This window comes from Heterodontus francisci, chromosome 5 (assembly GCF_036365525.1).
Source record: "Heterodontus francisci isolate sHetFra1 chromosome 5, sHetFra1.hap1, whole genome shotgun sequence".
NCBI classification, from domain to species: Eukaryota; Metazoa; Chordata; class Chondrichthyes; order Heterodontiformes; family Heterodontidae; genus Heterodontus; species Heterodontus francisci.
In genome coordinates, this window is record NC_090375.1 from 19,817,556 (window position 1) to 19,961,734 (window position 144,179).

Sequence of the window (144,179 nt, forward strand, 5' to 3'; positions counted from 1 at the left end):
TTCAGAATATTTTTTAAAATCAGTATAAAATATATTAATACCATTCATCCTGGGATAATATAAATAGAGCGCTTGCCCATTTCAGTCTAACTAATTGCTGCACTTAAGACATATAAATCAGTGTAACTCAAAATCTCTTTGGAATTCATTATTGTGTCTTCTATAGATTCTGGAAAGGTTCCTGCAGACTGGAAAGTAACAAATGTAACCCCACTATTTAAGAAAGGAGGGAGAGAGAAAATGGACCTGTTTGACATCGGTAGCAGGAAAATTGTTAGAATCTATTATAAAGGATGTGATAACTAGACACTTAGAAAATAATGATATGATTGGGCAGAGTCAACATGGATTTGTGAAAGGGAAATCATGTTTGACAAACCTGTTGGAATTTTTTGAAGATGTTACTTGTAGCATAAAGGAGAATCAGTGGATGTGGTGTATTTGGATTGTCAGAAGGCTTTTGATAAGGTCCCACACAGGAGGTTAGTAAACAAAATTCAAGCACATGTGATATACTGATATGGATTGAGAATTGGTTAACAGACAGATAACAGAGATCAAGAATAAACAGGTTATTCTCAGGATGGCAAGCTGTTACTAGTGGGATATCACAAGGATCGGTGCTGGGCCACAGCTGTTCACAATCTATATCAATGATTTGGATGTGGAGACCAAATGTAGTATTTCCAAATTTGCTGATGACACAAAACTAGGTAGGAATGTAAGTTGTGAGGAGGATGCAAGGAGGCTTCAAGGGGACTTGGACAGGCTAAGTGAATGGGCAAGAGTATGGCAGATGGAATATAATGTATGTGTGAAGTTATTCACTTTGGTAGAAAAAACGGGAAGGCAGAGTATTTCTTAAATGGTGAGAGATTGGGAAGTGTTGATGTCCAAAGGGACCTGGGTGTCCTTGCTCATAAGTCACTGAAAGCTAACATGCAGGTACAGCAAGCAATTGGGAAGGCAAATGGTATGTTAGCCTTCATTGCAAGGGGTTTTGAGTATAGGAGTAAAGAAGTCTTGCTGCAATTATATAGAGCCTTGGTGAGACCGCATCTGGAATATTGTGTACAGGTTTGGTCTCCTCATCTAAGGAAGGATATACTTACCATAGAGGGAGTATAACAGAGGCTCACCAGACTAAGCCCTGGGAAGGCAGGATTGTTTTATGAGGAGACCTTGAGGAAACTGGGCCTATATTCTCTAGAGTTTCGAAGAATGGGAGGTAATCTCATTGAAACTTACAAAATTCTTACAGGACGTGACAGGGTGGAATATAGATAGGATGTTTCCCCTGACTGGTGAGTCTAGAACCGTGGGCCAGAGTCCCAGAATAAAGGGCAGGTCATTTGTCACTGAGATAAGGAGGAATTTCTTCATTCAGACAGTGATGAATGTTTGGAATTCTTTACCCTAGAGGGCTCGGAAGCTCAATCATTGCGCATGTTCAAGACAGAGATCAATACTAATGACATCAAGCGATATGGGGATAGAGCAGAAAGTGGCATTGAGGGAGATGATTAGCCATGATCACATTGAATGGTGGAGCAGGCTCGATGGCTGAATGGCCTACTCCTGCTTCTATGTTCCTATCTTCCAATGTTCCTTCTGCATAAAATTGACCTAGCTCCTATTCTTCAGAACTGCCAAAGACAGGAGTTTTCCAGTCTCTAAAGTTCAGATGATTTTGCAAAACAACAATTTTTTCACCAATGTATTGAGTGTCATTTTTAGAGTCAGAGTCACAGAGTTATACAGCACAGAAACAGGCCCTTCGGCCCATCGTGTCTTGGCCCATAGCCTTGTATGCTATGGCGTTTCAAGTGCTAATCTAAATACTTCTTAAATGTTGTGAGGGTTCCTGCCTCTACCACCTCTTCAGACAGTGTGTTCTAGATTGCAACCACCCTCTGGGTGAAAAATTTTTTCCTCAAATCCCCTCTAAACCTCCTGCCCCTTACCTTAAATCTATGCCCCCTGGTTATTGACCCCTCCACTAAGGGAAAAAAGTTTCTTCCTATCTAACCTATCAATGCCCCTTTTGCATACCTCAATCAGGTCCCCCCTCAGCCTTCTCTGCTCTAAAGAAAACAATCCTAGCCTTTTCAGTCTCTCTTCATAGCTGAAATGCTCCAGCTCAGGCAACATCCTGGTGAATCTCCTCTGCACCCTCTCCAGTGAAATCACATCCTTCCTATAGTGTGGTGACCAGAACTGTACACAATACACCAGCTGTGGCCTAACCAGTGCTTGAGACAGCTCCATCATAACCTCCCTGCTCTTATATTCTGTGCCTCGGCTAATAAAGGCAAGTATCCCATATGCTTTCCTAACCACCTTATCAAGCTGTGCTGCTGCCTTCATGATCTATGGACAAGTACACCAAGGTCCCTCTGACTTTCTGTACTTCCTAGGGTCCTACCATCCATTGTATATTCCCTTGCCTTGTTAGTCCTCCCAAAATGCATCACCTCACACTTCTCAGGATTAAATTCCATTTGCCGCAGATCAGCCCATCTTACCAGCCCATCTATATCATCCTGTAATCTAAGGCTTTGCTCCTCACTATTTACAACACCACCAATTTTCGTATCATCTGTGAATTTACTGTTCATACCTCCTATATCTAAATCATTAATGTACACTACAAATAGCAAGGGTCCCAGCACTGATCCCTGCGGTACACCACTGGTCACAAGCTTCCACTCACAAAAACAACCCTCAACCATCACCCTCTGCCTCCTGCCACTAAGCCAATTTTGGATCCAATTTGCCAAATTGCCCTGGATCCCATGGGCTCTTACCTTCTTAACCAATCTCCCATGCGGGACCTTATCAAAGCCATACTGAAGTCCATGTAGACTACATCAACTGCTTTACCCTCATCTACACATTTAGTCACTTCCTCGAAAAATTCAATCAAGTTAGTTAGACACAATCTCCCCCTAACAAAGCCATGCTGACTATCCCTGATTAATCCCTGCTCTCCAAGTGGAGATTAATCCTGTCCTTCCTGCATCTATCCTGTCGAGCCCTGTAAGAATTTTGTATGTGTGAATGAGATCACCTCTCATTCTTCTAAACTCTAGAGAGTATAGGCCCAGTCTCCTCAATCTCTAAATTTCATTTGCCTGCCTTGGTTCCATAACCCTTGATACTCGTACCGAACAAAAATCTATCACTCTCAGTTTTGACATTTTCAATAGGTCGCCAACTTCAGCAGCTTTTTGGGGGACAGAGCCTTTGTGTGAAGAAGTGCTTCTTGCCATCATTCCTAAATGGCCTATGAAACTCTAGCACATTTTATATAGTGAACTAACAAACTGCTGTCAAAATTATACTCAGAAACACATTGTTTTGGCCCAGATCAACTCATTCAACGTGAACTTGCTCCTGTGCACAATGAGGGAGTTCCAATCATATTGCAGCTGATCCATTGAACATTTAATACCCTACAGAGCAGCTAAGGACTTAAGTACTGGTAATAGTGCATAGGTCGCTATGCTGGCTGGTCAGTGTGCAAAACCCAGATTTTAAAGCACTGTGCTAAAATATAGGGCAGTTTATTTTTCACAGGGGCCTGTGTGTTTGCCGAAGGGCTGTGTGTGTAGCACCGCTGGGAAAGTCACATAGAGTTTTCCGTATGACAGAGCCAAATAATTACTGAGGCAGATATATACAGAGGGGAATGTGGATCTAGAGAGAGAGAGACAGTAGGGCAAATGAATCCTCAAGGAATGGAAAGAGTGACGCCTGGTTCATATGATTCAAAGTTCGATGGGTATCGAAGTAATACTTGTGGACTGGTGGATAGGAAGTAAGGCTCCAGTATTCAAAAATGAACCAGACACAAACTGTGTTTATTATAAATCTGTTTGCTGAATATTAAGTGGTAAAAATTCTTGAGATATTCCATAGAACATAGTAAATTAATATGAAAAGATCATAAGAAACAACATGCTTTTAAATATACTAGGCCATGCCTATCTTAAAAATCCTTCCAGCAGTTAACTAAGCTAGTAAACAAGGATGAATCAGTAGATGTAATCAACTTGGATTCTTCAAAATGCGTTCAGCATTGTTTCTGATGTGAGATGAATAGACAACTAGTTCAGCAACAGAACACAGATTGTTATAATAACTGGAAAAGGCTCTTTGTTGTAAAAGGGAACTAGGAATATTCCACAGGGATTTGTTCTAGGACCCTTTTTGTTTAAGATATTAGTGAATGATACTGGCAGGTGATGAGTCTAAAGAGGTTATTTTCTGAGAGACCTTTACTGAGAGGCAAATAGTATGTTGGCCTTCATAGCGAGAGGATTCGAGTACAGGAGCAGGGATGTCTTGTTGCAATTATACAGGGCCTTGGTGAGGCCACACCTGGAATATTGTGTGCAGTTTTGGCCTCCTTATCTGAGGAAGGATGTTCTTGCTATAGAGGGAGTGCAGCGAAGGTTTACCAGACTGATTCCTGGGATGGCAGGACTGACATATGAGGAGAGATTGAGTTGGTTAGGATTATATTCGCTGGAGTTCAGAAGTGTGAGGTGGAATCTCATAGAAACCTATAAAATTCTAACAGGACTTGACAGGGTAGATGCAGGAAGGATGTTCCCGATGGTGGGGGAGTCCAGAATCAGGGGTCATAGTCTAAGGATACGGGGTAAATCTTTCCGGATTGAGATGAGGAGAAATTTCTTCACCCAGAGAGTGGTGAGCCTGTGGAATTCGCTACCACAGAAAGCAGTTGAGGCCAAAACATTGTATGTTTTCAAGAAGGAGTTAGATATAGCTCTTGGGTCTAAAGGGATCAAAGGGTATGGAGCGAAAGCGGGAACAGGCTACTGAGTTGGATGATCAGCCATGATCATAATGAAGGGCTGAATGGCCTACTCCTGCTCCTATTTTCTTTGTACACTAATTATGCAGCTACGGCAGGTGGATTGAATATGGTTAAGCGTAGGGCAGTGCATAAAGGAAGCGTGAAACACACAAAGGATATGAAAGGATCCTATTTTACATCTTTTCTCTACACCAACGCTAGGCCTAAATTTTCAATGAGAAAGACAGGTAAAAGAAAAAATGCTTACAGTTACACATTGTCTTTCACAACCTCAGGTCATTGCAAAGTGCTTTACAGCCACTGAAGTACTTTTGAAATGTTGTCACTGTTGTAATGTAGGAAGAGCAGCAGCCAATTTGCACACAATAAGCTCCCACAAACAGCAATGTGACAATGACCAAGTCATCTGTTTTAGTGATATTGGATGAAGGATAAATAGTGGACACCTGGGAGACCTATCTTGCTCTGCTTCGAAATACTCACTTCTGCATCAAGACTCATCAGACCAAGACTGCTTAGGCTAAAGATTTAAGGAATGCCCATATTGCATTTGCATGCATGCATCCAGAGAACACATTGAGGATCAGGAGCCTCCTAATAAACCCTACATGTTGGTAATCTTTGTTCTTGTCATATCCTACCGATGTCTGCAGATGATCAACATTGATGAAAACTGAAATGTTTTGTTAAAATAAGCCACAAAAAGTGAACAAGAACAAGGAGAAGAATTTGAGAATGATTGTTGATCATACTGCATTTGATTGAACGCAACACATGATTATTCAGTGAAGTTTGCTACACTTCAAAATTATTGTTCCTGTACTCAGCCATCACAGTTAAGTATTTATGAAGTGAGGTAGAATTGAGGTGGTTTTCATGATTAGGATTCAGAACTGCGTGTGTTTGTACAGTCTACCACTGACCTTTACAGTTGAATGGAAACTTATTAGGATGGACTCATCGTGGCAATTGTTCACACAAGCCTTGGGGTGATCTTCCTTCACAAAGCCAAGCCAAATTCATTAGAAAGAAATAAGAAAGACTTGCATTTATATAGCACCTTTCATAGCCTAGAGACGTCCCAAAGCACTTTACAGCCAATGAAATATTTCTGAAGTGTAGTCACTGTTCTAATGTAGGACATGTGGCAGATAATTTGTGCACAGCAAGATTCCACAAATAGCAATGTGATAATGACCAAATAATGTTGCCTGAGGGATAAACATTGGCCAGGACACCAAGTCCCTCTCACTCATCAACGCTGTGCTTTTTGAATTACATTGATTCCTCGCCTTCAAATATCTCAAATTTAAAATTATCATCATGTTTAAATTGCTTCATGGCCTTAGCCCTTCTTTAGCTCTGTAATCTTTTCCATCACTGCATTTCTCCAATTCATACTTCTTGTACATTCCCTCCTTCCTTTGCTCCACTATGGATGGCTGAGACTTAGGCCAACTAGGCCCTAAGCTCTGGAATTCCTCCCTAAACTTTCTGCCTCTCTATCTCCCTTTCCTACTTTCCTTAGCATCCACCTCTTTAACCAAGCCTTTGTTCACCCTTCAGAAATACCCTTTCCTTTAGCTCAGAATCCATTTTTGTCTGATTACTCCTCTGCGAAATGCCTTGGAACATTTTTCTTCATTGAAGATGTTGGATAAATCTAAGTTGATGTTGCTGCTGCTCTAAAGCTGCTCGAATGATGCTTTATTTACACTTTCAATAGGATTCTGTTGATGGTTTAATTCACATTTTTAATGAATTTGGCAGGCACTTTAGGGGTTGATTGTTATGTGAGACAGTTCTAAATGGTTCACGACTAATCCAATTCTCACCAGAATAGTAATGAGCTGGCAGAAATCAAGACTATGGGGTAATTTGCATAATTACTTGGAGCTCCAGATGCAGATTTTGCAAGTGGAAGGAGTGAGAAATTATACGGAGGTGAAATCTAAATGAATGCACGCTGTCATGGCTTGGGATTCTAGGGCCACTTTAACACATAAAGAATTTGGAAAAAGGAATTACTTTAAACGTCAAGTTGTAAAGTAAGTAAAAGAAAGGGAGGACTGAGACAATAGATAGTTAAGATACTAATGCACTAATTTTGATGTTCTTTCCTCATGGACTGAAAATAATAAGCAATTTGTTAGCTTGTCTTCATATTTAATCAGGGTGAGCTGTGGAGCCATAGTAACACCTCTCACCTCTGATTCAGAAAGTCATAACTTTAAGTTGCACCACAGGAAAAAAATCCAGGCTGACCCTCCGGGACAGTACTGAGAGGGTGCAGCACTGTTGCAGGTGCCATCTCTTCGAGGAGACCTTAAACTGAGGCCTCATCTGCCCTCTCAGGTGGGCGTATAGAATCTTATGGCACCATTCAAAAAAGAGAAGGGGAGTTCTCCCTTTTCAAATCATGAGGGGTCTGGACAGAGTAGATAAGGAGAAACTGTTCCCATTAGCGGAAGGGTCAAGAACCAGAGGATGCCAGAGGACTGGCAAAACAACCAGAGGCAACAAGAGAAAAATCTTTTTTTACGCAGCAAGTGGTTAGGATGTGGAATGCACTGCCTGAGAGTGGGTGGAGGCAGGTTCAACTGTGACTTTCAAGAGTGTTGGATAATTACCTGAAGAGAAAAAAAAAATGCAGGCATCCAGGGAAAGGTGGGGGAGTGGAACTAGCTGAGTTGCTCATGCAGAGAGCTAATATGGACCTGATGGGCTGAATGGCCTCCTTTAATGCTATAACCATTCTATGATTCTAGTGTTGTGGCCAAAATTTATCCCTTGGTTAACATCACGAAAACAGATTATCTGGTAATTGTCTCATTACTATTTGTGAGTCCTTGCTTTGCACAAATTTGTTGGCATGATTCCTAAATGACAATAGTGACCATATTTACCTGGCAGGGGAGAGATCATGATCAACAGAGCTTGATCCTGCAGGTGGTGTTTTGGTGTTTTTCTTTTTAGAGGGTTTTAATTCTGTTTTTAAGGCATTTCTTTGAGATTGGAGATCGAGCGTGGTTCTTGTTTTCTTGTTGGTTGGGGACTTAGTGCCTGTCCTGGAAAGGCTTCAAGCAAAAATGGCTGCAACCAACACCAGAGTGGCAGGCCAGTGGGTGCATAACACCATTAGGGTGGCGGTGAAAGATAGTGAAGGAAGTGCACCCTTGGACCGGACCTTCTTCATTAAGAGAGTCCTGTTTGACTGCTGTAGATTTGAAGCTGCGAACATCTTCTGCCTGCAAGACTTCGCCAGCAGTGGCTACTTTGACGTGACATTCAACAATGTGGGGGGATGCATGATGTTCCTGAAGGTTTTCAAGGAGAGAGGAAATCAGGCACCGCTGTCGATCTTCAAGGCGAAGCCGCTCTTTACGATGCTATCACAACGGAACCGGGTCGTGACCATCCACCTCTACAACCTCCATGTTCCTGTTGTGGATGTGCTTACTTTCCTCGCCAGGTATGTCAAGGTGGCCGGGAGCAGCACCAAGGTCAAGGACACATTTGGGATTTGGACCAGCAAGCGGCAGGTCAAGGTGACCTTGAGGGTCGATGCCAATGGAGCCGTCATCTATCCTCCCTCCAGCATCGCTACCGGGGGAAGTCGAGGCTTCTTGCTCTATGCGGGGCAGCCCAGAGTCTGTTGTACCCTGCAGTAAATCTAGTCATGTGGTGGCCAACTGCATCATGGTCGTCTGTGGGAACTGCAAGCAGGAAGGTCATCAGGCAAAGGACTGAAAGCAAAGTGGGGCAACATGTGTGGTGGGGCAGGCCACCTCTACAAGACCCACCCAAAACACTGCCTCTGTTATGCACAGGCGGCAAGGTCCAAGGAAAGGCAGGAGGAAGGAACGATGAACGCAACTGGTGCTGTGAAGGAGACCAGCAACCCTCCCTCCACCGAGACCCCAGCGAGGAAACTCTGTCTTAGGAAGACAAGGAGAAGAAAGGACAGGAAGCTGCAGCAAGCTGCCGAACACCAACCCTGTGCCCGGAGCCTCCTCCTCAGCAGAAATAATCAATGGCAGAGGAGCCAGCAAAGGGACAACCAGGAGAGTGGCAAGCGGTTAGGAGGAAAACCACAAAGAAAAAGACTCAAAAGAAAAGGAACAGACCATCCCCCAAACCAGAAAAAGGAAGCATTTGTAAGGGCTGGAAGGCTAGCAACAGACGAAGCCCTTGAGGAATATAAAGACAGTAGGAAGGAACTTAAGCAAGGAGTTAGGAGGGCTAAAAGGGGTCATGAAAAGTCATTGGCAAACAGGATGAAGGAAAATCCCAAGGCTTTTTATATGTATATAAAGAGCAAGAGGGTAACCAGGGAAAGGGTTGGCCCACTCAAGGACAGAGATGGGAATCTATGTGTGGAGCCAGAGGAAATGGGTGAGGTGCTAAATGAATACTTTGCATCAGTATTTATCAAAAGGGAAGGACTTGGTGGATGATGAGCCGAGGGAAGGGAGTGCAGATAGTCTCAGACATCTCATTATCAAAAAGGAGGAGGTGTTGGGTGTCTTGCAAAGCATTAAGGTAGATAAGTCCCCAGGGCCTGATGGTATCTACCCTAGAATACTGAGGGAGGCAAGGGAGGAAATTGCTGGGGCCTTGACAGAAATCTTTGCATCCTCATTGGCTACAGGTGAATCCCAGAGGACTGGAGAATAGCCAATGTTGTTCCTTTGTTTAAGAAGGGTGGCAAGGATAATCCAGGAAATTATAGGCCGGTGAGCCTTACGTCAGTGGTAGGGAAACTATTAGAGAGGATTCTTCGGGACAGGATTTACTCCTATTTGGAAACAAATGAACTTATTAGCGAGAGACAGCATGGTTTTGTGAAGGGGAGGTCGTGTCTTACTAATTTGATTGAGTTTTTTGAGGAAGTGACGAAGATGATTGATGAAGGAAGGGCAGTGGATGTTATCTATATGGACTTCAGTAAAGCCTTTGACAATGTCCCTCATGGCAGACTGGTACAAAAGGTGAAGTCACATGGGATCAGAGGTGAGCTGGCAAGATGGATACAGAACTGGCTCGGTCATAGAAGACAGAGGGTATCAGTGGATGGGTGTTTTTCTGAATGGAGGGATGTGACTAGTGGTGTTCCGCAGGGATCAGTGCTGGGACCTTTGCTGTTTGTAGTATATATAAATGATTTGGAGGAAAATGTAGCTGGTCTGATTAGTAGGTTTGCGGACGACACAAAGTTTGGTGGAGTTGTGGATAATGATGAGGATTGTCAGAGGATACAGCAGGATATAGATCGGTTGGAGACTTGGGCGGACAAATGGCAGATGGAGTTTAATCCGGACAAATGTGAGGTAATGCATTTTGGAAGGTCTATTGCAGGTGGGAGGCATACAGTAAATGGCAGAACCCTGAGGAGTATTGACAGGCAGAGAGATCTGGGCGTACAGGTCCACAGGTCACTGAAAATGGCAACGCAGGTGGATAAGGTAGTCAAGAAGGCATACGGCATACTTGCCTTCATCGGTCGGGGCATAGAGTATAAAAATTGGCAAGTCATGTTGCAGCTATACAGAACCTTAGTTAGGCCACACTTAGAATATTGCGTACAATTCTGGTCGCCACACTACCAGAAGGACGTGGAGGCTTTGGAGAGGGTACAGAGGAGGTTTACCAGGATGTTGCCTTGTCTGGAGGGCATTAGCTATGAGGAGTGGTTGGAAAAACTCTGATTGTTTTCACTGGAACGACGGAGGTGAAGGGGCGACATGATAGAGGTTTACAAAGTTATGAGCCGCAGGGACAGAGTGGATAGTCAGAAGCTTTTTCCCAGGGTGGAAGACTCAGTTACTAGGGAACATAGGTTTAAGGTGCGAGGGGCAAAGTTTAGAGGGGATATGCGAGGTAAGTTTTTTACACAGAGGGTGGTGAGTGCCTGGAACTTGCTGCCAGGGGAGGTGGTGGAAGCAGATACGATAGCGACGTTTAAGAGACATCTTTACAAATACATGAATAGGAAGGGAACAGAGGGATATGGGCCCCGGAAATGCAGAAGGTGTTAGTTTAGGCAGGCATCAAGATCGGCGTAGGCTTGGAGGGCCGAATGGTCAGTTCCTGTGCTGTACTGTTCTTTGTTCTTTGTTCAGTGGCAAGAGGAGGCTAATGTCTGAGATGGACTACGGCAGCTGCTCCTCATCGGATGTGGAAGGGTTGGAAAGGCAGCACCAGTAAAAGAAGTGGCAGAGCACAAAGGAGCTGGAGGAGAAAGACCCCAGCTCCGAAACACTGGACTCAGCAAAGGCCCAGTGCATCCCAACCCCTAAGTGCCAAACGTAGAGGGACTCCCAGTGCACCCCAGCTCTGGGAAGCTGGAAGTAGCAACATCCTCAAAGAGGAACAGAGGGGAAAGACACCACCAGCAGAGGAAGTCCAAATCTCGCTGCCTACAAGACCCCCCAATGTCATCCCAGCAGAACAAACCCCCCGTGAGTGACCAGGGCAGGTTTCTGAGCCCAACAATTGTGCAACAGTCGGCAAATGCTATGTTTAGGAAGGAACATACCCAAGGACTGGGTCTAGTAATGACACCTGGAGTGGTAAGCAACGTACAGTTCTGATGGGTTTAAAGATTGCTTCCATTAGCGTGTGTAATGTTAAATCCACAATGCGATGTTTTTGGGCCTTGGGGTACCTTGTCAAGGTCAAAGTCGACCTGCTGTTTCCGCAGGAGTGTAGAATACTGCACCCAGCATTACAGGCAATGGTCGCGATGGGCCATCGATCTGGTCAGGGGGAAATAATTCCTATTCCTCTGGCCTGTGTATTCTGCTGTGAGGAGGCAACTTCACCATGTCCGAAGTTAAGGAGGTGGTAGGCGGTCACCTCCTTGTAGCAGACGTAACGTACAAAAATGTTCCGGTCTAGCTAATCAACGTGTACGTCCCGGCTCAATACAGCGAATGGCTGATTGTCCTCCAGCAGTTCCCCTGCTGCTGGAAACATCCAGGCTGCTCATTTTAAGTGGTGCTTTCAACTGCATCATCAACGCAGCTGGACAATCCGGCAGGGCCAACAGGCAAATGGATGCTGCGTCCAGATTTCTGATGGAAACAGTAAAAGATGCCAAGCTGCATGACTTCTTCAGCAACCCTGTAGATGGAGCGCAGAGTAGATACACCTGGTCAAGACTGGATGGGTTTGCCCATTCCAGGATTGACTCCCTGTTTGTGCCCAATACTTTCATGGTCAGATCCACTGACGTCAAGCCGGTGTTCTTCTCTGACCACTGCCTTCTACTGGCTGACTGTCACTTACAGGATGACCAGCGGATTGGCAGGGGGACATGGAAGCTGAATGTAAAACTCATGACCCCAGAGAACATTGGGAAACAGAAAAGGGATTACAAAGACACAAAAACAAGAAATGCTGGAATCACTCAGCAGGTCTGGCAGCATCTGTGGAAAGAGAAACAGAGTTAACGTTTCGGGTCAGTGACCCTTCTTCGGAACTGACAAATATTAGACCTTTTGGTCAGCTATGTGGCCTGGTCCAATCTAGACCTCCTTTGTTATCTCTTGCCCCACCCTCACCTCACTTGCTTATAACCTGTGACTTTTCTAATATTTGTCAGTTCCGATGAAGGGTCACTGACCCGAAACGTTAACTCTGCTTCTCTTTCCACAGATGCTGCCAGACCTGCTGAGTGATTCCAGCATTTCTTGTTTTTGTTTCAGATTTCCAGCATCCGCAGTATTTTGCTTTTATTTTAGGGATTACAAAGGTTGGAGAACCATAAAACCCTTCTTTGAGTCTCTGGTGCACTGGTGGGAAGTGATCAAGGAGAACATCAAGAGGTTCTTCGTCCTCAAAGGGGTTCAGAGGGTGAAAGAGAGAGATGGAGGGAAATGTCCCAACTCTCGAAAAGTATGCAGAATCTACTCTGGCTGCAGTCGATGGGGGTCAATATCAAGAAGGATCTCCAATAGGTGAAGAGCCAGCAGGCCTCGCTCTTTGCCATGGAGGCCCCCAAGATCATCTTCCGGTCCAGGGTCCGCTCCATTGAGCAGGATGAGACGTGCTCGCGTTACTTCTTCCAAAAGGTACACAGAGAGAGCTCTGTGATCAGAAGCCTGAGGTAAGAGGACGGCTCGGTAACGTCTTCACAGTCTGACATACTAAGGATCCGCAAATCCTTTCATGCTGGGCTGTATGACTCGAAACCCATGGACTGCATGGCCTCCAAGTCCTTCCTGTCATCTATCACAGAGGTCTTAGATGACAATATGTGGGAAGGTCTGGACAAGCTGCCAGGTCCTTCGAAACGAGTAAACCTCACGAGAGCGACGGCTTACTGGTTGAATTGTATTCGACTCTGTGGGACTGGATCGGCCCAGACCTGCTGGAAGTGAGTATGCTTCTGGCCGGCAGCATGTCAGAATCCATGAGGAAAGGCATCATCACCCTCATCTACAAGCGGAAGGGGGAGAGGGCGTAAATCAGAAATTGGTGGCCCATCTCACTGCTTAATGTAGACTACAAGATTCTGACCCAGGTCATCGCCAATTGGGTCAAGTCTGCTCTGGAGTTGGTGATTCACCCCGATCAGACCTGTACTGTACCCAGCAAGAAGATCTCTGATAGCCTCGCGCTACTCAGGGATACGAATATCTATGTACGGGACAGGGGGGCAGACACCTGCTTCATCAGCTTGGACCAAGAGAAGGGTTCTGACAGGATATCGCACACATACATGATGGACGTGCTCTCCAAAACGGGTTTTGGGGATGGAATCCGCAATTGGATTCCAACTGCTCTACACAAATATCATTGGCGCAGTTTCAATCTTTGGGTGGGAATCAGAAAGTTTTCCGATCAAATCTGGAGTCAGACAGGGCTGTCCTCTCTCCCCTGTCTTGTTTGATTGCTGCATCGAACCTTTTGCTGAGTCCATCAGGAAGGATGTGGACATAAGTGGAGTGACAATCCCAGGCAGCGGAGGTGCGCAGGTGAAAGCCTCCATGACCATGGACAATGTCGCCATCTTCTGCTCTGATCCGCTGTCTGTTCGCTGCCAGATACATACAAACATATGAATTAGTACTTCGGCCACAGCTGTTCACAATATATACAAATGATTTAGATGTGGGGACAAAATGTACTATTTCCACATTCACAGATGACACAAAACTAGGTGGAAATGTGTGTTGCGAGGAAGATGCAAAGTGGCTTCAAGGGGATTTGGACAGACTTAGAGAGTGGGCAAGAATATAGCAGATGGAATATAATGTGAAAAAATGTGAGGTTATCCATTTTGGTAGGAGGAATAAATATGCAGAGTATTTCTTAAATGATAAGAGATTAGAAGGTCTAGATGTACAAAGGGACCTGGATGTCCTCGTCAATAAGTCACTGAAAGCGAACATGCAAGTCCAGCAAGCAATTAAGAAGGCTACTGGTATGTTAGCCTTTATCGCAAGAGGATTTGAGTACAGGAGTAGTGAAGTTTTGCTTCAATTGTATAGAAGCTTGGTTAGACCGCACCTGGAGTACTGTGTGCAGTTTTGCTCCCCTTACCTTAGGAAGGATATTATTGCCATAGAGGGAGTACAACATAGGTTCACCAGACTTGCTTCTGGGATGGCGGGACTGTCCGAAGAGAGATTGGGGAAAGTGGGTCTGTATTCTCTAAAGTTTCAAAGAATGAGAGGTGATCTCATAGAAACTACAAAATACTTTAAGGGATAGACAGGGTAGATGCAGGTAAGATGTTCCCCCTGGTTGGGGAGTCTAGAACCAGGGGACACAATTTCAAAATAAGGGGGAAGCCACTTTGGACTGAGCTGAGGAGAAATTTCTTTACGCAGAGGTTTGTGAATCTTTGGAATTCTCTACCCAAGAGGGCTGTGGAAGCTTAGTCATTGAGTATGTTTAAAGCAGAGATTGATGATATCTAAATACCAATGACATAAAGGGATATGGGGATAGTGTGGGAAAAAGACATTTTTTTTTAGAGATACAGCACTGAAACAGGCCCTTTGGCCCACTGAGTCTGTGCCAACCAACAACCACCCATTTATACTAATCCTATATTAATCCCATATTCCCTACTACACCCCCACCACCTACCTACACTAGGGGCAATTTACAATGGCCAATTTACCTATCAACCTGCAAGTCTTTGGCTGTGGGAGGAAACCGGAGCACCTGGCAGAAACCTATGCAGTCACAGGGAGAACTTGCAAACTCTGCACAGGCAGTACCCAGAACTGGACCCAGGTTGCTGGAGCTGTGAGGCTACAGTGTTAATCACTGCGCCACTGTGCTGCCCCTCCATTAGATTAGATTAGAGATACAGCACTGAAACAGGCCCTTCGGCCCACCGAGTCTGTGCCGAACATCAACCACCCATTTATACTAATCCTACACTAATCCCATATTCCTACCAAACATCCCCACCTGTCCCTATATTTCCCTACCACCTACCAGAATTGGCCTTTATAGCCACTCCAGGCGCTGCTTCACAAACCACTGACCACCTCCAGGCGCGTATCCATTGTCTCTCGAGATAAGGAGGCCCAAAAGAAAACCTATACTAGTGACAATTTATAATGGCCAATTTACCTATCAACCTGCAAGTCTTTTGGCTTGTGGGAGGAAACCGGAGCACCCGGAGAAAACCCACGCAGACACAGGGAGAACTTGCAAACTCCACACAGGCAGTACCCGGAATCGAACCCGGGTCCCTGGAGCTGTGAGGCTGCGGTGCTAACCACTGCGCCACTGTGCCGCTCCATTGAAGTGGATGATCAGCCATGATCGTATTGAATGGCGGAGCAGTCTTGGTTGAATGGTCTGCTCCTGCTCCTATGTTCCTATGTTCCTAGGAGCAGGTGTAGGCCACTCGGCCCCTCGACCCTGCTCCGCCATTAAACAAGGTCATGGCTGATCTGATTGTAACCTCAATTCTATATTTCCGCTTCCCCTTCTTCTCCTTCCTCCTCCCCTTCACTTCCCTCTGACCCCACCCCTTCTGATCTGACCCCTTGCCGTGTATTCACTATACCCTCTGACCTCCCCATCTCTGACCCTGAACATTATGTACTCAGCAAAGGTCTCAGTTTTATCCCCTTACGCCCCCACCTCAATGAATTTCGCGCTCGGCACGACGGTGAGCTCTTCTTCCATCACCTCCGCCTCTGGGCTCACTTCTTTGACCAGGATCAGTAGACCCATTCATCCGCCTCCAGCATTCTCCCTCTACCTGGACCACTCCCCCTGGCCTCTTACCCGCTCTTGATCTTTTCATTGAAAACTGTCGGCAAGCATTGGTCATCTCAATTTCTTTGCCCCCCCTCACTCGCTCCAACCTGTCCCCCTCTGAACTTGAGGCACTCCGTTCTCTCAGGTCTAACCCCGACATTGTCTTCAAATCTGCAGACAAGGGTGGTGCTGTTGTTGTATGGCGTATCGACCTCTACCTTGCAGAGGCTCAGCGCCAACTCTCAGACACTTCTTCCAACCTCCCTCTGGACCATGACCCCACCACCGAACATCAAGCTACTGTCCACAGGACTGTCACTGACCTCATCTCCTCAGGAGATCTTCCCTCTACAGCTTCCAACCTCATAGTCCCGCAACCTCGCTTCTACCTCCTTCCCAAAATCCACAAACAGGACTGTCCTGGCAGACCCATTGTGTCAGCCTGCTCCTGCCCCACTGAACCTACCTTGACTCTATCTTTTCTCCGCATGTCCAGTCTCTTCCCACCTGCATCCATGACTCTTCTGACGCCCTACATCATTTTGACAATTTCCAGTTTCCTGGTCCCAACCGCCTCCTCTTCACTATGGACGTCCAATCTGTCTACACCTCCATCCCCCACTAGGACGGTTTGAGGGCTCTCCGCTTCTTCCTTGAACAGAGGCCCAACCAGTCCCCATCCACCACCACCCTCCTCCGCCTGGCTGAACTTGTTCTCACATTGAATAACTTCTCCTTCAACTCCACTCACTTCCTTCAAGTAAAAGGTGTCGCTATGGGTACCCGCATGGGTCCTAGTTATGCCTGTCTTTTTGTGGGATATGTTGAACATTCTTTGTACCAGTCCTACTTAGGCCCCCTCCCCCAACTCTTTTTCTGGTACATTGATGACTGTATCGGTGATGTTTCCTGCTCCCGACCCGAACTGGAAAACTTTATCAACTTTGCTTCTAATTTCCACCCTTCTCTCACCTTTACATGGTCCATCTCTGACACTTCCCTTCCCTTCCTCGACTTCTCTGTCACCATCTCTGGGGATAGGCTGTCTACTAATATCCATTATAAGCCCACCGACTCCCACAGCTACCTCGACTACATTTCTTCACACCCTACCTCCTGTAAGGACTCCATTCCATTCTCCCAGTTTCTCCATCTCTGACACATCTGCTCTGATGATGCTACCTTCCATGACAGCACTTCTGATATGTCTTCCTTTTCCCTCAACCAAGGATTCCCCTCCACTGTGGTTGACCGGCCCATTTCCCGCACCTCTACCCTCACCCCTTCCCCTCCCTCCCAGAACCATGACAGGGTTCTCTTGTCCTCACTTTCCACCCCATCAGCCTCCATATCCAAAGGATCATCCTCCACCATTTCTGCCACCTCCAGTGTGATGCCACTACCAAACGCATTTTCCCCTCTTTTCCCCTGTCAGCATTCCGAAGAGATCATTCGTGACACCCTGGTCCACTCCTCCATTACCCCCACCACCTCATCCCCTTCCCACGGCACCTTCCCCTGCAATTGCAGGAGGTGTAATACCTGCCCATATACCTCCTCTCTCCTCACTATCCAAGGCCCCAAACACTCCTTTCAGGTGAAGCAGCGATTTACTTGTACTTCTTTCAATGTAGTATACTGTATTCGCTGCTCACAATGTGGTCTCCTCTACATTGGGGAGACCAAGCGCAGACTGGGTGACCGCTTTGCGGAACACCTCTGCTCAGTCCGCAGGCAGGACCCCGAACTTCCAGTTGCTTGCCATTTCAACACTCCCCCTGCTCTCCTGCTGACATCTCTGTCCTGGGATTGCTGCAGTGTTCCAGTGAACATCAATGCAAGCTCGAGGAACAGCATCTCATTTATCGATTAGGCACACTACAGCCTGCTGGACTGAACATTGAGTTCAATAATTTTAGAGCATGACGGGCCCCCCATTATACTTTTATTTTTAGTTAATTTTTCTTTATCCTTTTAAAAAAAAAATGTTTAAGTTTATTTTATTTTATTTCATCTTAGTTTGTTCAGTTTGCTTACCCACTGTTTTTTTCATGTCTGTACTTTCGGATGTTCAATATTCAGTCCGTTAACACCCTTTCTGTACTAATGCTTTGTCTTTCAACACACCATTAATATATCTTTGCTCCATGACCTTCTGGTCAGCTATTCTGTGACCTTGTCCTATCTGCACCTTCTCCTTTGTTATCTCTTGCCCCACCCCCACTTTAATTGCTTATAACCTTTTACATTTCTAATATTTGCCAGTTCTGAAGAAGGGTCACTGACCTGAAACATTAACTCTGCTTCTCTCTCCACAGATGCTGCCAGACCTGCTGAGTATTTCCAGAATTTCTTGCTTTTATTCTATATTTCCGCTTATCCCCGGTAAGCTTTCACCACCTCCCCCCACCCCCCCACCCTTGCTTATCAAGAATCTATCTACCGCTGCCTTAAAAATATTCAAAGATTCTGCTTCCCCCACCTTTTGAAGAAGAGAATTCCAAAGACTCACGACCCTCTGAGAGAAAAGATTTCTCGTCATCTCTGTCTTAAATGGGCGACCCCTTATTTTTAAACAGTGACCCCTCGTTCTAGGTTCTCCCACAAGGGGAAACATCCTTTCCACTTCCACCCTGTCAAGACCCCTCAGTATCTTATGTTTCAATCAAGTCGCCTCTTACTCTTCTAAACTCCAGTGGTCTAAGCCAAGCTTGTCCAACCTTTCCTCATAAGATAACCTGCCCATTAGTCTGAACTGCTTCTAACACATTTGCATCTTTCCTGAAATAACGAGACACAAGAACATAAGATATAGGGGCAAGATTAGACCATATAGCCCATCAAGCCTACTCTGCCATTCGATACGATCATGGCTGATCTTGGGCTTCGATTCTACTTTCCTGCCCGCTCCCCTATATCCCTTGATTCCCTGTGAGACCAAAATTCTAAGTATCCCAATCTTAAATGTATTCAATGATGGAGCAATCACAACCCTCTGGGGTAGAGATTTCCAAAGATTCACAACCCCTTGAGTGCAGTAATTTCTCCTCATCTCAGTCCTGAATGATCGGCCCCTTATCCTGAGACTGTGCCCCTGTGTTCTAGATTCCCGGCCAGTTGAAACAATCTCTCAGCTTCCACCCCATCAAGCCCTTTCAGAATCTTGTATGTCTCAATTAGATCACCTCTCATTCTTCTAAACTCCAAAGACTATAGGCCCAATTTATTCAGCCTCTCATCATAGGACAACCCCCTCATCCCAGGGACCAATTTAGTAAATCTTCACTGCACTGCCTCCAGTGCAAGTATATCCTTTCTTAATGTGGAGACCAAAACTGCACACGGTATTCCAGGTACAGTCTCATCAAAGCCCTATACAATTTTAGTAAAACTTCTTTATTCTCGAATATGCTTGCAATAAAGCTCAACATGCCATTTGCCTTCCTAATTAGCCTGCTGCACCTGCATGTTAACTCTATGCGTTCCTTGTACCAGTACCTCCAAGCCTCTCTGAACATCAACACTTACCAACTTCAACCTATAGAAAAATATTCTGCTTTTCTATTTTTACAACCAAAATGAACAACTTCACACTTCCCTACATTATACTCAATTTGCCATCTTGTTGCCCACTCACTTAACCTGTCTATATCTCTTTGCAGCCTCTCTAAGACCTCCCCGCAGCTTATCTTTCCATCGAGCTTTGTATCATCAGCAAACTTAGAGACATTACTCTCTGTCTCTTCAGGCAAGCCATTAATATAGATTGTAAATAGCTGAGGCCCCGGCACTGATCCTTGTGGCATCCCACCATTCACTGCCTGACAACTTGAAAATGCCCCATTTATGCCCACTCTCTGCTTCCTGTCTGTTAACTAATCTCTATCTACGCTAATATATTACCCCCAACACCCCTTATCTTGGCTATTCATCTTTTATGTGGCATCTTATTGAATGCCTTTTGGAAATCCAGGTATACTAAATCTACTTGTTCCCCTTTATCTACCCTACTAGTTACATCCTCAAATAACTCTAATAAATTTGTCAAACAGGATCTCCCTTTAGTAAAACCATGCTGACTTGTTCTAATCATACTATGCTTTTCCAAGTGCAATGTTAAGACTTCTTTAATAATAGTTTCCAGCATTTTCCCAATGACTGATGTTAGACTAACTGGCCTGTAGTTTCCTGTTTTCTCTCTGTCTCCTTTCTTGAAAAGCATCATAACATTTGCCAACTTCCAATCTAACGGGACCATTCCTGAATCTAAGGAATTCTGGAAAATCATAGCCAGCGCATCCACTATCTCTGCAACTATCTCTTTTAGAACCCTGGGATGCAGGCCATCTGGTCCCGGGGACTTGTCAGATTTTAGTTCCTCAAGTTTCTCCAATACTTTTTCTTGGCTGACATCAATTTCCTTCATTTCCTCGCTCTTTTTAGCCCCTAGGTTACTGCCTATTTCTGGTGTGGAACTTGTGTCTTCTACTGTGAAGACAGACACAAAATTATTTGTTCAATGCCTCTGCCATTTCCTCATTCCCCATGATAATTTCTCCTGTTTCTGCCTCTAAGGGACGAACGTCTACTTTAGCCACTGTCTTCCATTTTATGTATTTATAAAATCTCTTACAATCTGTTTTTATATTGCTGGCTAGTTTACTCTCATATTCTATTTTTTTCCTTTTTATCAACTTTTTGGTGGCCCTTTTCCAGTTTCTAAAACCATAACAAAGGACTCTGAGCTGTATGGACTGTTCCCAGGGATGCACACCACCGGAATTCCACCCCCCACCAAACAACCGACCCCTCCTTGCCTCGCTGGGGCCTGGCTGATTGTCCCCGGCAAGGTTCCATAAACCTACCTTCATGCCAGGGCTGGCATCCCTCTTGCTCTCTGGCTGGGTGCAGTCCCAGCAGTGGCCACTGCTCCCCAGTGGCGCTGCTGGGACTGAGAGCTGCCTGCCCGTTGATTGGTTGGCAGCTCTTGGAGGCGGGACTTCCTGCCTCAGAGGGATGAATGTCCCACCTGAGGCCATTTAGGGCCTAGGGCACGTAAAATCATAACGTGGCTTCCAGGATTGGCGGAGGTGGGCTTGTCCCCGAATTATTGTCTGGTTGTCGGGACCTCCAGCCCAACGTAAAATTCCAGCCATTGTGTTGGAAGGTGTTTAATGATCATTTTGCTGATGTGACAACCTGAACTTCTAGGCCTGGGAAATCAGATTGATGGCTGCATGCCAATGGTGGCGAAAGGGGCCCAGACGTGTAAACACAGGCCTAAAAATCCTCACTTTCATCAAAAGTAGATGTAAATTGACCATCACGATTTCTGACATATCATGTGACATGATTAAAACATTGAAAGGAACTCAGATGACCCACTGACCTCCTCTTAACTGGACACTATAATAAGGCGAGATTTTAACTCATTTAAAGCCCATCTACATACACAGTGTTACAATCGGGCCCAGTATTGGCTTAAGATTGAAAAGCTTGCTTGTTTCAGTCGGAATTAAGATAGAAAAAGCCATCCACTGTAGAATCATAGACAGATACAGTGCAGCGGTAGTCCCATTCTTTCCCATGTCCTGGTAAATTTTTCCCCTTCAACTCTTTATCCAATTCCCTTTAGAAAGTTACTCTTGAATCTGCTTCCACCGCCACTTTCAGGAAATGCATTCTGGATCATAACAGCACATTGTGTAAAAATATTTCCTCATGACGCATCTGGTTTCCTTGCCAATTCCCTTAAATTTGTGACCTTTGGATACCAACCCTTACAAAGTATCACTCAGTATTTACAGCACAGAAACAGGCCATTCAGCCCAACAGGTCTATGCTGATGTTTATGCTCCAGAAGAGGCACCTCCCTTCCCTTTTCATCTAATCTCATTTCCCATCCTTCTATTCCTTTCTCACTCATATGCTAATTTATCTTCTCCTTGAATGTATCTATGCTATTCACCTCAACTACTCCTCGTGGTAGCTCCACATTCTGCCCACTCTCTGGGTAAAGAAGTTCCTCCTGAATTCTCTATTGGATTTCTACCAATGGAAACAGTTTCTCTGTAATAACAATATCAAAACACCAGTATTAAATCTCATCTTAACCTCTTCTGCTCTAAGGAGAGCAATCCCAAATTCTCCGTTCTCTCCAGATAACTAAGTCCCTCATTCGTGGCACCATTCGAGTAAATCTCTTCTGCACCCTTTCTAATGCATTGATACCCTTCCTAAAGTGGGGTGTCCAGATCTGAGCAAAATACTCAAGCTGGAGTCTGTTCAGTGTTTTATAAATGTTTGCCCCCTGCTCCCATCGTCTGCTGGTCAGCAACCAGTCGACAGAAAGAAAGGAACGATCATAACAGAGCAAAGCAGTTTCTGAATTCTTCCTTATTTTGAGTTTGAAAAGTTGTAATTGTGAGGTTAAAGGGTGGTTAGGGGTTAAAGGTCAGTTGCAGTTTCCCTCATCTTCACCATAACTTTGTGGTGGAAAATCTATGACAACCCTGGAGAAATGGCATAAACATTGATGGGCACTCAACCCCCTCAGTGTTTAACCATTTTGACATAAAGCTAAAATAAAAGCAAAATACTGTGGATGCTGGAAATCTGAAATAAAAACAAGAAATGCTGGAACCACTCAGCAGGTCTGGCAGCATCTGTGGAAAGAGAAGCAGAGTTAACGTTTCGGGTCAGTGACCCTTCTTCGGAACTGACAAATATTAGACCTTTTGGTCAGCTATGTGGCCTGGTCCAATCTAGACCTCCTTTGTTATCTCTTGCCCCACCCTCACCTCACTTGCTTATAACCTGTGACTTTTCTAATATCTTATATAGGATGCGTGCCAGATATATTTTTAACTCAGTGGCGTCTGCAAAGTCCCAGTCTTTCGATGGTCAGGGACACTGAAATAACACTGATCTTCCTTGCTTCCTCCTTTGCAGCTGTTAGCTGCACCATCTCTAGCAGGTTACCTCCAGTCCCTCCCCTCTCCCCTTTGTTCGATTCTCTCTTCTCCTGCAGTGGGGGAAAGAGCAGACCTTTAAGTGACAGTGAGGCCAACGTTTACCTGATGGAGGCAGTTGTTACGATCAGGTGAGGAGGGGTCGAAGGGCTCCCCTCTTTTTCCTCGTTTGACCACAACAGGTTTATTTCTTTTTCAAGTGGATATACTTGCCAATTCAGTGGATGTTTAACTATTTATGTGCTATGATCATAAAAAGAACCAATTGGACAGGTTTTCTCGAGTTTAACTAAGAGGTTAGCTTTATTGCACTCAAACCTATCGAAGTAAAAATCATAAAATACGCTCCAACTTTTACACAAACACACACAAACAGATTACAGAGTGAGGGGAGGATAGATTGGTCAAATTGGAGCCCAGAGAAATAAAAGGGGTATACAGTATGTGGAGGTTGGCAACTCGGTTGGCTTCAGGCTGAATTCAGTGGTCCTAACGCTTCCGGTTTGAGGATGTGGATGCTGATTTGGTGGTTCTGCTGGAGGCAGCAATGTAGCTGGATTCCTTCGAGAGAGTCTCTGTCTGTTTTTTCTGGAAAGTTCTTTACTCTCAGCAGCTTCCCTGTCAAGCTTAATTCATTAAGCATAATGAGCATTGATCGGTGAATAGATTGACACAATGAAACACAGATCACTAAAGTCTGCGGCAGGAGATATGCCTTGGTGCTCATGGTCAGCAGACAGAGTTTGAAGCTTGCAAAGTTTGAGTTGTTCGTATCCACCAGCTTAATATCTAGGTTTCCAGCCAGTGGATTAAAAAAAAATCTTGATCTGGCCTCGCATCTTTTTGTGACACAGTGTATTTGGTGAGGGTGGCTATCAGGCAGCTGCATCACATTTCACAATGAATGGGGTGAGTGGCAGTGATGGATAGATGAATGGGGAGGTGAGGAAGTGCAGAGAAAGTGAACGGTTGGTGCTCTTGAAACTTAATGGGTGTACGGATGTGATGGAGTGGGCTTGACAAGGCAGAGAGAGGGGGAAGCATGATGTATAGTACAGGATGTAAGTGAATCAGCAACTGTAAACACCTTTCCTGACCAAGTTAGATCATTGAAGCGTTTCATGCACTGGATCCAGGAACAGGCCACAATGCTCCTGCTGACAACCTCTTCAGTCACCTCCATCCATGCCTTCTTGGTGACATGTGCAAGTTTCCTCCTCCTGTTGTTGGGAAAGATGATTTCTTTCTGACTCCTCGCTGTACCCAGCAACACATCTAGCGATGCACCCTTAAAGCGAGGCACAGCCCTTGACTATCCTGGATTCACCATAGGACTTCACCCTCTCTTTGTGCAATCTCCTGATGCCTTCAAAAGCCATCTTCAGATTGGCCCATTAAATAGTCGTGTTGAGATTGCATCATACGTGTATGCACACTGCCCGCTGTCATGCATTGGGGATGGGAAACACAGAAGTAAAACAATAATTATGTCGCCATGCTGAAAAAGACCATTATTATGTGCTTCACATCCTCACTCAGAATCCATCTCTGGGTTATTATCGGGCACTATATATATATATATATATATATATATATGAACAACATTCTCTACCAAAAAGCAGGACAAATTCAGCCCAGCCAATTACCGCCTCTTGATCAACAGAAAGTGACGGAAGGGGTCGTGAACAGTGCTATCAAATGGCACTTCCTGAGCAATAACCCGCTCAGTGACGCTCAGTTTGGGTTCCGTCAGGGCCACTCAGCTCCAGACCTCAATACAGCCTTGGTCTAAACATGGACAAAAGAGCTGAACTCAAGAGTGAGGTGAGAGTGATTGCCCTTGACATCAAGGCAGCATTTGACTGAATATGGCATCAAGAAGCCCTAGCAAAACTGGAGTCAATGGGAATCAGGGGGAAAACTCTCTGATGGTTGGAGTCATACCTAGCACAAAGGAAGAAGGTTGTGGTTGTTGGAGGTCAATCATCTGAGCTCCAGGACATCACTGCAGGAGTGCATCAGGGTAGTGTCCTAGGTCCAACATCTTCAACTGCTTCATCAATGACCTTCCTTCAGTCATAAGGTTAGAAGTGGGGATGTTCGCTGATGATTGCACAATGTTCACCATTCGTGACTCCTCAGATACTGAAGCAGTCTGTGTAGAAATACAGCAGGACCTGGACAATATCCAGGCTTGGGCTGATAAGTGGCAAGTAACATTCGTGCCACACAAGTGCCAGGCAATGACCATCTCCAACAAGAAAGAATCTAACAATCTCCCCTTGACATTCAACAGCATTAACATTGCTGAATCCCCCACTATCAACATCCTGGCGATGTTGGCCCAAGACCTCACTGCAGGAGCTCCACAGGGTAGTTCGTGTTCTAGGCCCAACCATCTTCAGCTGCTTCAGCAATGACCTTCCCTCCATCGTAAGGTCAGAAGTGGGAATGTTCACTGATAATTGCAAAATGTTCAGCACCATTCACGACTCCTCAGATACTGAAGCAGTCCATTTCCAGATGCAGCAAGACCTGGACAATATCCATGCTTGGGCTGATAAGTAGCAAGCAACATTCACTCAACACAAGTGCCAAGCAATGACCATCTCCAATAATAAAAGCAAAATACTGCGGATGCTGGAAATCTGAAATAAAAACAAGAAATGCTGGAACCACTCAGCAGGTCTGGCAGCATCTGTGGAAAGAGAAGCAGAGTTAACGTTTCGGGTCAGTGACCCTTCATCGGAACTGACAAATATTAGAAAAGTCACAGGTTATAAGAAAGTGAGGTGGGGGTGGGGCAAGAGATAACAAAGGAGGTCTAGATTGGACAAGGCCACATAGCTGACCAAAAGGTCACTGAGCAAAGGCAAACAATATGTTAATAGTGTGTTGGAAGACAAAGCATTAGTACAGACTAGGTGTTAACGGACTGAATATTGAACAGCAGCAAGTGCAAACCTGAAAAAAAACAGTGGGTAAGCAAACTGAACAAACTAAGATGAAATGAAATAAATGCAAAAAAAAGGATTGTAAAAAATGTAAAAAAGAATGTAAAAAAAAGGGAAGAAAAAAATAACTAAAAATGAAAGTAAAATTGGGGGCTGTCATGCTCTGAAATGATTGAACTCAATGTTCAGTCCGGCAGGCTGTAGTGTGCCTAATCGGTAAATGAGATGCTGTTCCTCGAGCTTGCGTTGATGTTCACTGGAACACTGCAGCAATCCCAGGACAGAGATGTGAGCATGAGAGCAGGGGGAGTGTTGAAATGGCAAACAACTGGAAGCTCAGTGTCCTGCTTGCGGACTGAGCGGAGATGTTCCGCAAAGCGGTCACCCAGTCTGCGCTTGGTCTCCCCAATGTAGAGGAGACCACACTGTGAGCAGCGAATACAGTATACTACATTGAAAGAAGTACAAGTAAATCACTGCTTCACCTGAAAGGAGTGTTTGGGGCCTGGGATAGTGAGGAGAGAGGAGGTAAATGGGCAGGTATTACACCTCCTGTGATTGCAGGGGAAGGTGCCCTGGGATGGGGACGAGGTAGTGGGGGTAATGGAGCAGTGGACCAGGGTGTCACAGAGGGAACGGTCCCTTCGGAATGCTGACAGGGGAAGGGAGGGGAAGATGCGACTGGTAGTGGCATCACGCTGGAGGTGGCGAAAATGGCGGAGGATGATCCTTTGGATATGGAGGCTGGTGGGGTGAAAAGTGAGGACAAGGGGAACCCTGTCACGGTTCTGGGAGGGAGGGGAAGGGGTGAGGGTAGAGGTGCGGGGAATGGGTTGGACACGGTTGAGGGCCCTGTCAACCACAGTGGGGGGGAATCCTCGGTTGAGGAAAAAGGAGGTCATATCAGAAGCACCGTCATGGAAGGTAGCATCATCAGAGCAGATGCGTCGGAGACGGAGAAACTGGGAGAATGGAATGGAGTCCTTACAGGAGGTAGGGTGTGAAGAAGTGTAGTCGAGGTAGCTGTGGGAGTCGGTGGGCTTATAATGGATATTAGTAGACAACCTATCCCCAGAGATGGAGACAGAGAAGTCGAGGAAGGGAAGGGAAGTGTCAGAGATGGACCATGTAAAGGTGAGAGAAGGGTGTCGCTATGGGTCCCCGCATGGGTCCTAGTTATGCCTGTCTTTTTGTGGGATATGTCGAGCATTCTTTGTTCCAGTCCTACTCAGGCCCCCTCCCCCAACTCTTTTTCCAGTACATTGATGACTGTATCGGTGCCGTTTCCTGCTCCCGCCCCGAACTGGAAAACTTTATCAACTTTGCTTCCAATTTCCACCCTTCTCTCACCTTTACATGGTCCATCTCTGACACTTCCCTTCCCTTCCTCGACTTCTCTGTCTCCATCTCTGGGGATAGGTTGTCTACCAATATCCATTATAAGCCCACCGACTCCCACAGCTACCTCGACTACACTTCTTCACACCCTACCTCCTGTAAGGACTCCATTCCATTCTCCCAGTTTCTACGTCTCCGACGCATCTGCTCTGATGATGCTACCTTCCATGACGGTGCTTCTGATATGACCTCCTTTTTCCTCAACCGAGGATTTCCCCCCACTGTGGTTGACAGGGCCCTCAACCGTGTCCGACCCATTCCCCACACCTCAACCCTCACCCCTTCTTCTCCATCCCAGAACCGTGACAGGGTTCCCTTGTCCTCACTTTTCACCCCACCAGCCTCCATATCCAAAGGATCATCCTCCGCCATTTTCGCCACCTCCAGCGTGATGCCACTACCAGTCGCATCTTCCCCTCCCTTCCCCTGTCAGCATTCCGAAGGGACCGTTCCCTCCGTGACACCCTGGTCCACTCCTCCATTACCCCCACTACCTCGTCCCCATCCCAGGGCACCTTCCCCTGCAATCGCAGGAGGTGTAATACCTGCCCATTTACCTCCTCTCTCCTCACTATCCCAGGCCCCAAACACTCCTTTCAGGTGAAGCAGCGATTTGCTTGTACTTCTTTCAATGTAGTATACTGTATTCGCTACTCACAGTGTGGTCTCTTCTACATTGGGGAGACCAAGCGCAGACTGGGTGACCGCTTTAGGGAACATCTCCGCTCAGTCCGCAAGCAGGACCCTGAGCTTCCGGTTGTTTGACATTTCAACACTCCCCCCTGCTCTCATGCTCACATCTCTGTCCTGGGATTGCTGCAGTGTTCCAGGGAACATCAACGCAAGCTCGAGGAACAGCATCTCATTTACCGATTAGGCACACTACAGCCTGCCGGACTGAACATTGAGTTCAATCATTTCAGAGCATGACAGCCCCCATTTTACTTTCATTTTTAGTTATTTTTTCTTCCCTTTTTTTTACATTCTTTTTTACATTTTTTACAATCCTTTTTTTTGCATTTATTTCATTTCATCTTAGTTTGTTCAGTTTGCTTACCCACTGGTTTTTTTCAGGTTTGCGCTTGCTGCTGTTCAATATTCAGTCCGTTAACACCTAATCTGTACTAATGCTTTGTCTTCCAACACACCATTAACATATTGTTTGCCTTTGCTCCGTGACCTTTTGGTCAGCTATGTGGCCTTGTCCAATCTAGACCTCCTTTGTTATCTCTTGCCCCACCCCCACCTCACTTGCTTATAACCTGTGACTTTTCTAATATTTGTCAGTTCCGATGAAGGATCACTGACCCGAAACGTTAACTCTGCTGTCTTTCCACAGATGCTGCCAGACCTGCTGAGTGGTTCCAGCATTTCTTGTTTTTATACCATCTCCAACAAGTTGTTCCTCGATGTTCATTGGCATTACCATTGCTGAATCCCCCACTATCAACATCCTAGGGGTTAACATTAACCAGAAACTGAACTGGACCTGCCACATAAATGCTGTGGCTACAAGAGCAGGTCAGAGGCTGGGAATCCTGTAGCACGTAACTCATTTCCTGACTCCCCAAAGCCTGTCCACCATCTACAAGGCACAAGTCAGGAGTGTGATGGAATACTCTCCAATTTCCTGGATGGGTGCAGCTCCAACAACACTCAAGAAGCTCAACACCATCCAGGACAAAGCAGCTTGCTTGATTGGCACCACATCCACCACCTTCAACATTCACTCCCTCCACCACCATCGCACAGTGGCAGCAGTGTGTACCATCTACAAGATGCACTGCAGCAACTCACCGAGGCTCCTTCGACAGCACCTTCCAAACCCACGACCTGTACCAGCTAGAAGGACAAGGGCAGCTGATGCATGGGAACCCCAGCACCTGCAAGATCCCCTCCAAGTCACACATCATCCTGACTTGGAACTATGTCGCTGTTCCTTCACTGTCGCTGGGTCAAAATCCTTTAACTCCCTTCCTAACAGCACTGTTGGTGTACTTCCACCTCAGGGACTGCAGTGGTTCAAGAAGGCAGTTCACCACCACTTTCTCAAGGGCAATTAGGGATGGGCAATAAATGCTGGCATAGCCAGTGACACCCACATCCCCAAGCGAATAAAAAAAATGAAATATGTATGTAACATTTCTGTTCCAATAAAAAGAATGTATCATTAATCCATAATCTTGCCTATATTTAAAAAGAGATTTTACAGTCACCAATAAGAGTAATAATAATCACTCATGCCAGAGAACAATGAAATTTCCATTACTGACAGGCTTTCCCTGAATTCTTTTAAGCAGTTTAAGGAGTGCCCTGGACACATTTTTTTGAAACCTGACAAATAACTCCTCAACTTTCCAAGTAGGTCATCTATTACCTCAGGAACATTTATAGCCCTTCACCGATCGTAATGTTAGAAGCTCTTTTTCCATCGTAAATTACCTTTCTAACATCCTATAATTATGTAACTGCAGTGTTATTACCCCAATTTGTTGTTATGTATCTGAAGAAGGAATTTTCCTCCACACAAGATCAGGGGGCAGGTTGTTCAACCTTGCCCGTCTAAGAGCGAAGTCCAAAGTACGGAAAGTCCTCATCAGAGAACTCCTCTTTGCTGACGATGCTGCTTTAACATCTCACACTGAAGAATGCCTGCAGAGTCTCATCGACAGGTTTGCGTCTGCCTGCAATGAATTTGGCCTAACCATCAGCCTCAAGAAAACGAACATCATGGGGCAGGATGTCAGAAATGCTCCATCCATCAATATTGGCGACCACGCTCTGGAAGTGGTTCAAGAGTTCACCTACCTAGGCTCAACTATCACCAGTAACCTGTCTCTAGATGCAGAAATCAACAAGCGCATGGGTAAGGCTTCCACTGCTATGTTCAGACTGGCCAAGAGAGTGTGGGAAAATGGCGCACTGACACGGAACACAAAAGTCCGAGTGTATCAGGCCTGTGTCCTCAGTACCTTGCTCTACGGCAGCGAGGCCTGGACAACGTATGCCAGCCAAGAGCGACGTCTCAATTCATTCCATCTTCGCTGCCTTCGGAGAATACTTGGCATCAGGTGGCAGGACTATATCTCCAACACAGAAGTCCTTGAAGCGGCCAACATCCCCAGCTTATACACACTACTGAGTCAGCGGCGCTTGAGATGGCTTGGCCATGTGAGCCGCATGGAAGATGGCAGGATCCCCAAAGACACATTGTACAGCGAGCTCGCCACTGGTATCAGACCCACCGGCCGTCCATGTCTCCGTTATAAAGACGTCTGCAAACGCGACATGAAATCGTGTGACATTGATCACAAGTCGTGGGAGTCAGTTGCCAGCATTCGCCAGAGCTGGCGGGCAGCCATAAAGACAGGGCTAAATTGTGGCGAGTCGAAGAGACTTAGTAGTTGGCAGGAAAAAAGACAGAGGCGCAAGGGGAGAGCCAACTGTGCAACAGCCCCAACAAACAAATTTCTCTGCAGCACCTGTGGAAGAGCCTGTTACTCCAGAATTGGCCTTTATAGCCACTCCAGGCGCTGCTTCACAAACCACTGACCACCTCCAGGCGCGTATCCATTGTCTCTCGAGATAAGGAGGCCCAAAAGAATATTTGTAACCAAAGGGGGTACCTTAATCAGTTGTTAGGTTGTTGAAATTTCGCACTCTCACTGGCTGATCAGAGCTGGCTTAAAAGCATGGTAAAAGGTTGCATGAACACATGAATTCAAGAGCTGAAAAGTGGCGTTGATGGAGCCATAAAAGGAATACACACTATTCAAAGTGTTCGGAGAACTATCACTCAGATCACTCAAGTATCCCTAAGCCTTTGTCACTCAGCGGGTTGCAGTGTGTTGCAATCAAGTGTGATCTCTCTATCAATTCAATCAGTTGCCAGAGATTTTGACATGTCAATTCTGACTTGGGGAAAGAAAACTGATTTATTTTCCAAATGAAATCATTGTTTAAAAACACGCCATATACCTACTTCAAACTGTTTTAAAATAAAACAGTTCATGGAATAAGGTGATTACAACCCTCTGAGATATCTGTGCTCCTGCAATTCTGGCCTCTTACACATACCTGTGTAAGGTTTATCACTTCACCATTGGCAGCTGTGCCCTCAGCTATTTAAACGCTATGCTGTGGAACTACCCTCCTAAACCTCTATGCCTCTCTACCTCTCTCTCATCCTATACGATGTTCCTTAAAATGCACCTCTTTGACCAAACTTTTGGTGACCTGTCCTAATGATCCCCTTCTGTGGCTTGATTCCAAATTTTGTTTGATTACGCTCCTGTGAAGCTCCTTGGAGCATTTTACTATGTTAAAGGTGCTATATAAATGCAAGTTGTTGTTGTCATTGCTAAAGCAAAATCCTGAAACAAAAACAGAAAATGCAGGAAGCACTCAAGTCAGACGAGAGAAACAAAGTTAATGTTCCAGGTTGATGACCTTTTATCGGGTTTTGTTGTTGTTTTGACAGCTTGGCCTCAATATTAACCACCCCCCTCCTCACAATGGGAAGAAGGTTGGTGGAGGGGGATGTCGGGGGTTAAAGGGTTAAAAACGTAGACTGTGTCCACCTGCCCATCACGCGCTTTGCGGTTTTTACAATAGCGGATCGTGGGGGACGGGGGGTGGGGGTGCGGGTGGTGGCGCGTCAGAGTGTCCCTTGGCTGAGAGCTGGACTTCATTCCTGCTGCCGGATGAGTTTTCCAGGGGTCGGTGGAAGGGAAACATTTACTGCTGTTTCCTCAAGCAAAGTACCTTTCCCAGTGCTCCTTACGGGCTAGTGGGGTCTGGTAGCACAGCAATTACATTATTGGACTAGTCAACCAGAGGCCTGGAGTAATAATTCAGAGATATGAGCTCAACTGCCACCACAGAGCCTAGCTTCAGCAATAGTAATCATGCAACTACCATCACCAATGTCCTTTAGGGAAGGAAAACTGCCCTCCTTATTCACCTGGTCTGGCCTGTATGTGACTCCAGCACCACAGCAATGTGGTTGACTTTTAACTGCTCACTGAAATGGCCAAACAAGCCACTCAGCTGTATGTGGCTGTACTAGCACCACATGGACTGCAGTGGTCCAAGACGGCAGCCAACATCATCTTTGCAAGGGCAATAAATGCTGGCTATCTCAGAACAACAGTAACAAGAATAGAAGAGTCAATAATGGCAAGACAAATCTGGTTCCAAGCTGTTTCATCTTTTACAACTTTTCTCACGTATACTGCATTTGGACTTTCAAATTGCATTTGATAAGGTACCAGACTAGAGCTTATTAACACAAAATTAGGGCTCATGGGAATGGTTTAATATATTAGCATGGACTGAGAATTTGTCAATGGACAGAAAACAAAGAGTAAGAATAAATGGGACATTTGTGGGTTAGCATGCTGTAACTAGCAGGATACCCCAAGGATCGGTGCTGAGGCCTCAGTTATTTACAATCTATGGGCTAAATTCTACACCACATCAAAGAGTGGGATGGTGGCGGGGTGGGGGGAGGGGGTGGCGTAAAATGGAGCAGGAGGCTCCGGGAGTCCTTCCCGACCCGCTCGCGCCTCCTCCGCCACTTTACGCAGGGCGGCAGCAGTGAAAAATGGCCCGCCCGCCTCAGGCCAATCAAAACCTTTAAGTGGCCACTTAATAACCACTTAAGGGCCTTCGCCCGCCTCCATGCGAATTTTATGCATGGTAAATGGGCGCCCGAGACTCGAGAGAAGGCGCTTGACAAATGTAGGCGACTCTCGAACATCCCGGGGGGCCCTCATGATTGGGCACCCTGTGCTTGCTGGAGGACCTCCCCCGCTACCCCAATCACACCCACCACCCAACACGCCCCCCTTCTCCTCAATCGACCGATTACTCCTGGCGAGGCAACCAAAACTTACTTGCCTTCCAAGCTCCCCGGCAACTTTCCTTCGAGCTGGGCTATAGACAAGCAGTGGCCACCACTCCTGGTGACGCTGCTGGGACTAAGAGCTGCCGGTATGTTGATTATCCGGCAGTTCTATTAGGCGGGAATTCCTACCACAAACGGGTGGAAGTCCCACCTCACACCAATTGAAGGTTGGCAACCTGCAAAATACGGGTTGGTTCCACAGGTGAGTCGGAAGTGGGTTCGCCACTGACTTTTCAGTTGGTAGCCGGCTCCCGTCTGCCTAGTGTAAAATCCCAGCCTATATTTCAGATGAGACAGCTGAGTGTAACATATCCAAGTTTACTAATGATACAAAGTTAAGTGGGCAAATAAGCGGTGAGGAGGATGCAAAGAGGCTGCAGAAGGATATAGACAGGTTGGGTGAGAGGGCAAGAACATGGCGAAATGTGGCGAAAGGTGAAATTATCCTCTTTGGTAGGAAAACTAAGAAGAGCAGAATATTTTTTGAATGGTGAAAGATTGGGAAATGTTTGCATTCAGAGGGACCTGGGTATCTTTTTTTTAGTTCTTTCATGGGTTGTGGGCGTCGCTGACTAGACCAGCGTTAATTGCCCATCCCTAATTGCTCTTGAGAAGGTGATGATGAGCTGCCTTCCTGAACCGCTGTAGTCCATGCGGGGTGGGTACACCAACACTGCTGTTCAGAAGGGAGTTCCAGGATTTTGACCCAGCGACAGTGAAGAAATGGCGATATAGTTCCAAGTAAGGATGGTGTGTGGCTTGGAGGGGAAACTTGCAGCTGGTGGTGTTCCCATGCATCTGCTGCCCTTCTTCTTCGAGGTGGTAGAGGTTGCGAATTTGGAAGGTGCTGACGAAGGAGCCCTGGTGCATTGCTTCTTGTAGATGGTACACACTGCTGCCACTGTGCGTTGGTGATGGAGGGAGTGAATGTTAAAGGTGGTGGATGGGGTGCCGATCAAGTGGGCTGCTTTGTCCTGGATGGTGTTGAGCTTCTTGAGTGTTGTTGCAGCTGCACTCGTCCAGGCAATTGGAGAGTATTCCATCACACTCCTGACTTGTCCTTGTGGATGGTGGACAGGCATTGCGGAGTCAGGAGGTGAGTCACTCACCACAGGAGTCCCAGCCTCTGACCTGCTCTTGTAGCCATGGTATTTATGGGGCTGGTCCAGTTAAGTTTCTGGTCAATAGTAACCCCCAGGATCCTAATGGTGGGGATTCAGCAATGGTAATGCCATTGAACGTCAAGGGGAGATGGTTAACTTCTCTCTCGTTGGAGATGGTCATTGCCTGGCACTTGTGTGGCATGAATGTTACTTGCCACTTATTAGCCCAAGCCTGAATGTTGTCCAGGTCTTGCTGCAAGTGGGCACAGACTGTTTCAGTATCTGAGGAGTTGTGAGTGGTACTGAACACTGTTCAGTCATCAGTGAACATTCCCACTTCTGACCTTATGATGGAGGAAAGGTCCTTGTGCATGAATCACAGCAAGTTAATATGCAGGTACAGCAAGTAATTAGGAAGGCAAATGGTACGCTAGCTTTCATTACAAAGAGATTAGAGTACAAGAGTAAACAAGTATTACTACAATTATACATGGCATTGGTAAGGCCAGACCTGGAGTATTGTGTGCAGTTTTGGTCTCCTTACCTAAAGAAGGACTTACTTGCCCTAGAGGGAGTGCAACAAAGGCTGACTAGACCAGTTCCTGAGATGAGGGGATTATCCTATGAGGAGAGATTGAATAGACTCGGTTTATATTCCCTAGAGTTTAGGAGAATGAGAGATGATCTAAGTGAAATATATAAAATTCTTAAGGGGCTTGACAGGATAGATGCAGAGAAACTGTTTCCCCTGGCTGGGGAATCTAGAACATAGGATAATAAAAGCAAAATACTGCAGTTGCTGGAAATCTGAAATAAAAACAAGAAATGCTGGAAATACTCAGCAGGCTTAGCAGCATCTGTGGAGAGAGAAGCAGAGTTAACATTTCAGGTCAGTGACCCTTCATCAGAACAGGATGAACACAGGATCATTAGAACACAGGATCACAGTCTCAGAATAAGGGGTTGGCATTTCGGACTGAAATGAGGAGAAATTTCTTCACTAAAAGGGTTGTGAACCTTTGGAATTCCCTACCCCAGAGAACTGTGGATGCTCAGTCATTGAGTATATTCAGACCGAGAGCGATAGGTTTTTGGGGACTAAGGGAATTAAGGGACATGGGGATAGTGTGGGAAGGTAGAGTTGAGGTGGAAGATCAGCTGTGATCTTGTTGAATGACGGAGCAGGCTCAAAGGGCCAAATGGCCTATTCCAACTCCTATTTCTTGTGGTCTTATGTTCTCTCCTGGAAGCAGTGCTGGGATTGTGAGTGGCAGCAGCCACTCTATATGAGATGGATTTTATAGCATGAAAAGAGGTCATTGTGCTCAGCCAGTTCCTGCCAGTGTTTCTGCTCCATACGAGTCTCCTCCCACTTTAATTCACCTTGCTTCTGACAGGTATGGTAGAATAATGGTTATATTAGTGGATGTGTACTCCAGAGGCCCGAAGTATTGATTCAAGCATGAGTTCCAAACCCACCACAACAGTTGGGGAATTTACTTTCAGTGACTTAAATTAACCTGGAATAAAAAGTTAGTATTAGTAATAGTGACCATGAAACAACCAGATTGCCATAAAAACCCATCAGTTTCACTAATGTCCTTTAAGGAGGGAAACCTGCTATCCTTACTCAGTCTGGCCTATATGTGACTCCAGATCCATGCCAATGTGGTTGACTTTTAACTGCCCTCTGAAATGGCCTAGCAAGCTACTCAGTTGTATTCAAGAAGGCAGCTCGTCACCACTTTCTCAAGGGCAATAAATGCTGATGCCCACATTCTGTGAATGAATAAAGAACAGGAGCAGATGTGCTCCCAGAACCCTTAAGGAATCCTTCAGCCTCCCTCTGCAACTTCCCTGTAAATATCAGGCCTTTGTATCTTTTAGATATACAAAGGCAAATCGCAAAAAACAAGAAAGGCCATCACATTTCCACCTGATGCTGGGATATTATAACAACTGCAGGGCAGCAATTTCCACATGACTAATAGAGCATTTTAAAATGTCTGAAACCTATTCAGGAAGAAAATTCCTCAACAGATAATGTTGGAGCATTTTGAGAAATTTTGTCGAGCCACTGATGGATACAATGAATGATGCCACATCTCAAAAGTTGAAGTGGGGAAGATGAATGAAAGCACAAATGTGCAGGTCTCAATGCTACAAAGCAGCATTAAAATTGTAAAAGTGACTGCAACCATACCAGTGCATGCTTGTGCAAAGGTCTGAAATTACTTGGCTAATCGCCAGTCATTTTTGTTAAGCAAAGATAATTTCAAAATTGATTTGAGGATGCCAATTATAGATAATTATCATGTGCCAACTCCACGTACACAAACAACCAGGATCTCAGAAACATGGATGGGATTCGGCAGCAGAATCAGGAATCGCAGAGGGGAAAGAGGCATAAAGAATGTGGAATGGGGCACATGAGGAACATTTTCTCAAGTCTTGGCTCTTCCTATGCTCTCCTGGCCAGCCTCCAGCCGATATCTGTAAACTTCAGCTGATCCTAACATGCATCAAGTCCTGTTTACCCAGCACATCTTGTGTTTGCTCACCTGCATTGACTCCAAGTCCAGCAACACCTCAATTCTAGAATTATCATCCTTGTGTTCAAATCCCTCCATGGCCTCACCCCTCCCTATCTCTGTAACCTCCTCCAGCCCTACAGAACTTCAAGATTTCTGCACTTTTCTAATTCTGACCTCTTGTGCATCCCCGATTTCCTTCGCTCCAACATTGGTGGCTGTGCCTTCAACTCCCTCGGCCCTAAGCTTTGGAATCCCCTCCCTAAACCTCCTCTAACTTGCTCCTTAAAATGTGCCTCTGACAAATCTATTGGTCATTTGCCCTAATGTCTCCTTATATGGCTCATATTAAATTTTATCTGATGACTTTCTTGTGCAGCACCTTGGGACATTTTACTACGTTAAAGATACTATAGAAATGCAAGTTGTTGTTGTTGAAGGGATGGGGACAGCCAGAGATGCGGATTGGAGGAACTTACAGGCATGATGGTGAAGCAGAATCAGAATTGTAAAGAATTATCTCAGAGACAAACAAGAGCTATCAGAGACATCGGGGATGAATTCAGCCTCAGTGGTTGTATAAAATGAGACAGTGTCGTAATACTATCTTGATTACAGGTCGATGTTCCAGCTAAGGGCAGGTGCCGTGCTCTTTTCCTCCATGCAGGAGAGATGAGCATGACTGGGATGAGGGTACACGAGGTGGTTTCTCATTGCCTTCTTCAGCATGGAATGGGAATATGAACCACTAGTCCATTGAGCTATTCAGTCTCCCACTAGTTCAGAACTTCAAATGCTTCTACAACAGAAAGGACTCGTACAAGAGTGACAGGTTGCATTTAATCAAATGTAATCAGGGTGTCAGCCTTGGCTCAATGGGTCGTACTCTCATTTCTATTTTGGGAGGCTGCGAGTTCAAATCCCACTCTAGAGACTTAAGCACAAAATGCAGGCTTGTGTTACAGTGCCAGCACTGAGGGAGTGCAGCACTATTGGAGGTGCTGTCAATTGATCTTTCAACCAAAATTCACCAAGACACATTATCCAATCTTTTGTCATGTTTCTGTGTGTAGGAGATTGCTGTGTGCAAATTGGCAGCTTCATTTACAATGCTACACTCCAAAAGTACTTGAATAATTGTAAAGTGAGATGTCCCAAGTTTGTAAAAGGTGCTTTATAAATGTAAGTTATTTCTTTCAAATAGGAACAAAAAGACTTGAAAGGGACATGGAGGCAGCAATAGAAATTCATTTAAACTGGACAGCTGTGGAAGCTGGGCAAGCTCAAGTGATTCTGATATTCATAAAGGTGTATGAAACAGACATTAGGAACTCCAAACCCATTTGATCTTACTTCCATTCCATGTAAAATAATGGAATTGACCATCTGGAGTAAACTAGAAAGAAACACTTGTATTTTTATAGTGCTTTACAAGTGTTGTCACTATTGCAATGTAAGAATTGAGCAAACAAAGCACTGAGGTTCGTTTCTGGGGAATAGAATCAAAAAGCAGAGAAGTTCCGTTAAGCTTGTGTAGAATCTTGGTCAGACCACACGTGGAGTACTGTAAACAGTTCCGGTCTCAGTATTATGAGAAGGGTATAGAGGCACTGGAGAAGGTGGAACAAATATTTACTGGAATGATGCCAGAACTGAGAGGTTATACCTATCAGGAAAGGCTGAACAGCCTGGAGCTCTTTTCTCTAGAAGAGAGAAGACTGAGAGGTGACACGTTAGAGGCCGTTAAGCTTATGAAAGGGGTTGATAGGGTAGATGTGGAGAAGATGTTTCCACTTGTTTCCACAACTGGGGTCCATAAATATAGGACAGTCACTAATAAATCCAATAGGGGATTCAGGAGAAACTCTTTTACCCAGAGAGTGGTGAGAATGTGGAACATGCTACCACAGGGAGTCCTTGAGGGAAATAGCATAAATGCATTTAAGCGGAAGCTAGATACAGACATGAGCAAGAAAGGAATAGAAGGCTATGTTGTTGGGGTTAGATGGAGATGGGTGGGAGGTGGCTCGTGTGGAACATAAACACCAACATGGACCTGTTGGGCTGAATGGCCTGTTTCTGTGGTGTAAATACAACGCAATATTTCGTAATTTGTACACCAGTAACCTAGTTAACAGTAGTCAGCATGGATGGCTCACCTTCTTTAAGCAAATGATGACCCAATTGTGTTGTAGCATGTCCTACAACGTGGTGTAGCTCAACGATGAAAAAAGTCTTTTGACAATGCTCCATCCAAAAGCCTATGAGTGGAACTCAAAGCTGCAGGAACTCAGGGGAGAGGTCCTGGCAATGGAGAAGAAACTGTGCGAAGGGTGGGAAACAACAAGCTGAAGACAATGTCAAAGAAGGGCAGGCGAACGGGAAACATTAAACAGTAGAATTGTATCGTAAGGACAGATTCTAAACACCAAACTGTCAGACAGGAAAAGGAGCAAGATAAAAACATTAACTTAAAGTGGTGATGTTAAGCTGGTTCATTCCAAATCATGTGCTAATGGGTATAATGAATGATCCAGCAGATTCTGTGCTGGACAGGAGGAACTGGGACTAATGCAAACAGTCATTTGAGTTCTCCCTTATGACTTTCACCAGCAAAACTGCTGAATGATTCATTGCAGACTTATTTAGCATGTCGTCCTTCTCAACCAAAGAAAACATACTATTCCCATCTACAGATGAACACACTGGATGAATAATTAAATATGCTTCCCCCCTGAGGGTCGCTTATACTCATGCCAACACTTACCAATTTTCTCAGAGTAAACCTACACAAAAAAGTACATGGATGGCATGCAAAATTGCTGGGCTCTTCTGATAAACAAAACCTATAATTTTGCCCATGTTTAAGGCTAAGCCCGCTATGGGTACAATCAAAAGGATCGGGCAAGTCTCCCTTATTTTTCATGAGGTTGTTTTGCAGAGAAAAGAATAATGCAAATTATTTACCTTACTGGTGAAGATAAAAATACACGACCATGCTTTTTTTTATTTCAGACACCTTACGGTTTGCCTTCATTTTAAAATTTGATTGTAAAGTTCTCACCCCTGTTTTCAAATCCCTCCATGGCTTCACCCCCTCCCTATCTGTGTAATCTGCTCCAGCCCCACAACTTTCCGAGACACCAACGCTTAGCCGATTCTGGCCTCTTGCACATCCCAGGTTTTTATTGCCTCACCATGCTATCAGCTGCCTTTTGATATTTGTTCATGGGATGTGGACGTCACTGGCTGGGCCAGCATTTATTGCCCATCCCTAATTGCCTTTGAGAAGGTGGTGGTGAGCTGCCTTCTTGAACCGCTGCAGTCCATGTGGGGTAGGTACACCCACAGTGCTGTTAGGAAGGGAGTTCCAGGATTTTGACTCAGCCTAGGTTCTCAGCTCTGGAATTCCCTCCCTCAACCTCACTGCTTCTCTCTCCTCCGTTAAGAAGCTCCTTAAAACTTACCTCTTTGACCAAACTTTTGGTCACCTGTCCTAATATCTCCTTATGTGGCTCCCTGTCAATGTTTTTTTTCTGATAATGTTCCTGTGAAGTACCCTCGGACGTTTCACCAGGTTAAAGGCGCTATAAAAATGCAACTGGTTATTTTGCAGAGGGGAGAACGAAAGCCTCCCATGGTCTGAACTTCATAGAATGGGGAAAACGCAGTGACAGTGGGAATGATCAGCACGGTTGTGATTACAGCAGAACAGTTTCATTTTCTGAAAGGACTACAGGGATGAAATAGAGACAATTTCATTCAAGCAGAGGGACTGTGTGAACTGAAGTGTGAAAGGGGCAGTGTGTATTTGATCATTGTATTGAGGCACTGCGCCCTCTTCCGCCTTATCCTGACTGCTCTGCACAAGTTCAAACCTCGGTAACTAAGTCTGAATCATTTGGATTTCCTGAAATCACGCGTTTTCAGATTTAAAAAAAACTAAATCAGATTACAGCAAAAGCAAATTGGCAACTTTAAAAACGAATGTGGGCTTTAAGCAGTTTGCAGAAAGTAGCTGACGTCGGAGTTTGTGCGTAACAAGTGTGTGTGAGGATTCTGGTCTTCATACAACAGTTAAACAAGCAGAGAGAGAGAGAGGAAATCAGACACACACAGTTCAGAGCTGGGGTGGTTCTGAGGATTCTCATACTGTCCGGAGAGGATCTCCACACTGCTCGAGATTTCCTTTCATTTTATAAAATATATTTTAAAAGTTTGGCGACTTCACGGGCGCAAGTTGGAAAAGATGGAAACACAGCTTTCACCCATTGGTTTTCAGCGATTTGTGTGGGGGGTAAAGCGAAGAATGGAGGCGACACTCAGATGGAGATAAAACCCCGATATCACTGGACCTGCACATCAGAGAGAGGGAGAAAGACTCGTCTGGGCAAAGTGAGAGAGAGAGGGAGACTAGTCCCAGCAGAGAGAGAGAGGGAAACTAGTTCCAGCAGAGAGAGAGAAAGATACTAGTCCCAGCAGAAAGAGAGATACTTGTCCCAGCAGAGAGAGAGAGAGAGATAAAAACAAGAAATGCTGGATTCACTCAGCAGGTCTGGCAGCATCTGTGGAAAGAGAAGCAGAGTTAACGTTTCGGGTCAGTGACCCTTCTTCGGAACACCGAGAGAGAGAGATACTAGTCCCAGCAGAGAGATATACTAGTCCCAGCACATCAGAGAGAGGGAGAGAGATACTCGTCCCAGCAGAGAGAGAAACACTAGTCACAGCAGCGGGAGAAAGATACGCGTCCCAGCAGAGAAAGATACTAGTTCCAGCAGAGAGAGAGGGAGAGAGATACTCGTCCCAGCAGAGAGAGAGATACTAGTCACAGCAGAGGGAGAAAGATACTCATCCCAGCAGAGTGAGAGAGAAAGATACTAGTCCCAGCAGAGAGAGAGAGAGACTAGTCCCGGCACATCAGAGAGAGAGAGAGAGAGATACTAGTCCCAGCAGAGAGATACTAGTCCCAACGGAGACATAAAGATCCTAGTCCCAGCTGAGAGTGATACTTGTCCCAGCACATCAGTGACAGAGGGAGAGAGATACCAGTCCTAGCAGTGAGAGAGAGACACTAGTCTTAGCACATCAGAGAGAGGGAGAAAGACTCGTCTGGGCAAAGTGAGAGAGAGAGAGGGAGACTAGTCCCAGCAGAGAGAGAGAGGGAAACTAGTTCCAGCAGAGAGAGAGAGAGATACTAGTCCCAGCAGAGAGAGATACTAGTCCCAGCACATCAGAGAGAGGGAGAGAGAGACTTGTCCCAGAAGAGAGAGATACGCCAGTGCCAGCAGAGAAAGAGAGAGTGACACTTGTCCCAGCACATCAAAGAGAGAGGGACTAGTCCCAGCAGAGAAAGAACAACATTAGCCCCAGCAGAGAGACAAAGACTAGTCCCAACACATCAGACAGAGAGATAGACTACTCCCAGCAGAGCAAGAGAGACTAATCCCAGCTGAGAAAGTGAGACACTGGACCAGCAGAGAGAGAGAGACTAGTCCCAGCACTTCGAATAGAGAGAGAGAGAGAGAGACTCGGCTCAGCCCATCAGAGAGAGAGAGACACTAATCCCAGCAGAGAGAGAGATGCTAGTCCCAGCAGAAAAATAAAGATACTAGTCGCAGCAGAGAGAGTGATATTGGTTCCAGCACATCAGAAAGAGAGAGGGGCACTAGTACCAACAGCATGAGAGTGACACTTGTCTCAGCACATGACAGGGATACTAGTCCCAGCAGAGAGAGAGAGAGTGACACTTGTCCCAGCACATCAGAGAGAGAGAGAGAGATACTAGTCCCAGCAGAGAGAGAGAGAGACACGAGTCTCAGCACATCAGAGAGAGAGAGAGACTAGTCCCAGCAGAGTGAGGGAATGAGATGAGTCCCAGCAGAGAGAGAGAGCCACTAGTCCCAGCACATCAGAGAGACAGATAGTCCTAGCAGACAGATAGAGAGAAACACTAGTCTCAGCACATCACAGAGAGAGAGAGACTAGTCCCAGCAGTGAGGGAACGAGATGAGTCCCAGCAGAGAGAGCCACTAGTCCCAGCACATCAGAGAGACAGAGACTTGTCCCAGCACATTAGATAGTGACAGAGACACTAGTCCCAGCAGAGAAAGAGAAAGCCCAGGAGAGAGAAAGAGACTAGTCCCAGCACATCAGAGATGATAGTCCCAGCAGCGAGATAGAGAAACACTAGTCTCAGCACATCAGAGAGAGAGACTAGTCCCAGCAAAGAGAGAGACATTAGTCCCAGCAGAGAGAGAGACTAGCCACAGCAGAGAGAGAGATGCTAATCCCAGCAGCGGAAGAGTGGCACTAGCCCAGCCGAGAGGGAGAGAGAGAGAGACTGTTCCAGCAGAGAAAGAGAGACACTAGTCCCAGCAGAGAGAGAGATACTGGTCCCAGCACATCAGAAAGAGGGGCACTAGTACCAGCAGCATGAGAGTGACACTTGTCCCAGCACATGAGAGAGAGAGATACTAGTCCCAGCAGAGAGTGAGTGACACTTGTCCCAGCACATCAGAGAGAGAGAGAGATACTAGTCCCAGCAGAGAGAGAGAGAGAGAGAGACATCTCAGCACACCAGAGAGGGAGATAGTCCAAGCAGAGAGATAGAGAGAAACACTAGTCTCAGCACATCAGAGAGAGAGGCTAGTCCCAGCAGAGTGAGAGGGAGACACTCGTCCCAGCACATCAGAGAGAGAGCTAGTCCCAGCAGAGAGAGGGAATGAGATGAGTCCCAGCAGAGAGAGAGAGAGACACTAGTCCCAGCAGATCAAGAAGAGAGATATTTCCAGCAGAATGAGAGATATGAGTCCCAGCAGAGAGAGAGAGAGAGAGACTAATCCCAGCAGAGAGAGAGAAAGACACTAGTCCCAGCAGCGAAAGAGCGGCACGAGCCCCGCTGAGAGGGAGAGAGAGAGAAACTAGACCCAGCACATCAGACAGAAAGAGAGAGAGACTAGTCCCAAGAGAATGAGAGACACTAGCCCAGTAGAGAGAGAGACAAGTTCCAGCTGAGAAAGAGAGACACTAGCCCAGCAGAGAGAGAGAGAGAGAGAAACTAGTCACAGCAGAGAGAGAGAGAGCAAGACGCTAATCCCAGCAGCGAAAGAGTGACACTAGCCCAGCCGAGAGGGAGAGAGAGACTGTTCCAGCAGAGAAAGAGAGACACTAGCCTAGCAGACAGAGTAAAGTCCCAGCTGAGAGAGACACTAGCCCAGCAGAGAGAGAGAAAAAGAGAGACTAATCCCAGCACACAAAGAGAGACCAGTCCCAGCACATCAGAAAGAGAGAGAGAGACTAGTCCCAGCACACAAAGAGAGACTAGTCCCAGCACATCAGACAGTGACAGAAACACTAGCCCAGCACAGAGAGAGAGAGAGAGAGAGAGAGACTAGTCCCAGTACATCAGACAGAGAGACTAGTCCCAGCAGAGAAAGAGAGAGAGCCGAGTCCCAGCACATCAGAAAGAGAGAGAGAGACTAGTCCCAGCACACAAAGAGAGACTAGTCCCAGCACATCAGACAGTGACAGAAACACTAGCCCAGCAGAGCGAGAGAGACAGAGATAGTCTCAGCAGAGAGAGAGACACTAGCCCCAGCACATTAGCGAGAGAGACACTAGTCCCAGCACTTCAGAGAGAGAGACTAGTCCCAGCAGAGACAGAGACACAAACCCAGCAGAGAGAGAGAGAGATGCTAGTCTCAGCGCATCCGACAGAGAGAGAGACTTGTCCCAGCTGAGAAAGAGAGAGAGAGAGAGACTGCAACCCGGACAGAGAGAGAAAAAGAGCGATTACTCCGAGCACAGAGCGAGAGGGACTGACACAGAGAGATTTGGGTGGGGAGGGGGGGGGTGGCGGGAGGTGAGAGAGGGAGAGGGCGGAGTAACAACCTACCCGACTGATTTGATGAGTAGGGACGAGAGCTGATCACATAGAGAGAGAGACAGAAAGAGAAAAGGGAGGAGTGAGAGAGACAGAAGGGGAGGAGAGGAGAGAGAGAGAGAAAGGGACAGGAGGAGACAGGGAGGAGGAGAGAGACAGAGTATGTGTGAGAGAGGGACAGAGGGGGAGAAGGAAAGATAAAGAGAGAAGGGGGAGAGACTGAGAAAGGAGGAGGGGATAGACTGGGAGGAGAGAAGGAGTGTGAGAGGAGGGCATAGAGTGTGTGAGAGATAGTGTGAGAGAGTGAGAGAGATAAAGTGTGGGAGAGGAGGAGAGAGACAGTGAGAGGAGGAGTGGAGAGAGAGAGAGAGAGAGACAGGGAGAGGAGGAGAGTGGAGAGGCCGGCAATGGGGAGGATCTCTGTGGAAAGTTTGGCTGCGGGCTCCCGGCTCTTGCACTTTGGCAGCTGGAGCCGCCTCTGGATCGTGCTGTAAGCTGCTGGAAGTGTAGTGTTTAAACTGAGAGCAGGATCACAGTGTGGAATGTGCCCTCCTCTATCTACCAGATCTCCAATGCAGTCCATTGGAAAGGAGAGCCCGGCTGCTCTTACTTAACATGTAACATGGCGTTAATTCTGACACCGTGGCTGCTTCTCGTTTGTTTGTGCCACGGGCTGGGAGACAGGAACATTTATTGGGATCGCAGCGGCTTCTCGGAGGAGCGGCGGAGCGATGAGCAGCACCAACCTCACCCTCTGCTCTACTTCGACTCCCGGGACGTGAAGAGCCTGCGGCAGAAGTCCCACACCAGTCACACACCCATCACCCGGGCCATCAGGAACGCTGTCAGGACCATGCTGAGTAAAGCTACCCTCTACCTGCCCCCCACTGACTACCTGAGCTTCTCAGCCAAGTGGAATGAGGTCTATGGGAACAACCTAGGGGTGCTGGCTCTCTACTGCCTCCTCTTCCCAGAGGATCGGGCAGCTTTGGACTTCACCTTGGACTACCTGGATAGGATGACCGCTTACCCTCATTGGCAGGTCCGGGTGGCACCCAACGACGAGGTGCCAGTGGCTCACTCCTTGACCGGCTTTGTGACTGCCTTCGACTTCCTCTACCCATTCCTCAATGCACCCAGAAGGAAGGCCTACCTGGAGAAGATCCAGAGCGTCACGAAGGAGCTGTACGAGTTTTCCAAGTACCGGGCTTGGGGCAAACATTTCCTGCACAATCACCAAGCCACCAACATCTTGGCTCTGCTGATGGGTGCCCTGGTGCTGACTCCTCACGAGCCGCAGAGCGCCCTGCTCTGTAAGCAAATAGCCATCGACGTGATGGAAAAGACCATCTTCCTGCTTGACCACATTGTCGATGGCTCTTTGGATGAAGGGGTGGCTTACGGCAGCTACACTTCCAAATCCATCACCCAGTACGTCTTCCTGGCACTGCGGCATTTCCACCTGAACCACACAGGTAGCCCTTGGTTGAAGCAGCACTTCTGGTTTTACTACGCTACCCTGTTGCCCGGGTTCCAGAGGAGCGTGGGCATCGCCGACTCTAACTACAACTGGTTCTATGGACCAGAGAGCCAGCTAGTTTTCCTGGACAGGTTGGTGATAACTCTTCGCGTCCTACCTCAATTGTTTCTTGTTGTAAAATTACGCTGTTTCAAAGTATTGGGACGTAAAAGCTATTGAGCTGGTGGGGGTGAGGGAGAGAGGTTCCAATTAAAAATGTAAAAACTGAGATTGATAATTTTTTTTGTTAGGCAAAGGTATTAAGGGTTATGGAACCAAGATGGGTAGGTGGAGAGAAGGTAGTGATCAGCCATGATCAAACTGAATAATGGAACAGGGTTGAGATCAATGGTCTACTCCAGTTCCAGTTTCTATCTGTTTTGACCTTCACCCTTGTTTATTTCAGATCTATTTATTAATATCACAAGCGCTGTGTTTCCATTTGGCCTGGGTGAACCAATATTACTATTTCTGAAACCCAAAGTTTGCAAAATAAAAACTGAAGAGGTCGCAGTTATTGTATCAATTTGTGAAGAGAGGTATGGGATCTCATGATTAATTGACAACTTTTTATCATGCTTATTAGGCACATGTGATTGTAAAAATATAACAATAATTGGGTGAGTGATTGTGTCCAGATCATCAAACTTGACAGAATTTAAAACAAAACAGATTATGTTTGCAGAGCATTAGGAGGATGCATTGAGGTTGTAAAATGTGTTGAGGTTGTAAAATGTTTTGAGGTTGTAGGATGTGTTGAGGTTGTAAAATGTGTTGAGGTTGTAAAATGTGTCAAGGTTGTAGGATGTGTTGAGGTTGTGGGATGTGTTGAGGTTGTAAAATGTGTCGAGGTTGTAGGATGTGTTGAGGTTGTGGGATGTGTTGAGGTTGTAGGATGTGTTGAGGTTTTAGGATGTGTTGAGGTTGTAGGATGTGTTGAGATTTTAGGATGTGTTGAGGTTGTAGGATGTGTTGAGTGCATGGTAGCAGGACTGGAGTGAGGGAGTGTGCACTCAAGTTCTAAAGTTTAATCCAGCTAGTATCGGCAGGATTATTAGGGCTCAATATATCAGCAAATTCAAGAGATTGGCTAGGTAACTGAATAAAAGATTGATAGAGAGGTATTGTGTGATGTGATATGTGGGCTGAGCACTGACCGGAAGGATTTTAGTGGTCTTTCTGAATTCTGTTTAATCCTGTGCCTTTCTATCTCCTTCTCCATCTCTTTCGAACTCCCACTTAAGCCCCACATTTAACCTAATGTATCCAGTCAGAATGGGGTGTTTTGGGGTCGGACAGCCAATTGGTGCCCCACTCGATTTTTTGGTTCCATTCAAGTCAATAGGGCGATAAATCAGAAACAAAAACAAGAAATGCTGGATTCACTCAGCAGGTCTGGCAGCATCTGTGGAAAGAGAAGCAGAGTTAACGTTTCGGGTCAGTGACCCTTCTTCGGAATAAATCAGGGATAAATCAGGAGGGGTTTAAAATGGGCAAATGAGTCCTATTCTCATTGGTTGCATTGTTAAAATCAGAGCTTCTCTGCTTTTCTTTACCGATCTCACTTTCTCTGCTATGTACTGACTGCTGACACAAAGAGCAAGTTTGTATTGCAGTTTTAGTATTGCTGTGAACTGGTTTTCAAAGTATAATATGAGTAAGACTCAAATCGGTTTCTGAAAGAGAATGCCAGGCATCTGGAGGTGGCAGTTTGATACCACATAAAAAACAACTCCAGTGCAGTGTCAAACTGGATTTATGAAATGCTTAAGGGGGAATATAAGAACTCTTTCCAAACCTACTGAAATGCTAAGTTAAACATTTTTTGCATGTCTTTCAAAACCTTTAAAATGTCACTAGCTCAAGTAGTACCATGCTCATGTATGTTACCTTCGCACTCTTCTGGATTTGATTGTCCACCGAATAAAATGAAAGCTTTGCATTTACATAGCACTGTTCATGATCTCACAGTGTCCCAAAGTGTTTTACAGCCAATGAAATACTTTTGAATCTACTTTTCTTCACAAGAGTGCCATGGGATCTTTTACACCCACCTAAGAGAGCAGACGGAGTCTCAGTTTTAAAGTCTTATCCAAAAGCCAGCACTTCTGACAGTGCAGCACTCCTTCATCATGGTCACTGGACTGCCCACCTAGATTACATGCTCAAAGTCTCTGAAGTGGGATTTGAACTCATGAACTCCTAACTCAGGAGTAAATGTGTTATACACTGAACAACACTGCTGCCTGAAACTAGGCATTATAGTCACCAATCTGTGTTTTGTATTGCCAGCAAAACTGCACCCCCAAATAGCTGTTATAGGGTTTAATAAGCAGTAAACTTATTGAAGGAAAAAAAAGCTTTGAAAGGAGTGGAGAAAACTGCAAGCTGGTTTACAAAGATTGTCTCTGTCCAGCAGTGGAAAATCATCAGAAAGATTTTCTTTTGAACAAAAAAAAGCAGTTCCAAAATAGAACGGAAGGAAGCGGGTGGAAGAAATTGGCAGAAAAATGGGAAGATAGCTAATGCCCAAAGATGCCAAAAGTCCAGATGAAAACCAGGATGCCAGGGCAATTCAGAACAGAGCATGCGGCTGGAGACAAAGGAGAGAGTGGGAGTGGAATGTGGAGGGGAGGTTTTGAAGTGGTGAGGCACAGGCAAGTCAGGATCAGATGTTTGTGAATTTGCTGTGTGAATCCCATGTCCCGTTTTCATTTTTATCTCTAATTCAGACGTTAGATGCCCCTTTTAAAGGGGGTAGGATGGAGGTGGAAAATAGCACATAAAAGACAGTGTCATGCAAGGCTGTGGACTCAAACATAAAACAGTGCACGATTTTGGGATTAGAAGGATTTGGAATATTATAATAAAAGCAAAATACTGCGGATGCTGGAAATCTGAAATAAAAACAAGAAATGCTGGAACCACTCAGCATCTGTGAAAAGAGAAGCAGAGTTAACTTTTCGGATCAGTGACCCTCCTTCGGAACTGACAAATATTAGAAAAGTCACAGGTTATAAGCAAGTGAGGTGGGGGTGGGGCAAGAGATAGCAAAGGAGAAGGTGTAGATTGGACAAGGCCACATAGCTGACCAAAAGGTCATGGAACAAAGGCAAACAATATGTTAATGGTGTGTTGAAAGACAAAGCAGATTAGGTGTTAACGGACTGAATATTGAACAGCAGCAAGTGCAAACCTGAAAAAAAACAGTGGGTACGCAAACTGAACAAACTAAGATGAAATGAAATAAATGCAAAAAAAAGATTGTAAAAAATGTAAAAAAGAAAAAATAACTAAATTTGGTTTATTTGTAGAATAGAATTTGTAGAATTTGTAGAATATTTGTAGTCAGTCTATGCTGTGACCCACAAATATTCTGATAATTATCAGGAAATGATAGTGCATGACACACCTGAGGTCCATATTGCTGCAATTATACAGGGCCTTGGTGAGGCCACACCAGGAATATTGTGTGCAGTTTTGGTCTCCTTATCTGAGGAAGGATGTTCTTGCTATAGAGGGAGTGCAGCAAAGGTTTACCAGACTGATTCCTGGGATGGCAGGACTGACGTATGAGGAGAGATTGAGTCAGTTAGGATTATATTCGCTGGAGTTCAGAAGAGTGAGGGGGGATCTCATAGAAACCTTTAAAATTCTAACAGGACTTGACAGGGTAGATGCAGGAAGGATGTTCCCGATGGTGGGGGAGTCCAGAACCAGGGGTCATAGTCTAAGGATATGGGGTAAACCATTCAGGAATGAGATGAGGAGAAATTTCTTCACCCAGAGAGTGGTGAGCCTGTGGAATTCTCTACCACAGAAAGCAGTTGAGGCCAAAACGCTGTATGTTTTCAAGAAGGAGTTAGATATAGCTCTTGGGTCTAAAGGGATCAAAGGATATGGGTGAAAGCGGGAACAGGTTACTGAGTTCGATGATCAGGCATGGTCACAGTGAATGGCGGAGCAGGCTCGAAGGGCCGAATGGCCTACTCCGTCTCCTATTTTCTATGTTTCTATTTGTTGATCAGAAATAAAAGCAAAATTTGCCCTCAAATTAAATACTAGGATACAGCACAAAATGAGGCCACTCTGCCCATCATGCCTATGCTGGCTCTTTTAAATACCTATCCAAATCTCACTCCCCTGCACTTTCCCAGAGCCCTGCAAAAATAACATTATATGATTCCTAACTCTACTCAAAGATCATAAATACTCAACAACCCCAATTTGTGGTAACGAAGATGGTGAAATGGTCAGAGTTCTCCTCTGAAACTTTGAGGAACATGCACAGTTAAATATGGGAATCCAAAAGTTTCTGTCAGTGATTCTGTTTCCCCAGAGGTCCCACAACTCCAATCAATTAGAAATTACTGAACGGATGAAAATTTCCACTCTTATGCTATTAGTCTCATGGTAAAAACCCTTGAAAAAGTTACGCTTGTTGAATGAGGTGTAACTGGGTTTTTCATAGCATATTAAGTTTATAATTGCTGCGAAACAGCCTCAATAGCCCTGAAAGAGTAATTCTATATTTGCTGAAGATTAAATGTCTCAATTTTGAGGAAAAAAATCCATAATTTTTTTAAAAATTTGTTTCTAAATGATATTTTAGCCACTATCTTAATGCCATGCATATGCCCCTATCATTTATTTCGCCTCTCTGTAAAATGTTAATTTTAAAAGTGATGGGATTCAGTGGTTTTTACTTCCTTGTTTGCTGTCTATGAGAATACTTCACTGTGATTGGCTGCTTACCTTGTTTAATGACATGACTGTTGCTGAAAGCCTGGAGGTCGCCTTGATTTGTGGGGTTGGGGGGAGGGGGCCCTCCTTTTCGGGCACTCTTTGGCCCATGGAAGGGCTCCTCTGGTGGTATTGGCTGCCCGCGCAGTATCAGTGCTGTTTACCCTTAGTAATCCACTTTCCCCCCCAACCTCCCCCCCACCCCTGTGCTGTATGATTCTAATTTAAATAATAATAAATAGTAATTTTTGCTATTTTCCTGTGATGATATTGTGATAAAGTCAACCACATACCATCATCACTGTCTCCAGTAAGACAACATTCATCATCCTAAACATTTTATTTTATTGATCGACAATGCTTTTATTTTAAAGAATCATAAACATTAATTATTTTGGACAGCTCTAAACTCTGGAATTCTCTCTCTAAATCTCTCTGCCTCTCCAGCCCAGTCAGGCAGGCCCTGGCCCTCCCAATCACTTATGTAGTTGTGGGGATGCCTGGCTGTCCATGTGTGCTCTTCCTCCCGGTGCAGTCCCAGCAGTAACCACCACCTCCAGTGGCGCTGCTGAGGCTGCTGAGCTGCCAACCTTCTGATTGGGAGCAGGCCACTGTCCTTAATAGGGTGGCAGGCCCAGCGGCAGCCACTGAATTGCTGCTGCCCATAAAATGCGGCCTCAGGTCCCACTGCCTGCCGAAGCGGGGTTGCTTCGCAGCTCCTCCTACCACCCCCTCTTCCCCCCCCCCCCCCCCCCCACAACTTCCAGCCCTGTTGGCAGGACCTGCCGCTCATTCCAAACAGAATGGAAAGGCCTTGGAGAGGGTGCAGAGGAGATTTACCAGAGCGATAACACAAAAGCAAAATACTGCAGATGCTGGAAATCTGAAATAAAAACAGAAAATGCTGGACTTACTCAACAATTCAGGCAGCATCTGTGGAGAGAGAAACAGAAGTAACATTTCAGGTCAATGATCTTTAATCAGAATTGGGAAAAGTTGTAAATGTATTAAGTTTTAAGCAAGTGAAAAGTGGGAGGGTGTGAAAAGGAATAAAAGGGAAGGTCTGTGATAGGGTGGAAGGCAGGAGAGATTAAATGACAAAAGAGTTGGTGGTGCAGAGTCAAAGGGAGTGGTAACGGGACAAGTAAAGAAACAAAAGCTGTGTCTAGAGGAGGTGTGAATGGCAGAATGATGAATAGCTGCTGTCCGAAAGCAAAAAAAAAAGAGAAAAACAAAAGTAAAAGCAAATTCTGCAAAGAAAAATGAAATGAAAATGGAAGTAGAGGTTACGGTCTGAAATTGTTGAGCTCAGTGTTGAGTCCGGAAGGCTGTAAAGTGTCTATTTTTATTTACCAGGATGATACCAGGGGTGAGTTTCACGGAGAGATTAGAGAAGCTGGGGTTGTTTTCCTTAGACCAGAGAAGGGCAAAGCGTGATTTGATAGCGATAACTTTCAAAAAGGAATTGGATATGTACTTGAAAAGAACAAATTTGCAGGGTTATGGGGAAAGAGCAGGGGAGTCTGATTAACAGGATAGCTCTTTCAAAGAGCCCGCATGGACACGATGGGCTGAATCACCACCTTCTGTGCTGTATGATTCTAATTTAAATTTTGGGGTTGTGGTAATTTTTACTATTTTCCTGTGATGATCTTGTGATCATAAAGTCAACCACATATCGTAAACACTGTCGCTAGTAGGACAACATTCATCATCCTAAACATTTTATTTTATTGATCGACAATGCTTTTATTTTAAAGAATCATAAACATTAATTATTTCTGGCAGCTCTAAGCTCTGGAATTCTCTCTCTAAACCTTTCTGCCTCTCCACCTCTGTCTCCTCCTTTAAGATGCTCCTTAAATCCGACCTCTTTACCAAAGCTTTTGGTTGCCTGACCTAATGTCGCCTTGCGCCTTGTGGCTCAGTGTCAAATTTTGTCTGACAACACTCTTGTGACATACCTTGAGATGCTTTACTAAACTAAACCTGCTATGTAACTGCATTGGGTGAGATGGTGGCGTAGTGATGATGTCACTGATGTAGTAATCTTGAGGCCCAGGCTAATGCCTTGATGGCATAGTTCCCTGAAAGTGGCAACACAGGTATACAGGGTGGTGAAGAAGGCGTATGGCAAGCTTGCCTTCATTGGCCGAGGCATTGAGTACAAGAGTTGGGACGTCATGTTACAGTTGTACATAACGTTGGTTAGGCTGCATTTGGAGTACTGTGTGCAGTTCTGGTCGCCGCACTACAGGAAAGATGTGATTAAGTTAGTGAGGGTGCAGAAAAGATTCACAAGGATGTTGCCTGGTTTGGAGGGCTTGAGTTATGAAGAGAGATTGGATAGGCTGGGTCTGTTTTCCCTGAAGCAAAAGAGGCTGAGAGGGGACATGATAGAGGTATATAAAATTATGAGAGGCATAGATAGGGTAGATAGCCAGAGTCTGTTTCCCATGGTAGGGGTGACGAAAACTAGAGGGCATAGATTTAAGGTGAGAGGGAGGAGGTTTAAAGGGGATCAAAGGGGTAAATTTTTCACACACAGAATAGTGGGTATCTGGAATGAGCTGCCTGAGGAGGTGGTGGAGGCAGGAACAGTGGCGACATTTAAGAGGCATCTGGACAGGTACTTGAATGAGAAAGGCATAGAGGGATATGGAATTAATGCAGGCAGGTGGGATTAGTATAGATAGGCATTATGGTCGGCATGGACGCGGTGGGCCGAAGGGCCTGTTTCTGTGCTGTACGACTCTATGACTCTATGACATGGGTTCAAATCCCACCATGGCAGCTGGTGGAATTTAAATGTAATTAATAAAAATCTGGAATTGAAAGCTAGTCTCAGTAATAGTGCCACAAAACTATGATCGCTTGTTGTAAAAACCTATCTGGTCTGGCTCTTATGTGATTGACTCTTAACTGCTCTCTGAAATGGCATATCATGTTGTCAAGGGCAATTAAGGACGGGCAACAAATGCTGGCCTAGCCAGTGATGCCCACATCCCATGAATTAATGTTAAAAAAAAGAGCTTAAGCCTTAAAGATACAAATGTAAGCAATAAAATATCAGTTCACGAGAGTGCCAATGCCTGAATTATTCGCATTTCAGTCGAAGGTATGTACCTGGTGCAGATTATCAGTTGACTCACAGTGAAGATGATGGAGATACTTTCCCTGACTTTATTTCATCATCTTAAAAGTCCTACCGCCTGGATGTTAATTAGATATAAACCTATGTGATTGTGCTCAAACTGGTATAGAAAGCCTAATGCAAATGATCTGTCATTTTTCACTGCAGGGAACATTCATTTGACATGCAGGTAATTGTTGAATTGGGACAGAGGAGGACATTATTGCTAGGAATAAGTCGCATTCTGTTCAAAATATTCCGGCCTTGTTATGTCAGTGACGAGAGACTACGTAGGACAGGTTATTCAGAAAGGAATTCCCCGGTGAAGTTGGTTTGATTTCAACGCATGATTTCAGACGAAAGGATTCTCTCCAGTGCTGCTCGGCAGGATGAGATTAGGGCGTCTGAACACAGTTTCTACCGAGTGTACATCTGCAACACTAAACCATCTGTAGTTCAGGCAGAAACTAGTCGGCATGTCCAAAATCAAATATTGTAAGCATATCCAAAGTTGAGTATATTATCTAAATGAAAGAACGCCTGCATTTATATGTGCCTTTTATGACCTCAGGACATCCCAAGGTGCTTCACACCAATGAAGGACTTCTTGAAGCGTGGACACTGTTGTAATGTGGGAAATAAGGCAGCCAATTTGGGCACAGCAAGCTCCCACAAACAACAATAAGATAATGACTAGATCATCTGTTTTAATGATGTTAGTTGAAGGATAAATATTGGCCAGGGCTACCCTGATCTTCTTTGAGTTGTGCCATGGGATCCTTTGCGTTCAACTGAAAGAGTAAACAGGGCCTCAGGTTATTATCTCATTCAAATGACAATGCAGCACTCTGGCAGTGCAGCACTCCCTTAGTAATGCACTGGAGTGTCAGCCCAGATTTTTATGCTCAAGTCTCTTGAAATTGGGGTCAAACCCACAGCCCTCTGACTCAACAGATGAGAATGTTACCAACCGAACCAGGGCTGACACAATTTTTGTTTTGTTTTTCCTATTTTATAGGTCAAACCAGCAATCAATTGAGCCAAAAGACAGCAAAACTGCTGTTGCAATACAGTTTGAGATAGCTAAGCAGTGCAAAATGTCTGAAGATCATTTTCAATGGTAAATTCAGTTCTCTAGGCCCCAAGTACTGGAATTCTCTGTCTGCCAGAATTGTTCCAGGGATGGAGGTTTTAGTTACAAGGTTAGGTTGGAAAAGCTGGGTTTGTTCTCCTAAGAACAAAGGAGATTGAGGGGAGATTTAATAGAAATGTACAAGATTATTACAGACTTTGATAAGTTTTACCAAGGGAAAACTGTTCCCATTAACAAATGGTACAAGGAACAGCATTTAAAAAGAAACAAATTAAAGGAGAGGAATAAAACACACACTAATATCCCTTCTGGCCTGATTCATGGCTTGATTCAATCATGGCTTGGCCATGTGAGCCGCATGGAAGATGGCAGGATCCCCAAAGACACATTGTACAGCGAGCTCGCCACTGGTATCAGACCCACCGGCCGTCCATGTCTCCGCTATAAAGACGTCTGCAAACGCGACATGAAATCGTGTGACATTGATCACAAGTCGTGGGAGTCAGTTGCCAGCATTCGCCAGAGCTGGCGGGCAGCCATAAAGACAGGGCTAAATTGTGGAGAGTCGAAGAGACTTAGTAGTTGGCAGGAAAAAAGACAGAGGCGCAAGGGGAGAGCCAACTGTGCAACAGCCCCGACAAACAAATTTCTCTGCAGCACCTGTGGAAGAGCCTGTCACTCCAGAATTGGCCTTTATAGCCACTCTAGGCGCTGCTTCACAAACCACTGACCACCTCCAGGCGCGTATCCATTGTCTCTCGAGATAAGGAGGCCCAAAAGAAAGAAAGAACAAGGAACAGCATTTAAAAAGAAACAAATTAAAGGAGAGGAATAAAACACACACTAATATCCCTTCTGCTGCTTAATCGTCTCATGTTCCACCCTTAAGCACGTTACTGCTCATTCTAATTCTTTGTCTTTGTATATTTTTTCCCTCCCCCTTCCAGTGCACCTTATTCTGCTGCCCGTGTCCTAACTCACGTTAAGTCTCGTTCACCCATCAACCTGTACTCTCTGACCTACTTGCGTATCCCCAATTTTAATCGTTGAAACTATTGGTGGCTGTATCATCAGCTGCCTTGGCCTTAAGCTCTGGAATTCCCTCCCTAAACCTCTCCGCCTCTCCTCTTTTAAGGCGCTCATAAAAATCTACCTCTTTGACCAAGCTTTTGGTCACCTGTCCTAATGTCTCCTTACGGGGCTCGTCTCACATTTTGTTTGATAATGCTCCTGTGAAGCACCTTGGGATGCTTTATTATGGTAAAGACACTAAATAAGTGCAAGTTGTTTTTAAGTGCTGTTGATCAGTAACATATTCCTGTCCTGATGAAAGGCCCACACCTGAAATGTTAAATTGCCCATTCCCTCCTGCCTGACTTGCTAAGTGTTTCTAGCATTTAGATCAGGGGACCTTTTTAATTATTCATGGGATGTGGGTGTCACTGGCAAGGCCAACATTTATTGACCATCCCTCATTGCCCTTGAGAAGGTGGTGGTGAATCATCTTCTTGAATACAACTGAGTGGTTTGCTCAGCCGTTTCAGAGAGGGCAGTTAAAAGTTGGCTATATTGCTGTGGATCCACGATCACATACAGACCAGACTAAGTATGGACAGCAGTAGGGTTCCTTCCCTAAAACACATTAGTGACCCAGATGGGTGTTTATAGCAACTAGTACTTTCCTGATCACCATTACTAATACTAGATTTATTTAATGAACTTAATCTAACTTTTGCCAGCTACAATAGTGGGGTTTGAGCTCATGTTTGCTGGATCATTAATCCAGGCCTCAGGATTATTAGTCCAGTAACATAACCACTAAGGTACAATACCTTTTGAATCAAGGCAGGTTGAATTGAGCAAAGTTGTTAAGAGGATTGGTACACACTTTTACAGAAATGTAAAACAGGAGCATATTTGACAGATTCCTATGAAAACATGAGAAAAGGATAGATTTTGGTTTGTGTTTTTCATTAATTCATCAAACACATCCAAGAGTTTTGCTTTCAGTGCTGATCAAGGCTTAGTATGTGTCTCAAAGGCGGTTGGTTATAAAGCTGAAAAAGATTTATTTATGGAGTTTAGAACTTATTGGTAAAGTTGCATTTGAAATATTGGGCTGGATTTTGTGCTGGAGGTGGGGCTCCTGGCACCAGGCCGAAAAGGCGAGGGTAACTCCGCCTTTGCCTTTTCATGCCCCTCCGGAGCAATCCTCCAGTCTTTTTGAGTCAAAATTTTAGGAGGCTGCATTCCTGTCCCCTTAAAGATTTTAAAGGGACTGGGATCCTGTCTCAGTCTCAGGGGTTGTTGTTCAGTCCAGGGGGAAGGGGGACCCGGGGGATAACGTTGTTCCCATTGGGGGTTCTCCATGGGCCGCAGATTGCCCAGGAAGGAGGGACTCCCCCTCCCAAGCCCGCAGGCAGGGCACCTCGTTTTACAAGGTGTCCTCCCTGTGTGGTGGAGGCCCTTCCAGCTGCTGGTAATATCCCAGTGGCAGTGCAAAGAGGCCCTTAATAGGCCAATTAAGGGCCTCAAGTGATCTCTGGACAGGTAGGCGGTCATTGGCCTATTTCGCCACCAGCAATGTCGCTGGGCGATGGGGAGGTGACAGGTCCTCTGCCCCACTGTCCCCCCACCACCCATCGTGATTCTCCATGCCCCCCGCCTCCAACCCCACCTCAGGGGGAGGCCCTTAAAATCCTTGCCATTGAATGCAATTTTGCTTGATGAGCATTTAAGCAAACATTGGATTCCCTGCAGTTTGAGGAGAGCTGCCTATCTGGATAGTTTTTGAAAAGGAGTAATATTCTACAGATTGGCTATTGACAGGTATGCATTGAGGGTGGAATTCTCATTTCATGCATTAACCTTTGTCAGACTAATTAAAATCAGTATTCTGTTGTGTCGTGACATCCACCAACAACTTGTATTTATATAGCACCTTTAACATAATAAAACACCCGAAGGCACTTCACAGGAGCATCATATAGCAAATATTTGACGCTGAGCCACATGAGGAGATAGTAGGGCAGAATACCAAAAGGGAGTTCCTTAAAGGAGGAAAGACAGATAGAGAGGTTAGGGCAGGGGATTCTGGAGCTTAAGGCCCAGGCAGCTAAAGGCACAGCAGCCAATGTTGGAGCGATTAAAATCAGGGATGTTCTAGAGGCCAGAATTAGAGGAGCACAGAGATCTCGGAGGGCTGTAGAGATGGAGAGATTACAGAGGTCAGGAGGCGTGAGGACTTGGAGGAACTTGAAAACAAGGTTGAGAATTTTAAAATTGTGAAATCCTATACAAATCATGTGTGACTTATTTTTCGGGTGACCAGTTACAATTTTGTCCCAAATAGAACAGTACATTTGAGTTTCTGTTATAGACATGTAAAATATTGTTGTTTAGTTTAGACTTTACTAATCCTATTAAACAATGCCGCTTTCAAATTCTCAGTCTATGCTGAGATAGTTGTTCTCAGCCGGGATAATAGTTGGACCACTACAAATGCTTTTTTTTTTGTGTCTCTGGTCTTGCTAATGACCAGAATCTTGATCTTGTACTCTGGGCCACTATCTAGACAGCCTTGTCTGAAAATGTGGATGTCTGTTGATAGAGGAGGAGGAAGAGGAGACAAAAATGGGATGGGGGGGGAGGGGCTGGTTGGCAGAGTTATGAAAATTGGAAGTACTTTGTTTCCGGCTGTCCGTGTTTTTCCTCCTCTCCCTCTCCCTGCCCACCTTGTGCTGCCTGATCACAGTTAGCATTCAAAAGAAAAATGAAGACTTTCATTTACATAGCACCTCTCACAACTTCAGGATGTTGCAAAATGCTTTACAGCCAATGAAGTACTTTTGAAGCCCAGCCACTGTGTAAACACGTCAGCCACTTTGTATACAGTAGGTTCCTACAAACAGCAGTGAGATAATGACTGGATAATCTGATTTATTCTGCAATATGAAATAGTAAATTGTCATGGGCCACTTCACCCGTGGCCTTCTTATTTTCAAGAACGATGGACTAGTACAAGTTTAAGACCTGCATCGCTATTATCTGGGATGCAGCACTATTGGTCACTCGAAGCCGCTTGTGTTTGAGAGTGATGGAGTAACCCAGGCTTGGAACAATCTGAACTGAATATTGCATCTTTCACACGTGCCCTTCTCTGTTCCTCACTGATGGCACTTGTGCCTCTGAGATTGTACATTGTGTGCCCAAATCCCACTTCAGAGTTTTGAGCATATAATCTATAAACTGATACTCCACTGCAATACTGAGAAAGAAGCTGCCTTTAGTTTGTACCGTTCACAATGTCAAGACTTTGCAAAGTGCTTCACAGCTAAGTAATTACTTTCTGGAGATTAAAATATTTGGTTGTTGGTTGAGAGATAAATGTTGGCGAGAATACTAGGGAGAATGCTCCTACACTTCTTCAAATGGAATGTTTAAGGTCTAGGTGATAAGGCCGAGAAGACCTAATTTCTTTCATCTGTTCTCTCAGGTGGGCATAAAAGATCCTATGATGCTATATTGAAGAAGAGCAGGGGAGTTCTCCCCAGTGTCCTGCCCAGTATTTATCCTTCAACCAACACAGGGCGGCACAGTGGCGCAGTGGTTAGCACTGCAGCCTCACAGCTCCAGGGACCCGGGTTCGATTCTGGGTACTGCCTGTGTGGAGTTTGCAAGTTCTCCCTGTGTCTGTGTGGGTTTTCTCCGGGTGCTCCGGTTTCCTCCCACAAGCCAAAAGACTTGCAGGTTGGTAGGTAAATTGGCCGTTATAAATTGTCACTAGTATAGGTAGGTGGTAGGGAAATATAGGGACAGGTGGGAATATGGGATTGGTGTAGGATTGGTATAAATGGGTGGTTGATGGTCGGCACAGACTCGGTGGGTCGAAGGGCCTGTTTCAGTGCTGTATCTCTAATCTAAAACATCAATAAAACAGATTATCTGGTCACTATCACATTGCTGTTTGTGGGAGCTTTCTGTGTGTCAATTAGCTGCTGTGTTTCCTGCATTAGAACCGTGACTACAATTTGAAAATATTATTGGCTGTAAAGCACTTTGCAACATCCTGAGGTCAGGAAAGGAGCAATATAAAAGCAAGTCTTCCTTCTACATCAGAAATATGCCTCCTTTTCATGCTGTTCCTACTTAGTAGTGGGGTTTATTGAAGGAGCTGGCAATCTGGATAAACTCTCAGTGACCTTGATGCATCTGAGGGCAGCAAACAGAAGTTTTGAAGTAGAGAATTAAGGCCATCTTGGCAGCTATGCAGATTGCCTGGAGGCCATCTTTGGTTACTGCTAAACCATAGAACAAAGAACAGTACAGCACAGGAACAGGCCATTCGGCCCTCCAAACCTGCGCCGATCTTGACGCCTGTCTAAACTAAAACCTTCTGCACTTCCGGGGACTGTATCCCTCTATTCCCATCCTATTCATGTATTTGTCAAGATGCCTCTTAAACGTTGCTATCGTACCTGCTTCCACCACCTTCCCCGGCAGCAAGTTCCAGGCACTCACCATCCTCTGTGTAAAGAACTTGCCTCACGCATCCGTATGCCGTATGCCTTCTTGACTACCTTATCCACCTGTGTTGCCACTTTCAGTGACCTGTGGACCTGTACGCCCAGATCTCTCTGCCTGTCAGTACTCCTAAGGGTTCTGCCATTTACTGTATACTTCCCACCTGTATTAGATCTTCCAAATTGCATTACCTCACATTTGTCCGGATTAAACTCCATCTGCCATTTCTCCGCCTAAGCCTCCAACCGATCTATGTCCTGCTGTATCCTCTGACAATCCTAATCACTATCCGAAACTCCACCAACCTTTGTGTCGTCCACAAACTTACTGATCAGACCAGCTACATTTTCCTCCAAATCATTTATATATACTACAAACAGCAAAGGTCCCAGCACTGATCCCTGCGGAACACCACTAGTCACATCCCTCCATTCAGAAAAGCACCCTGCCACTGCTACCCTCTGTCTTCTATGACCAAGCCAGTTCTGTATCCATCTTGCCAGCTCACCTCTTATCCCGTGTGACTTTACCTTTTGTATCAGTCTGCCATGCAGGACCTTGTCAGAGGCTTCACTGAAGTCCATATAGATAACATCCACTGCCCTTCCTTCATCAATCATCTTTGTCACTTCCTCAAAAAACTCAATCAAGTTAATGAGACACGACCTCCCCTTCACAAAACCATGCTGCCTCTCGCTAATAAGTTCCCAAATGGGAGTAAATCCTGTCATTAAGAATCCTCTCTCATAATTTCCCTGCCACTGACGTAAGGCTCACCGGCCTATAATTTCCTGGATTATCCTTGTTACCCTTCTTAAACAAAGGAATAACATTGGCTATTCTCCAGTCCTCTGGGACCTCACTTGTAGCCAATGAGGATGCAAAGATTTCTGTCAAGGCCCCAGCAATTTCTTCCCTTGCCTCCCTCAGTATTCTGGCGTAGATCCCATCAGGCCCTGGGGACTTATCTACCTTAATGCTTTGCAAGATGCCCAACACCTCCTCCTTTTTGATAACGACATGACCCAGACTATCTACACTCCCTTCCCTAGACTCATCATCCACCAAGTCCTTCTCTTTGGTGAATACTGATGCAAAGTACTCATTTAGTACCTAGCCCATTTCCTCTGGCTCCACACATAGATTCCCTCCTCTGTCCTTTAGTGGGCCAATCCTTTCCCTGGTTACCCTCTTGCTCTTTATATACGTATAAAAAGCCTTGGGATTCTCCTTAATCCTGTTTGCCAGTGACTTTTCATGACCCCTTTTACCCCTCCTGACTCCTTGCTTAAGTTCCTTCCTACTGTCTTTATATTCCTCAAGGGCTTCGTCTGTTCCCAGCCTTCCAGCCCTTACGAATGCTTCCTTTTTCTTTTTGACGAGGCTCACAATATCCCTCGTTATCCAAGGCTCCCAAAAATTGCCAAACTTATCCTTCTTCCTCACAAAAACATGCTGGTCCTGGATTCTAATCGACTGACGTTTGAAAGACTCCCACATGTCAGATGTTGATCTACCCTCAAACAGCCGCCCCCAATCTCAATTCTTCAGTTCCTGCCTAATATTGTTATAATTAGCCTCCCCCCAATTTAGCACCTTCACCCGAGGACTACTCCTATCCTTAACCACAAGTACCTTAAAACTTACGGAATTATGGAAATGCTCCCCTACTGAGACTTTGACCACTTGGCTGGGCTCATTCCCCAATACCAGGTCCAGTACGGCCTCTTCCCTAGTTGGACTATTTACATATTGTTTCAAGAAGCTCTCCTGGATGCTCCTTACAAATTCTGCCCCATCCAAGCCCCTAGCACTAAGTGAGTCCCAGTCAATATAGGGGAAGTTAAAATCACCCACCACTGCAACCCTGTTACCTTTACATCTTTCCAAAATCTGTCTACAGATCTGCTCCTCTACCTCCCGCTGGCTGTTGGGAGGCCTGTAGTAAACCCCCAACATCGTGACTGCACCCTTCCTATTCCTGAGCTCCACCCATATTGCCTCGCTGCATGACCCCTCTGAGGTGTCCTCCCGCAGTACAGCTGTGATATTCTCCTTCACCATTAATGCATAATTTCCTAATGCTTGACAGAACAGATACTGAGAGGCTGTTTCCCTGGCTGGGCTGTCTAGAACTAGGTGGCATAGTCTCTGGAGAAGGGGATGGGGGTGGCGGGGGGCGGTGAGGGTCAGCCATTTAGGACTGGGAGGAGAAGAAATTTCTTCACCCAGAGGGTTGTGAATCTGTGGAATTCTCTACCATAGAGAGCAGTGGATGCCTAATATTGGCAAAACTGAGATGGATAGGGTTTTAGGCACTAAGGCAGTAAAGGGATGAGAGGATAGAGCAGGAAAGTGGAGTTGAGGTAGAAGATCAGCCATGAATCCCTGGTTCTGTTAGAGAAGTCAGTAACCAGGGGGCATCGATTTAATTGGTAGAAGGTTCAGAGGGGAGTCGAGGAGGAATTTATTTTCACCGAGAAGGTCGGGGTGGTATGTGTCTGGAACTCACTACCTGAAAGGATGATAGAGGCAGAAACATTTTAAAAATACCTGGATATGCATTTGAAGTTCTGTAACCTAGAGGGCTACGGACTAAGAATTAGAAAGTGAGATTCGGCTGGATTGCTCCTTTTTCAGCCAGCACAGATATGATGGGACGAATGGCCTCCTTTTGTGCCCTAAATTTTCTATTGTTACGACTGGGTGAGGAAGGGGTCTCAGGTTCCCCTCTGGCCCCTTTCCTGGTTTGGCCATAGCAGGGTTTATCTTCTAAAACACAATGAGTTTTAGCTTACCACTTCAGTGAGACTTTGCTCACTGCTCTCTAATTGTAATTGCAAATGAACCAATCAGACAGGTTTTCTGAGGTTTAAACAAGAAAGATGTAAGTTTATTAGCCTTATCACTCTAACTCAGTTAAAATTACTAAAATATGCGACACAACCACGTTCGCATGCACACGAGATAAACACACACACAAATAGATACAGAGGGGGAGAAAGAATTGGGATTGGGTGGGAGGTTGAAGTAGAGTTGGCAATAAATAGAATTCAGTTACTGTCTTTTGTATTTGATGTAAAGTCCTTGGTTGAAGTTGAGGTCTTGGAGTTCTTGCTGGCACAATTTACGACTTTCTTCTCCGGTACCAGAAGGCTGAAGAGGTGCTCTGTCTTGAGGCTTAAGCTGCCACCATGGGTCCCTGGAACTTTGCTGGAGAGAGAGACAGTGAGAGACACCTTCCTTCTGCCAGTCCAGTGGCGGTCTTCATCCTTTCTCTTCAAATTGCAGTCTAAATCCTTTCTGTGTGGCACAATTCAAAAAAGCCCCCAGTCTGGCCAGCAGGTAAGTCATATGACCATCTCTTTGTTTGAAAGAACAGCTTCCTTGGGGGGGAGGGGGCGAGAGGTGGTTACTGGACCTCAAAGCTTGCTAGACACACTAGGTGGGGGGGGGGGGGGGGGGTGGGTGGGGGGTGATGGGAGTTCTGGCTCTTACACGGACCAAATATGGATCATCACTATTGCCCAGACCAATCTTGTTGATTGAATCAGTGAGCACTCCCATTGTCTCTCTAGTGAACTGTCCCTCAGAATGCAAATGTGCAACCATGTTTTCAGCTGTTCAGCTCTGTGGTCTTTTTAAACAAGTTATGTGTAATGTCCAGTAAAAAAAAGGTTCAAGTAGTGTCCCATATGACAAAATTAATATGTTTCCATTTGCCAGGCGTGATTTCCATCACACTATGTTTCTATGTTGCTATCATCATATTGAATGTCGAAGCAGGCTCGCGGGGCTATATTGCCTACTCCTGTTCCTATTTCTTACATTCTTCCTCAGTTAATCCCAAGTGTCTGAATGGTACATATGATAGATCGTGCAGCAGTGTGTCCTGTGCCACCTTCGATCTCTGTCAGTCATTTCCTCCTCCCTGTGATTGCAGCCAAGTCAAGTTCTTACAGGATCGATTACTGTAATTGTGACAAAACAAGATTGTTTGGAAACTCCAAAAAGTTGCAGGTTTACTGCACAAGCCCCAACACCAAAGGCCAAGATGCCTGCAGTGCACATATTAGAGTGGTGGCAGGAACACATCAGACCTGAGGGACAGAAGCTATGTTGCTTGGCTTGTGCCCCTGGTGAGCCTCAGCACCAATAGCTTCATTGCACTCGTGCTCAGAAGCCTCCTTTATGGCCCACTGTGTGAAATGGAGTGTAGGCTGATCAGAAATCGTGCACCACACACCATTCCTGATCACGCACACCCATTGACCTGAATTTACAGCTGCCTTGGGGCTCTATGCTGTCACCAGCTTCTGGATTATGGTCCTTGTAAGTATAATTGAATGGTCGTAATGCACTTCATGCAACCGTGTCCATGTCAATTAAGATTAAAGGATTGATAGAACAGACCTTCAAACTTGTCCTTTTCTGTTATTGATTAATACTTAATTTAACTAAACTGCATTCCCGTTCATTAAGGACAATTAGCATTGAACCCAAGAAAGCACTCAACAAATGAGCATCCATGTTGTGTGTGAAACCTCCTGAATTTAATTGATAATGGTTAAAACTGTGCTATGTCCTTTGATCTTAGTCCAATGTAACTAACAACCGGTCATTGAAATGCCACTTCTACCACGGAGAAAACTATGGTGACTACTACAGTGGCGATAATTCATTCCCATCCTTCTTTAAAGTTTCTTTGCATGTTAGATGTTCAGCGAAAATATATCAATTGAATGTGCCTCTTCTTTTTGTGAGCAGTTATCCAACAGGCTTTCAATCAGTCTATTTTATACTGCATTTATGTTCGAAGCCGACTGGAATCCATACTTGTGTTGACTGATTTGATTATCATTGTACTGAAGTAAAATGCAATAAACCCTTTCTCCAAAATATGGAATTAATTGTGGCAAGTGGTCTAAAATCATATTTATGGTAGCGGTTAGAGTGCATTGCCATACTCATGTAACCAATCAAACTATTGAGGCTTTGCACAAGAGAAGTTGAAGAATATGGGGCTGGATTTTGAGCCCCCACCAGGGCTGGGAATAGAGGTGCGGGTGCTAAAAATGGGATTCCGGACCTGCATGTCAGTTTCCCAGCTCCAACCTGCCCCGGACCATTTTCCTGGAGGAGGGGAGGGGAGATGGGTGGGTGGTATGTGGCAGTGCTACCCACCTACACACGGTGGGTAGCCGATTAAACTAATGGCCACTTAAGGCTGAATGAAGGAGGTTGACTGGTATTTTCCAGTTGGCCTCCAGGTTCCCGGAGGCGGAGGGAACTAGTTTAGCTGCCTGGAGGAGGCCTCCCGGTGGCAGACCGGGGTGGGTCAATGCTCCAGGCAGGCTTGGAGGCCCTCCCTGCCTGCCTGGGTGCAGCAGCAGCCACAGATCTCCCTGTAGAGGGGCTCCCCTCCCACCCCCGCAGTGGGGGCCCGGCTGCGAAGGCCATTTTTTTATTTTAAATTTAAGAATGCTGGAGAGAGGGGGCCTCCATTTTGAAGCACCCTCTCTCTCACTCACCTTCCATTGCAGCCTGCTGCTACTCTTGAGCTGGAAGGCCTCTGATTGGCCATCCAGCTTTGTGAGCTCACCCGTCGCTGTTCTTAATTGGACGGCAAGCTCGCCCTCTGGCCATGAACTGGCCGCCCCAGGGAAAATCACAATGAATGACTGTTTTCCATATTGTGTGGGCTTCTGACCCACATTTGACCGTGGGGTTCAGGAACCCGGGGGCGGGGGGTGGGGGTTGGGGGGTGGGTGAAAATCCTGCCCATGGCCTTTCTGTTATAAAAGCAGAAAATGTTGGAATTACTCATCTGTGGCGAGAGAAACAGAGTTAATTGCTTGAATGTTATGTTGGGTGGAAGGCCCTGCCCACCAGCCGAAAGAGCGGTGGAGAGCCCGCTTCCCCCAGGCCTGGGGAGCCAGGCCTGGAATTTTTGCTCCCCAGGCCTTTAATTGGTCTTGGGAGGGATTTCCACATCCTTGTGGCAGGAAGTCCCGCCTAATGGAGCAGTGGCCAATCAGCAGGCCGGCAGCTCTTAGTAGCGCCACCGCGAGTGCTAGTTATAGTTGGAACTACACCGGGCCAGAGGAGGCAACAGGAAGGACAGCTCCAGAACTTAGGTAGGTTTTTAGGGACTCGCCGGAGACAATAGGCTGGGTCCCAGCGAGGCAAGGGGGGTCAGTTGGGGGTGGGAAGTGTTATGCGTTGGGGGCAGTTGGGGCAGCTAATTGGCCACTTAAGGGCCTTGATTGTCTTGGGGCGGGAAGGCTGTTTCTCGCTACCACCTCCCTGCATAAAATTGCTGCGGGGGGCGAGAGAAGGTTGGGAATGTCCCCCCCACCTCCCACTCAATTTTACCCCCCTGCTACCGACACCAGCCTACTTGTTGGGAGCCGTCAAATTCCAGCCAACGTTTCAGGTTGGTGACCTTTCATCAGGGAAAAGTTAGAAATGTAGTAGGTTTTAAGCAAGTGAGGGAGTGTGGGAGAAAAGAACAAAAGGGAAGGTCTGTGATACTGTGGAAGGAAGGAAGGATTAAATGACAAAATGGTTAGTAGTGCAAGGCTAAAGGGAGTGGTAATGGGACAACTGAAGAGACAAAAGATGTGACTTGAGGAGGTGTGAATGGCAAAATGATGAACAGCTGCCGTCCGAAAGCAAAAAAAAGGTAAACAAGAGAGGAAAACTAAAACCAGCAAAGAAAAAGGAAACAAAATGGGGGCGGAGGTTATGATCTGAAATTCTGAAATTGTTGAACTCAATGTTGAGTCCTGAAAGCTGCAAAGTGCCCAATTGAGAGATGAGGTGCTGTTCCTCAAGCTTACGTTGAGCTTCATTGGCATACTGCTGGAGGCCGAAGACGGAGAGGTCAGCGTGAGAGCAAGGTGGAGAATTAAAATGACAGGCGATGGGAAGCTCGGGGTCACGCTTGCAGACTGGACAGAGATGTTCCACAAAGCAGTCAGTCAATCTGCGCTTGGTCGCGCCATTATAGAGCAGACTGCATTGTGCGTAGCGAATACAGTATACTAAATTAGGGGAAGTACACGTAAATCGCTGTTTCACCTGGAAGGAGTGTCTGGGGCCATGAATGTGAAGAGTGAGGAGGTAAAAAGGCAGGTGTTGCATCTCCTTTGCTTGCATGGAACGATGTCGTGGGAAGGGGAGGGGGTGTTGGGGGTGAATGAGGAATGGACCAGGGAGTCGTGGAGTGAACTGTACCTTCAGTATGCCGAAAGGGGAGGAGAGACGAAGATGTGGTGGCCTCACCCTGGAGGTGACGGAAATGGCAGAGGGTGATCTGTTGAATACAGGGGTGGAAAGTGAAAACAAGAGGGACCCTATCATGGGACTAGGAGGGAGGTGAAGTGATGAGAGCAGAAGTGCGGGAAATGGGACGGATATGGTTGAGGGCCCTGTCAACCACAGTGAGGGCAATCTTGGGTTGAGGAAAAAGGAACACATATCAGAAGTGCAGTTATGGAAGGTTGCATCATCTGAACAGATGCGACGGAGACAGAGAAACTGGAAGAATGGAATGGTGTCCTTACGGGAAGTAGGGTGGGAGGAAGTTCAGCTGTGGTTACAGTGAATATTCCTTGATAGCCAGAAATGGAGACAGGGAAGTTGAGGAAGGAAAGGGAAGATGGATCTCATGAAGGTGAGAGAAGGGTGCAAATTGGAAGCAAAGTTGATAAAATTTTCCAGTTCAGGGCGAGAGCAGGAAACAGCACTGATACAGTCATCAATGTACTGGAAAAAGAGGTGAGGGAGGGGGCCCAAGCAGGACTGGAACAAGGAATGTTCCACATTTCCCACAAAAAGGCAGGCATAGCTAGGACCCATGCAGGTACTCAGAGCAACACCTTTTATTTGGAGGAAGGGAGTGGAGTTGAAGGAGACGTTGTTCAATGTGAGAACACGTTCAGCCAGGCAGAGGAGGGTGGTGGTGGATGGGGACTGGTTGGGCCTCTGTTCAAGGAAGAAGCAGAGAGCCCTAAGACTGTCCTGGTGGGGATGGAGGTATAGAGAGATTGGACATCCACTGTGAAGAGGAGATGGTTAGGGTCAGATAATTGGAAACTGTTAAAGTGACGGAGGGCATCAGAAGAGTCATAGATGTAGGTGGGAATAGACTAGAAACAATAGAGTCGAGATAGGAAGAAATCAGTTCAGTGGGGCAGGAACAGGTTGAAACGATGGGTGGAATTTTCTGCCCATGGTGGGGTTCCCATTGCCGGGCTGAAAAGGCGGAGGAATCCAGTCTCGGCCAGCTGGAGCCCCTCCCCAGAGTGATTCTACAGCGCTCGGCCAATTAACAGACCAGTGCAGGGATCCCCAACCTTTTAAAGCCTGACATCCCGCCTCTAAGAGCTTCCGGCCAATCACAGGGCCAGCAGCTCAGTAGTATCGGCAGCGCCACCAGGAGTGGTGGCCAATGCTGGTACTGCAGAGGCCTTGGAGCAAGGCCCAGCGCTGGAGACTCAGACCTCAGATAAGCGAGTGGGAGTTGCCAGGGCATCCCGGAAGGCCCTGGCGATGGGACGGGGGGAGGGAGGGTGGACATTGAGTACAAGGGAAAGAGGGTACAGGGAGGTGTTTTGTTTGCTGGCAGGGGCCCTCCATGGGCCACCGATTGACCACGAGGAGTCCCCTCTGTCTAAGCCCACAGAGAGGTTACCTCATTTTATTAGGCAGCTTCCCCACGTGGTGGAGGCCTCCCTTGGCCTAATATCAGCAGCGGGGTGAAGAGGCCTTCAGGTAGCTGTTAATAGGCCTCTTAAGGGCTTCAATTGGCCTCTGGGCGGGAAGGCCGTCGTCGGACCCTGGCAAAATTGAGTTGGGATGGGAAGGCGACAGGCCTTCTGCTCCCCACCTCCTGTTGCAATTCTATGGGCCCCCCTGCCTCTGAACCCGTTGCGGGGGCTGGGGGGGATGTGGGGTGGTCTCATAAAATTCAGCCCGGTGCGTCTTATCAGAGCAGTCCTGTTTGTAGATTTTGGGAAGGAGGTTGAAGTGGGCTGTACAGGGTTGAGGAACTATGGGGCTGGAAGCTGTGGAAGGAAGATCTCCAGAGGAGATTGTAATATTCTGATGTGAATTATTATTATCACAGAATATCTGAGAGATTGATGATTACTGGAACAGGAGTTTATTTACATACGACTGACATTAATAGCCTCCACTTTCCCTCTATCTGAGGTTCTGTCCAAGATTTGTTACATCACTTCCTGTGATGACACTTAGAGTATTTACTTAGTCTGCCCAGTAACAACTCTATATTAAATTATACTACATCTCCCCCCAGGTCTTCTCAGAATGTTAACTGCTGTAGCGCTTTTACAACACATTCTACTGTCTCTAGAAGATGCCTGCGATTTTGAGTCTTTCAGTTCTTCTTTCTCATTCTTTGTACTTCGGTAAGACTATTTAATGACTTAAATTCTTCACTCGGGTTGTCGTCTGAGTTGGTGTCTGATTGCAGCTCTGTGAGTTCATCAACCTCTTGAGATGATTGTCCCTCTTGGATCTGCTGCATCTTGGTATTGCCACCAATGACCTTCTGTTTCTTTTTATTTTCCGTCGGTCAGTTTGAACAATGTACGTTCATGGATCTGGTGATTGTTCTGTCACTTCTCCATACCTTCTCTGAGCTCGAACCCAAACTGATTCTCCAGGTTGCATGTCTGTCAAATATTTGGTTCTGTGATGTCTGTCATAATTCTCGGATTGAATAGCTCTTCCTCTATTCTCTCACTCACTTTTTCCAAGTCTTCTGCACTCACTTGTAATTTATGCATTGTTGGAAGTATATGAATTTGTGTTCTCAACCTACATCCCATCAGTATGGGGAAGCGGCGGTGTAGTGGTAATGTCACTGGACTAGTAATCCAGAGCCCAGGCTAATGCTTTGGGGACAGGGGTTTGAATCCCACCATGGCAGATAATGGCATTTGGAATCAATTAATATATCTAGAATTAAAAAGATAGTCTAATAGTGGCCATGAAACCATTGTCGATTGTTGTAAAAACTCATCTCGTTCACTAATGTCCTTGAGGGAAGGAAATCTGCTGTCCTTACCTGGTCTGGCCGACATGTGACTCCAGACCCACACCAATGTGGTTGACTCCTGAAATGGCCTAGCAAGCCATTCAGTTCAAGGGCAATTAGGGATGGGCAATAAATGCTGGCCCAGCCAGCAACGCCCGCATCGCACAAATGAATAAAATGAAATTACATGGGGCGAAACCATTCTGAAGTGGTGTTGCTCTATCGTTTAAAAATGCTAATTGAAAATCTTCATTCTTCTTTAATAAAGATTTCACAGTCCTGACACCTGTATCTGATTCGTAGTTTGCCTGAGGAAAGCCTTACGCCTCTGTGAACTCTTTGAAGCATTCATTTGCGAATTGTGGCCCATTGTCAGATATCACCAAGTCTGGGATCCCGTGCATAGTAAAGATTTCTCTCAATGATGTGATTACAGCTTCTGAGCTTGGACCTTGTAGCTGCTTCACCTCAATCCACCTCAAATAGTAATCAACAATGATTGAGAACATCTTATTCTTATCCTCGAAAAGATCCATACCTAGACATTCCCATGGTCTAGTCGGAAAAGGTGATGTCATTAGTGGCTCCTTCATCGCATGACGATTGACAGCACACGTGATGCACCTTGATATCATCTCTTCGATCTCTTTCGATATACCAGGTCACCAAACTGGCTGTCATGTCCTGGCTCTGCACTGCGTTATTCCTAAAGTAATCTTTCCAAGATCCATAATCTTGGTATCCTGGGGATGACACTCATAGACTATTTCCATATTCTGCCCAGTTACAACCCTATATTACATTATACCAGAGGTGAGTTTTTTTTCTTTCAACCATGTGAGTACTTTATCAGTATGATCACTAGGATTGCAGTGAAATGCTGCAGTGAGGGTCTGGGAAGATTTTTACCTAAAGTGAAAGAGCGCCTGTCTCTAAAACTGTACATTTTCTTCATCCAAACTTGTCTAATCAAGGAGACAAACTTGCTGTTGTATGAACGTTTTGCAAATTCGCAGTTTCCTTCATCAAACATGACCCACTTGTCAGTTTTATGAACTTGGAGGCAGTGAAATGTGAGCTCTCTTCATTGCACATGATTTTGAACAGCTTTGGCAGCAAGCAGATTAGTGAAATTAATATTAGATGGCTCCTGAAACAATAATGATGAAGAATGCAATCCAGTAGTTCCAGGCAGGCTGCTTTACCTATGTTGCTTAGAATGGTTTGTGACGTGGTTGACTTAAAAGTTTTGTTGAATTTTGCACTTTCCCATGATTGAGTGAGCTACTATAATGTACAGAATGTCTCTGTCAGTGGAGCATAGTCAGTGAATGTACAAATTATCAGTAATCCCTTGGCCATATGTTGGGCGGGGCTGTCCTGTGCTATACAAGGAGACACTCTGTAGAGCACAAGCAATAGTGTGTTAGGATGAACAAATATATTGTACAGGTCAGTTTAGAGCTCTGTTTAGCCAGCAGCTCACTTACTGGTACGTAATAGCTGCTTTTGTGATTAAGCCAGTTTGATAGCAGCTCGATAAAGCAAGTAAAGCAGGGGCATCAAATATTTACAAATAGGCTGTGGGGATCAAGCCAGGAAGCATAGCTCTATGGAGAGCCAACATGGACTCGATGGGCTGAATGGCCTCCTGTGCTGTAAATGACTCTATGACTCTATGAGTTAGAATTCTGCTGTATGATAATGATTTCAAAGAGTAGTTATAATAGATTTGTAATTAGTTCCTACATTACAACAGGAACTACATTTTGAAAGTACTTCATTGATTGTAAAGCACTTTGGAACATCCGGAGGTGGTGAAAGGTATTATATAAATACAAGCCTTTCTTAATTTAGTTAATGGGTCTGTAAGACTCTTAAAAAGGGGGTCTCACTTCCCTCTAAGGTCCTGACCCCGTACTGAATATCAATCGCATGAAACAGACTTTGGATACAATTTCCACTTTATGTGGACACCTTTATTAACTCACCAAGCAATAGTATAGACTTACAACACCAGTTACTTAGTAGACCCGCATACAGGAGCTCATTCCTAGGTGGTCAGATCCGCTGAATGACTTTTCCCACATGACTTCCTGTGACTGACCAAGTCACACTTCCTGGCTGTGGCAACAAGGCTGTGGTCCTTGTGAGCTGTGGCTTTATGCCCCTTTCTGACCCTGGCCTCTTGGCATATCAGGTAATGTTTTGAATTGGGTCATCCGATTGGGTTTCAGTGCCTTATAAATTCCACCCTGGTTATGCAAGACCACCTGCACGTGGTCATATCCTGCTCTCAGCAGGAGGGTCTTTGGTGCATACCACCCATGGATACCTCGCGCAAAGGAAGATGGCTGTGGTTGTTGGAGGTCAATCATCTGAGCTCCAGAACATCACTGCAGGAGTTCCTCAGAGTAATGTCCTAGGCGCAACCATCTTCAGCTGCTTCATCTTCACCTTCCTTCAATCATAAGGCCAGAAGTGGGGATGTTCGCTGATGATTGCACAATGTTCAGCTCCATTCATGACTCCTCAAATACTGAAGCAGTCTGTGTAGAAATGCAGCAAGACCTGGACAATATCCAGGCTTGGGCTGATAAGTGGCAAGTAACATTTGCACAACACAAGTGCCAGGCAATGACCATCTTCAACAAGAGAGAATCTAACCATCTCCCCTTGACATTCAATGGCATTACCATCGCTGAAACCCCCACTATCAACATTTTAGGGGCTACCATTGACCAGAAACTGAACTGGAGTAGCCATATAAATACCGAGGCTACAAGAGCAGGTCAGAGGCTAGGAATCTTGCGGCGAGTAACTCACCTCCTGACTCCCCAAAGCCTGTCCACCATCTACAAGGCACAAGTCAGGAGTGTGATGAAATACTCTCCACTTGCCTGGATGGGTGCAGCTCCAACAACACTCAAGAAGCTTGACACCATCCAGGATAAAGCAGCCCGCTTGATTGGCACCCCATCCACAAACATTCACTCTCTCCACCACCGACGCACAGTGGCAGCAGTGTGTACCACCTACAAGATGCACTGCAGCAACGCACTAAGGCTCCTTAGACAGCACCTTCCAAACCTGCGACCTCTATCACTTCGAAGGACAAGAGCAGAATATGCATGGGAACATCACCACCTGCAAGTTCCTGTCCAAGTCACACACCATCCTGACTTGGAACCATATTGCTGTTCCTTCATTGTCGCTGGGTCAAAATCCTGGAACTCCTAACAGCACTGTGGGTGTACCTACCTCACATGGACTGCAGTGGTTCAAGAAGGCAGTTCACTACCACCTTCTCAAGGGCAATTAGGGATGGGCAATAAATGCTGGCATAGCCACATCCCATGAATGAATAATAAAAAAAAAAAATTTGCATCTTGATCAGGCAAGAAGGAAACTATTCACACATATTTCAAAAGGTCATTGTCCATGAGAGTGGTTGTGGACAAGCTGTTTGATGTTCTAAAGAGTCCAGACTACCACATCAGTGGCATATCCTGACGTGTGTGTGTGTGTGTGTCTGTGTGTGTCTGTCTGTGTGTGTGTGTGTGTCTGTGTGTGTGTCTGTGTCTGTGTGTGTGTGTGTGTGTGTGTATGTGTCCTTGTTCAGTTACACTGTCTTTTATTGTTAAAAAGTCTAATATGAATCCCAGCGATGATGTCTTAGGTCAGAATTCTTCTCCCTTCATCCCAACGTCCTCCCCCTCCATATTCCTACCACCCGGCAAGTCCCACCCGCTGGTCCACACCACAACTGGTTACATTTTATCTATGAACAGAAATGCAAGAGACATTAACAAATGCCTCACAGCATAACAAAAATACAAAAGAAATCCAAATGCCTTACACTCTACAATAATTTGGCGTTCACCTTTTGAGCACATGATGGCCATGGTTTAAGATGGTTTCTTCAATATTCCAGATATTTTAATATATGAAAATGTTCACCAATGAATAAGGAATTGATGGAACTAATGTGAGTCTGTACACTCGACAATATTATTTATTCCCTCATGCCCTTCTGGAGAGTCATCTCATTCTCCTGCTTCCAGTGCCTTCTTCCTACTAATATAGACTCTAGTAAAATAATCTAACACTCTGTCATTACCCATTCTGATTTGAAATCTCTGTGCTCCGAATATCAGTGCGATGTTAAGACAGTGCTAGGCGCACTGTAAGCACAGTCTTGCCCTGTCTTTGATTGACCCATGTGGTACCATGCAGCAGGAGGTATCAGTGTGGCTGAGTGGGTTGCACTGTTGACTCTGAATAAGAAGGTCATGGGTTCAAATCACACTCCTGGATGTAAGTGCTAAGGCTGATAGTCCAGTTCAGGACTGAGGAGTGCTGTATTGTCTGAGGTGCTATCTTTCAGATGAGAAGTTGAAGTGGGCCCTTTCAGGTGAATGTAAAAGGTCCCATGGGGTTATTTTGAAGAAGAGCAGTGGTTTTATCCCCAGTGTCCCGATCGATATTTACCCCTCAACCAACATTCCAAAAAAAGATGAGCTAGTCATTATCACATTGCTATTTGTGGGAGCACTGTGTTTCCCACATTACAATAGTGAGTGCACTTCAAATGTACTTCATTGCCTGTAGAGCAATTTGGGGCATCCTGTGCTCAGGAAAGGCGGTATATAAATGTAACTTTTTTTATTGTAGAGTTTCCAAGATTCTTTGCTGGTATCTTGTTGGATTTCAGAGCTCTATTGGGAGCAGTAATGTATATTCTACAGACATTGGAAATAGACTAGAATTAACTGACCTCACCTGATCTAATAAGAGTTTATATGCAATCCAATGATGGGAATTGGAAAAGGAGATATTGGGACGGATGATTAAAAGCTTCTGGACTGAAAAAGGTAGGCTTTACATTGAATCTTAAAGGGGGAGGTGCTTAGGCAGGACTTCCAGGGCTTAGACCCTAAGAGGCTGGAGGTGTTCTGACCAATGATGGGGAAGAGGGAAAGGGGGTGCAGAAAACTCTATAGTTGGAGGAACAATGAGATTTGGTGACTTGGTTCTAAAAGAAAGCGAAAGAAAGAGTTGCCTTTCAGGTCCGCCTTACAGCCAATGACGTATTTTTTTGAAGTGTAGTCACTGTTGTAATGTAGGAAATGTGGCAGCCAATTTATGTGCAGCAAGCTCCTGCAAACAGCAATGTGATAGTGAGCAGATAATCTGTTTTAATAGTGATTGAAGGATAAATATTGGCCAGGATATCAGGGAGAACTCCCAAGCTCTTCTTCAAAATAGTGCTGTTGGATCTTTTACGTCCACTTGAGGGGGCAGACGAGGTTTAAAGTCTCATCTGAAAGATGGTACTTCAGGCAGTGCAACTGGAGTGTCAGTCTAGAACTTTTGTGCCTGACCCCTAAGGCTGGAGAGGATTCTAAATAGAGAGAGGGATGAGGTTCCGAAGAGTTTTAAATCCAAAGGTGAAGAATTAAGTTAGGAGGCGATGGGAGACAATGTGGGTCAGCGAACATAGAGGGCTAGTGAAGTGGGATTTGGTGCAGGATCGGATACAGGCAGCTGACCTTTGGATAAGCTGAAGCTTACGAAGGATAGAGGATGAGCCAGAGGCCAGTCTGCTTTCAGAGAGATTGAGGAAACACAAGAAACCAGTCCTGATCTCAAGAGGCCCCGATTTTTAAAGTTCTCATTCTTATTTTCAATTCCTTCCTTCACCTCAGTCCTCCCCTATCTCTGTAAATTCCTCCAGCCCCACAACCCTCTGAGATAGCACCTCTTTGACTTTCATCACCCCACCATTGGTGGCCGTACCTTCATCTGCCGAGGCCCTAAGCTTTGGAATTCCCTTCCTAACCCTCTCCAACTCTTAACCTCTCTCTCCACCTTCAACATGCCCCTTAAAACCTACCCTTTTGACCAAGCTTTATGTTACTTGTTCTAATATCTCCTTACATGACGCGGTGCTAAATTTTGGTTGATGTGACGCGCCTTGGGATGTTTTACTATGTTGAAGCTATATCAATGCAAGTTGTTGTTGATTGTGGCTTGCTGGCAGAAGCCTTTGCAGAGGCCCAGGAAGGTATTCCTTGTGTATCCTTTCACCAGTTAGTACTCGGGAACAGCTGGAAAATGGATGGAAAAATCAGGAATGTGGGATGTGGTGGAGGCTGTGTGTAATGATTTCAAACACAAGTGCAAGTTTATAAAATTTTTTCGAACCGAAAGTTTTTGTTAGTTGTTCAAGATCAAATTTATACGTCATTCAGTACTGAGTACAGTAAGTACTGAACATTATATTGGATAGATATAAAATTATGCATTCAGTTAGAATGGGAAAATTGATCAACAATGAAAAATGATAGAAATTTAAAAATTTGGCTGCTGAAAAGATGTTTTTTCAGTGTGTCCTTTTTATCATGATTACGTGATATAAATTTTGAAAATATTTTGGAGTTATGGCAGTCTCAAAGTTATAGTAAAACTTTATGTGCTCTGAGTTCAATTGATGCATACTGAATATAGCATGCAGTAAATGGCAGAACCCTGAGGAGTATTGACAGGCAGAGAGATCTGTGCGTACAGGTCCACAGGTCACTGGAAGTGGCAACGCAGGTGGATAAGGTAGTCAAGAAGGCATACAGCATGCTTGCCTTCATCGGTCGGGGCATAGAGTACAAAAATTGGCAAGTCATGTTGCAGCTGTACAGAACCTTAGTTAGGCCACACTTAGAATATTGCGTGCAATTCTGGTCGCCATACTACCAGAAGGACGTGGAGGCTTTGGAGAGGGTACAGAGGAGGTTTACCAGGATGTTGCCTGGTCTGGAGGGCATTAGCTATGAGGAGAGGTTGGATAAACTCTGATTGTTTTCACTGGAACGACGGAGGTGGAGGGGCGACATGATAGAGGTTTACAAAGTTATGAGCGGCATGGACGGAGTGGATAGTCAGAAGCTTTTTCCCAGGGTGGAAGAGTCAGTTACTAGGGGACATAGGTTTAAGGTGAGAGGGGCAAAGTTTAGAGGGGATATGCGAGGCAAGTCCTTTACACAGAGGGTGGTGAGTGCCTGGAACTTGTTGCCGGCGGAGGTGGTGGAAGCAGGTACGATAGCGACGTTTAAGAGGCATCTTGACTAATACACGAATAGGATGGGAATAGAGGGATACGGTCCCCGGAAGTGCAGAAGGCTTTAGTTTAGGCAGGCATCAAGATCGGCGCAGGCTTGGAGGGCCAAATGGCCTGTTCCTGTGCTGTACTGTTCTTTGTTCTTTGTTCTTTATACTTTTAACAAGCATTTTCAGTGGGATAGAAGTGAAAAACAGTTATGCTCAACTTGCATAGAAACCTGGTTCAATCACACTTGGGCCGGGTTTTATCTGGACGATGGGGGTATCAGCCACCGGCTAAAGGGTGAGAGCCCTGCGTCAGCTCCTCTGGGGAAGGCCCACCAAATCAAGTGCCTATTAAGCACTTAAGTGGACAGTGACAGACCTTCCCCGGGATCAAGGACCCTGGCAACAGAAATCCTGCCCAAGCTGTCAATCAGTCAGAGGCCGGCAGCTCTTTAACTGAGCAATGCCAATGCAGAGGCAGTGGCTGCTGCTGCTAATGGACTCATCCTAGGCCTGAGGCAGTGGTTGCTACTACTAATGGATTCATCCTAGGCCAGAGGCAGTGTCTGCTACTACTAATGGATTCATCCTAGGCCAGAGGCAGTGGCTGCTACTACTAATGGAGTCATCCCAGGCCAGAGGCAGTGGCTGCTGCTGCTAATGGATTCATCCTAGGCCAGAGGCAGTGGCTGCTACTACTAATGGAGTCATCCCAGGCCAGAGGCAGTGGCTGCTGCTGCTAATGGATTCATCCTAGGCCAGAGGCAGTGGCTGGTACTACTAATGGATTCATCCTAGGCCAGAGGCAGTGGCTGCTACTACTAATGGATTCATCCTAGGCCAGAGGCAGTGGCTGCTGCTGCTAATGGATTCATCCTAGGCCAGAGGCAGTGTCTGCTACTACTAATGGATTCATCCTAGGTCAGATGCAGTGGCTGCTACTACTAATGGATTCATCCTAGGCCAGAGGCAGTGTCTGCTACTACTAATGGATTCATCCTAGGTCAGAGGCAGTGGCTGCTACTACTAATGGATTCATCCTAGGCCAGAGGCAGTGGCTGCTACTACTAATGGAGTCATCCTAGGCCAGAGGCAGTGGCTGGTACTACTAATGGAGTCATCCAAGGCCAGAGGCAGTGGCTGCTACTACTAATGGAGTCATCCTAGTCCAGAGGCAGTGGCTGGTACTACTAATGGATTCATCCTAGGCCAGAGGCAGTGGCTGGTACTACTAATGGATTCATCCTAGGCCAGAGGCAGTGGCTGGTACTACTAATGGAGTCATCCTAGGCCAGAGGCAGTGGCTGCTGCTGCTAATGGATTCATCCTAGGCCAGAGGCAGTGTCTGCTACTACTAATGGATTCATCCTAGGTCAGATGCAGTGGCTGCTACCACTAATGGATTCATCCTAGGCCAGAGACAGTGTCTGCTACTACTAATGGATTCATCCTAGGTCAGATGCAGTGGCTGCTACTACTAATGGAGTCATCCTAGGCCAGAGGCAGTGGCTGGTACTACTAATGGATTCATCCTAGGCCAGAGGCAGTGTCTGCTACTACTAATGGATTCATCCTAGGCCAGAGGCAGTGGCTGCTACAACTAATGGATTCATCCTAGGCCAGAGGCAGTGGCTGCTACTACTAATGGAGTCATCCTAGGCCAGAGGCAGTGGCTGGTACTACTAATGGAGTCATCCTAAGCCAGAGGCAGTGGCTGCTACTACTAATGGAGTCATCCTAGGCCAGATGCAGTGGCTACTACTACTAATGGATTCATCCTAGGCCAGAGGCAGTGGCTGCTACTACTAATGGATTCATCCTAGGCCAGAGGCAGTGGCTGCTGCTACTAATGGAGTCATCCTAGGCCAGAGGCAGTGGCTGGTACTACTAATGGAGTCATCCTAGGCCAGAGGCAGTGTCTGCTACTACTAATGGATTCATCCTAGGCCAGAGGCAGTGGCTGGTACTACTAATGGATTCATCCTAGGCCAGAGGCAGTGGCTGGTACTACTAATGGAGTCATCCTAGGCCAGAGGCAGTGGCTGCTGCTGCTAATGGATTCATCCTAGGCCAGAGGCAGTGTCTGCTACTACTAATGGATTCATCCTCGGCCAGAGGCAGTGGCTGGTACTACTAATGGAGTCATCCTAGGCCAGAGGCAGTGGCTGCTGCTGCTAATGGATTCATCCTAGGCCAGAGGCAGTGGCTGCTACTGTTAATGGACTCATCCTAGGCCAGAGGCAGTGGCTGCTACTACTAATGGATTCATCCTAGGCCAGAGGCAGTGGCTGCTACTACTGATGGAGTCATCCTAGATCAGATGCAGTGGCTGCTACTGTTAATGGACTCATCCTAGGCCAGAGGCAGTGGCTGCTGCTGCTAATGGACTCATCCTAGGCACTGGAGCAGGATACAGATCTGTCAGGGAGGGAGAGGTTTCACAGGGTGGAGGTGGCGGGGGAGAGTGGTTTAGGGGGGTCGGCAGCAAGAGCAGAGGGGTCACTCTCAGCGGGCCCCCCCTTGTTCCTGGTGCCAGATCTCTTTTTTAGGCACTAGGTGCCTTTTAACAAGGGAACCCCCCCCCCCCACCCCCCCCCCACTCCCTTGGAGCTGGCAGGCAACCACATGGGTTTGCTCGGCATTCTCCCATGTGGCAACAGGCCTGCCCGCCGCTGGACTAGTATCAGCGTTAAATGCCCACTTAAGGGCCTCAATTGGCAGCGAGGTGGGAAGGCCGTTCACAGGGTTACCCACCCCGGACTAAATTTGTGTGGAGACGGGAAGGTGGTGGTATCCCCCTACCCGCACCATCCTACCCGATTATATGCCCTCCCGGCCTCCAACGTCACTGTGGCGGGAGAGCATAAAGCTCCCCCCTTGGAGTGCGGTGAGCGGACTTGGTCTTCATATCCTAAAAAATTATATAGAGGCACTGGCCTTTGCCAGTTCTGATAAAAGGTCACAGACCTGAAACATTAACTATGTTTCTCTCTCTACAGATGCCGTCAGACCTGTTAAGTATTTCCAGCACTTTCTGTTTTTATTTCATTTATTGCCCATCCCTAGCTGCCCTTGAGAAGGTGGTGGTGAGCTGCCTTCTTGAACCGCTGCAGTCCATGTGGTGTAGGTACACCCACAGTGCTGGTCAGGAATTCCAGGATTTTGACCTATTGGCAAGGAAGGAACAGCGATATGTTTCCAAGTCAGTATGGTGTGTGAGGATTCAGCGATGGCAATGCTATGGAACGTCAAGGGGAGATGGTTAGATTCTCAGTTAGGTCACTATCTGAGGAGTTGTGAAGGGGACTGAGCACTGTGCAATCAAGAGCAAACATCTCCACTTCCGACCTTATGCTGGAGGGAAGGTCACTGATGAAGCAGCTGAAGATGGTTGGACCTAGCGCACTACCCTGATGAGCTCCTGCAGCAATGTCCTGCAGCTACGACAATTAGTTACCAACAACCACAACCATCTTCCTTCAACAAGTGGAGAATTCTCCCCCGATTTCCAATGACTTCAGTTTTGCTCGGGTTCCTTGATGCCACACTCGATCAAATGCTGCCCTCAATCATGGACATAGAATCATAGATTGAAGCAGCATAGAATGAGACATTGTGCCCATTGGGCCTGTGCCAACTCTTTCAAAGGTCTATCTTAATTAATTCCACTCGTCGGCTTTGTCCCTATAACCCAGTAATGTTTCCCCTTCAAGTATTTTTCCAATTTCCTTTTGAAAGTTATTATTTAATCTGCTTCCACCACCCTTTCAGACAGCGCATTCCAGTTCATAACTCAATGTGTAAAAACAGCCTCATATCGCCTCTAGTTCTTTTGCCAATTATCTTAAATCTTTGTCCTCTGGTTGCTGACTGGCCACTGGAAACAGCTTCTCCTTATTTATCAAAACCTTCCACAATTTTGCACACCTCTATTAAGTTTTCTCTTTATCTTCCCTGCTTTAAGGAGAACAATCACAGTTTCTCTGGTCTCTTCACATAACTGGATCATTCTAGTAAATCTTCTCTGCACCTTCTCCAAGGCCTTGACGTCCTTCCTGAGGTGTGGTGCCCAGAATAGAACAGAATATTCCAGCTGAGGCCGAACTAGTGTCTCATAAATATTTAGCATAATTTCCTTGTTTTTGTACTCTCTGCCTCTACTATTAGAATCATGGAATAGAATCATAGAATGGTTACAGTGCAGAAGGAGACCAATTGGCCCGTCGTATCTGTGCCGGATCTGTGCAAGAGCAACTCAGCTAGTCCTATTGCCCCACATTTTGCCCATAGCCCTGCAACTTTTTTCTCTTCAGGTAAATATTCGGTTCTCTTTTGAAAGCTGTGATTGTATTGGCCTCCACCACACTCTCAGGCAGTCCATTCCAAATCCTAACCACTGACTGCATGAAGAAGTTTTTTTCTCATGTCGCCGTTGCTTCTTTTGCCAATCGCCTTCAATCAGTGTCCTCTGGCTCTTGACCCTTCCGCTAATGGGAACAGTTTCTCTCTTTCTACTCTGTCCAGACCCTTCATGATTTTGAACAGCTCTATCAAATCTCCTCGCAACCTTCCCTTTGCCAAAAAGAACAGTCCCAGCTTCTCCAATCAATCCTCGTAACTGAAATCCCTCATCCCTGAAACCATTCTCGTGAATCTTTACTGCACCCTTTCTAATGTCTTCACAACGTTCCTAAAGTGTGGTGCCCAGAATTGGACTGTTTTTTGTTGGACCTGTGATTCATAAATGTTCCCCATAACTTCCTTGCTTTTGTATTCTATTCCTGTATTAATAAAGCCCAGGATCCCGTATGCCTTATTAACCACTTTCTCAACCTGCTGTGCCACCTTCAACGCTTTGTAAACATATGCCCCCAGGTCCCTCTGCTCCTGCACCCCCTTTAGAATGGTACCCTTTATTTTATACTGCCTCTCCTCCTTCTTCCTACCAAAATGTATCACTTTACAGTTCTCTACATTAAATTTCATTTGTCACGTGTCTGCCCATTCCACCAGCCTCTCTACGTCCTCTTGAAGTCTATCACTATCCTGCTCACGTTTCACAATACTTCCAAGTTTTGTGTCATCTGCAAATTTTTGTATTGTGCCCTGCACCTCAACTCTAGGTCATTAATATAAATCAAGAAATGCAGTGGTCTTAATACTGACCCCTGGGGAACCCCACTGTATACCTTCCTCCAGTCTGAAAAGCAACCATTCACCATTACCCGCTGTTACCTGTCAGTCAGCCAACTTTGTATCCATGCTGCCATTGTCCCTTTTATTCCATGGGTTTCAACTTTTCTGACAAGCCTGTTATGTGACACTTTATCAAACGCTTTTTAGAAGTTCATGTACACCACATGAACTGCATTACCCTCATCAACCCTCTATTACTTCATCAAAAAACTCAATCAAGTTAGTTAAACATGATTTGCCCTTAACAAATCTGTGCTGGCTTTCCTTAATTAGTCCACATTTACCCAAGTGACTGTCCAAGCTTTCCCAATTCTCCAGCCCTCTGGCACCATCCCTGTATCTGAGCATTTAAAGATTATGGCCAGAGCCTCCGCAATTTCCATCCTTACTTCCCTCAGTTTCCTTGGATCCATCTCATCCTGGTGACTTAACATTTTTAAGTACAACCAGCCTATCTAATACCTCCTCTTTATCAATGTTTAGCCCATCCAGTGTCTCATATGCCTCCTCGTTCGCTATGCTTTTGCCACGTCTTCTTCCTTGATAAAGTAGTCATTTAGATTTTCAGCCATGCCCTCTACCTTCACGTATAAATCCCCTTTTAGGACCCTACTCGGTCCCACTCCTCATTTTAGCATTCATTTACTACTTATATGCCTACAGAAGACTTTTGGATTCCCTTTTATGTTATTTACCAGTCTCTTCTCATACTCTCTCTTTGCTTCTATTTATTTTTTCAGTCTCTGTCTGAACTTCCTATATAAGCCTGGTTCTCAATTCTCAACCTGATATCTGTCATATGTACCTTTTTTTTTGCTTCAGCTTCTGCTCTCTTTCACCATCCAGGGAACTCTGGATCTGTTTCCATTACCTTTTCCCCTTGTTGGAATGTACCTCAACTATACCCAAACTATCTCATCTTTAAAAGCAACCCATTCTTCAATTACAGTTTTGCCTGCCAATCTTTGATCCCAATTTACTTGAGCCAGACCTGTTCTCACCTCACTGAATTTGGCCCTCCCCCAATTAATTAGATTTACTCTGCATTGCTCCTTGACCCTTTCCATAGTTAATCTAAACCATATAATACTATGATCACTGTCCCCTAATGTTCCTACTGACACTTGATCCACTTGACCCACCACATTCCCCAGAACCAGATCCAGCAATGCCTCCTTCCTCATTAGATCAGGAATCTAAAGCCCTCCATCCTGCACCATCTTTCCAGCAACGTATTCATCTTCTCTATCTTCCTATTGCTATGCTCATTAGCATGTGACACCGGGAGTAATCTAGAGATTACTACCTTTAAGGTCCATCTTGCTAGTTTCTTTCCTAGCTCCCAAAAATCTGCCTGAAGGACCTCATTTCTCTTTCTGCTTATATCGTTGGTACCGATATGGATCACGACCGCTGGCTATTCACCCTCAGAATGCTCTGCAGCTGCTCAGTGAAATCATGGATCCTGACACCAGGGAGGCAACATACCATTCTGTATTCACATCTGCATCCACAGAAACACCTGTCTGTTCCCCTAACTATCGAATCCCCCATCACTATTGCTTTCCCAATCTTCCTCCTGCCCCCCCAGTACATCTGGAACAGCCATGGTGCCGTGGACTTGGCTCTGGCTGCATTCCCCAGAAGAACCATCGCTCTCACCAGTATGCAGTGTCACCCTCACCTCACCTCTGGACTTCAGCTCTTTTTCTCATGTTTGGGGCAAGGTGGTAATGAGGTCTGGAGCTGAGTGGCCCTGGCAGAACCCAAACTGAGCTTCAGTGAGCAGGTTATTGCTGGGTCAGTGCTGCTTGATAGCACTGTCGATGATCCCTTACATTACTTTGCTGATGATCAAGAGCAGACTGATGGAGCAGTAATTGGCCAGGTTGGATTTGTCCTGTTTTTTTGTGGACAGGACCTACCCGGACAATTTTCCACATTGTTGATGTCAGTGTTGCAGCTTTACTGGAACAGCTTGGGTCGGGGTGCGGCTAGTTCTGGAGCACAGGTCTTCAGTACTACAGCCGTTATACTGCCAGGGCCCACAGCCTTTGCTGTATCTAGTGTTGGTCAAGAGATTAAATATTGGCAATGACACCAGAAAGAATTCCCCTGCTTTTTCCCCCCAAAAGAGTGGGGATATTTTCTTTCCATCTCAGAGGGCAGAAGGAGCCTTGCTTTAATATCACAGTGAAAGAGCTGCACAGGAGTGTTAGCCTGGATTATATACTTGAGAGACGTGAACACACACTTTCTGACTCTGAAGTGAGAGTACTTCCACTAAGCCACAGCTGACTTATGGTGATACAACATTCACACACTAAAGAAAACTGCTGCAGAAGAATTAACAGAAAAGGTAGAGCTTCTATGTTTTGATTTTTCTAATAAGTTCAGAATTCAGCCAAATTCCTGAATGTAACACCACTTCAATTCACAAAGCTATATCCTGTCCGCGAAACACTTCATCGAGCCATACAGCACAGAAGGCAGCCATTCGGCCCATCGTGCCTGTGCTGGTTCTTTGCAGAGCTATACAATTAATCCCAAACTCCTACTCGTTCCCCTGCAAATTTTTCCTTTTTTAAATAAACTCCCTTTTGAAAGTTAACGCTGAATCTGCTTCCACCGCCTTTTCAGGTGGCACATTCCAGATCACAACAACTCGCTGCGTTAAAAAAAAAATTCCCCTCATCTCCCTGCCGGCCAATTATTTTAAATCTCTATTTGAATATCCCCATTAAACTGCTTCTTAGCAGTTGCAGAAAATGTGTGTGGATTGAAGCGTCTGTCATATGCTCTGCCCACCAGTACAACCTAATTGAAGGTAAAGCTGATGAGTGTATCACCACCCACAATGTCTCTGCACCTTTCATAACCAAAAACGTTTAACGTAGTCTGAAGAAGTCTTAGTGTTAAGATGATCCTTTAGTTCAGACCATAGCTGGAGTATTGCGTACAATTCTAGGCACCGCACTTTAGGAAGGATTTCAAGGCATTGAAGAGGGTACAGAGGAGGTTTACAGGATGATACCAGAGAGGAGAGGTTTCAGTTCTGTGGAGAGACTAGAGACACTTAGACTGTTCTCCTTAGAGCAGAGAAGGTTAAAGTGAGATCTGATGGAGGTACTCAAAATTCTGAGGGATCTTGACAGGGTAAATGGGGAAAACTGGCTTCTCGGGCAAGTGGACTGGTAACCAGAGGCCATAGATTGAAGATAATTGCCAAATGAAGTGGAGGGAAAATGAGGAGAAATTTCTTCCTGTAGGGTTGTTAGGCTCTGGAACACATTGCCTGAAATGGTGGTGGAATCAGGTTGCCAGGATTTTTTAAAAGGCCATTGGAAATGTATTTGAAGAGGGCCAATTTGCAGGGCAACGGGGAGAAAGGTGGGGTGTGGGACGAAATTGGACAGCCCTTTCAAAGAGCCAGCACAAGTGTGAGAGGCTGAATGGCCTGTTCCTGTGCTGGTTGTTTGGTGACCGGCTGGTGAACTTTTCTGGCTCCTATTCACAGTGATCCTGGTGGATTACTGGGTGATTGATGCAATGAGTTGGCAACAGTGCACCATCGTGCTGCCAATTTCCAGTGAATATTTTCCCACGTTTAGCTTCCAGGCCGAGGTTTTACATGTGATATGATGCAATCTTGCTGACCATGACACATCCAGGATAACTGTGAGCGTCACTAAGTCTTTTTTATCCTTTCGCCAAGTGAGGCCTGTCTAAATTCCATGTTTGTTCACTGTGTTCCAGGTACGTGCTGAGGAACGGCAGCGGCAACTGGTTGGCAAAGCAGATCAGGAAGCACCGACCCAAAGACGGGCCAATGGAGCCCTCCAGTGCCCACAGGTGGTGCACCCTCCATACAGAATACATCTGGTATGACCCAGAGCTAATCCCACAGCCCCCTGCTGATTACGGCACCGCAAAGCTGCATGTCTTCTCCAACTGGGGGGTTGTGACCTATGGAGGGGGCTTACCTAACGACCTGGGGAATACCTTTGTCTCTTTTAAGTCAGGGAAGCTCGGCGGGCGTGCCGTGTATGAGATAGTCCATGAGAATCCTTACTCATGGATTGATGGCTGGAAGAACTTCAACCCAGGGCATGAACATCCAGATCAAAACTCGTTTACTTTTGCCCCCAATGGGCAGGTGTTTGTCTCAGAGGCTTTATATGGGCCGAAGTATAGCTACTTGAATAATGTGCTGATATTCTCCCCGTCCCCAACTAGTCAATGCAATCAGCCCTGGGAGGGTCAGCTGGGCGAGTGTGGCCAGTGGCTCAATTGGATGGCAGACGAGGCTGGAAGGTCAGCAGGGGAGCTGGTAACTGCGACGCAGCATGGAGGGATGCTGTTCATCAGCGGTGAGGCCGCGGCTGCCTATTCCTCCGCCATGCGGCTGAACAGCGTGTACCGTGCCCTCCTGCTCCTGAATCCACAGGTGCTGCTGGTAATTGATCACATCGAGCGGCGAGAGGATTCTCCTGTGAATCTGGTCAGTGCCTTCTTCCACAACCTTGACATTGACTTCAAGTACGTCCCCTACAAAGCCATGGGCCAGCTAAACGGAGCCATGATGGATGTCTGGGACGCTCAGTACAAAATGTTTTGGTTCGATCATCATGGCAACAGCCCTGCCTCCCGGATACAGGAGGCAGAACAGGCTGCTGAGTTCAAGAAGAGATGGACCCAATTTGTCAATGTCACCTTTGCCCTTGGAAAGCGTGTCACCAGAATCGCCTATGTGTTCCATGGGCCATACGTCAAGATTTCCAATTGCAGGTTCATTGACGACAGTAGACAGGGACTGAAGGTAACACTAAACGTTAATGATACAGAGACAGTTGTGTCTGTGGTGACTCAGTATACTGACCCGACTGTGCGGTTCAGTTATTTAGGATTTGGGGGCTACGCGAAGGTGGAGGATGCAAATCAAGTCACAAGATTTGGTTTCGGGACAACCGCTTTGCAGCGGCAAAGGAGAATCACGACCAACTTCTTTCATTTTGGGTTAACGGTGAAAGTACTCATGGCCATCGCCTTGTTCGTCGGCTTGGTCCTCCTGGCCGCCCACTGGAAGCTCTACATCTCCTTCAGCAAGCTGTTACGCTTTGCATTACTGATGATCATCACGCTGTGGTTTATGGAGCTGGTGGCCCTGTGGAGCACATGCACACAGCCCCTATGCGGCATGAACTGGAATGGGGATGACGCCAACTCGGATGTGGATGGCCACTCAAAACAATGGGATGAGAGCCTCGGCAAAATGTCACCCGTCGTCATCACTGCCCTCCCGGGCTCAGGGGCAGAAATCCTGAAGCACCTCTTTGTTAACAACACCGACTTCATCTACATCAGGGTCCCCACGGAGCACTTGGACATTCCCGAGATGGAATTTGAGTTTGACTCCTTTGTCGACGCTTGCGAGTGGAAGTTATCCGATGTCCAAGCTGGCCGCTATCGTTTGATCCAGGGTTGGCTTCAGTCACTGGTGCAAAATACAAAGCTCCATTTGCAGAATATTCAGTTGCACACCAGGGACAGAAGTCTGTTTCCTGCGGAAAAGTCCAATGGAGTCAAGAAGAGGAAGTACAGAAGGAAGGCTTCCTTGATGGATCAGAATGTGAAGTACAAGGAAAACCTAGAGAAGGACACAGAATATATTAAAGGACTGAGGAGGCACCTTGCTTCCTACCCCAACACACGTGTAGTACTCAGTTTAAGCAGCGGGAGTTGGACGCTAAAGCTTCCATTTGTGCAGGGAGTTATAGGACCTTCAATGAGGGCTGTATACATGGTGAGGGACCCACGTGCGTGGATCTATTCATTGCTGTATAACAGCAAGCCCAGTCTTTATTCTCTAAGAAATGTGCCCCAACATTTAGCCATGCTGTTTAAGGAAGAAAATCGTAAGGAAAAATGTGATTTGGACTCTGGGTATGCCTTTGAATATGAACTACTTCGGACGCAGTTTTCAGTACTGAGCAAAGATACTGTGTCCCTCTTGGCTCATCTGTGGCTCGCAAACACGAGGGCAACTTTGAGGATAAACAAGAAACTGCCAGCCGCCAACTACCAACTGCTGAAATTTGAAGATGTTGTTAACTTTCCTCAGGAAACGGCTGAGAAAATCTATGTCTTTTTGGGCTTTACTCTCCCCCCTGCTGTACTAAACAGGATACTTTTTGCCACCTCGACAAACCTATTCCACCTTCCATTCGAAGGCGAGGTATCACCCAGTAACCTCCACATCTGGAGGGGCAAAATGCCGGAGAAGGACATCCGGATAATCGAGGACATCTGCTGGTCAGTGATGAGTCAGTTAGGGTATTCCAGGTTTACCAGTTGAAAGCTGTTTTCGCCAGGAGTTACAAAAGCGCTGACAACATTGTTTGCACAATAAAAGTTGAACGGGTCTGGGAACTTTTGAAGAAGAAGTTTAATTTGAAAAGTTTAGGTCAAAAGAAACGGATTGCGTCTCTGGCCTCCTGGGTACTACTTTGGAAATAATTGTTACCAGAGGCCCCACAGGGTCCTGCAAGGAGACACGTTGAAGATGGGGACGCTGGGGAATTTTTCAATGAGTGTGAAAGACATGGAATGAGGATGTTTTTGGCGGGGGGGGGGGGGGGGGGGGTGGGGTGGGTTGGGGTGCGGGGTGTGGGGGGGAAGGTAAAAGTAATCTTGCGGCATTCATTAATGATGTGGTGCTCTGTAGCGTTTATCATACAAGTCAGCATTCAGGAATGTGTCATTCAACTCAGCCCATTAAGTGATAATTAGCTGCAGATGCTGTTTCTTTTCTTTGCAGTTGGTTCTCATGCTTCTGGGCTGCGAACCTATTACAAACAGTCTCAGAAAGAGACCTGCCGCAGCTGTTCCTGAACAGAGAGAGATATACGACCAGAAAAGCAATATCTGGCTCAAGTGGGACTTTTACTGTCATCCGCAATGCTTAAAATCTATCACTTGTAAGAAGGGCACATAAAAATGCACCATGGGAATGCTTTTCAAAATTTATGGAACCTATAAATTGCAGTTTCCAAACTGAATTAAAACATCTGCCAATTTTACGAGTCTTCTCCTGAACTGTAATGGATGGAGAGACAAAGTTGGTCAAATACTTTATCATGTAGATGTTGCTCTTTTCAGGTGTGATTGACAGCATAAATATTATTAATTAGCATTGCTGTGACATGGACTGCTTTCTGGAGCTTGAAAATATTTGGGCAGTTTGGGTACGAACTGTTTGTTGTGCATTTCTTTACGTTATCAAATTTTGAAGTCATTTGGTTTACACCCTCCGTGCTACGTTGCTCCCAGCATGATAGCGAGAAGACCAGTGACTGCAGCTCGTAGATTAGGCAGAATATTTAACATTTTTTCTTCAGTCCCACCTCCCCTCAGAGTGAGATTGAGAATAGGGAAGAAGAAACTGGAAATGGAGCATCAAGGGAGAGGTGTTGACAGATAATTGTAAAATACTCGAAAAGTACTTGGAAAATACGATCTTACCAGCATGGCATGATGGGTTGAATTGCTCCCTTCTGTATCGTAAGATTCTATGACTCTATCTAACTTCAATTTAGTTAAACTTAGAAAAGAAATATAGATAACATCTCTTCAGGGAGAATTGCTGGGTGGATCTAATCATTCAAGTTCATGCAACACTGTATTTTGAAACTAAAAAGTGTGAGCAAATACTTATATTTCATTGGGCTGGAAGACTTGAGCCCATGGAAATGGATCATCCCATTTCGTCATATATATAAATGCCAGTTGTTGTTGCACAGAAAGCTGAAATTAATCCAAGTTCCCAGAAGATAAAAGCCAAATGTTTATTGCATCACGAATACAAAAGGAAAATCCTGGAAATCCGAACTGGAAACAGAAACCTGGGGAAATACTCAGTAGGTCGGGCAGTATCTGTGAAGAGAGAAACAAGAGAGAACCTTTCATGAAAGATCACACACCTGAAACATTAACCCTGTTGCTTTCTCCATAGATGCCGCCACACCTGCTGAGTATTTCTAGCATTTTCTGTTATTGTTTATGTTTATTGTGTCAGTTCATTTACACTGGAATGCAATCATACAAACACGGAATGCATTTGTCTGAAATTCCATTCTCTGTGCTTTGCGTGGAGACAATACTCGTTTAAATTAAAAACAGAAAGTGCTGGAGAAAACTCAGCAGGTCTGGCAGCATCTGTGGAGAGAGAAACAGATCTAATGTTTCAGGCCGATGACCTTTCACCAGAACTGGGAGAAGTTAGAAATATGATAAGCTTTGAGCAAGTGAAAGGGGGAGGAGGGGGGGGGGGGGTGGAGAAAGAATAAAAAGGAAAGTCTGTGATGGGATGGAAGACGGGAGAGATTAAATGGCAAAAGGTTTCACAGTGCAAGGCCAAAGGGAGTGGTCATGTGACAAGTAAAGAAACAAAAGATGTGTCTCGAGGATGTGTGAATGGCAGGATCCTTGTTTAAAATATATAATTTAGCGCATTCACTAAATTATCAGAGAGAGGAATTTCGGGCAAATGCATTGCACATTCATATGCTGTTATCCCACAGCATAATGGCAAGGTCCTATTAACTGCCAATCAGTCAGGACTGGCAACAAAAGTATCTGCCTAACATCAAAAAAATATATTGTTCATCGGTTGACGAGCAAGACAACACCAGCTTTGAGTTTCTCTTATTACTAAATAGGAACGAATGTTTGGTGTTACTAGTCATAACTGCTGCAATTCTGCAAACTTAGGCTGTAGAGGCAATTTAGTACAATGGTGGCAGTGTTATGTGCTGGAGATGCTGGGATTGTTCTCTGTAAAACAGAGAAGATTTGGGGAGATTTGAAAGAGTTGTTAAATCTATGAAGGGTTTTGATAAAGTAGATAAGTCGCAGAAGGGTTTGGTAATCAGAGGACACAGATTGAAGGTAATTAGCAAACGAACTAGAGGCGACATGAGGAAATATTTTTTTACACAGCAAGTCGTTATGATCTGGGATGCCCTGCCTGAAATGGTAGCGGAAGCAGATTCAAAAGGAACTTCCAAAAGGGAATTGAATAAATACTTGAAGGGGGAGGAATTTGCTGGATGATGGGGAAAGTGCTGGCACAGGCCTGATGGGCTGAATGGCCTTCTTCTGTGCCATATGGGCGGTACAGTGGCGCAGTGGTTAGCACCGCAGCCTCACAGCTCCAGGGACCCGGGTTCAATTCTGGGTGCTGCCTGTGCGGAGTTTGCAAGTTCTCCCTGTGACCGCGTGGGTTTTCACCGGGTGCTCCGGTTTCCTCCCACCGCCAAAGACTTGCAGGTGTTAGGTAAATTGGCTGTTGTAAATTGCCCCTAGTGTAGGTAGGTGGTAGGGAATATGGGATTACTGTCGGGTTAGTATAAATGGGTGGTTGTTGGTTGGCACAGACTCGGTGGGCCGAAGGGCCTGTTTCAGTGCTGTATCTCTAAAAAAAAAATAAGGCCATGATAATAAGACTTCTGCAAATATCGGGCAGAATTTCTCTTGTCAGAGCAGGAACTTTGATTATTTTGTAAGTATGTGAAGTATTTCGGATTTATATGAAAATAAACAATAGAACTATTGAAGCCTTCATGGCAATGCAAATATCTCCTCAGATGGATGAGGTGAGTTACTGGGCAGCAACGAGGCATGTTGAGTAGATGAGAATGAATATTGGATAGTTGATATTTGTTAAGAATAGTGTCAAAACCAACACTTCAATTTATCGCCATATTTATTTGGCTGTTAACTAACTCCGTCAGAGGTTTTCTGCTTTTTTTTTGATCAGCTGACAGACTGAACTTGCCTTTGTTTTTGCAAGCAGCAAATTGTGAATTCATGTACAGACTATTTATTGTTCTAGCTTGTCTGCTCCCGCAGAACCTGTCTCACTAGCTTTAGCTGGGACATTAGCATCATAAAATGCAATGTAATATCTTGGGAGAGGGAGGGGCTGAATCCGCTTGCCACCGAAGCACACTTTAGGTCAGCATGCGTTGACTTGTGATTAATGAACAGTCTGTGGTCGGGCATATTCCTGGAAGTGTCATCACATGACTGTCCCTAACTGTCCCACCCCACTTCACACCCCTGTCATCCGAATGAGCCTCCTCCCACCCTGCTTCACCTAACTCCCTCAACATATCCTTCTATTTCTTTCTCCCTCATGTGTTTCTCCAGCTTCCTCTTCAATGCATCTATGACATTCGCCTCAACTACTGCATGTGGTAGCGAGTTCCACATTCTCACAACTCTCCGGGTAAAGCAATTTCTCCTGAATTTTCTGTTGGATTTATTAGTGACTATCTTATATCAATAATCCCCAATTTTGAACTTCCCCACAAATGAAAACATCTTCCGTACATCTATCAAATTCTTTCATAATCTTAAAGGCCTTGATCAGGCCACCCCCCTCAGCCTTCTCTCTTCCAGAGAAAATAGCCCCAACCTGTGCAGTCTTTCCTGACAGGTATAACCTATCAGTTCTGGTGTCATCCTTGCAAATCTTTTTTCCACCTTCTCAAGTGCCTGTATATCCTTTCTATAACATGGAGACCGGGCTGGACTGGAGTATAATCATGGACTGGTTGGGCCGAATGGCCTGTTCCTTTGCTGTATATTCCCTGAAATTCTCTGTAAAATCCACCACCTCACACTGATCTGTATTGAAATTCATTTGCCAGTCACACGCCCTTTCTGTAAGTTCATGAATGTCTTTTCGTATTTTGCTGTAGTTTTCTTCAGTATTAACTATACCCCTCAATTTTGTTATTCGCAAATTTTAAAATTGTGCTGTAGACTCACTCAACCCAGCGCCTACCCAACTGAGACTGGTGTGGGGCATAAACATCAACATAGACCAGTTGGGCCAAATAGACTGTGTCTGTGCTGTAAGTTATTTGTAATATGTCAAAATCGGTATGTGTGCATGTGTGTGTGTGAACAATACTGAACTGCAATCAGTGTCTCCTTCATAATGACAATGCAGAGCCTGGCACCGGTTCCTGAGAGGAAATGTGAGGTCATTCACACTAATCTGTTAAACTTCCTGATAGTGATTCACCAGTGATGTGAAATGCTGATATAAATCTCTGATGAATTATATCAAACGCTGATTGATTCTTAATCTCAAGGAAGGATGCCTTAACAAAAACCTTCTGGCCTGTAGCAGGGTGGGGCAAATAGGTTTTGAAGTGCAAAGACATGAAATGGGTGACTATGAGCAGTGCTGGCATTGTTTCCCCCAGTTCCAAAGCAGAATAAGGGAGTGAGTGGCAGTGACCTCCTGCCTGGAGTTCGGGTATTTGCTTTGTCAATGGCCAAATTGCACTGAACTGTTTTGGGGGATGGTGGTATAGTGGTAATGCCACTGAACAAATCGTCCAGAAACCTCAATTAATGCTCTATGGACAAGGGTTCAAATCCCTCTACAGGAGCTTGGTGGAATTTAAATTGAATTAATTAATAAAAATCTGGAATTGAAAGCTGGTCTCAGTAATGGTGCTATGCACTTGTCATAAAAAATATCCATCTGGTTCAATAATACATTTTTGTGATTGGACTGGAGAGGGTGCAAAGGAGATTCATCAGGATGTTGCCTGGGCTGGAGCATTTCAGCTATGAAGAGAGACTGGATAGGCTAGGGTTGCTTTCCTTAGAGCAGAGAAGGCTGAGAGGGTATACAAAATTATGAGGGGCATTGATAGGATAGATAGGAAGAAACTTTTTCCCTTGGCGGAGGGATCAATAACCAGGGGGCATCGATTTATGGTAAGGGGCAGGAGGCTTAGAGGGGATTTGAGGAAACATTTTTTCACCCAGAGGGTGGTTGGAAGAGGCATTGGAGAGGGTGCAGAAAAGATTTACGAGAATGGTTCTGGGGATGAGAGACTTCAGTTACGTGGATAGTTTGGCAAAGCTGGGGCTGTTCTCTTTAAAGAAGAGAAGGTTGAGAGGAGATTTGATAGGTGTTCAAAATCATGAGTGGTCTGGATGGAGTAGATAGAGAGAAACTGTTCTCATTGGCGAAGTGTCAAGAACCAGGACACCGATTTAAGGCTATTGACAAAAGAATCGACAGCGACATGAGAAAAAACATTTTTGCGCAGCGAGTGGTTAGGATCTGCAATGCACTGCCTGAGACTGTGGGGGAGGCAGACTCAATCATGGCTTTCAAAAGGGAATTGGATAATTATCCGAAGAGAAAGAAATTTGCGGGGCTATGGAGATAACGCGGGGGAGTGGGACTAAATGAGTAGCTCTCACAAAGAGCTGGCATGGCCATGGTGGGTTGAATGCCCTCCTTCTGCACTGTAAGCATTTTATGATTCTATTCTATATGAAAACCATGGGGTGGAGGGGGTGGGGGAGGAAGGTAGATGGGGAAAAGAAACAGAGATTCTGAAAACACAGACCTTTGAGTGTTAATATGCTAATGCAAACTATGGCGGAATTTTATGAGCCTTGTCGGGACAGGAATGCGGGTGGCAGAGCTCATAAAATTGTGAAGGAATTTCTGATGCTATAGAATTTAGTCCGGTATGGAGAAGCTTGAGGATGGCCTTCAGGCCCAGAGGCCAACTGAGGCCCTTAAGTGTCCCATTAAGCACTGCGCGTGTACCTACAGTCCAAGGACTGCAGCGGTTCAAGAAAGCAACTCACCACCACCTTCTCAAGGGCGATTAGGGATGGGCAATAAAGGCTGGCCTTTGGCTACGATGAGTCCGCTGCACACACGCACCCCCCCCCACCCCCCCCCACTTGTAGTCAGGGTCTCCATGGCTACTCCTGGGCCTCCTGCAGTCCCAGCAGTGACCACTGCTCCCAATGGTGCTGCTGGGACTGCTGAGCTGCCAGCCCTCTGATTGGCCGGCACCTTTTGGAGGCGGGATCCCTGTCTTTAAAGGGCCGGAGGCCCCAGGGCCAGACAGTCAAATGCCTAAGTGCTGTGTAATGCAGGTTCTCCACGCCTTTTGGGCCCAGTGGTTGGACTGCCATTGGCTATGTAGAGTCCAGCACCATGTCTCCAATTTTAAAAACTCTGCCTTTTATTTGAAAATAGGCTAAAAGAATTTGATATTGACTTGTGAACAAATTTGTCAGTAAGATCACATAACATAACTTCAGCACATTGGTGTTTGGTTTAAAGTTGAGAGATTTCTGCACAGCTCTCCCGGCAGAAAAAGACGGACCCAGTTTAAAACTAGAATGACAACTCTAAGGTAGTGCAACAGGGCAATAGGGCAGTGCCATTTTGTTGTCTGTTTACGCTCCTCCGCATTACAATGGTAACCGTCCTTTCAGAGTATTTCACTGGTTGTGAAGAAATTTGGGAAGCTGCTGTATGAATGCAAATCTTGCCTTGCGTTGATAGTGAGCACCTTGTGCCACAAAGACGTCAGACAGAAATGGTCTATTGTGATCAAGGAGCTACTCAAATTAAATGGCATTATAGATGGTGTCAGTGGTAGCGAGAAGTTTGCACCTAATTTGTAAGGTGCATCCCATTTTGCTGCATGTTGGCTCTACAGTTAACAAAGGGAATGGGATATTTGACTCACAATATAACAATCTAAAGTAATAGCGCTGAACTATATTGTGCCAAAGATACTCAGAGTAACATAGTTTAGCATCAAATTTACAGCAGTTCCAGATTAATCTTGCAAGAGGTTCAGTAGAAAACTTGGGCGAGGAGGGGAAATTAAAGTTCGCTGGGGTACAAAGCTGGGGGGTGCGATGGTCATGTTATGCACCCTGCCCGACTTTCTATAAAGGAAAGAAGGACTTGCATTTATATAGCGCTTTTCACAACCTCAGGATGTTCCAAAGTGCTTTACAGTCAATGAAGTATTTTTGAAGTGTAGTCACTGTTGTAATATAGGAAACACAGCAGCCAATTTGCACACAGCAAGATCCCACAAACAACAATGTAATAATGACTAGATATTCTGATTTAGTGATGTTGATTGAGGAATAAATGTTGGCCAGTGCACTGGGGAGAACTCACCTGCTCTTCTTCAGAATAGCGCTATGGGATCTCCACCTGAGACAGCAGAGAAGGCCTCAGTTTCATCCAAAAGATGGTGGCGCAGTGGTTAGCACCACAGCCTCACAGCTCCTGCAACCCAGTTACATGGTCACCATTACTGATAATAGTTTTTTTGATTCCAGATTTATTACATTAATGGAATTTAAATTCCCTAGCTGCTATGTTGGGATTTGAACTCAGATTATTGGCTCAGGCCTTTCGATTATTAGTCCACTCCATAACCATACTACCATACCCTATAAGAAATGGGGTGAATTAAGGTGGGAGGAGTCTCATGTGGAGCATAAATACTGTCATGGACCAGTTGGGCCGAATGGCCTATTTCAATGCTGTAATTCCCATGCAATAAAGAATGGTTGTCGGTATCCATGATTCCAGAACTGCTTCCAGGAGACGAGAGGAGGAAAACAGGAAACTGCCGGGAATCAGATTTCTCTTGCTGTGCCATTACTGACTCTTACACTCTTGTTAATGTTGCACAGAGATAGCCAGATGAATGATTAATAACCCAAAACCAAACCAAAATGCATGCTAACAAGTACCAGAGCGATCAATAGACTCCAAGTAACCTTTGTCATGCTAGGTCCCCACCTGCCAAGAATGAGGCTCATTAAATCACGAACATTGATTTTAAACTGTTACTGGAGTGAAGAACACTTGTTAAACAGATCAGCCGTGGCTAGAAAATATATTTGCATATTAACAGACAGTGGCCGGGATTTTACGGTAAGCGAATGGGAGCCGGCCACCGACTGAAAAGTCAGTGGCGAACCCGTGTCCACCTCGCCTGGGGATCTGACCCATATTTTGCGGGTGCCCGGGCTTCAATTGGTGTGAGGTGGGACTTCCACCCGCTTGAGGTAGGAAGTCCCGCCTAATAGAGCTGCCGGCCAATCACCGGGAGCAGTGGCCACTGCTGGGACTGCAGCCCAGCATGAAGAGAAGATGCCTGGGAGCCAGGAAGGCAGGTAAGTTTTGGTTGACTTGCCGGGGGTAATTGGTCGGGCCCCGGCGAGGCAAGGGTGGTCAACTGGGGGGCTTGTTGGGTGTTCAGGGTGGTTGGGGCAGTGGTGGCAGTCCTCCATCGGGCACAGGGTGCCCGAACATGAGGGCACCCTGCGGGACGTTTGAGGGCCACCCGGTTTTGTTAGGCGGCATCTCGGCTCCAGGATGCCCGCTTGCCATGCGTAAAATCTACATGGAGGTGGGTGAAGGCCCTTAAGTGGCCGCTAAGCAGTCTCTTAAGGACCTTGATTGGCCTGGGGCGGGCAGGCCGTTTTTCACCACTGCCATCCCGCATAAAGCAGCGGCGGAGCCAGGAGCAGGTCGGGAAGGTCTCCTGGAGCCTCCCGCTACATTTTACGCCAATCCCCCCACCATCCCACTCGTCGGGGTGGTATAAAATTCCAGCCAGTGTTTGGAAGGACAAAACAGCCATTCCCTGAAATTCAACACACAATGGACCTTTGATGACCAGACATTGAAGATGGGGGAACTCGCATTCCAGGTTGACTGCTAAGATGGCTGAATACACAAACGGACATGGTCAAACCAACTAGTCACATGACTAACTTGCTGGGCAACTGGAGTCTTTTTGAATTTGTACAAACAGTTTGGGCAGAAAGCAAAATGGTCCTGGACTGAGAAGATCTCTCTCCTGTCTGCTCCCATCTCTTTCTCACAAGCCTCTGAATCCACTGAAGATAAATGAACCCCAAGAGAGAAAAGTCTCCTGCAGTGAACAAGGTTTAAGAAGAATACTGGGCCCCAACGAAAAGCAAGATGTACCTACAATCAAGGACTTTACGGTGAGCTCGAAGAACTGTAACAACAACTCTTCGGATATTGTCTCACTTTATTTTTCTTCTGCTTTTTTCTGTCTCTTTTTGCATGTGTGTATCGTGTATACATGCTCGCATGGGCGCGTCATGTATCCGTAGGCCTCAACCGAATTACAGTTTAAGTTTAATAAATTTCAACTTTTCTTCTTTAAACCTAAGAAAGCCTGTTTGTGCTGATTTCTTTGCCTTATAATTGGAAAGTGGTGAACAAGGATTCACCAAGGGGGAGCTAAAAAACATGGTGTGTTTAAAATTAAACCCTGTTAGAGTAAGACCAGGTGAAGGCTGAAAGGGAATCCTAGACACCTTTCTCACCTGGTCGTAACACCTTTCATGCTTAGAATGGAGATTGCTTAGAATTAATGGCACAGAGAGACAACAAATGCAGCCAGCTGGGTGAGTAACACTCTGCTTTCCAAATTAATTTACACAAGGTGCAAAATAATGAAAGCCAGTACATAAAGGAACCAAGTAGCAAACTGACCTGACTAATGAGCTTATTTTAAGAAAACTGCTATCAAAGGGCTGTGCTGTAAGTATTATGTAACAATAATTATAATCAGTTGTAACAAACAACTGGGGATGGGGGATGGTGGTGGTAATTGGTACCAGGGATGAGGGGTTTCAGTTATGTGAAGAGAATGGAGAAGCCGGTTGGTTCTCCTTGAAGCTGAGAATGTTAAAAGGACATTTGATAGAAGTGTTCAACATCATGAAGGATTCTGATAGAGTAAATAAGGAGAAATTGTTTCTAGTGTTAGGAGGGTCAGTAAACAAAGAAAGTTGTCATAAGACCAGAGATGACATATAGAAACAGTTTTTACACAGCGAGTTGTTCTCATCTGGAATGCACAGCCTAAAATGGCAGTGCAAGCCGATTTAGTGGTAACATTCAAAAGAGAATTGGATAAATGCACAAAGGGAAAAACATTACAGGGCTATGGAGAAAGAGCCGGGGGTGGGATTAATTGGAAAGCTTTACCAAAGAGCCAGCACAGGCACAATGGGCCAAATGGCCTCCTTCTGAACTGTGTCATTCTATGATTCTAGTCATTTGTGATATGATTTTATGAGCCCTGAAATTTAATCACGAGATGCTTACTATCTGCCTTTCCCAGGTGCGCGGTCTCTGAACACCGGGTAGATATCTACTGGAGTACTCACGTCTGATGGAAGTGCAGTGATGATCCCACCCCTCCCCTCTCTCCAACACATATAGCTTGCTGTCCTGTTAGTGAGTTGTGAGTCTGCCTAATGGCCTTTCCATGTAAAAAGGGATGTTGTTACGGAAATTATCTGGACCATGGATGTGAGGCAATGAAAGAAATAAATGGGTTCCCCTCTTGTATTGCACTGCTTGTTCTGCTCCAGAAAGCAAGTTAGTGAAGGATAGAACTGGAGCCAATCATTGCACACTTTTATATTTATTTACAGAGTTACACATTACAAGCATACACCTTCTAATCCCCACCACCATAGTTTTAGTCTCTGTTTATTTATAGGGGCTCAAGTGAATCCCCAGTCAATGCCCACCACCTGCATACAATTAAACACAATTAAAATACTTTTAACTCTGCTCTGCTGCTCAGGCTTCAGGTTAAGATGGCAGATCAGGTCCTGATAATGCAAATGGAGCCCAATCTGCATTGTTAAGGAGCAGCTTGCCAACCTGGGGTGGTGGGGGGTGGGGGGGCTGTTTTTGCCACCTGCAATTTAACATCGCCATTGGGCAGATTGGTGGGAAAGGGCTGGGCATCTTTCCCACTCCATTTTAATTATCTTTCCTCCCCCCCACACAAACTGGACCGAGTTTTTACCAGACAGTGGGAGTTAAAATTGAGGCCTGAGTTAACTATGAAGTTTAGGAGGAAAACTTGATGAACACTTGAAGAAAATTCATGAAAGGTGCCAGGAAAGAGCAAGGGGATAAGATTAGAATTGATAGCTGCAGATCTGCAGCTAGCAGAGGCACAGCGAGCCACATTGACCTTCCGCTGTGCCAAAATCTCTGATTCATCAAGCTATAAAACAGTCAGGCCCATATTAAGATATCACTGGCAGTAATCTGCATTCTTGGTCATTCTGGTTTTGTCTGTGCAAAGAAAGCAACGAGTAATTTCATGAAAATTAGCATCATTTCATTAATTTATACGAACATACAAATTAGGAGCTTGGCCATTCGACCCGTCGAGCCTCCTCCGCTATTTGATAAGATGATGGCTGATCTGATTGTGGCCTCAACTCTACTCTCCTTTCTACCCCCTATAAACTTTGACTCCCTTGTCAATCGAGAATCTATATAACTCAGCCTTAAAAATATTCAATGACCCAGCCTCCACTGCTCTATGGGGAAGAGAATTCTACAGACTAACGACCCTCTGTGAGAAAAAGTTCTCCTCATCTCGGTCTTAAATGGGAGACCCCTTATTTTTAAACTGCGTCCTTGCAGTATTAGTGGACAGTGTGCCCAGGTTTTCTTGAAATTTGCAGACAGCAGGAGAAGCCTGTAGCACGAACATGGAAAATCGTCCTGCATGATTTAGAGTTGCCATTGTTTTCTCAATGTGCAAATCTGATTGAATATTGGGGTAATATATTTGGAAACAAGAGTTTATTTGTGGATGGTCAAATGTGCCAGCTCCCACCCTTTCAGTCTTTGCCAGGTGGTTCAAAATGTTTAGATTTTCCACCTCAGGTTTATGTCCCGAGTAAGGGGTTTGACTCGCAGATCTTCCTGATAAACCTTTGCTAATTGTCCATGGACAATCCTGCCTAGATGGTTCCTCATTTCTCTTACGTGACTCTATTTCCTGCCTTAGGTCCCAGGAGGGGAGCATGTGATGTATCATTACCCTGCCAATTGAACACTTCAATATGTTGTTTCAGCCTTCTGAAAGCATTTCACACTTTGTCCTCATTTTCTCCCAAACACAACCAATAACTGACACAAAAAAGCCAGAGCTCAGTTTTACATATTTAAGGAAGTTATTGCAAGAAGTTATGCAAAACTTTTATAAATCACTGGTTAGGCCTCAGTTGGAAAATTATCCACACTTTCAGGCTTCCAGGATGTCAAGGCCTTGGAGAAGGCATGGAGGAGACTTATCAGAATGGTACAAGGGAAGTGGAGAGACTAGAGAAGGTGAGAGTGTTCTCCTTAGAGCAGAGAATTTGAAGGGGTGATTTAATAGAGTAGTTCAAAATTATGAAGGGTTTTGAGGGAGTGAATTAAGGAGTAACTGTTTCCATTGGCAGGAGGATCATTAAGCAGAGAACACAGATTTAAGGCAATTGATAAAAGAACCAGAGGAGAGCAGAGGAGACCATTTTGGCTAGTATGTTGTTGTGACTTGGAATGCATTATTGAATAGTAACTTTCAAAAGGGAATTGGATATATACTTGAAAAGGAAAACAATTGTAGGGCTAAGGGGATAAAGCAGGAAAGTGGGACTAATTGGATAGACCTTTCAAAGAGCTAGCACAGGAATGATGGGAAGAATGGCCTCCTTTTGAACCATATGATTCTATAATCCTGTATGCTGACAACACTTACTTTGAATCATAAGATAACCAGAAGTAGTAAATCCAATTAAGGATGTAAACATTTCCAATAAACAATGAGATGGAGATGTGTTACAAGCTATGAATAGAACAGCATCAAAATTTGACAGAAAACTACAGCACTTAGAAATAAAATCCTCTTGGAGTTCACTACTGAAAACTGGGGTGACTGTGACCTAGCTAGGTTCCAGTGCGAAATAGCCACAGGCCATGTTTATTAATCCTGATGTTGTCTTGCTCTCTCTGATGAACAGAGATTCTGTTGCACTTTCAAATTGTGTCATGCAGAATTAAACTTGAATGAGCGCATTTGAAAGATGCTGGGGGCCCAGACTTTCATTATTTCAGTCACTGCCAATTTTACATTTCTCCTGAAGGCCAAACAACTTGAATTCAAAACCAGTCCTGGAAGCGATGATAACTTTAAAAAAGACCTGTACGTTTCTAAATGACTGTGGATTGCTAAACCATCACTTCTTAATTTTTTCAAAAAGTTTCGTTATTTAAAATATGCTTGATTACACGAGTGCAATTCCTACATTGTTGGTAAGGGGTGATGTCATTAATGCAGTGTTGTAAAGGGTGCAACAAAGGGTACTCACTTAACAAGCTAGACTAGGGCAACATTTGCGGCACAGTGGCGCAGTGGTTAGCACTGCAACCTCACAGCTCCAGGGACCTGGGTTCAATTCCGGGTACTGCCTGTGTGGAGTTTGCAAGTTCTCCCTGTGTCTGCGTGGGTTTTCTCCGGGTGCTCCGGTTTCCTCCCACAAGCCAAAAGACTTGCAGGTTGATAGGTAAATTGGCCATTATAAATTGTCACTAGTATAGGTAGGTGGTAGGGAAATATAGGGACAGGTGGGGATGTTTGGTAGGAATATGGGATTAGTGTAGGATTAGTATAAATGGGTGGTTGTTGGTCGGCACAGACTCGGTGGGCCGAAGGGCCTGTTTCAGTGCTGTATCTCTAATCTAATCTAATCTAAACATTTGTCACCGTGTGAGACTGATCTCATGAAAATGTGAATTTAAAAACTATGGATTTCACAGACGGACCAGGGAGGTGCTGAATGTAGCCAGGCTATACTTGTTTTCATTATTAATTTGCTTCTGTGTGAGGAAGTCTGCTTTTCATGCCTAAGTAGCTCTCGTGGAGCTGGGACAAAGGCGGTGCATATTGCATAAAGAATGTTTTTACAATGGAAATGCTTTTAAATAATGTCAGTGTTGCGCCTTTTAAACAACATGAGGGATTCCATGTAACCTTGCACTAATGTGTTGGACACTGTGGTCTAGTTTGTCTTGCGTTCGGAACTGTTCCTTGATTTTGTTCTGATTTGTGGTTTTCATTGTGAAGGACAGGGCCTTGTTTCCCTCCAGATCTCGAGGACTTTATTATTGCATATCAATAAAAAGAGATAATTACTTGAACCCTTTTGGCATTCCTTATTAAAAAGAGATGCTATCCCTCTGGTAGATGTGAAATGCAACAATGCATCGTTAAACCTGAAACACGAAACATGAACAGTAACCATAATTCCGTAAATTTTAAGGTACTTGTGGATAAGGATAAGAGTAGTCCTCGGGTGAAGGTGCTAAATTGGGGGAAGGCTAATTATAACAATATTAGGCAGGAACTGAAGAATTTAGATTGGGGGCGGCTGTTTGAGGGTAGATCAACATCTGACATGTGGGAGTCTTTCAAACGTCAGTTGATTAGAATCCAGGACCAGCATGTTCCTGTGAGGAAGAAGGATAAGTTTGGCAAGTTTCGGGAACCTTGGATAACGAGGGATATTGTGAACCTAGTCAAAAAGAAAAAGGAAGCATTCATAAGGGCTGGAAGGCTAGGAACAGACGAATCCCTTGAGGAGTATAAAGACAGTAGAAAGGAACTTAAGCAAGGAGTCAGGAGGGTGATAAGGGGTCATGAAAAGTCATTGGCAAACAAGATTAAGGATAATCTCAAGGCTTTTTATACATATATAAAGAGCAAGAGGGTAACTAGGGAAAGGGTTGACACATTCAAGGACAGAGGAGGGAATCTATGTGTGGAGCCAGAGGAAAAGGGCGAGGTACTAAATGAGTACTTTGCATCAGTATTCACCAAAGAGAAGGACTTGATGGAGGATGAGCCTAGGGAAGGGAGTGGAGATAGTCTGGGTCATCTCATTATCAAAAAGGAGGAGGTGTTGGGTGTCTTGCAAAGCATTAAGGTAGAGAAGTCCCCAGGGCCTGATGGGATCTACCCCAGAATACTGAGGGAGGCAAGGGAAGAAATTGCTGGGGCCTTGACAGAAATCTTTGCATCCTCATTGGCTACAGATGAGGTCCCAGAGGACTGGAGAATAGCCAATGTTGTTCCTTTGTTTAAGAAGCGTAGCAAGGATAATCCAGGAAATTATAGGCCGGTGAGCCTTACGTCAGTGGTAGCGAAGTTATTAGAGAGGATTCTTCGGGACAGGATTTACTCCCATTTGGAAACAAACAAATTTATTAGCGAGAGGCAGCATGGTTTTGTGAAGGGGAGGTCGTGTCTCACTAATTTGATTGAGTTTTTTGAGGAAGTGACGAAGATGATTGATGAAGGAAGGGTAGTGGATGTTATCTATGTGGACTTCAGTAAAGCCTTTGACAAGGTCCCTCATGGCAGACTGGTACAAAAGGTGAAGTCACACGGGATAAGAGGTGAGCTGGCAAGATGGATACAGAACTGGCTCGGTCATAGAAGACAGAGGGTAGCAGTGGAAGGGTGCTTTTCTGAATGGAGGGCTGTGACTAGTGGTGTTCCGCAGGGATCAGTGCTGGGACCTTTGCTGTTTGTATTATATGTAAATGATTTGGAGGAAAATGTAGCTGGTCTGATTAGTAAGTTTGCGGACGACACAAAGGTTGGTGGAGTTGGGGATAGTGATGAGGATTGTCAGAGGATACAGCAGGATATAGATCGGTTGGAGACTTGGGCAGAGAAATGGCAGATGGAGTTTAATCCGGACAAATGTGAGGTAATGCATTTTGGAAGGTCTAATGCAGGTGGGAAGTATACAGTAAATGGCAGAACCCTTAGGAGTATTGACAGGCAGAGAGATCTGGGCGTACAGGTCCACAGGTCATTGAAAGTGGCAACGCAGGTGGATAAGGTAGTCAAGAAGGCATACGGCATGCTTGCCTTCATCGGTCGGGGCACAGAGTTTAAAAATTGGCAAGTCATGCTGCAGCTATACAGAACTTTAGTTAGGCCACACTTGGATTATTGCGTGCAATTCTAGTCACCACACTACCAGAAGGACGTGGAGGCTTTGGAGAGGGTACAGAAGAGGATGTTGCCTGGTCTGGAGGGCATTAGCTATGAGGAGAGGTTGGATAAAGTCGGATTGTTTTCACTGGAACGACGGAGGTGGACGGGCGACATGATAGAGGTTTACAAAGTTATAAGCGGCATGGACGGAGTGGATAGTCAGAAGCTTTTTCCCAGGGTGGAAGAGTCAGTTACTATGGGACATAGGTTTAAGGTGAGAGAGACAAAGTTTAGAGGGGATGTGCGAGGCAAGTTCTTAACACAGAGGGTGGTGAGTGCTTGGAACTTGCTGCCGGGGGAGGTGTTGGAAGCAGGTACCATAGAGACGTTTAAGAGGCATCTTGACAAATACATGAATAGGATGGGAATAGAGGGATACGGTGCCTGGAAGTGCAGAAGGTTTTAGTTTAGGCAGGCATCAAGATCGGCGCAGGTTTGGAGGGCTGAATGGCCTGTTTCCGTGCTGTACTGTTCTTTGTTCTTTGTTCTTTGAAACTGCGGATGCTGGAAATCTGAAATAAAAACAGAAAGAATAAGCAACAGAACTATTACCAGCACTTGCTGTCTGAGAAAATGAACAACATATCTTGTAAAATATCATTTATGATCTAGCTTTTATTGGACAAGGTATCTAAAACACTGTCCCTCGTAACATAGCCTCGATACAACAAAGCCTTTCCGTTGGGAAAAAGGCATTGAAGTGGATGATCAGCCATGATCTTATTGAATGGCGGAATAGGCTAGATGGGTTGAATGGGCTACTCCTGCTTCTATGTTCCTTTGTTCCTATTGCCAAAAATGTTAAGAGTTCCACTTGTTATCAAATAGTAGGAGTCATTTTCCAAATTTGCCCTCCCAACATGGAGTTTCATCCTCTGGGAGGAGATGCCCCAGATTTACTCATGGGCCCCCCATCATGTTTTTTCATGTTAATCAGCAGAAGAATCACAGAAAGTAAAAATGTCTCACTTATCAATACAAACTTCTAGCAAGGACAAGACCGCCACAGAAATTGCGAATTTGTGAAAACTAACCTTAATTCTTTTGCTGACTTTAAGCTTGATCTTGGGAAATTGAAAATAAAAGTTTAAAACACACATGGGGGAGAGAAAAAAAAACAAACTGACATGGTAAATGTTTAAAAGAAGATACATTCCTTGAATGTGCAAGCTTATAGAGAGGAGGCAGGAAATTAGGATTAAGGAGTGGGAGCTCTCAAGGTGGAGCAGATTTGGTTGCCTACCCCTGTTCTTGTGCAACTTTGAAATGAGTGGTGCCCTAAATTCTCATAAAAATGTGAACTGAGCGTTAAAATAAATAATGCTTATGTTCTGCCAATGAATTATTTTGTCTTTTTGATATGTAAGGTAACAGTGATGTCAATCCCTGTCTATTTTGTCATACCTGCTGGTTAGCATTGTCAGTCCTCCAGGATTGCACTGGCGTCTCCCAGAATTAAAGACGAACCTCCAAGGCATGGCTGCAAGACTCGCTGCAGGAAAATCATAGGGGCATTATATATAAAACAAGTTTTTAATTTTTAAAAACATTCTTTGGTATTGGAGGAGGGGGAAAAGGGTTCTTTGACTGAAAATTAAGAGTCATCCAATCAGGTGCTGAAGCGCCCATTTGCTTTCTGATTGGCTGTGGGAAGGCGGGATACTGCAAGGATGGACATGTTAGGCAACCAATGGCTGGAATTTGGGGGCGGGGCTGTTGGAGGTAGCAGGTCACATGATGAAATCTCCAGGAATATGGCCAGCCAGAGTTGGCAACAACTGGAATAAAGGACGGTGGTGCAAATATGATGAGAATCCTGAAATCCAGACAGTGCAGATCAACAGAAGCTATGCCACACTGCAGTTGCTGGGGTTTTACTGACACAGTGCTCGATTGGGTAGAATAAATACCTGCTCTGCAGTTCAGATTGCTGTTTAATTAGGAATCCTATTCTGAAACTGAAATCCGCAATGCGTAAAACAAAACTTGTATCACTCCGTTTAGTTTTAATAAAAAAGCAAAATCTCAAAATCTCCTGAGAAATGGTGTTTTATTTTACGAGTAGATTAATACCTCCACTGAATCTAATGTTTAGCCTTATTTCGGCATTGGAAGTTTAACTTTAAAAAACATCCCTGTAAATCTTTGCAAGTTCTGCCACGTTTTCAGTGGTTTGACAATGAGAGTTACTCATTGTAACTCTTTGACAGATCACATCCAGATGTGTAAATTGAAGCTCCTCTCAATACACTTCTCCACTTAACTCTGTCAGGTACAACTCCAGGAAAAACTCAGTTTGAGACCATTTCCTGATTAATTCCAAGCCACTAGCAGAACAATTATGGAGCTTTTCTATTTTAACTGCCTTAATTGCTTTCTTAGGGCCTGACATCAAACTTGAGACTCGCAAATGTTAACAAGCTATACAGAGGCTGCTAAATGGTAAAGGGAAGATAATTTTGCAGGCTCACCCATCAACACCCTAAATTGGGACATTTGAATTCCACTCATTTTCAGAATATCAGGTAATTTTAGAGGTTCTATCTAGCAGGAAAGACTGAACAGTTTGGGGGCTCTTTTCTCTAAAAAAGAGATGGTCAAGAGGTGACAAAGAGGTATAAAGGGATTCGATAGGCGAGACATAGACATGTTTCCACTTGTGGGAGAGTCCAAATTAGGGGCCATAAATATAAGATTTCCTTCTTAGGCAGTCCCTCGGAATCGAGGATGACTTGTTTCCACTCCGGTTTGATGGGTTCTGAGATGGTTGATGAGTCCCATGTGTGATCTGCAAACTGCCAGGTTGTGCTTGAAGGGTCAGGTAGATGAGTAGTTTGGAGGTTTGTGCGCTCCCTCCGATGCCCTGACTTTGCCTCTGCTTGTTTCCGCCGAAGTCCCTTGAGGTGTATGATGCCTTCCTGAGTGAGCGTTCTCCAACAAGGATGGTCACGAGCCAGGGGCACCCATGAGTTGACGGAGATGTTTGATCTTTTCAGGCATGCTTTAAGGACATCTCTAAAGCGTTTCCACTGTCCTCCTGGGAGTCTCCTGCCGTGACCAAGTTCTAAGTAGAACAGCTGCTTCAGGAGTCTGCTGTCAGGCATGTGGTTCCTGCATTTTTCTTGTGATTTGCCGCACAATGTCTGTAATGCCTCTCAATGGGCAAAAGCTATACTGCAACTCCGGAAGGAGCTCTTCAGCCACTAAGAGGAGGCGATTGAGAAGGATCCTTGCAGTGATTTCCTTGTGACAGACAGCAGGGAAATTCCTCTGTAATTGTCGCAATCGGCCATGTCTCTCTTCATGAACTATTTAAAAAGGGAGGTAGAGAGAAAACAGGGAATTATAGACCAGTCAGCCTGATGTCGGTAGTAGGGAAAATTCTCGAGTCCATTATCAAAGATTTTATAGCAGAGTACTTGGAGAACAGTGGTAGAATTGGACAGAGTCAGCATGGATTTACGAAAGGGAAATCATGCTTGACAAATCTACTAGAATTCTTCGAGGATGTAACTAGTAGAGTTAATGAGGGACAGCCAGTGGATGTGGTTTATTTGGACTTTCAGAAGACTTTTGACAAAGTCCCACATAAGAGATTAGCGTGTAAAATTAAAGCGCATGGGATTGGGGGTAGTGTATTGTGATGGATAGAAAATTGGTTGGTGGACAGGAAACAAAGAGTAGGGATAAATAGGTCTTTTTCTGAATGGCAGGCAGTGACTAGTGGGGTACCACAGGGATCAGTGCTAGGACCCCAGCTATTCACAATATACATTAATGATTTAGATGAGGGAACTAAATGTAATATCTCCAAATTTGCAGGTGACACAAAACTGGGTGGGAGGGTGAGTTGTGAGGGGGAAGCAGAGAGGCTTCAGGGTGATTTGGACAAGTTGAGTGAGTGGGCAAATGCATGGCAGATGCAGTATAATGTGGATAAATGTGAGGTTATCCACTTTGGTAGCAAAAACAGGAAGACAGATTATTATCTGAATGGTTATAAACTGAGAGAGGGGAATATGCAGCGAGACCTGGGTGTTCTCGTACACCAGTCGCTGAAGGTAAGCATGCAGGTGCAACAGGCGGTAAAAAAGGCAAATGGTATGTTGGCCTTCATAGCGAGAGGATTCGAGTACAATGGAGCAGGGATGTCTTGCTGCAGTTATACAGGGCCTTGGTGAGGCCACACCTGGAATATTGTGTGCAGTTTTGGTCTCCTTATCTGAGGAAGGATGTTCTTGCTATAGAGGGCGTGCAGCGAAGGTTTACCAGACTGATTCCTGGGATGGAGGGACTGACGTATGAGGAGAGATTGAGTCAGTTAGGATTATATTCGCTGGAGTTCAGAAGAGTGAGGGGGGGCTCTCATAGAAACCTACAAAATTCTAATAGGACTTGACAGGGTAGATGCAGAAAGGATGTTCCCGATGGTGGGGGAGTCCAGAACCAGGGGTTATTGTCTAAGGATATGGGGTAAATCTTTCAGGACTGAGATGAGGAGAAATTTCTTCACCCAGAGAGTGGTGAACCTGTGGAATTCGTTACCACAGAAAGCAGTTGAGGCCAAAACATTGTATGTTTTCAAGAACGAGTTAGATATAGCTCTGGGGGCAAAAGGGATCAAAGGATATGGGGGTAAAGCGGGAACAGATTACTGAGTTGGATGATCAGCCATGATGATAATGAATGACGGAGCAGGCTCGAAGGGCCGAATGGCCTACTCCTGCTCCTATTTTCTATGTTTCTGTGTTTCTATGAACACAGTCACAGTCATGAGCATGATAAGATAGCAACTAATATGTAAATGACAAAGGAATTTCTCTAAAGGTAAGAGTGAAGTGGTGCATTTTTACAGACACGGAATATACGGCACAGAAACAGGCCATTCGACTCAACCAATCCGGCCGGTGTTTATACTCCTGGTTTCTATATTATGATAAAAGCAAAATACTGCGGATGCTGGAAATCTAAAATAAAAACAAGAAATGCTGGAACCACTCAGCAGGTCTGGCAGCATCTGTGAAAAGAGAAGCAGAGTTAACGTTTCGGGTCAGTGACCCTTCTTCGGAACTGAGCCTGGTTTCTATATTACAGAGAAGGTGCAAGAAAGATTTACAAGGATGATACCAGAACTGAGGGCTAATACCAATTGGGAAAGACTGAAAAGACTGGGCTTCTTTTCTCTAGAAGAGAAAAGGTTGAGGGGTGACCTGATTAAGGTCTTTAAAATTATGAAGGGGCTTTTTTTCCAAAACTAGAGGCCATCAATATAAGATGGTCACTAATAAATACAACAGGGAATTCAGGGGAAACGTCTTTACCCAGGGAGTGGTTAGAATGTGGAAGTTGCTATCTTGAGGAGTAGTTGAGACGAATGACATAGATGCATTTAGGGGAAGCTAGATAAACACTCGAGGGAGAAAGAAACAGAAGGCTATGTTGGGATGAAGTCAAGTGGGAGGAGGCATGTGTGGAGCATAAAAAACAGCATAGACCAGTTGGGCCGAATGGCCTGTTTCTGTGCAATAAGTTCTATGTAATTCTACAACATTGTGAACTCATGTGATGGTGTGAAATGGATGACAGTGAAACAGCAGCCACCTCCACAAACATAGAAGTCGAGGGAGATGTAAAACGGACTTCTTCTACATTATCGCACAAAGGCAAAATGACCCCGAATGTGAGTAGTGTGGATTGCTGGTGAACATAAAGAGGCCAGCTGATGCCAGTCCTTTAGGTGTCTGCAATTTATTGGATTCACTATGATATTTTAGTTATTTTCGTATTTGCTGGTTGAGCAATAAATATTATCCGGACACTGGGGAGAACTCTACTGGGGAGGAACAAGGGCCCCGTCTGTCGTCTCGCATGGACCTAAAGGATCCCATGGAAGAAGAGCAGAGGAATTCTCCCTGGTCTGCTGGCCAATACTTATCCCTCAACCAAAATCACTAAAGAAACGAATGATTTGGTTATTAACACATTGCTGTTTACAGGAGCTTGCTGTGCACAAATTGGCTTCTATCATTCTGACATTACAACAACAACAGCTCATATTTATATAGTGCCTTTAACATAATACAACATCGCAATGGGCTTCACAAGAACATTATAAAACAAAATATGACACCAAGCCACATAAGGAGATATTACGCCGAATGACCAAAAGCATGATCAAAGAGGTAGGTTTTAGGGATTGAAAGATTTGGGGAGGGTATTCCAGAGCTTAGGGCCTTGGCATCTGGAGGCACAGACACCAATGGTGGAGCGATTAAAATCAGAGATGTGCAAGAGGCCTGAATTGACTGCACTTCACTGTATAGTGCAATATATACAAAGTTTGTTCTTATTGTCTTCTTTACCCTACATCCTGCTCCTCATTAGGATGGATCTGATTGGGGAAAACAGCCCTAATATTCCGACCAGGAACTCAGGCATTTAGAGGGGTGACTCTTAGCTCCAGGCTCCTTGGTTTTTCAGCCTGGCTGCAGCCGCATAGACAGCCAAGCAGCGCCGTGAGCTGATGACCTACATTTACTGGGTCAGCTCACGTGAGTAATCGTTTATAACTGCTGGTGCAGCCTTGGTCTTGTGCCAACTTAATGAGGAGGGGCGGGGTTAAAGTTAAAGTGATGGGCTGAATTTTGTGAGCAGTGAGCAGTGAGAGTGGTGGGCGAAAAACATGGTGACCCGCACGCGTAGGTCGCGCGCCGCCATGATCTTGAGTGCGGCGGTTCATTTAAAAATACAGCGCTGCCGCTCCCCCCAATCATGTGGTGGGGGAGGCCTTGGCAACACCGCGTATGGCATCAGTTGCCTCTGCGCAGGTTCCAGTTTTAAAGGGCTGAACTCCATACCCCCTCCCACTACACCAAAAATAAATGTTGGCCCTGTTTCCCCCCCCCCCTCCAAAACACTGAAATTGAAGGGTTGACCCCTTCTCCGCCAAATTGCACTAAGTGAAGAGTTCACCCCTCTCTCCACCCCACACCCAGTACAAATGCAGAGTTGACCCCATTCCCCCCTCCCCACTACACTAAAAATCCCAAGACCCCCCCCCCCCCCCCCCCCACCTTGCCCACCTCGGTGGTGCCGCTTTCCCTGGACGGGAAAGTGAAGGCCCGTGACACGGGCGATCCAGATCTGACAGTAAGATCACGGGTAATTCAATTTAAATGTATTCATTGAGATTATTTAAATATTTAAAGTCGGGTCCCATCGTCGATCGGGCCCGGCAATCCCAGCTTCGGGCTCTGTGGTGGGCCATTGCCGCTACGATCTTCCGGCCCCCCCTCACCATAGAGCCCAACGTCGGGAGCTGAACAAAATTCAGCCCAACGTGTGCAGCAAGAGTAAGATTTGCAGGGCTTTGGGGAAAGAGCAGGGGAGTGGGACTAATTGGATAGCTCTTTTGAAGAGCCGACACGGGTACAATGGGCCGAATGGCCTCCTTTTGTGCTATGATTTATTGATAAGTGGCTACGTTTGGGTGTTCAATATTGTTTAAGAGTTGGAAAATTAATGTGCGGCGTCTGGAGGTGGGATCAACGGAGATTGCCTTGTCAGATGTTTCAGGCACCGCCCGAGAGGTCAACAGTGTCTTGTCAGTGGTGGCTAATGGTGACCTTGCTCATCTCAGTGTGGACTAATTTGTACATGGACAAAAGAGCTGAATTCCAGAGGTGAGGTAAAACAGACTGCCCTTGCCATCAAGGCAGAATCTGACCGAGTGTGACATCAAGGAGCCTCAGTAAGATTGAAATCAATGGGAATCAGGGGGAGAACTCTCTACTGACTGGAGTCATACCTACCACAAAGGAAGATGGATTTCTTTAATCTCTCTGAAAACAGGCTGAGTTACATGATACCAGCGCTTCTGATACATCAGCATTCTGAAGGGACCGCTCCCTCTGTGACACCCTGGACAACTTCTCAATCACCCCCAACAACTCCTCCCCTTCCCACTGCACCTTTCCATACAAGTGCAGGCAATGCCACACCTCTTTTACATCCTCTCTCCTCACTATCCAAGGCCTTAAATGTTCCTTCCAGGTGAAACAGCGATTTACATGTACTTCTTTCAATTTACTCTACTGTATTCACTGCTCACAATGCGATCACCTCCACATTGATGAAACCAAACACAGATTGGGTGACCACTTTACAGAAACCCTTCATTCAGTCCGCAATCATGACCCCAAGCTTCCGGGTGCCTGTCATTTGGATTCTCCACCTTGCTCCTACTCTGACCTCTCTGTCCTCAGGCTCCAGCAGTGTTACAATGAAGCTCAACGCAAGCTCGAGGAACAGCATCTCATCTTTTGATGATGCGCTTTCCACCCTTCTGGACTCAACACTGAGTTCAGCAATTTCAGACCATAATCTCCGCCTCCAATTTGTTTCCTTTTTCTTTGCAGGTTTTGGTTTTACTTTCTTGGTTTTCTCTTGTTTTTGCTTTTGGGAACCAGCTGTTCGTCAGTCTGCCAATCACACCTCATCTAGACACATCGGGCTGAATTTTATGGGCGCCCCTGAGATGGGTTTAGAGGTAGGGGCCTTTCTGCTCATCACCTCCTCGGCACACTTTTGAAGGCCTTCCTGCCCAGAGACCAAATTGAGGCCCTTAATTGACCTATTAACAGCCACTTAAGGACCTCTCCCCAGTGGCTTGGGGTGGGGAGGGGTCCTCCTCCGTGAGTAATCTGCAGCCCACGGAAGGCCCCCGCTGGGAAAACCTGTGATTGGCTGGCAGCTCTTGGAGTTAGGATCCCTGCCTTTAAAAGGACGGGGATCCAGCGCTGGGCTGTTAATTTGCCTGCACCTTGGAATTCCTCCGGGGGTCTCCAACTGGCCGAGGCGGGATTCTCCCTGCCTTTTTGTCTCGCACAGGAGACCAATTGTGGGCACAAAATTCAGCCTATTATCTTTTGTTTCTTTACTTGCCCCATTACCACTCCCTTTTGCCTTATACCATCAACTCTGTTATCACTTAATCTCTCCTGCCTTCCACCCTATCACAGACCATCCCTGTTGTTCTATTTCCCAACCTCCCATCTTTTACTTGCTTAAAATCTATTACATTTCTAACTTTTCCCAGTTCTGATGAAAAGGTCATTGACCTGAAATTATAATTTTGTTTCTTTCTCCACAGATGCTGCCAGACCTGCTGAGTATTTCCAGCATTTTCTGTTTTTATTTCAGATTTCCAGCATCTGCAGTATTTTGCTTTTGTCTCAGTTAGATGAGGTTTGGTGAAGCCTTATGTGAATTATTAAACTGCTTCATTCCACAGCAAGGTGAAAGGTAAAAAGTGATAAATCACTCAGTACAAGTTATTTTTTTTTACCAGCAATACAAGATAAAGTACAGGGAGTGCTTCAACAAGTAAATAAAAACAGAAAATGCTGGAAATACACAGCAAGTCAGGCAGCATCTGTGAAGAGAGAAGCAGAGTTAACGACCTGAATTTTACCAACCGGGCGGATGACTCAACATTGGAGGGGGAAAGCAGGCCCCGAGGTGGCACTTGCCGGCAGCGGGACCTGCTCGGCAATTTTACTTCAGGCGGCCTCCCGATTGGTCACCCGCGGGGCCCACCATCCAATTAAGGACAGCGGTTGGGCTCCTGATGCTTCTGGCCCAATCAGAGGGACGGCAGCACTGAAGCACCGAGTGAGGCAGACGCTGCTGAGGCAGGTCGGTGAGCTTGGGGGCGCCTCAACATGGAGGCGCTGTCAGACAGGTAAGTTAAATAAAAAATTCAGGGGGCCAAGGGTCAGAGGAGAATCCCTCTCTGGGGGAGGGGTGGCTGGGGCAAGGGGGGTTGGGGGGGCTGCCTCCCCTGCCCGCAGCCCAATCTTTGGGCCATGGAGGCTGTGATGCTGTGATGGTCCCCTGGGCTGCCTCCCTGCAGCAGCCTCCATTAAGCTGGCAGCCTCTGCACATCGCGGGGGAGGGGGGCTGCTCTGCTGTCGGCAAAATGCCAGCGGCCCCATAGCATGAACCCTAGTAGGGTTTTAAGTCTGCTAATTGGCAGCCAGCAGATCCACCTCGCTGCTCGCCGCTGTGAAAATTTCCTGGTGGGCAGCACTACTTTGGGGGGGGCCGTCCCAACACAGCCGCCCACTATTTTACCAGACCCCACCCCCACCACCAACGCCACCCCCATTCCCACCACTGGGTGGTAAAACTTTGCCCAGTGTTTCACGTCGATGAACTGTTGTGTATTTCCAGCAGTTTTGTGTTTATTTCAGATGTCCAACATCCGCAGCATTTCGCTGTCGTCTTACTGCTTCCCCTCATGCTGGCGCGTCATCTTCCTTCACTTTTCCCAGAATAATCTCTGCATCTTGTCCTACAGCCCAGAGCTGAATATCTGTTCCTGCAGTTTCCTGTCTTTTCAACTTTCCTGCTGACCGACAGAAAACACTGTTCAATAATTAGCCTCCAGTTGACCCCAAATATGCTTTTTTAGACAACTTTGCACACAGGAAATACCTGAGCTGTGGCCTTAAAGGGGAAACCTAGCTAAACTTGCTCGAGCCCACAGACTACGTGTCAGCATTACCACGTGAAATCACGTTCGATTTTTCTGAAAATTAAATCTAAATGTCTCGCATTTGTGGTGTACACTTTCTGTCCACGAATCTTACCTCTTGCTGTCATGATTTTTAAGTAATATTTTGGTGTTAATCATTCAAAGTTGCCTTTCTTAATTAAAGCTCCCTATGTAAACATTTATCACGGGAAGTGCTTTGTAAACAACTTTAAGGAGAAAACCTTAGATGAACAAGTTAACATTTCATAATCACACCTTGTCGATGAACCTATCAAATCACTCAAAATACCACATTTAACATTTACACAGATCTCTTTGGAAGCTAAAAGCTAGTGCACTAAAATAGCTGATGGTACAAGGACTAGAGGACACAGATTTAAGGTTTTGGCAAGAGATGCGGGGGGAATGTGAGGAAGAATCTTGTAACACAGCGAGTGGTAATGATCTGGAACTCGCTGCCCACGAGGGTTTTGGAAGCGAAGATGATCAATGATTTCAAAAGGAAATTGGATGGGCACTTGAAAAACTTACCTCGGGGATTCGCGGCCTACATCCAGGGAGAAGACTCGGAGGGCGGAGTTCCGGACCGGTAAGTATAAAAAACCTACCTCGGGGATTCGCGGCCTACATTCACGGAGAAGACTCGGAGGGCAGAGTTCCGGACCGGTAAGTATAAAAAACTTACCTCTGGTAAAAAAAACTGAAACGTGACATCACAGGAAAGCTGTGACCTGATTGGCTGGTAGGGAATTTGTACTGAATTTGAAAATAAAACATTGGTAAAAATTGATTAAAACCCGAATTAACTAATTAATAAGTAGAGTAACTAAACCAGAGGGAGGAGAATACTGTATTTAGTTAGCATTTAATATTTATAGTAGAAATAATGCAGTAGGGACCATATAGTTAATTATAACAATTTGGTAAGGATTTAATAAGTATTTATTTATTTTAAATTAATGAACTAATTAGTGCCAGAAATGACAGTTAGAGGGGTGAAGTGCTTCACCTGTCAGATGTGGGAGGTCCGTGACGCTTCCAGCGTTCCGGACGACTACATCTGCAGGAAGTGTACCCAGTTGCAGCTCCTCACAGACCGCATGGATCGGTTGGAGCGGCAACTGGATGCACTTAGGAGCATGCAGGTGGCGGAAAGTGTCATAGACAGGAGTTTTAGAGAAGTGGGTACACCCAAGGTGCAGGCAGATAGATGGGTGACCGCTAGAAGGGGCAGGCTGTCAGTGCAGGAATCCCCTGTGGCTATCCCCCTCTCTAACAAGTATACCGTTTTGGATACTGTTGGGGGGGATGGGTTATCAGGGGAAAACAGCAGCAGCCAGAGCAGTGGCACCATGGCTAGCACTGTTGGTCAGTAGGGAGGGACAAAGCGCAGAAGAGCAATAGTTATAGGGGACTCTATAGTCAGGGGCACAGATAGACGCTTCTGTGGACGTGAAAGAGACTCCAGGATGGTATGTTGCCTCCCTGGTGCCAGGGTCAAGGATGTCTCTGAACGGACAGGGGACCCTTCTTCGTCACTGACCCAAAATGTGAACTCTGCTTCTCTTTCCACAGATGCTGCCAGACCTGCTGACTGGTTCCAGCATTTCTTGTTTTTATTTCAGATTTCCAGCATCCGCAGTATTTTGCTTTTATTAAAGCAACAGGGTTGTTGTGGTGGGTGATTTTAACTTCCCCTATATTGCCTGGGACTCACTTAGTGCTAGGGGCTTGGATGGGGCAGAATTTATAAGGAGCATCCAGGAGGGCTTCTTGAAATAATATGTAGATAGTCTTATTAGGGAAGGGGCCGTACTAGACCTGGTATTGGGGAATGAGCCAGACCAGGTGGACAAAGTTTCAGTAGGGGAGCATTTCGGGAACAATGAACATAATTCCGTAAGTTTTAAGGTACTTGTGGATAAGGATAAGAGTAGTCCTCAGGTGAAGATACTAAATTGGGGGAAGGCTAATTATAACAATATTAGGCAGGAAGTGAAGGATTTAGATTGGAGGCGGCTGTTTGAGGGTAAATCAACATCTGACATGTGAGAGTCTTTCAAACGTCAGTTGATTAGAATCCAGGACCAGCATGTTCCTGTGAGGAAGAAGGATAAGTTTGGCAAGTTTCGGGAAGCTTGGATAACGCGGGATATTGTGAGCCTCGTCAAAAAGAAAAACGAAGCATTCGTAAGGGCTGGAAGGCTAGGAACAGACGAATCCCTTGAGGAATATAAAGACAGTAGGAAGGAACTTAAGCAAAGAGTCAGGAGGGCTAAAAGGGGTTAGATTAGATTAGATTAGAGATACAGCACTGAAACAGGCCCTTCGGCCCACCGAGTCTGTGCCGAACATCAACCACCCATTTATACTAATCCTACATTCCTACCAAACATCCCCACCTGTCCCTATATTTCCCTGCCACCTACCTATACTAGTGACAATTTTATAATGGCCAATTTACCTATCAACCTGCAAGTCTTTTGGCTTGTGGGAGGAAACCGGAGCACCCGGAGAAAACCCACGCAGACACAGGGAGAACTTGCAAACTCCACACAGGCAGTACCCGGAATCGAACCCAGGTCCCTGGAGCTGTGAGGCTGCGGTGCTAACCACTGCGCCACTGTGCCGCAGGTTATGAGAAGTCATTGGCAAACAGGATTAAGGAAAATCCCAAGGCCTTTTATACGTATATAAAGAGCAAGAGGGTAACTAGGGAAAGGGTTGGCCCACTCAAAGACAGAGAAGGGAATCAATGTGTGGAGCCAGAGGAAATGGGCGAGGTACTAAATGAGTACTTTGCATCAATATTCACCAAGGAGAAGGACTTGGTGGATGATGAGTCTAGGGAAGGGAGTGTAGATAGTCTCAGTCATCTCATTATCAAAAAGGAGGAGGTGTTGGGTGTCTTGCAAAGCATTAAGGTAGATAAGTCCCCAGGGCCTGATGGGATCTGCCCCAGAATACTGAGGGAGTCAAGGGAAGAAATTGCTGGGGCCTTGACAGAAATCTTTGCATCCTCATTGGCTACAGGTGAGGTCCCAGAGGACTGGAGAATAGCCAATGTTGTTCCTTTGTTTAAGAAGGGTATAAGGATAATCCAGGAAATTCTAGGCCGGTGAGCCTTATATCAGTGGTAGGGAAATTATTAGAGAGGATTCTTCGGGACAGGATTTACTCCCATTTGGAAACAAATGGACTTATTAGCAAGAGGCAGCATGGTTTTGTGAAGGGGAGGTCGTGTCTCACTAATTTGATTGAGTTTTTTGACGAAGTGGCAAAGATGATTGATGAAGGAAGGGCAGCGGATGCTATCGATATGGACTTCAGTAAAGCCTTTGACAAGGTCCCTCATGGCAGACTGATACAAAAGGTGAAGTCACATGGGATCAGAGGGGAGCTGGCAAGATGGATACAGAACTGGCTCGGTCATAGAAGACAGAGGATAGCAGTGGAAGGGTGTTTTTCTGAATGGAGGGATGTGACTAGTGGTGTTCCGCAGGGATCAGTGCTGGGACCTTTGCTGTTTGTAGTATATATAAATGATTTGGAGGAAAATGTAGCTGGTCTGATTAGTAGGTTTGCGGATGACACAAAGGTTGGTGGAGTTGGGGACAGTGATGAGGATTGTCAGAGGATATAGCAGGATATAGATCGGTTGGAGACTTGGGCGGAGAAATTGCAGATGGAGTTTAATTCGGACAAATGTGAGGTAATGCATTTTGGAAGGTCTAATGCAGGTGGGAAGTATACAGTAAATGGCAGAACCCTTAGGAGTATTGACAGGCAGAGAGATCTGGGCGCACAGGTCCACAGGTCACTGAAAGTGGCAATGCAGGTGGATAAGGTAGTCAAGAAGGCAAGTCATGCTGCAGCTGTACAGAACTTTCGTTAGGCCACACTTAGAATATTGGGTACAATTCTGGTCGCCACACTACCAGAAGGATGTGGAGGCTTTGGAGAGGGTACAGAAGAGGTTTACCAGGATGTTGCCTGGTCTGGAGGGCATTTGCTATGAGGAGAGGTTGGATAAAGTCGGATTGTTTTCACTGGAACGACGGAGGTGGAGAGGCGACATGATAGAGGTTTACAAAGTTATAAGCGGCATGGACAGAGTGGATAGTCAGAAGCTTTTTCCCAGGGTGGAAGAGTCAATTACTAGGGGACATAGGTTTAAGGTGAGAGGGGCAAAGTTTAGAGGGGATGTGCGAGGCAAGTTCTTTACACAGAGGGTGGTGAGTGCCTGGAACTTGTAGCCAGGGGAGGTGGTGGAAGCAGGTACCATAGAGACGTTTAAGAGGCATCTTGACAAATACATGAATAGGATGGGAATAGAGGGATATGGACCCCGGAAGTGCAGAAGATTTTAGTTGAGGCAGGCATCAAGATCGGTGCTTGCTTGGAGGGCCGAATGGCCTGTTCCTGTGCTGTACTGTTCTTTGTTCTTTGTTTTTTGTTTTGAAAGAAATAACCTTGCAGGGCTCTGGGGATAGAGCGGGACTGACTGGATTGCGTAATGGAGTTGATGGTTCGAATGACAGTCTGTGCCCTAGATGACTCTGTGTCTCATTTACAAGAGCGTGGTATTACAGTATATTAACACTTTTGAAAAAAAAAGCTTTAGCTGTTGGTCAGATGGTGGTGTAGTGGCAATGTCACTGAATTAGTAATCCAGAGGCCCAGCATAATGCCCTGGGGTCACAAGTTCAAATCCTACTATGGCCGCCGGTGGAATTTAAATTCAATTAACTAATTAATTCAATTAATTAAAACAATCTGGAATTGAAAGTTAGTCTCAGTAATAGTCCCACAAAACTATCATCAATCATCATCAAAAAATTGGTGGTGTTGTAAATAGTGAGGAGAAAATCCTTGGATTACAGGGAGAGGTAGATGGGCCAGTAAGATGGGCGGAGCAGTGGCAAATGGAATTTAATCCTGAAAAGTGTGAGGTAATGCATTTTGGGATGACTAACAAGGCAAGGGAATATACAATGGATCGTAGGACTCTAGGAAGTACAGAAAGTCAGAAGGCCCTTGGTCTACTTCTCCATTGATCACCAAAGGCAGCAGCACAGGTGGATAAGGTGGTGAGGAAGGCATATAGGATACTTGCCTTTATTAGCATAGAATATAAGAGCAGGGAGGTTATGATGGAGCTATATAAAACGCTAGTTAGGCCACAGCTGGAGTACTGTGTGCAGTTCTGGTCACCATACTATAGGAAGGATGTGATTGCACTGGAGAGGTTGCAGAGGAGATTCACCAGGATGTTGCCTGGGCTGGAGCATTTCAGCTATGAAGAGAGACTGAAAAGGCTCGGGTTGTTTTCCTTGGAGCAGAGAAGGCTGAGGGAGGACATGATTGAGGTGTACAAGATTATGAGGGGCATTGATAGGTGAGATAGGAAGAAACTTTTTCCCTTAGCGGAGGGGTCTAGCACAAGGGAGAATAGATTTAGGGTAAGGGGCAGGAGGTTTAGAGGGGATTTGAGGAAACATTTTTTCACCCAGAGGGTGGTTGGAATCTGGAACGCACTGCCTGAAGAGGTGGTGGAGGCAGGAACCCTCACAACATTAAAGAAGTATTCAGATGAGCACTTGAAATGCCATAGCATACAAGGCTATGGGTCAAGTGCAGGAATATGGGATTAGAATAGCTGGGTGCTGTATGGCCAGCACAGAAACGATGGTCCGAAGGGCCTGTTTCTGTGCTGTATAACTCTATGACTAAAACCTATCTGGTTCACTAGTGTCCTTTAGGGAAAGAAATCTGCTGTCCTTACCTGGTCTGGCCGACATGTGATTCCAGACCCACAGCAATGTGGTTTACTCTTAACTGCCCTCTGAAATGGCCTGGCAAGACACTCAGTTGTCAAGGTCAATTAGGGCTAGGGCAACAAATGCTAGCCTTGCCACTGATGCCCACATCCCATGAAAAGAATAAAGAAAAACTCCCCGACTCCAACCCCTACAATAAGATGCAAGTTTCCACTCAGTTCCCAGCCATCCCTTTGCATCACTGTGTTGAAAAAACCTTTAATTATTCTCTGCGAAAAGAGAGGCTAAGTAGAAAATGCCAGGAAACTGAAGGGAGCAAGGATTTATACCCTGGGCTGTGGTCTAGACTCCCCTGATAAGGGGGAGTGTAGCTTGTTCATTATTTCTATCCGCATAGAATAGTACAGCACAGACAGAGACCACTCGGCCCATCATGCTGGTGCCATCTCTTTGAAAGAGCTTCATTGTTTTAAATGATGCAAGTGGAACTGTTGATAACTGTTGCTCCATGTGTTCACTTCATGTGACAGAAAGCAGTATTCCAGATCACAGGAAAATGCTATAGTTAACAGAAAGAGAAATACTATAGTTGAGAGAGAGAGGAGCGGAGGTTCAAAACGTGCGCCAAGCCAGTCGGAGACACAGAGAGAGGAGCACAGCAGGAGCGGAGCCAGGGAAAAATCGAAAAGTGACATCACATTCAACAGTGAGAGCAAGGAAACAGAGCCGCTGGGGTCAGTACTCAGGTAAACTTTGAATTTAAATTAAATTGAAATCAAATATAGAGTAAGACTTGATCGATTTATTGGTATATAAACTAAAAACTAAAGCAAATTAAAAAAACTAAAGACCAGTTGGAAATTTAAAAAACAAATTAAAATTTAATTAAATAAAATAGAGATGCAGGGCCAGGCGATGTTTTGCACCTACATGATGTGGGAGCTGGTGGACCCCATTGTGGTTCCTAGTGACCACATTTGCAGCAAGTGTTGGCTGCTCGAGGAACTCCGACTCAGAGTTGATGAGCTGGAGTCTGAGCTTCAGACACTGTGATACATCAGGGAGGGGGAGAGTTACCTGGACGCTGTGTTTCAGGAGACGGTCACACCCCTTAGATTAACTACCTTGAATTCGGCCAGTGGTCAGGGACAGGAGGGTGTGACTATGAGTGAGGCATGTAGAGGGATCCAGGAGGTAGTGTTGCAGGAGCCTTAGCCATTGTCCTTGTCCAACAGGTTCGAGATTCTTGCTCCCTGTGTGGACGAGAGCAGAGACTGGAGGGAGGATGAGCAAACTGACCATAGCACCATGGTACAGGGAGCCATTCAAGTGGGGGGAGAAAAGAGAAATGTAGTTGTAATCAGGGAGAGTATTGTTAGGGGCATAGACACTGTTCTCAGTGGCCAGGATCGGGAGTCCCGAAGGCTGTGTTGCCTACCTGGTGCCAGGGTTCAGGATATCTCATCTGGACTGCAGAGGAACTTGGAGTGGGAGGAGAAAGATGCAGTTTTCATGGTCCATGTAGGTACCAACGATATAGGTAGAGTGAGGATAGAGGTTCTGCCGAGGGAATATGAGAAGCTAGGGGCTAAATTAAAAAGTAGAACCAAAAAGGTAATAATCTCCAGATTACTACCTGAGTCACGAGCTAATTGGCACAGTGTCAATAAGATTAAAGAGGTAATTGCGTGACTAAAAGCTTGGCGTGAGAGAAATGGCTTCAAATTTGTGGGACATTGGCACCAGTACTGGGGAACTGTTCCGATGGGATGGGCTCCACCCGATCATGCTGGGACCAGAGTCCTGGCGAATTGTATAAATAGGGCCGTAGATAGGGCTTTAAACTAAATAGTGGGGGGGGGAGGGTTCAGTTGCCTGGAAAATTAGGAAGTCAAAGTTAAAGGAGAAGGGAGGAGTGCAGGTTAGTGATGAGGCTGATTGTTACCAGAAAATAAAAAGAAGGAACAGAACATGTGAACGTCATATTGCACCAAGGAATTGTACAAGAGTAGGGAAATTTGAAAATAAAACAAACTTAAAGGCTTTGTATCTGAATGCACGAAGCAGTCGGAATAAACTAAATAAGTTTACAGCGCAAATAGAGACGAATGGGTATGATTTAGTGGCGATTACTGCGACGTGATTGCAGGGAAACCAGGTTTGGGATTTGAATATCCAAGGGTACTCAGTATTTCGGAAGGATTGGCAGGAAGGAAAAGGAGGTGGTGTAGCTTTGTTATTAAAGGAAGAGATCAGTGCTGTAGTGAGAAACGCTAAAGGTACTGGAGATCAAGACGTAGAATCAGTCTGGGCAGAAATAAGAAATAGCAAGGGAAAAAAGTTCCTGGTGGGAGTAATCTATAGGTCCCCAAACAGAAGTTCCGCAGTGGGACACAGTATAAGCAAGGAAATACTGGGGGCTTGTAAGAAAGGTACGGCAATAATCATGGGTGATTTTAACCTGTATATAGACTGGATTAATCAAATTGGCAAAGGGAGCCTCGAGGGAGTGTTCATTGAATGTATGAGAGATTTTTTTTGGAGCAATATGTGTGGAACCAACCGGGGAGCAGGCAATTCTAGATTTGGTATCGTATAATGAGGTGGGATTAATAAATGATCTCATAGTTAAGGATCCTCTAGGGAAGAGTGATCATAGCATGCTAGAATTTCAAATTCAGTTTGAGGGCGAGAAACTGGAGTCCCACACTAGCGTTCTGGAGTTAAACAAAGGTAATTACATAGGCATGAGGACTGGGCAGGAAGACTAAAAGGTAGGACAGTTGATGAGCAGTGGCAGATGTTTAAGGAGATATTCAAATCCTCCCAACGAAAATACATTCGAGTGAGGAAGGAAGATTCTAAGAGGGGGAAAAAAACATCCATGGCTAAGCAAGGAACTTAAGGAAAATATAAAGACATAAACTAAGGCATACCATATTGCAAAGGCCAGTGGCAGGCTGGAAGATTGAGAAACTTTTAAAGATCAACAAAGGGTTACTAAAAAAGTAATAAAAAGAGCAAAGGTAAATTATGAAAGAAAACTAGTGCAAAATATAAAAACGAACAGCAAAAGCTTCTATAAGTATATAAAAGGTAAGAGAGTAGCTAAAGTGAATGTTGGTCCCTTGGAGGATGAGACTGGGGAGTTAATAGAGAGGAACACAGAAATTGCGGAGACACTAAATCAGTATTTTGCCTCAGTTTTCACGGTGGAGGACACTAGCACCATCCCAATAATAACAGGTAATGCAGAGGTTATACAAAGAGAGGAACTTAGAAAAATCATCATCACTAGGGAAAAAGTACCGAGCGAACTATTAGGATTGAAGGCAGACACGTCCCCAGGGCCTGATGGCCGACATCGAGGGTCTTAAAGGAAGTGGCAGGGGAGATAGTGGGTCCAATGGTTACAATATTCCAAAATTCCCTGGATGTGGGAAAGGTTCCAGTGGATTGGAAAAAAGCTAATATAATGCCTTTATTCAAAAATGAGGGAGGCAGAAAGTAGGAAACTATAGATCAGTTAGTTTAACATCTATCGTTGGGAAATTGTTAGAATCCATTATTAAGGAAGTAATAACAGGACATTTAGAAAGTCAAAACGCAATCCATCAGAGTCAGCATGGTTTTATGAAGGGTAAATCATGTTTGACTAATTTGCTCGAGTTCTTTGAAGCTGTGACAAGCCAAGTGGATAATGGGGATCCTGTAGATGTAGTATATCTGGACTTCCAGAAGGCATTTGATAAGGTGCCACACAAAAGGTTAACACACAAGGTAAGATCACATGGGGTTAGGGGCAATTTATTAGCTTGGATATTCTGTTGGCTAACCAACAGAAAACAGAGAGTCGGGATAAAGGGATCTTTTTCTGGTTGGCAAGATGTAACTGGTGGGGTGCCACAGGGTTTGGTCCTCGGGCCCCAACTATTTACAATCTATATTAATGACTTGGATGCAGGGATAGAAGGTACTATATCCAAATTTGCAGATGACACTAAAATAGGTAGGACAGTAAGTTGCAATAAAGAAATAAGAGATTTACAAATGGATATGGATAGGTTAGGTGAATGGGCCAGAATTTGGCAGATGGGGTTTAACGTGGATTAGTGTGAGGTTATCCATTGAAAGGCAAATTATTATCTAAATGGAGAGAAACTTCAGAGTGCTTCGGTGCAGAGGAATCTGGGTGTCCTCGTGCATGAATCGCATAAATCTAGAATGCAGGTACAGCAGATAATAAGGAAGGCAAATGGAATTTTGGCATTTATTGCTAAAGGAATAGAGTATAAAAGTAAGGAAGTGTGCTGCAACTGTACAAGGCATTAGTGAGACCGCACCTGGAGTACTGCATACAGTTTTGGTCCCCTTACTTGAGGAGGGATGTAGTTGCATTGGAGGCAGTTCAGAGGAGGTTCACTAGATTAATTCCAGAGATGAGGGGTTTGCCTTATGAAGAGAGATTGAGCAGTTTAGGCCTTTACTCTCAAGAGTTTAGAAGAATGAGAGGAGATCTAATTGAGGTATATAAGATGATTAAGGGGATTGACAAAGTAGACGTAGAGAGGATGTTTCCTCTTGTGGGGCAAACTAGAATGAGAGGTCATAGTTTTAGAATAAGAGGTTGCAGATTTAAAACAAAGATGAGGTGAAATTACTTCTCTCAAAGGTCGTGAGTCTGTGGAATTCACTACCCCAGAGTCTGGTGGATGCCGCGACATTGAGTAAATTTAAGGAGGAGATAGATTTTTAATTAGTAAAGGGTTGAAGGGTTCTGGAAAATGGGTAGGAAAGTGGAGTTGAGGCCGAGATGAGATCAGCCATGATCGATTTGAATGGCAGGGCAGGCTCGAGGGGCTGAATTGCCTACTCCTGCTCCTAGTTCTTATGTTCTTAAACAAGTAGATATAATGGCAATGTGAGTCAACTCCCATCGGAGATGCACAGACTGCTTACAGGAGTGACTGATGCCATTTGTTACAACTAGGTGAGGAGGGGTGGAAAGGCTCCCCTTTTGTCCCTCTCCTTGTTTGACCACAACAGGGTTTATTTCTTTTAAACAGTACATATGCTTACTGATTCAATGAGACTTTAACCCTTTCGTGTGCTATAATCATAAAAGAACCAATCAGGCAGGTTTTCTTGAGTTTAAACAAAAAATAGGTTAGTTGATTGCACTTAAAATCAAAACCTGATCTAAGTTAAATAATAAACTATGCTCCAACTTTCACGCACACACACACACACTCTAATAGGTTAAAGAGTGAAGAAGAATCGTTTGGTTGGATTAGAGCCCAAAACAAATAAAACCAATATACAGTCTGTGGAGTCTGGTAATGCGGGTGTCTTCCAGCTGAATTTGTGGCTCTGACGTTTCTGGCTGTTAGAGGGGGTCACCTGGTTCAGAGTTTTCTTGGAACAATGATAGACTTGGATATTTTTCAGCCTGCAGGCAGGGTTCAAACTTATAATGTTGCCTGAGACAGAGTCAAACAGACAAACAGACCTCCCCCCCCCGCACCACCACCACTTGGGCCATGCACTGTTTAAAGCTCAGATGCTTGTCTGATGTAGCCAAAAGAAATGCCAAGTTTTCACACAGATGAAGGGACTGTCACATGATTGTCCAGTGTATTCTGTCTTGTGCATCTTAATTAGTTCAAGTCTTAAGAATTTCAATCTCTCGCTCGGGTCCCATTGCTTCAGTGTTTACTCTTTGAGGTTCGTCTCCACCAGTATTAATATTCCAAGATGGCTTTGAATGTCTTGCCAATGGAGGTAAAGCAGGTAGCTCATTCAGAATTAGTAAGCTATTGTTCTGGTGGGAGATTAACTAGACATTTGTCTCCACCTTGATACCTTAGAATGTAAGGTTTTTCAATACAAATTTTAGCTGCTTTCTTTTTAAATGTTTAATTTAGCTTTCTACCGATGGTTTAAAAAAAATCATTAGAATAGCACGTTTTCATGACACACTGAACCCAAGAACATCAGAACATTGGAACAGGAGGAGGCCATTCAGCCTCTCGAGCCTGTTTTGCCACTCAATTAGATCATGGCTGATCTTTATCATAACTACCCGCCTTGGTTGTGTAATCCTTAATCCCCTGGCCTAATGAAAATCTAACAATATCCAGTTTTGCAATTTTGAATTGATCCCAGACATCTTTTTGGGGGAGAGATTCCCAGATTTCCAATACAACGATGGCAGGACTGAATCTGTGACAAAGATATAAAGGATTCTTCGGAATAAGAAGCATTCCAGTTCATTACAAAAATCAACAACAAATTATATTTCTATTGCACCTTTAATGCAGTCAAATATCCCACGACACTTCACAGGAGTTTGGGCCACATGAGGAGATATTAGGGCAGATGGCCAAAAGCTTGGTCAATGATATAGGTTTACAAGCATCTTCAAGAAGGAGAGAGAGGTACAGAGGTGGAGAGGTTTTAGCTTTGGATGTTAAACCCTACAGCTAGGAATCTGTGTTTTCATGAGAATTTAGAAACAATTTGTTGTAGCAAAATTTTGCTGAAGCTTCTCACATGCGGGAGAGGTATTTCCAAATTACAGTTTCCAAAGGAAGAGTGACACTCTGATCTTGTATGGAGACATATAAAATCAGTCAGGTCATTCTATAGAGGATAGGAAACACTTCTCCACATAAAGGGTAGTTGAAGTGTGGAACTCCCTTCTATAAATAAGCACTATAAATCATTTTAAATCTGAGATTGATAGATTTTTGTTAGACGAGGGTCTTAAGGGATATGGAGCCAAAGCAGGAAGATGGGGTTAGGATAAAGATCAGCCATGATCTCATTGAATGATGGAACAGACTCAAGGGGCCGAATAGCTCACTCCTAATCCGATGCATTAATGAAGGCCTGAGTTTATTTTCGAGATGCTTAGCATGAACTCCCACTTTTGTGCTGAGAATAGATAGCTCTCTTTGTTGCTTTTTTGTTGAAATAATCATCATGACCTCCTGTTACTCTTGTCCTGGATCCTGCATCTCCATCAAGCAGACCTTTTGGTGAGCAATAATTTATGCTGTTGCCAATTCTGCATCTCTGCCTGCAAATGTAAAGGTTGTAGCAAAGAAGCGATTAAACGAGTAAAGGGTTAAAACAATTTTGACTTTTGAAGCAATATCAAGAATAACTTATTTCTTCATCTCTTCTGAATTCTTTGCATTCCTCTTTGAGTTTTCAATGGTTTCACTGGAAAGATGAGGCAATGGGTTTGGCTCAAGCCCCCTTATATTTCAGCAGATGTCCTGCTTCAGTGCATGTGAGGAAAGTTACATCGGAAGCGATTTCCTGACCAGGCAAATATGATCAGTAATTATGCAATGTTAGCAAGTGTCAGCCTTTCATTTTCCATCGCTAAATATCATAGTTGGTGTTGGCAAATGGGCCGTCATGCTTGGAACTGCTGTAAGGCGTACTCACTAAGGAGTAGTTCTTAGTGGATTAATTATACATGAAAAGAGTGCTCATATTTCTTAAAGACAAAATACTGCAGATGCTGGAAATCTGAAATAAAAACAGAAAGGGCTGGAAATACTCAGCAGGTCAGGCAGCATCTGTGGAGAGAGAAACAGAGCCAACGGGCTGGATTTTATTCGCATGCCGCGCTCCGCGGTGGTGCGCTTTGAACTCAGCAGCCTTCCGACATGGAAGGGCCGCTGCACAGCCCCCGCGATATTACGCGTGGGGGCTGATTTAAATAGAGGGCGTGGAGTGGCCCCGGCAACAGCGTCCAGCGCCACCGTGCAGGCGCCAGCACCATTTTTAATTTTAATTTTTCAACATAAGGTAAGCATTTATTTTTTGATTGCAAATAATAATGATATGGAGTCCCTTCCCCAATCCCCACAATCATCATTTCATTGCCCAAGTTAACTGAAACATGTCTTTTTCCCTACCTGAACTTTACATCCCCAACCTTCTAACTTTTGCCCTTCAAACCCTTCCCACCACCCCCACATCCAATCAAAAGTATTTCCCCCACCCCTCCCGCCCTGAAAACGTTATTCCTGCCCCTCCCCACCAGGTTCTTGACTCCATACGGAATTTCGAAGATGCGTGAGGGATGAATGGCAGCTATAAAATCGGCGTGGGATGACTGCCACCAGTAGGGAAGTGAATTTGCATCTAATAGAGTCACAGAGTCATACAGCACTTTAGGCTTATTTAAAATGTAGATGAAGGCCCCGCCTTCAAGTGGTGGGGGGAGGCCGCACCGGGGTCCTCCTGCCGCTGGTAATATGTGACAGGTCCATTCTGACGTCGAAGGGCTCGTAAAATTCAGCCCACCGTTTCAGGACTCCGACCTTGCATCAGAACTGGCAAAGGCTAAAAATATAATAGGCTTTGAGCAAGTGAAAAGGGGGAGGGGGGAAGAAGACAAAAGGGAAGGTCTGTGATAGGGCAGAGGGCAGACGAGATTAAATGACAGAGATGTCATGGAACAAAGGCAAAGGGAGTGCTAATAGTTGTATTAAAAGACAAAGCATTAGTCCAGAGAGAGTGTTAATGGCAGAATAATGAACAGCTCTGTCCAAAAGCAAAACCAGAAAAACAAGTTTAAGACAAGCACACGGTTAAAAAATAAAATAAACTGAAATAAAATAAAATAAAGTCAAATAACATTAAATAAAAAGGCAGTCATGCTCTGAAATTGTTGAACTCCATGTTGAGTCCAGAAGAGTGCTTAATCAGAAGGTGAGGCACTGCTCCACGCGCTTGTGTTGAGGTTCACTGGAACACTGCAGGGCACAGCACATCCTCAAAGCTCTGGTGTACTAGGACCCAAACCATGTGATAAACAACTGTCTTTCAGATGAGATGTTAAACCAAGCCCCCGTTTGCCCTCTAAGGTGGACCAAAAAAATCCCAAGGCACTATTTGAGGAACAGCAACTGAGTTGTCCCTGGTGTGGTCACTAATATTAATCCCTTAACCAACATCACTAAAAAAAAATGATCTGGTCATTATTACATTGCTATTTGTGGGAGCTTACTGTGCACAATTTTTTTTTTTTAGTTTTAGAGATACAGCACTGAAACAGGCCCTTCGGCCCACAGAGTCTGTGCCGACCATCAACCACCCATTTATACTAATCCTACATTAATTCCATATTCCTACCACACCCCCACCTGTCCCCATACTTTCCTGCCACCTACCTATACTAGTGACAATTTATAATGGCCAAGTTACCTATCAACCTGCAAGTCTTTGGCATGTGGGAGGAAACCGGAGCACCCAGAGGAAACCCACGCAGACACAGGGAGAACTTGCAAACTCCACACAGGCAGTACCCAGGATTGAACTTGGGTCGCTGGAGCTGTGAGGCTGCGGTGCTGACCACTGCGCCACTGTGCCACCCAAATTGGCTGTTGCATTTTCTACATTACAACTGTGACTACACTTCAAAAGTACTTCATGGCTGTCAAGCGCTTTGGGACGTGATATAAATGCCAGTTTTTTTTTTAACTGAGCAGCCAATCAGAAAACCTGCAGTAATGGTGCTCCGTCATCTTCTTGGCCACATGAATGTAATAGATAATGCTCCATGTGCCAATCTAGCTATGTACTGAATACTAATGAAGGCTGTAAGGTGTAGAAGGGCAAGTTTCACTGATGAGGCATAAGGTGTAGAGAAGCGTGCTTCACTTATCAAAGTCACAAATGACATTCTATGTGACTGTAACAAAGGTAAAGTATCACTCCTCATCCTTCTCAGCCTGTCTGCAGCTTTTAACATGGTTGACCACACCACCTTCCTCCAATGCCTCTCCCCCGTCATCCAGCTGAATGACACTGCTTTCTCCTGGTTGTATTATCTATCTAATCATAGCCAGAACATCACCTGCAACGCTTCCCTTCCCGCTTTCACACTGTTTCTCTGGTGCCCACCAGGAATCTATCCTTGGCCACCCACCTGTTCTATTTCTCATCTACATACTGCCTTTTGGCAACATCGTCCAAAAATATATTAGGTTCCACATATATGCTGATGATACCCAGCTGTCTCATATCACCCCTCTTGACACCCCTCCCACCACCACCCCCCCCCGCCACACCCACCCACTGCCTCTGATTTGTCATGCTGCTTGCTCAACATCTAATATTGGAAGAGCAGAAATTTTCTGTAATTAATTATTGGGAAGACCAAAACCTCCACAAACTCCATTCCCCAGACACCAACTCCATCCCTCACCCTGGCCACTGTCTGAGACTGAACCAGACCATCATAACTTCAGCATTCTATTTGACCCTGAGCTGACCTTCCGACCATATATTCTCATCATCGCCACGAGTGTCCAGTTTCATCTCTGTAATATTGCCAGTCTCTGGCTCTGCCATGTGCTGTTGAAACCCTCCTCCATGCTCCTCCCCCCCATGACCTCACTCCTCCCTAGCTCTGTAACCTCCTCCAGCCCTAAAAGCATCTGAGGACTTTGCATTCTTCCAATTCTTTCCTCTTACATATCCCTGATTTTCTTTGCCCCATCGGCTTTATGCCTTTAGTTGCCGATGCCTTAACTCTGAAATTCCTTCCCAAAACTCTCTGCCTCTCTATCTCTCTCTCCATCTTTAAGGTGTTCCTTAAAAGCTAGCTTTTAGTTATCCCCTATGTGGCTCGGTGTCAAATTTTGTCTGATAACACTCCTGTGGAGTACAAAGAACAAAGAAAATTACAGCACAGGAACAGGTCCTTCGGCCCTCCAAGCCTACGCCGATCCAGATCCTCTATCTAAACATGTCGCATATTTTCTAAGGGTCTGTATCTCTTTGCTTCCTGCCAATTCATGTATCTGTCTAGATACATCTTAAAAGACGCTATCGTGCCCGCGTCTACCACCTCCGCTGGCAATGCGTTCCAGGCACCCACCACCCTCTGCGTAAAGAACTTTCCACGCATATCCCCCCTAAACTTTTCCCCTCTCACTTTGAACTCGTGACCCCTAGTAATTGAATCCCCCACTCTGGGAAAAAGCTTCATGCTATCCACCCTGTCCAAACCTCTCATGATTTTGTACACCTCAATCAGGTCCCCCCTCAACCTCTGTCTTTCTAATGAAAATAATCCTAATCTACTCAACCTCTCTTCATAGCTAGCGCCCTCCATACCAGGCAACATCCTGGTGAACCTCCTCTGCACCCTCTCCAAAGCATCCACATCCTTTTGGTAATGTGGCGACCAGAACTGCACGCAGTATTCCAAATGTGGCCGAACCAAAGTCCTATACAACTGTAACATGACCTGCCAACTCTTGTACTCAATACCCCGTCCGATGAAGGAAAGCATGCCGTATGCCTTCTTGACCACTCTATTGACCTGTGTTGCCACCTTCAGGGAACAATGGACCTGAACACCCAAATCTCTCTGTACATCAATTTTCCCCAGGACTTTTCCATTTACTGCATAGTTCACTCTTGAATTGGATCTTCCAAAATGCATCACCTCGCATTTGCCCTGATTGAACTCCATCTGCCATTTCTCTGCCCAACTCTCCAATCTATCTATATTCTGCTGTATTCTCTGACAGTCCCCTTCACTATCTGCTACTCCACCAATCTTAGTGTCGTCTGCAAACTTGCTAATCAGACCACCTATACTTTCCTCCAAATCATTTATGTATATCACAAATAACAGTGGTCCCAGCACGGATCCCTGTGGAACACCACTGGTCACACGTCTCCATTTTGAGAATGGAGAATATCTCTTTAAAAATATAAATGTTTTGTAAGGACCTGAAGCCCTTTAAAAATGGCACCAGCGCCTGCGCAGTGGCACTGGATATCGTTGCTGGGGACGGAGCGCCTGCCCCTTCTGTCATCAGTGGCGGGTGTTCCGACCCCTCCATGTTAATGAGCCGCCACGCGAACTATCACGGCGGTTCCGTGGCGCACATCTCGTGCGTATACCGCGTCAACCCGGAAGCTCACTGCTTAAAACTTCAGCCCAAGATCTACATAATGATACTGGAGTACGAGGCCAATGGGACCCACAAGTCTGAGAGGTTCTGCACTAGAGGAAGGCAGGGATACATCCGCGCTCCAAGCCTATCCTGTCGTGTTGTGCATCCTTGATTGCACTTCTGCAAGTATCAACATTACCATCGATCAGACCTCTTTGGCCAGGCACAAGCGATCTCAGAGACAGAGCCAGGCAGCCACCTTTGGGCTACTGGTTTCATTATGAAGACAAAAGTCCCGAGTGTCAGCACACATACTGAAATAAAAGACAGTCAAGTTGCTGGAGAAGATGTGGAAGCTGTGGACTACTTTATGCACCTGGATTTCTCAAAGCATTTTACAGCTAATGAAATTCTTTGGAGGTGTCACGTTGTAATGTGGGAAATGCAACAGGCAATTTTCACATGGGAAGGTCCGACAAATAGCAAACTGAATGAGTGCAGCACAGTCAGAGGTATTTCAATGAGTTATTAACGTGAGGTCCTATCTGCTCTCTCAGCAGGGTGAAAAAGATCCCATGGCACTATTTTGAACAAGAGCAGGAGAGTTCTCCCTCGTGTCCTGGCCAATATTTATCCCTCAACCAACATCACAAAAACAGATTATCTGGTCATTACCACATTGCTATTTGTGGGAGCTTGCTGTGTGCTTTTTTTTTGGCTATTGAGTGCTCTACAATACAACAATGGTTACACTTCAAAAGTACTTAATTCACTGCAAAACACTTTGTCATGCCCTGAGGTTGTGAGAGGCGCTATATAAATGTAAGTCTTCTTTTCCATGGTGCCTGCATTCATGCTATTCTTCCTTTAGCACATATGCTTGCTCTAAAACATTGAGTAAATTCAACCTATTCATCTGGCAGGTATTAAAGGTCATTTGTTTGTACTAGTTTAAGATGACAGGCCAATTATTTTCATAGTTTTTTTTGTTCCCTTTAAGCAAACACGCAACATACTGGAAGGAACACGTTAGCAGCTCATTTCCTTATGTAGTGGTTGTATTGGCACTGGCCTCCACTGTTTCTGCCATAGAAATCTTTAGAGTTTTCCATGAATATAGTGGGAATATGCGATGTAGTTCTCCATCTAATGGGTTTTCCACTCAGGGTAGGGTGAAGAATAAGAATTTAAGATATAAAGTGGAACAGATAGGGTAGATAGAGAGAAACTATTTCCACTGGTTGGGGGTGGGGGTGGGGGGGGGGGTCTAGGACGAGGGGGCAGAGATTAAAAATTAGAGCCAGACCTTTCAGGAGTGAAATTAGGAAACACTTCCACACAAAGGGTAATAACAGTTTGGAACTCTCTTCCACAAATGGCAGTTGATACTAGATCAGTTGTACATTTTTAATCTGAAATTGGTAGGTTTTTGTTAACTGAAGGCATTAAGGAATATGGGGCAAAGGTGGATATATGGAAATAGGTCTGTGTGTATGTGTAAACTGCATATGTTATAAACTGAGCTAATATGCCAGGGGTAATTACAAACAGATTGCTTACACTGAAAAGTGCAATTTGACTGCTGACTGATGACAGTGGAAGAAAGTGGTGCATCTGTTTTACTTTGCTTCAAGTGACAACAGAAGCAGTCCGAGACCGCACTCTTTCTGCGTTGTCTTGGCAATTAAAGCTTTTAATATCAAGCTTACTGGAACTGACGCATAAGAACATAGGAACAGGAGAAGGCCATTTAGCCCCTCAAGGCTGATCCACCATTCAGTGAGATCATGGCTGATTTGTAACTTATTTCCATATATCCACCTTTGCCCCATATCCCTGAACAGAAATCTACCAATTTCAGATTTAAAATGAACAATTGATTTAGCATTAACTGCCATTTGCGGAAGAGAGTTCCAAATTGTTACCATCGTTTGTGTCTGGAAGTGTTTCCTAATTTCACTCTTGAAAGGTCTGGCTCTAATTTTTAGACTATGCTCCCTAGTCCTAGACCCTCCAGAAAGTGGAAATAATTTCTCTTATCTACCCTATCTGTTCCATTTAATATCTTAAATTATAGTCATAGAGTCATACAGCACAGAAACAGGCCCTTCAGCCCATCGTGTCTGTGCCGGCCATCAAGCACCTAACTATCAGTCCTTGGAACTATGATGTTGTTGCTATTACAAAGACTTGGTTGAGGGAAGGACAGGATTGGCAGCTAAACGTTCCAGGATTTAGAAGCTTCAGGCGGGATAGAGGGGGATGCAAAAGGGGTGGGGGTGTTGCATTACTGGTTAAGGAGAATATCACAGCTGTACTGCGGGAGGACACCTCGGAGGGGTCATGCAGCGAGGCAATATGGGTAGAGCTCAGGAATAGGAAGGGTGCAGTCACAATGTTGGGGGTTTACTACAGGCCTCCCAACAGCCAGCGGGAGGTAGAGGAGCAGACATGTAGACAGATTTTAGAAAGATGTAAAAGCAACAGGGTTGTTGTGGTGGGTGATTTAACTTCCCCTATATTGACTGGGACTCACTTAGTGCTAGGGCCTTGGAGGGGGCAGAATTTGTAAGCAGCATCCAGGAGGGCTTCCTGAAACAATATGTAGATAGTCCAACTAGGGAAGGGGCCGTACTGTATCTGGTATTGGGGAATGAGCCCGGCCAGGTGGTCGAAGTTTCAGTAGGGGAGCATTTCGGGAACAAAGAACAAAGAACAAAGAACAAAGAAAATTACAGCACAGGAACAGGCCCTTCGGCCCTCCAAGCCTGCGCTGATCCAGATCCTCTATCTAAACATGTCGCCTATTTTCTGAGGGTCTGTATCTCCTTGCTTCCTGCCCATTCATGTATCTGTCTAGATACATCTTAAAAGACGCTATCGTGCCCGCGTCTACCACCTCCGCTGGCAACGCATTCCAGGCACCCACCACCCTCTGCGTAAAGAACTTTCCACGCATATCCCCCCTAAACTTTTCCCCTCTCACTTTGAACTCGTGACCCCTAGTAATTGAATCCCCCACTCTGGGAAAAAGCTTCTTGCGATCCACCCTGTCTATACCTCTCATGATTTTGTACACCTCAATCAGGTCCCCCCTCAACCTCCGTCTTTCTAATGAAAATAATCCTAATCTACTCAACCTCTCTTCATAGCTAGCGCCCTCCATACCAGGCAACATCCTGGTGAAGCTCCTCTGCACCCTCTCCAAAGCATCTACATCCTTTTGGTAATGTGGCGACCAGAACTGCACGCAGTATTCCAAATGTGGCCGAACCAAAGTCCTATATAACTGTAACATGACCTGCCAACTCTTGTACTCAATACCCCGTCCGATGAAGGGGTATAGTGACAGTGACCATAATTCTGTAAGTTTTAAGGTACTTGTGGATAAGGATAAGAGTAGTCCTCGGGTGAAGGTGCGAAATTGGGGGAAGGCTAATTATAAAAATATTAGGCAGGAAGTGAATAATTTAGATTGGAGGCGGCTGTTTGAGGGTAAATCAACATCTGACATGTGGGAGTCTTTCAAATGTCAGTTGATTAGAATCCAGGACCAGCATGCTTGTGAGCATGAAGGATAAGTTTGGCAAGTTTCGGGAACCTTAGAAAACGAGGGATATTGTGAGCCTAGTCAAAAAGAAAAAGGAAGCATTCATAAGGGCTAGAAGGCAGGGAACAGATGAAGCCCTTGAGGAATATAAAGAAAGTAGGAAGTAACTTAAGCAAGGAGTCAGGAGGGCTTAAAGGGGTCATGAAAAGTCATTGGCAAACAGGATTAAGAAGAATCCCAAGGCTTTTTAAAAGTATATAAAGAGCAAGAGGGTAACCAGGGAAAGGGTTGGCCCACTCAAGGACAGAGGAGGGAATCTATGCGTGGAGCCAGAGGAAATGGGCGAGACACTAAAGGAGTACTTTGCATCAGTATTTACCAAAGAGAAGGACTTGGTGGATGATGAGTCTAGGGAAGGGTATGTAGATAGTCATGGTCATGTCGATATCAAAAAATAGGAGGTGTTGGGCGTCTTGAAAAACATTAAGGAAGATAAGTCCCCAGGGCCTGATGGGATCTGCCACAGAATACTGAGGGAGGCAAGGGAGGAAATTGCTGGGGCCGTGACAGAAATCTTTGTATCCCCATTGGCTACAGTTGAGGTCCCAGAGGACTGGAGAATAGCCAATGTTGTTCCTTTGTTTAAGAAGGGTAGCAAGGATAATCCAGGAAATTTTAAGCCGGTGAGCCTTACGCCAGTGGTAGGGAAATTATTGGAGAGGATTCTTCGGGACAGGATTTACTCCCATTTGGAAACAAATGAACTTATTATCGAGAGGCAGCATGGGGAAGTGAAGGGGAAGTCGTGTCTTACTAACATATCGAGTTTTTTGAGGAAGTGACGAAGATGATTGATGAAGGAACACCAGTGGATGTTGTCTCCATGGACTTCTGTAAAGCCTTTGACAAGGTCCTTCATGGCAGACTGGTACAAAAGGTGAAGGCACATGGGATCAGAGGTGAGCTGGCAAGATGGATACGGAACTGGCTCGGTCATAGAAGACAGAGGGTAGCAGTGGAAGGGTGCTTTTCTGAATGGAGGGCTGTGACTAGTGGTGTTCCGCAGGGATCAGTGCTGGGACCTTTGCTGTTTGTAGTATATATAAATGATTTGGAGGAAAATGTAGCTGGTCTGGTTAGTAAGTTTGCGGACGACACAAAGGTTGGTGGAGTTGCAGCTAGTGATGAGGATTGTCAGAGGATACAGCAGGACATAGATCGGTTGGAGACATGGGCGGAGAAATGGCAGATGGAGTTTAATCCGGACAAATGTGAGGTAATGCATTTTGGAATGTCTAATGCAGGTGGGAAGTATACAGTAAATGGCAGAACCCTTCGGAGTATTGACAGGCAGAGAGATCTGGGCGTACAGGTCCACAGGTCACTGAAAGTGGCAACGCAGGTGGATAAGGTAGTCAAGAAGGCATACAGCATGCTTGCTTTCATTGGTAGGGTCATAGAGTATAAAAATTGGCAAGTCATGCTGTAGCTGTACAGAACCTTAGTTAGGCCACACTTGGAATATTGCGTACAATTCTGGTCGCCACACTAGCAGAATGATGTGGAGTCTTTGGAGAGGGTACAGAAGAGGTTTACCAGGATGTTGCCTGGTTTGGAGGGTATTAGCTATGAGGAGAGGTTGGATAAACTCGGATTGTTTTCACTGGAACGACGGAGGTGGAGGGATGGCCTGATAGAGGTTTACAAAGTTATGAGCGGCATGGACAGAGTGGATAGTCAGAAGCTTTTTCCCAGGGTGGAAGAGTCATTTGCTAGGGGACATCGGTTTAAGTTGCGAGGGGCAAAGTTTAGAGGGGATGTGCGAGGCAAGTTTTTTTACACAGAGGGTGGTGAGTGCCTGGAACTTTCTGCCGGGGGAGGTGGTGGTAGCAGGTACGATAGCGACGTTTAAGAGGCAACTTGACAAATACATGAATAGGATGGGAATAGAGGGATACGGTCCCCGGAAGTGCAGAAGGTTTTAATTTAAACAGGCATCATGATTGACGCAGGCTTGGAGGGCCGAATGGCCTGTTCCTGTGCTGTACTGTTCTTTGTTCTTTGTTCTTTGTTATTCTAATCCCATTTTTCAGCTCTTGGCCCGTAGCCTTGTATGCTATGGAATTTCAAATGCTCATCTAAGTACTTCTTAAATGTTGTGAGGGTTTCTGCCTCTACCACCACTTCAGATAGTGTGTTCCATATTCCAATCAGCCTCTGAATGAAAAAATGTTTCATCAAATCCCCTCTCAACCTCCTGCCCCTTACTTTAAATCTATGCCCCCTGGTTATTGAACCCTCTGCTAAGCGAAAAAGTTTCTTCCTATCTAACCTATCCATGCCCCTCATAATTTTGTATACTTCAATCATGTCCCCCCTCAGCCTTCTCTGCTCTCAGGAAAACAACCCCAGCCTTTTCAGTCTCTCTTCATAGCTGAAATGCTCCAGCCTGGGCAACATCCTGGTGAACATCCTCTGCACCCTCTCCAGTGCAATCACATCCTTCATATAGTGTGTTGTCCGGAACTGTAGCCAGTACTCCAGCTGTGGCCTAACTAGTGTTTTATACAGCTCCATCATAACCTCCCTGCTCTTATATTCAATGCCTTAGCAAATAAAGGCGAGCATCCCATATGCCTTCCTAACCACCTTATCTACCTGTGCTGCTGCCTTCAGTGATCTATGGACAAGTGCACCAAGGTTCCTCTGACCCTCTGTACTTCCTTGGGTCCGACCATCCATTATATATTCCCTTGCCTTGTTAGTCCTCCCAAAATGCATCACCCCACACTTCTCAGGATTAAATTCCATTTTCCACTGCTCCGCTGATCTTACCGGCCCATCTATATCCTCCTGTAATCTAAGGCTTTCCTTCTCACTATTTACGACACCACCAATTTTTGTGTCATCTGTGAACTTACTAATCATACCTCCCATATTCACGTCTAAATCATCAATGTACACTACAAACAGCAAGGGTCCCAGCACCGATCCCTGTGGTACACCACTGGTCACAGGCTTCCACTCGCAAAAACAACCCTCGACCATTACCCTCTGCCTCCTGCCACTAAGTTAATTTTGGATCCAATTTGCCAAATTGCCCTGGATCGCATGGGCTCTTCCCTTCTTAACCAATCTCCCATGTGGGACCTTATCAAAAGCTTCTTCAATCAAATCATCAATAACCTTCTAAATTCCAGGGAACACAATCCTAGATTGTGTGATCTCTGCCCATAATTTAACCCTTGTAGTCCAGGTATCATTCTGGTAAATCTATGCTGTACTCCCTCCAAGGCCAATAATATCCTTCCTGAGGTGTTGTGCCCAGAACTGAACACTGGACTCCAGAATAAAAGCAAAATACTGCAGATGCTAGAAATCTGAAATGAAAACAGAAAGTGCTGGAAATACTCAGCAGGTCTGGCAGCATCTGTGGAGAGAGAAACAGAGTTAATGTTTCAGGTCAGTGACCTTTCAATCAGAGCTCTGCTGCCAGACCTGCTGAGTATTTACAGTACTCGAGATGTGGTCAGACAAGGGCTGTAACAATGCCCTCGTAGATAGAAAGTTCAGCATTCCATTAGCCTTTTTGATTATTTTCTCTACCAGTCCATTATATTTTAATGATCTGAACACATGCATCTCTAAGTCTTTTTGGACTTCCACTGCTTCTAGTTTTTCACCATTTAGAAAGTAACCTGTTCTACTCTTTTGAGGTCCAAAGTGCCTACATTGAAATCCATTTGCCACAGTTTTGCTCATTCATTTAATCTATTGATATCTTTTTGTAAATGTCTACTTCCATCTATACTGCTGCCTATCTTTGGCACGTGTGGGATGGAAGGACACCGGCAAGATTGTCACATGGCTGCCTCTTCCTTGACCTTGAGAGAGGTAACCTGTGGATGCAACTTTTGACAGTGGGGTAGATTTTCAACTTCTCAGCCTGGCATCAAACCTGACTGCCACCTCTTCTGGGAAATGCTCACATTTTCATACAATCATTCCGCACGGGAAAGAACCGGACTCATTTATTTTAACAAGAGCCACAACACCACCAGATTGGTGTATGTCCTTTGTCATTTGTGACCCTAGGCATCTGAGATGGACTTCTAGTGGCCTGGTTACCCAGGGCAACATTGAAATGGGGCAAAGCTCTCACTGATTCCCCTGCAAACTCCGACAGGATTAGTGCCAAGGGTCACCAGTAGACACATCACAGCACTTTTCTTTAGTTCTATCATGGGATGTGGGCAACATTGGCTGGGCGTCGCTGGCAAAGCCAGCATTTTTTACCCATCCCAAATTACCCTTGGCAACTGAGTGGCTTGTTAGGTCATTTCAGTAGACAGTTAAAAGTCAACCACATTGCTGTGGGTCTGAAGACTCATGTAGGCCAGACCAGGTAAGAACAGCAGATTTTCTTCCCCACAGGGCATTAGTGAACTAGCTGGGTTTTTTTTTTAACAGCAATCAATGGTAGTGTCATAGCGCCATTACTGAGACTAGCTTTCGATTCCAGAACTTTATTAATTAATTGAATTTTTAAATTTCACCAACTGATGCAGTGGGATTTGAACGTGAGTCCCCAGGGCATTACCCTGGGCCTGTATATTCCTAGTTGAGTGACATTACCACTACGCCACCATCTCCCCTTCCACAAATGTGACCATGTGCAGGTCCTCCTTTCCCATTCTGCTCGGCTCAGAATTTCCACAGACTGCAAATAAAAGTGCCAAGTTGTGGCTCTTTGTGTCACAGTTCATTAATTCAGCAGAAACCTAAATAAAAGACTATTTCAGAGAAACGTTGTTGGGCTTTTAAAATGTATTACTCTTTCTATCTGCAGCTTCTGCAGCAGGCTTAACTGAAAATAGGAAAACAATTGGAAAGGATTTGGCGTCAGGATTTTCTCTGTAACTGCCTGTGTTTTTGTTTCAAGAAGATCTTCTATGCTGTGGGAGTGTTTGAGCAGTTGGAATTCCAAACTTGTGTCAGAATGAGGTTTGAACGCTTTCATCTAGGCTCGACTGTGCTTGAGATTCCCCCCCACACAATGGGCCAGATTTTACCTTAGGCGGACAGGAATTCGCCTAGCCCGGGGATCTGTCCTGCATTTTACGGGTCTCTGGGCTTCAATAGTCCTGAGGCAGGACTTCCACCCCCTTCAGGGAGGAAATCCCACCTCAGTGAGCTGGGACTGCAGCCCAGCTGACGACATGGAACCAGGAGTGAAGATAAGTTGGGCATGCCTCACCAGGGGAATTGGTTGTGCCCTGGTGAGGCTAGGGTGGTCATCTGGGGGGAGGGAGGGTGGTGTCCTGGGTCCTGGGGGTGGGTTGGGAGGCGGCAGCACCCTTCAATCGGGCACCCTGTGTCCGACTGCCATGACACACGCCGGTAGGCGGAAAGGCCGGCAATTATCGCTGGGCGGACTTTCTCGTTCCCAGCGTGCCCGCTTGCCATGGATTAAATACCCGTGGAGCAGGCAAGGGCCCTTAAGTGGTCGTTAAGTGGCCACTTAAGGGCCTTGATTGGCCTCAGGCGAGCAGGCCGTTTCCTCCCTCCCCCTCCCACCTGACCGTTGTAAAGTCGGCCGGAGGCAGGAGTGGGGCGGGAAGGCCTCCCGGAGCCTCCCGCTCAATTTTACGCCGCCTCCATCTGCCCCCCACGCCATCATCCAACCCGGTGGGGCGGCGTAAAATTCATCCCAATGGAACTGTGAGGAGTAACAGTGAACAGAGCTATCCTTCAAAAACAAATTTCTTTCCCTTTCGCTCCAATGTCACCAGACCAGAATGAAGTCAATTGGGCTCAAGAATACATGGAAATTAATTATCAGACAAGGTATTTTATGCGCCAACGTTACACACTCCTACACTAGGCATGGTACAAAGTAATCAAGCTCGCTCTGCATTAAGGCAGAAACATGCTCCAAACTCAATCGATATACAGCACTTCTGCTCCTCTCACATGCAGAAACTTCGATTTTAACCCTCTTCCAGTTGACCAGAAGTGGTTTTAGAAGAGAGGCACCTCTCGCCATTTTAATACCCGGATTTTCAGATGTGTAGAAGCCGACAGCGCAGCCTGGTGAGTGTCCCCTAAATATTTAAAAGCCAGAGTCTGATGATGCGATTTGGATCCTAATGCTGTTTGTAATTGTGTAAAATGCGTGACTGCTGCATATTTCCAGATTGGACAAGTTCGGTTTGCTTTCAAAGGTTTCCTTGCGGAACCGGGAGAGGCAACGAGCTCCTCCTGGCTTCACAAAGACACCTTCCATCCACTGATTGGGATAGTCAGGAACAACTCCTGGCGACAGGCTCCATTCATGGGATTTCCTGCTCCCAAATGCCTTAATGGCACAGC

General features: G+C 45.4%; 1 protein-coding gene across 1 annotated transcript; it reads left to right on the top strand.

The window, feature by feature from the left end:
- The first annotated feature begins 44,916 nt into the window (after positions 1-44,916).
- Positions 44,917-89,813, top strand: LOC137369762 (dermatan-sulfate epimerase-like protein). Its single transcript, XM_068031178.1, has 2 exons — positions 44,917-46,439; positions 86,962-89,813. Exons 1-2 carry the CDS (start codon positions 45,451-45,453, stop codon positions 89,558-89,560), a joined length of 3,588 nt encoding a protein of 1,195 aa, XP_067887279.1. The 5' UTR covers positions 44,917-45,450; the 3' UTR covers positions 89,561-89,813.
- Positions 89,814-144,179: the final 54,366 nt, after the last annotated feature.

Bases quoted from the DNA above. Each gene is read 5' to 3' on its own strand.
- LOC137369762 (XM_068031178.1), top strand. From the start codon at position 45,451: ATGGCGTTAATTCTGACACCGTGGCTGCTTCTCGTTTGTTTGTGCCAC. The intron at 46,440-86,961 runs GTTGGTGATAAC...ACTGTGTTCCAG, and splicing joins CAGCTAGTTTTCCTGGACAG to GTACGTGCTGAGGAACGGCA.